Genomic DNA, 144,179 nt, shown 5'->3' on the forward strand with positions numbered 1-144,179 from the left:
ATAAGCGCGTGCCGGCTATCACCAGCAGTATAAGCACGTGCCGGCTATCACCAGCAGTACAAGCGCGTGCCGGCTATCACCAGCATCTATAAGCGCGTGTGCCCAGGGGCGTAGCTAAAGGCTCATGGGCCCCGATGCAAAAATTCTAACTGGGCCCCCCCCCCACCGCAAACTTCTCATGGCCGACGGTCCGCAGCTTTCAGCTGCATTGCTGGGTCTCCTAAGTGACCCAACAATGCAGCACTAGCAGCCGGGGGCGTCACTAAGGCTGGGTTCACACACCCTATTTACGGACGTAATTCGGGCGTTTTAGCATTGAATTACGTCCGAAAATGCGGCTCTAAAGCGTTGGCAAACATCTGCCCATTCATTTGAATGGGTCTTACGATGTTCTGTGCAGACGGTCATTTTTTTTTACGCGCCGCTGTCAAAAGGCGGCGCGTAAAAAAGACGCCCGCGTCAAAGAAGTGCCTGTCACTTCTTCATATGTAAATGGAGCCGTTTTCCATGGACTCCATAGAAAAACAGCTCCAATTACGTCCGTAATGGACGCAGCGAAAGACGCCTGCACATGCCATTACGGCTGAAATTACGGTGCTGTTTTCTCCTGAAAACAGCACCGTAATTTCAGCCGTAACAGATGCTGCCGTGTGAACATACCCTCAGGGCTTAAAATGTCAGGGAAATGGCCCCAATACATATGTGTCCACCCAAAAAAAAGTGTGTATATGAGACAGCATAGCATATCTATAGCACTACGACCCTATAAACTATGGATAGTATCACACATGATAGGATTAGATACAGTGGCTCAGAAGGCAGTATCACACATGATAGGATTAGATACAGTGGCTCAGCAGACAGTACCACACATGATAGGATTAGATACAGTGGCTCAGAAGGCAGTATCACACATGATCGGATTAGATATAGGGCCCAGCAGACAGTATCACACAAGATACGATTAGATACAGGGCCCAGCAGACAGTATCACACATGATAGGGTTAGATACAGTGGCTCAGCAGACAGTACCACACATGATAGGATTAGATACAGTGGCTCAGCAGACAGTACCACACATGATAGGATTAGATACAGTGGCTCAGAAGGCAGTATCACACATGATCGGATTAGATACAGGGCCCAGCAGACAGTATCACACATGATTGGATTAGATACACAGCTCAGCAGACAGTATCACACATGATTGGATTAGATACAGGGCCCAGCTCGCTGACATTGCGTTTCCAGCGCTGGACCCAGGAAAGGTAAGAATAATAATTTTGCTTCTTTATGTGTTACTGATTATTTTTGTGTGTTTGTGTTTTTTTTACAGGTTCGGTTGTTGGACTTCGAGGACTTCAATGACGGCGTTTTTTTTATTCTCAATAAAATGGTTAATGAGGGTTGTTTTTTTATTTCAATAAAATATTTTTTCTATGTGCTTGTATCTTTTTAAACTTTATTATCACCACCTTAGTAATGGCCGCTGGCTGATTGACAACCTCCATTACTAAGGCGAGGCTTAATGTTAGCAGGTGCAGAGGCTACACTAACCCCCATTATTACCCCGGTACCCACCACCACCAGGAGTACTGGGAAGAGCCGGGTACGAACCAGTACCCGACCATCTGTAGTGACGGGCAGGCACCGGGGTGGCCGCAGGCTGGTAGTATTAGGCTGGGGAAGGCCAAAAACAGTGGCCCTTCCCACCCTTGTAATGCTGCCTGCTGCTGCTGTGTTGTATCTGGCTGGTTATGAAAATTGGGGGGGACCCCACATCGTTCTTTCCAATTATTATATATATATTTTTTTTTTAAATGACGTGGGGTCCCCCCCATTTTTCATAACCAGCCAGATACAATAAAGCAGCAGCAGCCTAGCATCACCAGGGTAGGAAGGGCCACTGTTTTTGGCCTTTCCCCTCCTGATACTACCAGCCTGCGGCCGCCCCAGTGGCCGACCATCACTACAGATGGTCAGGTACTGGATCGTACCCGGTTCTTCCCAGCACCCCTGGTGGCGGTGGGTACCGGGGTAATAAAGGGGGTTAGTGTTAGCCTCTGCATCGGCTAACACTAAGCCGCGCCTTAGCAATGGATGCTGTTAATCAGCCGGCGGCCATTACTAAGGCGGTAGTAATATAGTTGAAAAAAAAACACAGACATAGAAAAAATATTTGATTGAAATAAAAAAAAAACCCACACAGCCCTCATTAACCATTTTATTGATAATAAAAAAAAAAGTTGTCATCGAAGTAGTCCTGGAATCCGACGTAGTCCAACGACCGAACCTGTAAGAAAACACACAAGAAAAACGATTATTAACACATGTGTTAGGCTTAGATACAGGGCCCATGTGTGATACTGTCTGTGGGTCCCTGTATCTAAGCCTACCACAACGTAGGCTTAGATACAGGGTCCAGCAGACAGTAATCTTATACAGTATAAGATTACTGTGTACTGGGGCCCTGTATCTAAACCTACAGTGTGGTAGGCTTAGATACAGGGCCCATAAGACAGGATCACACATGGGCCATGTATCTAAGCCTACCATGTGATTGGCTTATATACAGGGCAAATCAGACAGGATCAAACATGGGCCATGTATCTAAGCCTACCATGTGATTGGCTTAGATACAGTGCCCAGCAGACAGGATCACACAATCTGTGATCCTGTCTCATGGGCCCCCTAAGCCTGCTACATCGTAGGCTTAGGGGTTGTGCAGTCCCTAAACATTGATGGCCTATCCTCAGGATAGGCCATCAATAGCTGATGTGTCTCCCGGGACCCGCCAATCAGCTGTTTTGAAGGGGCCGCAGCACTCGTACGAGAACTGCTTCCCCTTCATTTCACTACTCGCTCACACTGTGAATCGCCGACACGGATTCACAGTCTGACCGGAATGAAGTGACAGGAATGAAGGGGAGCAGCTCTCGTACGAGTGCTGCGGCCCCTTCAAAACAGCTGATTGGCGGGTCCCGGGAGTCGGACCCCGCCAGTCAGGGCTAACCTTACCTTCCTCTTCGGCCGCGGCGGGAGTTCTGTCGTCTCGATGCTGTGCGCGGCGCATAGCGCTGTGACGTCATGCGCTGCGCACAGCGCTTGACGTCAGGACCTCCGCTGCGATCCGGAACCAGGAAGGTAAGTAAAGTATGTTACTATAGTAACTTTTTATTGATGTGGTGCGGGGGGCCATGGGCCCCCTGGCTTCGGGGCCCGGTCGCAATTGCGACCGCTGCGACCCCTATAGCTACGCCAGTGCGCGTGCCGGCTATCACCAGCAGTATAAGCGCGTGCCGGCTATCACCAGCAGTATAAGTGTGGGTGATATACTGTATATGTTTGGTGAAGACAGTATCCTAACCCTTTGTTATCCCAATAACCAGAGGCGTAGCTATGTTCTCCAGCACCCGGGGCAAAGATTCAGTTTGGCGCCCCCCCACCAACCTCTTTCCCGACATCTCCTTCCCCCTCGCCGTGTTTGTTTTCTCTACCAATCGCGAGCATAAAAATATTTGTACATTTTACAAGCAATATGGTTCTATACACAACACCAGAACCAAGCTCACTACATATATAAAACACCAGCACAAATACAGCTCAATTTAGTGCAACCCCTGCCGTATAGGTGTGTACGGCGTAAAACTACAGCTCCCAGCATAGCCCAAACAATGATAAGGATATGCTGGGAGATGCCGTTTCACAAAAAATAAATCCTATCATAATCATCTCACTGCAGATCATACAGCGACTACAGTACTGATTAGAGGCAGAATAAACACTTACATTAAGTGACTCACTGGTGACATCTCAGATTCTAGTTCTTTTTCTCCATCCGGTCCAGACCTCTATGATGACTTTTCCCGATCACAGCCCATTTCTGCAGTTTGCCACTCACATGTCTTCAGCTTCTCACTTTTCCAACATTTCTGCACCTATAAATAAATATAAAGTTATCATTATACCACACACTATGCCCCTAAATATAATAGCGCCATACACTGCACCTCTAATTATAATAGCACCATACACCATGTCACACACACACACACACACACACACACACACACACACACACTGTGCCCCCTGTAGATAGTGCCTGCCATAGAGCCCCCTGTAGATAGTGCCCCCATATAGACCACCCCTGTATATAGTGTCCCACAAATAACTCCCCCTATAGTGCTCTACAGATAGCCCACCCCTGTATATAGACCCCTGTAGATATAGCCCACCCCTGTATATAGTACTCCACAGATAGCCCAACCATGTATGTAACCCCCCCTGTAGATATAGCCCACCCCTGTATATAGTGCTCCACATATAGTCCATCCCTGTATATAGTGTTTAACAGATAGCCCCCCTTGTACATATAGTCCACCCTTGTATATAGTGCTCCACTAGATAGTCCACCCCTGTATATAGTGCTCCACAAATAGCCCACCCTTGTATATAGTATATACAGGGGTGGGCTATCTGTGGAGCACTATATACAGGGGTGGGCTTTCTGTGGACCACTATAGGGGGAGCTATTTGTGGGATACTATATACAGGGGTGGGCTATATCTACAGGGGGACTATATACAGGGGTGGGCTATATCTACAGGGGGACTATATCTACAGGGGTGGGCTATCTACAGGGGGACCATATCTACAGGGGGACCATATCTACAGGCCTGGGCTATACACAGGGGTGGGCTCTACACAGGGGTGGGCTATATCTACAGGGGTGGGCTATATCTACAGGGGGACTATATCTACAGGGGGACTATATCTACAGGGGTGGGCTATCTACAGGGGGACCATATCTACAGGGGGACCATATCTACAGGGGGACCATATCTACAGGGGGACCATATCTACAGGGGGACCATATCTACAGGGCTGGGCTATATCTACAGGGGTGGGCTATATCTACAGGGGTGGGCTATATCTACAGGGGTGGGCTATATCTACAGGGGGATTATATCTACAGGGGTGGGCTATCTACAGGGGGACCATATCTACAGGGCTGGGCTATACACAGGGGTGGGCAATATCTACAGGGGTGGGCTATATCTAAATGGGTGGGCTATATCTACAGGGGTGGGCTATATCTACAGGGGGATATATACTATATAGCCCCCCTGTAGCTATAGCCCCCCTGTATATGGTGCTCCATAGATAGTCCACCCCAGTATATAGCCCCACTGTAGATATAGTCCCCCTGTATATAGCCCAGCCCCTGTAGATATAGTCCACCTGTATATAGCCCACCCCCTGTAGATATGGTCCCCCTGTAGATAGCCCACTCCAGTATATAGCCCCCCTGTAGATATAGTCCACCTGTATATAGCCCACCCCCTGTAGATATGGTCCCCCTGTAGATAGCCCACCCCAGTATATAGCCCCCCTGTAGATATAGCCCACCCCCTGTAGATATAGCCCCCCTGTAGATATAGTCCCCCTGTAGATATAGTCCCCCCGCAGATACAGACACACACGTCTATTACAGTTTAAAAAAATAAAAAATATTTAAACTCACCTTATTCCCGCTCCCACGCCGTCCGGCAGCCATGGAGACCTGCGCTCTTCTGCGCAGTTCTCCAGGGGGTTGAACACAGCATCTATGAAAGGCGCTGATTGGCTGGGAAGGATCACTTTCCCTGTCATTCAGTCAGCGTCTTTCATCGACGGAAGCTTCACTGGTACAAAAGGTACCAGTTGCTTCATTCGTGGAAAGGCGCTGAATGGCCGGGCACGGAACGTGCCCGGTCATTCATTGCTTCTAATTGTACCTGTGTCCTTGCGATACAGGTACAATTATAGTGCAGGAGGAGGTGGCGCTGGCGCCCCCCTCTGAGCTGCGCCCGGGGCATGTGCCCCGCCTGCCCCCCCCTAGCTACGCCCCTGCCCATAACATTTCTGGGAATATTGATATGTGTTGTACCAGCCAGGCCTGGCATATAGCCCATGCCCACCACTAGGGGGTCAATCACACAGAACTGTAACTGAATTGTCATTTGTGCTTTATTTCTTTATTTGCATCATTTTTATTTAGATCGCCCTTGTTTACCTTTCCCTAAATAAAACGGTTGAGTAGTTTCACCATAACCGCTTGTGAGTGTGTACTGAGCAAATGTGGGGGTTTCCCGAGTCGACCCCTGGCAGAAGAGGAAGACCCTCCTGCTTTCGTATAGAGCTCCTAGCAAGATTTGGGTGCAGGCACTGCGCCATAGTGAGGTGAGAACTACAATACACCCTGCCTACAGAGGTCGGCCCAAAGGGGTGTTACACATATATTGTAATTGACAGATTTTGACATGATATTGATCACTTTTTAGCCCAACGCTTAGTTGATCTGTCCCAATCTCCACAGTAAAGTGTCCATAGGTCTCCACTAGACCCACCGGGGTAAAAATAAAGTGTCCTTTTGGCCTAAGTCAGGCTGGTATACGTTATTCCATACAACGGAATCCCTCAAGAAATGTACAATGCGTGGTATATGTTTTTAAGCATGGAAGACTATGGGTGACGTATACCACTATATAGTATATGTCACAGGCCTCCGTTTCATGTATACGTCATAGGATTTACAATAGATTTTCATGACATGTATATGTTAAATTGATCCGTCGATGGGAGTCAGATGCCTGTGACAGATGCCTAACAGTGGCATCCCTCACCTATAGGCTATTATGGCATCCGTTTAACGTATATGTCTTGAAAGGGGTCATGAGAAATAATGACGCATACATTTAACGTACGCTATTGTAGTCTATGCTTGGCAGATGCCACTGTTTAGTATCGGTCACTGTCTATGTTTAACGTATATGTCCGGAGCTGTTCCTGGCATATACATTAAGTGGAGGCTAAAAACGTGATGTGATGGGGACTTATAGACTTTTCTAGACTGATATTCGTTGGAAACACAGTAAAATGTGACTTCTCGTGATCTAGTCCCCTGCAGGCCGTCTTCATCTCCGATAAAAGAGTTCCTAAGTACATTTTTTTCTCTGGCAATTAGCTGAAACAAAATAAAACATAATACTGTCCTCACTGTATGTCTTATATTCCCTGTATACAGTCCTCACTATATGTCTTATATTCCCTGTATATTGTCCTCACTATATGTACTAAATTCCCAGTATCCTGTCCTCACTGTATCTCCTATATTCCCTGTATACTGTCCTCACTACATGTACAATATTCCCAGTATACTTTCCTCACTGTATCTCCTATATTCCCTGTATACTGTCCTCAATATATGTACTATATTCCCAGTATCCTATCCTCACTGTATTTCCTATATTCACTGTATACTGTACTCACTATATGTAGTTTTCCATGTATACTGTCCTCACTATACGTACTAAATTCCCACTATCCTGTCCCCACTGTATGTCCTATATTTCCAGTATATTGTCCTTACTGTATGTACTATATTCTCTGTATATTCTCCTCACTGTATATAGTATAATCTCTGTATATTATCCTTACTGTATGTTCTATATTCCCAGTATACTGTCCTCCCTGGATGTCCTATATTCCCTGTATACTTTCCTCACACTATGTACTTTTTTCCCAGTATACTGTCCTCACTGTATGTATTATATTCCCTGTATACTGTCCTCACTATATGTATTATATTCCCAGTATACTGTCCTCACTATATGTAGTAAATTTGCAGTATCCTGTCCCCACTGTATGTCCTATATTCCCTCTATACTGTCCTCACTACATGTACTATATTCCCAGTATACTTTCCTCACAGTATGTCCTATATTTTCTGTATACTGTCTGCACTGTATGTCCTATATTCCCTGTATACTGTCCGCACTGTATGTCCTATATTCCCTGTATACTGTCCTCATTATATGTACTAAATTCCCAGTATCCTGCCATTACTGTATGTCCTATATTCCCTGTATGCTGTCCTCACTGTATGTCCTATATTCCCTGTATGCTGTCCTTACTGTATGTACTATATTCTCTTTATATTGTATTCTCTGTATGTCTTATATTCCCTGTATTCTGTCCTCACTATATGTACTATATTCCTTGTATACTGTCCTCACTACATGTACTATATTCCCAGTATACTGTCCTCACTATATGTACTAAATTCCCAGTATACTTTCCTCAAGTATGTCCTATATTTTCTGTATACTATCCTCACTGTATGTCATATATTCCCAGTATTCTGTCCTCACTGTATGTCCTATATTCCCTGTATACTAGGCTCATTGTATGTCCTATATTCCCTGTATGCTGTCCTTACTGTATGTACTATATACTCTGTATATTATATTCTCTGTATGTCTTATATTCCCTGTATACTGTCCTCACTATATGTACCATATTCTCTGTATACTGTCCTCACTGTATGTCCTATATTCCCAGTATACTGTCCTCACTATATGTACTATATTTCCGGTATACTGTCCTCACTATATGTACTATATGCCCTGTATACTGTCCTTACTGTATGTCCTATATACTTTGTATATTGCCCCCACTGTATGTCCTATATTCCCTGTATACTGTCCTCACGCTATGTACTTTTTCCCAGTATACTGTCCTCACTGTATGTCTTATATTCCCTGTATACTGTCCCCACTATATGTATTATATTCTCTGTATACTGTCCTCACTGTATGTCCTATATTCCCAGTATACTGTCCTCACTATATGTACTATATTTCCAGTACACTGTCCTCACTATATGTACTATATGCCTGTATACTGTCCTTACTGTATGTCCTATATACTTTGTATATTGCCCCCACTGTATATCCTATATTCCCTGTATACTGTCCTTACGCTATGTACTTTTTGCCAGTATACTGTCCTCACTGTATGTCTTATATTCTCCGTATATTGTCCTCACTGTATGTCTTATATTCCCTGTATTCTGTCCTTACTGTATGTCCTATATTCCCTGTATACTGTCCTCACTACATGTACTATATTCCCAGTATACTTTCCTCACAGTATGTCCTACATTTTCTGTATACTATCCTTACTGTATGTCCTATATTCCTAGTATACTGTCCTCACTGTATGTCCTATATTCCCTGTATACTAGGCTCATTGTATGTCCTATATTCCCAGCATACTGTCCTCACTGTATGTCCTATATTCCCTGTATACTAGGCACATTATATGTCCTATATTCCATGTATATTGTCCTCACTGTATGTCCTATATTCCCTGTATACTGTCCTCACTGTATGTCCTTAATACTGTCCTCACTATATGTATTATACTCCCAGTATACTTTCCTCACAGTATGTCCTACATTTTCTGTATACTATCCTCACTGTATGTCCTATATTCCCAGTATACTGTCCTCACTGTATGGCCTATATTCCCTGTATACTAGGCTCATTGCATGTCCTATATTCCCAGCATACTGTCCTCACTGTATGTCCTATATTCCCTGTATACTAGGCTCATTGTATGTCCTATATTCCATGTATATTGTCCTCATTTAATGTCCTATATGCCTTGTATACTGTCCTCAATGTATGTCCTATATTCCCTGTATATTGTCCTCACTGTATGTACTATATTATACTCCCAGTATATTGACCTCATTTAATGTCCTATATGCCTTGTATACTGTCCTCACTGTATGTCTTATATTCCCTGTATACTAGCCTCATCGTATGTCCTATATTCCCTGTATACTGTTCTCACTGTCTGTCCTACATTCCCTGTATACAGTCCTCACTATATGTACTATATTCCCTGTATACTGTTCTCACTGTCTGTCCTACATTCCCTGTATACAGTCCTCACTATATGTACTATATTCCCTGTATACTGTCCTCACTGTATGTCCTATATTCCCTGTATACTGTTGTCACTGTCTGTCCTACATTCCCTGTATACAGTCCTCACTATATATACTATATTCCCTGTATACTGTCCTCACTATGTCCTATATTCCCTGTATACTAGCCTCATTGTATGTCCTATATTCCCTGTATACTGTTCTCACTGTCTATCCGAGGGGTCTCAAACTCGGCCGGGTAAGTGGGCCGCATATAGAAAAAATGGGAAGTTGACGGGCCGCATTACTTTCAAATTTGATACAATACAAAATTGTCAATCAATTAGTTATTTGATCTACTATAACACTATATTACTATCATAATAATACTACATTACTATAATAATACTACATTACTATAATAATAATACTACATTACTATAATAATACTACATTACTATAATAATAATACTACATTACTATAATAATACCGCTAGGTTTAAAATTTGTAGATATTTCTCCACGTGCTTATTTCAACAATTCAGTTTTCCAGTTTGTGTCGCTAAATGCAGTCCGGCGGCTCAGTTGGCAGCGTTTGGCAGACACACATGTCAAGATTGGGCAGTCCCTTTTTAGACCGTGCCACAGTGCCCTCTGTAGATAATGCCACAGTGCCCTCTGTAGATAATGCCACAGTGCCCTCTGTAGATAATGCCACAGTGCCCTCTGTAGATAATTCCACAGTGCCCTCTGTAGATAATGCCACAGTGCCCTCTGTAGATAATGCCACCGTGCCCTCTGTAGATAATGCCACAGTGCCCTCTGTAGATAATGCCACAGTGCCCTCTGTAGATAATGCCACTGTGCCCTCTGTAGATAACGCCACTGTGCCGTCTGTAGATAACGCCACTGTGCCGTCTGTAGATAACGCCACTGTGCCCTCTGTAGATAACGCCACAGTGCCCTCTGTAGATAATGCCACAGTGCCCTCTGTAGATAATGCCACAGTGCCCTCTGTAGATAATGCCACAGTGCCCTCTGTAGATAATTCCACAGTGCCCTCTGTAGATAATGCCACAGTGCCCTCTGTAGATAATGCCACCGTGCCCTCTGTAGATAATGCCACAGTGCCCTCTGTAGATAATGCCACAGTGCCATCTGTAGATAATGCCACTGTGCCCTCTGTAGATAATGCCACTGTGCCCTCTGTAGATAATGCCACTGTGCTGTCTGTAGATAATGCCACAGTGCCCTCTGTAGATAATGCCACAGTGCCCTCTGTAGATAATACTAAAGCACCAGCACAAATACAGCTCAATTTAGTGCAACCCCTGACGTATAGGTTCACACTAAATTGTTTCCAGCTCCCAGCATGGTCCGAACAATGGTAAGGATATGCTGGGAGATGCTGTTTCATAAAAAAAAAAAATCACACCACCCATCATCTCGCTGCAAATCATACAGTGACTACAGTGCTGATTAGAGGCAGAATGAACATTTACATTAAGTGACTCACCGGTGACGTCTCAGATTCTAGATCTTTTTCTCCATCCGGTCCAGACCTCTATGATGACTTCTCCCGGTCACAACCCATTTCTGCAGTTTGCTTCTCAGATGTCTTCAGCTTCTCACTTTTCCTACATTTCTACACCTATAAACAAAGATAAAGTTCTCATTATACCACACACTACGCCCCTAAATATAATAGCGCCATACACTGCACCTCTAATTATAATAGCACCATACACCATGTCCCACACACACACACTGTGCCCCCTGTAGATGGTGCCCCCCATAGAGCCCCCTGTAGATAGTGCCCCCATATAGCCCACCTCTGTATAGTGTCCCACATATAGCTCCCCCTATAGTGCTCTACAGATAGCTCACCCCTGTATATAGTGCTCCACGTATAGCCCAACCCTGTATCTAGCCCCCCTGTAGATATAGCCCACCCCTGTATATAGTGCTCCACAGATAGCCCCCTGTAGATATAGCCCCCTGTAGATATAGCCCACCCTGTATATAGTGCTCCACAGATAGCCCACCCCAGTATATAGACCCCCTGTAGATAAATCCACACCCGTAGATAATGCCACACACTTTTTTATTACGATAAAATAACAAACTATTCAAACTCACCTTAATCCTGTTCCCACGCCGTCCGGCAGCAATGGAGACCTGCTCTTTTCTGCGCAGGTCTCCTGGGGTTGAACGCTTCTCTGCCAATCAGCGCCTTTCAACGATGCAAGCGGCGCAAAGTATCGAGCCACTTCACTTGTAGAAAGGCGCTGGCTGAATGGCCGGCAGTGGTGGATTAAGTAGACCATAGGCCATGGGCTGTTCCACAAACTTGGGCCCCCCTTCCCTACCGCCGCTCTGCCGTGTCTATAATGAACACCACCTTTTTGTGTGAGCATTGACAAATGGTTGTTACGATTCCCCTTGTTAAAGGGCTGTGTCCCTACATACGGACAGTCTCCAACCATCGCTGACAGTATCACACTGTGTAGGGACACCTCCTCCTGACAATGGGAATGGTAACACGCATTTGTCTATTAGCTCTGGGTACACAGAAATATGTAGAATACAAGAATTACCTGCAACAGACATGTCAGGAGAGGAGATCCCCTATAGATCCAGTGACGTCTTCTCTGATGGGTGCCGTTTTCTTTTCTTCTCCATCTGACGCAGATCGTTATGGCGACTTCTCCTGATAAGACATCTTTGCCCATCACTTCTGCAGCCATTTCCAGCCCCTATAGAAACACACATATTTAGACACCCAGGCCCAGGCCCATACATTAAAGGGGTGGTGCGGGCACAGACCGTTTTTTATACTGATGACCTATCCACGTGCCTGGACAACCCCTTTTACTCATACTAATAAAATTGGAACACAGACTAGATTATAGAATACCTACAGACCCAGACCTTCTAAACGATTGCATTCCCCAGACCAGACCCCCTAAACAAATACAGACCCCCATCACAAGCACCCTGAATAAATACAGACCTCAGACCGGACCCCTAAATACGGACACCAGACCTGACCCCCTACACTAATAATAACCCCAGACCTGACTCCCTTAATACAGACCTCAGACCAGACCCCCTAAACTAATACAGACCCCTAAATAAAAACCCCAAAACTAATACAGACCCCTAAATACAGACCCCATAAACAAATACAGATCACACCCCCAAATACAGACCCCCTAAATACTGACACAGACCTCAAACTAAAACAGACCCCCTAAATACCGACCCCAGATCACTTAAACTAACACAGACCCCTAAATATACAGGCCCTAAATCCCTTAATCTGATACAGACCCCAGACCAGACCCCCTAAATACAGACCCCTTAAACTAATAGACACCAAACCTCCTAAATACAGTCCCCAAACCAGGCCCCCTAAATACAGACCCCACACCAGACCCCCTAAATACAGACCCCACACCAGACCCCCTAAATACAGACCCCACACCAGACCCCTAAATACAGTCCCCACACCAGACCCCTAAATACAGTCCCCACACCAGACCCCTAAATCGCTGCTGCTGGAAGTCCTGCGGTCATGTGACCAGCAGGTCTCTAAGCAATAGTAAGAACTTCAGAGATGAGGTCATGTGACCAGCAGGTCTAAAGGTCCTTTTGCAGGACATACACAATGCAGTTTTATCACGTTTTTTTGCCGCGATTTGCTGCAAAATCGCGACAAAACTACAATGTACCATGATAATCCACCATTGATGGCAGGGCACACGCCCCCCCCCCCCCCTGCCATCCCCAGCTACGCTCCTGATTACACCCTGTAGTAAAAAAAACGCTTCGTGAAATAAAAAGTTCATGTCACTTCTTGAGTCCTTTTTGGAGCCGTTTTTCATTGTGTCAATAAAAAAACAGCTTAAGAAAAAAAACGCATCAAAAATGTTTGATGCTTAAGAAGCAGCTGAAAATCAGAGGCCGTTTTCCCTTAAAAACATCCGCATTTTACAGCCGATTTTACTTTAGCGTGTGAACATACCCTCAGCGTAAACACTGTTGATTTTCGAAAACTGATTTAATTGCGTATTATAGTAACCGCAGAGTGGATGAAATTTGAACAAATATGCTGAGAAACCGTTTCATAAATTGACCTGCGGTGCGTTTTTTTAATCCGCATCCTGTCACTTTATGCTGCGGAATCGCTGCTCTTCTCTTTCAGGTTTTTTCCATTGAATTTAATGGGGGGTAAAACTCGCAATAAATAGGCAAATGTTGTGATTTCTGCAATGGAAAAGCTGTGATTCCGCCTGAAAAAATCACGAATCTGAAAAAAGTGTTATTTTTCTAGCAGTATTTCCGCAGTGGAGATTCCAAACGAAAAACTGCACCACAATTCTGTGCAGTTTTTCTGGTGAAATTCCCTGCGGCTCCCATGGCGGATACGCTGTGTACTTTTACGCAGCGTATCCCCCCTGTGTGCCCTTACCCTATACGTTACATACATCCACTATTCAGGAGGGGAGGCCTCGCAGCAATTCATTAGTAATGTGAGAGGCCAATGTGGTTACTGTTGTGATACCGCCATAAATAGGGAAACCGCCGCTTATCTTCTATCAATCACATTATCTCCCCCGTCCAGTATGATGAAGACACTAACAGAACATTAAAACGTGGATATTGGGCGAGTCTTTATCTTTACAATTAACTCGCTGACAGAAATAAAAAGACTTAAAGTGCTGCCGTTTCAAAGAAACCAAATCACCCCATAAGGCCCCATGCACATGACAGTATTTTTGTCCACCCGTAAATACTGGCATAAATACGGGTCCTTGGTCACACGTATTCGACCCGTATTCCACCCGTATTTACGGGCAAGTTTTTGGCTGCAAAATTGCACTGCACTAATCGGCAGCCCCTTCTCTCTATCAGTGCAGGATAGAGAGAAGGGACAGCCCTTTCCGTAATAAAAGTAAAAGAAATTCATACTTACCCGGCCGTTGTCTTGGTGACGCGTCCCTTTCTTGACATCCAGTCCGACCTCCCTGGATGACGCGGCAGTCCTTGTGACCACTGCAGCCAGTCATTGGCCTGTGATTGGCTGCAGCGGTTACATGGGCTGTAACGTCATCCCAGGAGGCCGGACTGGAGGAAGAAGCAGGGAGTTCTGGGTAAGTATGAACGTCTTTTATTTTTTTTTTATTTTTTTTTTTACAGCTTTATCTATATTGTGATCGGTAGCAACTGTCCAGGGTGCTGAAACAGTTACTGCCGATCGTTTAACTCTTTCAGCACCCTGGACAGTAACTATTTACTGACGTCGCCTAGCAACGCTCCCGTAATTACGGGTGCACACACGTAGTCACCCGTAATTACGGGAGCCCCATAGACTTCTATTGGCTGCCCGTGCCGTAATTACGGCCTGAAATAGGACATGTTCTATCTTTTTCAACAGCACGGGCACCTTCCCGTAAGCATACGGGGAGGTACCCGTGACCAATAGAAGTCTATGGGCCCGTAATTACGGGAGTTTTTACGGTCATGTGCATGGGGCCTAAATCTGTAATTTCAATATTGAGATGGAATAAATCATTTCCTTTCCATACATGTGTGTGTGTGTGTGTGTGTGTGTGTGTGTGTGTGTGTGTGTGTGTGTATATATATATATATATATATATATATAAAAGCAGAGGATTGGAGCAGCACTGTGAACAAATGCCTGACTAGGCTGGTGCGAAGCTTCAAAAATAAAGGCGTGACCTCTCCTTATGTGTTAGATATCCAAAAAAGAGAACGTGAAGCAGCACTCAAATACAGTGACTTGAAAATGCCTTCATAGAGGAGGTGAAACGTTGTGGTTCCATGTTGGATGAATAAATTCACTTTATTTGAGTGCTGCTTCACGTTCTCTTTTTTGGATATATATATATATATATAAAATGTATAACATATAACCGCTTGTTGCTTTATTAAAACAAACACAAAAACTGTCATTGGTTTGGTCCGAGCCTACCCTTGTAGTTTACCTAGTGGTACAAACCAGTTGGCAGCTTCTGATTGGACGCTTTGAATGATCCCATCCTCAGAGCTCCTCTGCACCAGCCGTCTCCATGGAACTGCAGGTGTCAGTTGGTGTCAGTTGAGCGGATAATAGACAGTGAGAGACTTGAGATCTGTGTAAGAGACGATGTTTAGGGACGGTCTTAGGTGTGTGTGACCTGTACGAGTGCACGGGGCGCTGCACCCTCCCAGCATGTAGGGGGCACCACTGGGCTCTGCCACTATTCTGTCCTCTCCTCCTCGTTACACACACGGAGGAAACAAGAGCCGAGGAGCAAGAGCAGAGGAGGAAGCTCCGTCACAGCCCGTCCTGCAAGAAACCTGTGATCCTGTCAGCAAGAAGAGATGTAAGTGTCTATGTGTGTGTATGTGTCTCTGTGTTTGTGTGTGTATATGTTCCAGTATGTGTGTGTGTGTATATATGTGTATATATGTCTCTATGTTAGTGTGTATATATGTGTGCCTCTGTGTGTGTATATATGTGTGGGTATAGTTATCAGAGTGTGATATCTGTGGTGTTACATAGGACTGCAGGTGACATCTACTACATTATCTGTAATCAGAGAGTTATCACTGTGTTATCTGTAGTGTTACATAGGACTGCAGGTGACATCTACTACATTATCTGCACAGTGTATATATGGGTATGTATGTGAATGTGTGTTTGTGTTTGTATATATGTTCCTGTGTGTGTCTGTTTGTTTGTATATATTCCAGAATGTGTATATATATATATTTGCCTGTTTGTCTAAATATGTCCCTCTATGTATGTGCAGTATATATGTTCCTGTGTGTGTGTCTGTGTGTCTGTGTGTGTGTATATATTCCAGAATGTGTATATATATATATTTGCCTGTTTGTCTAAATATGTCCCTCCTATGTATGTGCAGTATATATGTTCCTGTGTGTGTGTGTGTGTGTGTGTGTGTGTGTGTGTGTGTGTCTGTGTGTATATATTCCAGAATGTGTATATATATATATTTGCCTGTTTGTCTAAATATGTCCCTCTATGTATGTGCAGTATATATGTTCCAGTATGTGTCTATATATGTGGTTAATTTTTGGTTTGTGGTGGGCGGCAATAGAGAATCCCGCACAGGACGCCATCCAACCTAAGGCCGGCCCTGACAGTATTTATATATAAGTGAGCGCAAATATAGCAGCTAAGAGCTTTTATAATGTGACATCTAGTCATGAAATCCATGAAATCTGGACAGAACCGGAGGAAAGTCTCTCAGCTTATGTGAAGCAGTAAATGACTCTACAACTTGTAATGTTTATACAAGGACCTTCCCAAGAAACGTTCCTCATCCTCTGTTGTAATATTATACAATGAGCGGACCTGACGTTCTATCTGGTAATGATTGTTACTTCACGGTCCAGTCACTAGTACAGCTGTAAGGAAGGCGAGGACTACAGGCAGGAGAAGAACACAGAGACATAAGACACTAAGGGGGGGGGGGGCATTTATCAACTCTTCTATGCCAGGCGTAGAAAAGTCGCGAAAGGGATTAATAGTCGCATTTTTGATGCAAATTGCAATTTTTGCCCTTTTTTTGCGCCACTTTCCACACTTTTGTAGAAATGGGGCGTGGTCGAGAGGAAAGGGGCGTGGCCACTGAGCCAACAAATTTATTATGATTCTCCCAGAAAAGTGGCATAAATTATAGTGGAAATCTACGCCAGCTCCTCGCTAACGTATATTTCACTCCATGGGGCATAGCAAGGTAGAGGCCCGCGCTGGACCTCGCAGATCTGGCACAGTTTAGAATTTTCTGTAAAAGCAGAATGAGCCATTACAGAAGAGAGAAAGCAGAATACATTGGGACCCTAAAGAGGTCAGGAGCTTTAAATTGTTTGGGTTTTCCGGAAAAAATCATCTTCTGTGCGTGAATATAACCTTAAAGAACCAGTTCCTGTTGTTCAACCCCTTAACTGCTTCCCGCAAAATGTTGTGTCAGATATGTCATAGTGCGAGGGGTGATGTATGGAGCTCTCACGCGCTGTGCGTGCACCATACGCTGCGGCTGTCAGCTGTGTATTACAGATGACACCCGGGACTAACGGCCAGAAACAGTGATCGCGCTGATTTCTGGCTGTTTAACCCCTCAAATGCTGTGGTCAATCACGACGGCAGCATCTGAGGTGTTAAAAAGAGGGGGCGGCCCCCTCTGACAGCTCGTCACCCCCACCCGCAATGAGATCGCAGGGTCACTATGGTTGTCATGGCAGCCCAGGGCCTAATGAAGGCCCCCAAGACTGCCTTCACTCTGCCTCTCCTTGAGGCACTAAATCAAATAGAGAAAGTGCCTGGGACTGTATGTGATAGGGGGATGGAAGGGGGGGAAAAAAGTGCGGGAAAAAATCAGGAGCAGGGATTGGTGGGACAAGGGGATAGAGGAGGGGTTAGGAGCAGATAAATAGTTGAGGTCAAGGGCAGTTCACTATCTTACCTGCTGGAGCTGCAAACGTCAGACGTCTGGTCCTGTGAGAGATCTTCCTCTGCGGTCCAGGGCGTTTTCCGGAGTAGATGGCGGATGAGCTGATGAGGCAGGTGGCACAGCGGGTTGCCACGGAGGGTACAAGCTGGCTGGAGGTGTTCCTGACAGGGGATCGCAGGCAAGAGGTGTTACCTGCGGCGGTCGTCGGTGTCAGCAGCGGTGGAGTCCCGTCGGCGTCGGCAGTTAGAGGTAGGACGCGCCGAGTTTCTCGGCCTCCTCCCCGTTTGAGCCCCAGTCCACCTTCAGCCACCCAGAGGCGGGCCGGCACCGTTCGCTCTTCAGGAGCGGGACGGAGGCGCCGTCGCCTGCTCTCCCCTTCACCCGGTCCCGACGTCGTGCCACCCACTCCCCTGGCTGGGGGAGCTTCTGCAGTTCTCCCCATCCGGGCTGCAGGCAGTGCAAGGCCACAAGCAGCCGCAGAAGCCGGGGCCGTGATTAGTGCACCGCTGGTTCTTCTTCCCGGCCCGACAGCTTTTTCCCTCTCACAGCAGGCCGTGGTTGAGAGGGGAGCTGGAGGGGGCGGTCTCAGGAGAGCAGAGACGCAAGCCTCAGGCACCAGCAGGTTAGGTGTGCAGTTGCTGCCACCTGCTGGTGGTTCTGAAAATGACACAGAGCTGGGGAGAGAGCTGGTGAGTGGCCTGTTTTTACCAGGCACAGGCACTGTGAATGAGAGGAGTGCGCTGGGTGGATTGTCGTGCGGTAGCAGTGATCTGTTGCCGTGCAGGCAGTCTGCGGAGCAACGTGATTTGCCAGTTTCTCTTTCGGAGTTTTCTCTTCCAGGTGCGGTGTCGGCGAGACGCAGACGGCGAAGGAGACGGCATGGAAGAGGACATCGTCGTGGTGGTCACGGGCGTCCACGCCATCAGGTTGAGAGACGTTGCCGTTCCCGGAGTAGGAGTGTGTCTTCCAGTACAGCATCTTCTTCGCCGTCCCAGTCGTCATCGGGAGCTAGTACACCCAGCCGCACGGGAAGGAGATACACGAGGAGTCATCGGCGGGAGCACAGGGATCGTCATTCGTCTTCGCTGGTTCCAGTTCCAGAAGTCGCCTCAGCCTGTCCACCTGGTGGGGATCTGTCTGTGGTTCCGGTATCTGGGAGAGTTGATGCACCCTCGGAAGTGACGAGGACGCCCTTCTCCGGTGAGTCTCCATGTGGGAACGCATGGCTACCTAAGGGTGATTTATCTGCTATTGATTTAGTTTCGGCATTAAAAAGCTTGTTGGATGGTTTGGGTACAAAAGGCGGAGCTTCGGTTCCGTTGGTTTTGCCAGGGGGGGCTCAGCCTCCGCCTGAGCGGGCGGCCAGTATGTCTGGCTTGGCATTCCGTGATTCGCTGTTTTGTGGTGTTGCTCCTTTAGGTACTCACCTGTCTGCTGAGATCAAGGACAAGATATGGGCACATGACTTTGTGGATGTTTGGTCCTTGGTGTCGGTCGATCATGTGACGATAGATAAGGAGCGTGTTTTCGAAAGAGGTTCGGAGAAAAAGGTAAAAGTCGCGAAAACTTTTGGCAATTGGCTCCAGGGTTTTTCTACCTTGGCTCATGTCATCTGTCAACGTTTTCCGGAAAAAGGGGCCGAGCTGTTTGTGTATGTAGACACTATATTCAGTGCCCACAAATTGCACGGAGGTGCAGCTTGGTGGAGATATGACGAGGAATTTCGCCGTCGGTTGGCGATGACGCCTGACATTGGTTGGGCGTCGAAGGCGACGGATGTGTGGTTACAGCTAATTTTGGCTCAAAAGCAGGCTCGGCCCTTTCAGGCAGGAGTCGCAGTTTCGGGTTCAGCACCCGGGATTGCGGCGCAGCGCCCAACAGGAGCATGTTGGCTCTACAATGAGGGACATTGCAGGTTCTATTCTTCCTGCAAGTTTCGTCATGAGTGCTCCATCTGCGGGGGTGCCCATTCCGCGCTTCGCTGTTTCCGACGGGCAAAACAACCTTCCAAGGTGGGTCCTGCCGGTGCAGCGGAGAACTCCGGTGAGCGCTCTCGCGATGGAACCGTGGCTCGCCAGGTATCCCAAGAGACAGGAAGCAGACTTGTTAGGTCGGGGCTTCAGTGAAGGTTTTTTCATTCCGCATGTTTTTTCTTCGGTTTTGATGTTGTCAGATAATTTAAAATCGGTGAAAGAAAACATGTGTTTGGCACGGGAAAAAGTGCTGAATGAGGTGTCTTTAGGCAGGATGGCGGGCCCCTTTGGGGAGCCACCTTATACGAATTTACGGGTTTCTCCTCTTGGCTTGGTGCCCAAAAAGGAACCGGGGAAGTTTAGGTTGATTCATCACCTTTCCTTCCCTCGTGGGGATTCGGTCAACGATGGGATTTCCAGAGATGAGGCTGCAGTGTCTTACACGTCTTTTGATGTGGCTGTGCGGTTGGTACGGGAGGCAGGCGTAGGTGCCTTGCTTGCTAAATCGGACATAGAGTCAGCTTTTCGTTTGTTGCCTGTGGATCCTGCCTGTTTCCATTTGTTGGGATGTCGGTTAGATGAGCAGTTTTTTGTAGACATGTGTTTGCCTATGGGTTGTGCCATCTCATGTTACTATTTTGAAGTTTTTGGTTCCTTTCTGGAATGGACGGTTCGTTTCAAGACAGGTATTTCTTCAGCCATTCATTATCTAGACGACTTTTTATTTGTAGGTCCAAGTGATTCAGGAATATGTGGTTATTTGCTGAAAACCTTTCGAGTTTTAATGTCCGAATTTGGTGTCCCGATAGCAGAAGAGAAGACGGTTGGTCCGGCTACGATTTTGTCGTTTCTGGGTATTGAAATTGATACGCAAGAGATGGTTTTCAAATTACCTGACGACAAGCTTGCGCGTCTGCTTTGTACCATTGACGAATTTGTTTTATCAAAGAAGGTTACCCTGAAGCATCTTCAGTCACTGTTAGGGTTGCTGGTTTTTGCTTGCAGGATCGTTCCCATGGGTCGCGTTTTCTCTAGACTCCTATCATTGGCGACTAGGGGTATTTTGCGCTCAAATCATTTCATTCGTGTCACTAGGCAAATGAAAGATGATTTGCGCGTGTGGCAGACTTTTTTGCGATCTTTTAATGGTAGGGCGATTTGTCAGTCGGAGGAGGTTTCCAGTTTTGAGTTACAGCTGTTTACAGATGCTGCTGGCAGTGTCGGTTGCGGTGCGGTTTTTGGAGCGGAGTGGTGTTTTGCACGTTGGCCTGTGGGCTGGAGTAGTATGGGTCTGACATTGAATTTGACACTTTTAGAACTCTTTCCCATTGTGGTTGCAGTGGAGTTGTGGGGTTCAAACATGTTGAATAGTCGCATACGTTTTTGGACGGACAATATGGCAGTGGTGCAGGCTGTTAACAATTTGTCTTCTGGATCATTGCCGGTTTTGGCGTTACTTAGGCATCTAGTTCTACGTTGCATGCAATGTAACATTTGGTTTCGGGCTACACATGTGCCGGGTGTTGCGAATAAAATCGCAGATGCCTTATCTCGTTTGCAGATGGGGGTCTTTCGGGAGCTTCACCCGGGAGCACGGCTGGAAGGGGAGCGTTGCCCGAATCACTTATGGGCCCTGGTCGAGGGGAACTTGCCCGGCTAGTTCAAGGTTCTGTGGTACCAGGTACATGGCGGAGCCATAATAAGTTTTGGGCGGAGTGGTTGGAATTATCTGGCGGGGTTTTTCCTACAAATGATGAGCGGCATTATGAGGTTACGTTGGAGTATTTGTCTCGGATGCGTACTAATGGTTCTTCGGTGTACACGGTTTCAAAAGGTTTGACTGGTATTGCGTTTATGTTGAAGTTGTGGGGTTGTACTGATGTGACGAAAATGTTTGTTATTAGACAGGCATTGAAGGGGTGGAAGAAGGAGCATATTGTGAAGGATGCTAGGAGGCCTATTACATATGCTTTATTACTAAGGATGCTGATGGTTGTTCCGGCTGTTTGCTTTGATCCTTATGAGTCTGTTTTGCTGCGTACTGCTTTTTCTTTGGCCTTTTTCGCAGCATTGCGGGTGAGCGAATTGGTGTCACCGAGCGCAAAGCGGTTTGGGGGTCTTCTGTTTGCGGATGTTTTATTGGAGGAAAAAGTGGTCCGGGTATGTGTGAGACGGTCCAAGACTGATCAGATGGGCGTTGGTGTTTGGTTGTGTGTGAATTCATTGGGTGGTGAATTCTGTCCAGTTCGTTTGGTGCGTGAGTTTTTGTCTTTTCGAGCTGATGGGGTTCCTTTCTTGGTACATTCTAATTCTTTGCCGCTTACTCGATTTCAATTTGGAGTCGTTCTTAAGTCTTGTTTGGAGCATTTGGGCGTTGATCCTTCTGAGTTTGGGACTCATTCGTTTAGAATAGGGGCAGCCACGGAGGCTAATGCTTTAGGTATGGGGGAGGAAGATATTAAACGTCTGGGTAGGTGGAGTTCAACTTGTTATAGGTCCTATGTGCGTCCGGATCTGGTGTTGTTTTGATTTTCCTTGTCATTTCAGAACATCGGCCGGAAGTATGGATAGTTGGCCATTCTTTTATTTTCTGGGCAGCTCGTCGGGCTGAATATCGGCCTTTAGGCCTCAGTCTTGGGGTGTCATCGGCCGAGGTGCACTGGAAAGGTATCAGAGGGCTGAGGTGGGTTCAGCTGTTGCCGTTAATAGTTGAAGTTAGTCGGGAATGCCGTGGTCCAATTGTGCTCGTTATACATGTTGGGGGAAATGATTTGGGAAATGTGAAATTGTCGGAGTTGTTGTCCCTTATCAAGGCTGATTTAGGTCATTTCAAACAGCTTTTTTCTGATTGTGTGATTGTCTGGTCTGAGGTGATTGCACGAACTCATTGGCGAGGAGCTAGAAGTGCTGTGGCCATCGAGCGGTCAAGACGGCTGTTGAATGTTCGTATTTCCAGGTTTGTTCGTTCCATTGGGGGGGTAGCAATTCGTCATTTGATGTTGGAAGGTGACAATGGGGACTTATTGTTATCTGACGGCGTTCATTTAAATGACATTGGGATCGACATCATGCTGTCGGGTCTGCAAGATGGAGTGGAGGCTGGTTTGGCATTGTGTGGTTGGGGTGGTCGGAGTACCGCGTAGGTGTTCGCGGTATCCTCCTTGGAGATAGGCTCTGAAGAGTAAAATCCGGAGAAGAACCTACATGCGTGCCGCTTCACAGTGGGCGGCATCACAGGAGATGTGAATAAATTAAGTGGTTACTTCAGGGCCATGTGATACAAAAAGGTTTGGTTGTGTTAAATAAAGCTGTGGCCATTCCCACATTCTCCAAGAAACAGGTTTCGTTGCTTTATTGGTTTATTAAATGGGGTAATGATGCATCAGCGACACTTAATATGGGGATAACATTAGTACATGCAGTCTTGAGGCACTAAATCAAATAGAGAAAGTGCCTGGGACTGTATGTGATAGGGGGATGGAAGGGGGGGGAAAAAGTGCGGGAAAAAATCAGGAGCAGGGATTGGTGGGACAAGGGGATAGAGGAGGGGTTAGGAGCAGATAAATAGTTGAGGTCAAGGGCAGTTCACTATCTTACCTGCTGGAGCTGAAAACGTCCCTCCCTCTTTAGGAAAAATTTGGGTGTGTAGTTATGGTGTTTTCTCTGTCTTTTAATTTCTTTGCTTTTCTATGCCATGTCTATTATGGCTCGTCAGTTGCTTCCTTTTTCTTTGCGTAGGCGTGTTTCTGTGGTTTTTCTTTGTTTTTCAGATGTCACAGCGGGCGGAGATAGGCTCTGAAGAGTAAAATCCGGAGAAGAACCTACATGCGTGCCGCTTCACAGTGGGCGGCATCACAGGAGATGTGAATAAATTAAGTGGTTACTTCAGGGCCATGTGATACAAAAAGGTTTGGTTGTGTTAAATAAAGCTGTGGCCATTCCCACATTCTCCAAGAAACAGGTTTCGTTGCTTTATTGGTTTATTAAATGGGGTAATGATGCATCAGCGACACTTAATATGGGGATAACATTAGTACATGCAGTCTTGAGGCACTAAATCAAATAGAGAAAGTGCCTGGGACTGTATGTGATAGGGGGATGGAAGGGGGGGGAAAAAGTGCGGGAAAAAATCAGGAGCAGGGATTGGTGGGACAAGGGGATAGAGGAGGGGTTAGGAGCAGATAAATAGTTGAGGTCAAGGGCAGTTCACTATCTTACCTGCTGGAGCTGAAAACGTCCCTCCCTCTTTAGGAAAAATTTGGGTGTGTAGTTATGGTGTTTTCTCTGTCTTTTAATTTCTTTGCTTTTCTATGCCATGTCTATTATGGCTCGTCAGTTGCTTCCTTTTTCTTTGCGTAGGCGTGTTTCTGTGTTTTTTCTTTGTTTTTCAGATGTCACAGCGGGCGGAGATAGGCTCTGAAGAGTAAAATCCGGAGAAGAACCTACATGCGTGCCGCTTCACAGTGGGCGGCATCACAGGAGATGTGAATAAATTAAGTGGTTACTTCAGGGCCATGTGATACAAAAAGGTTTGGTTGTGTTAAATAAAGCTGTGGCCATTCCCACATTCTCCAAGAAACAGGTTTCGTTGCTTTATTGGTTTATTAAATGGGGTAATGATGCATCAGCGACACTTAATATGGGGATAACATTAGTACATGCAGTCTAAGCCCTGCATGTGGCAGGGCTTAAAGTGTAGCTAAACGTTTAAGAAACTTCTGACATGTCATAGTGACATGTCAGAGGTTTTGATTGGTGGGGTTCCGAGCACTGAGACTCCCACTAATCGCTAGAATGAAGCAGCTGAAGTTCTCGTGTCAGCGCTCAGCCGCTTCGTGTTTGTTCGGCTTTTTCCGGAAACCAATGTATCGGAGAAAGTCTAAGAGCCCGTACCGAGCGCTTCAGCTCCGTACTTTTAGCGATAGGTGGGGTCTCAGTGCTTGGACCTCCTCCAATCAAAACTTCTGACATGTCACTATGAGATGTCAGAAGTTTGTTAAACGTTTAGCTGCACTTTAACAGAAGCCTGTGGAAATGACAATATACTGCAATACATTAGTATTGCAGTGTATTGTGCCAGCGATCTAACAATCGCTGGTTCATGTCCCCTAGCAAAAAAAAGGGAAATATAGTTTTTAGTAAGGAAAAAAGAACAAATTAAAAGTAAAAAAAAACACCTTTTCCCAGTTTTCCTCTAAAGTAATGTAAAAAATAAAAAAAAGTTAACAAAATTGGTATAGCTGTTTCTGAACTATTAAAATATAGCGTTATTTAACGCGCATGGTGAACCCAAAAATATTTCAAACCCCAAAATTGCTGTTTTTTGGTCAACTTAGCTCTTAAAAAAAATGTAATAAAAAGTGATCAAAAAATTGCATGTACCAAAAAATGGTACCTATAAAAACTAGAGCTCGTCCCACAAAAAATACGCATCACACCGCTCAATCGATGAAAAAATAAAAACCGTATGGCTCTTAGAATGTGGCTACACCAATAAAAAAAAATTTTCTTTGAAAGTAGTGTAATTTAAGAAAACCTATATAAATTGGTATCTCTGCAATCGTATTGAGCCACAGCATGTAGTTCCCTTTTCATTTTTACCGCACGGTGAAATCTGTAAGAACGAAACCCAAAAAGCCATGTAGGGATCGCAGTTTTTTCCAATTTCAGCACGCAAATAATATTTTTTCCGTTTACCAGTGCATTGTATGGTACTTTAGATGCTACTAATAGAAACTACGACGCCTCCCGTAAAAAATAAGCCCTCAAAGTCTATTAAAATGGCTTCGGCCTGAAGAGGTTATACAAGCCATTTTTCATTTGTCACTCGCCTTCCTAGAGTCATAACTTTTTTATTTTTACGTCAATGGAGTGGTGTGTGAAGGATTATTTTTTTGCGAGAGGAGTTGTAGTTTTTTGGGCACCATTTAAAGTACCATGTAATGGTTGAATTTGAGAAAACTGAGCTTCCTCCATGTTTTTTGGGTTTAGTTTTTACTGTACACACTTACCTTCTCTTAAGGTAAAAGTAGATTTAACATCTAACTTTTACCATAAAGAGGCTCTGTCACCAGATTTTGCAACCCCTATCTGCTATTGCAGCAGATCGGCGCTGCAATGTAGATTACAGTAACGTTTTTTTTTTTTTAAAACAAGCATTTTTGGCCAAGTTATGACCATTTTTGTATTTATGCAAATGAGGCTTTCTAAAGTCCAACTGGGCGTGTTTACAGTAAAAGTACAACTGGGCGTGTATTATGTGCGTACATCGGGGCGTGTATTATGTGCGTACATCGGGGCGTTTTTACTTCTTTTACCAGCTGGGCGTTCTGACGAGAAGTATCATCCACTTCTCTTCACAACACCCAGCTTCTGGCAGTGCAGACACAGCGTGTTCTCGAGAGATCACGCTGTGACGTCACTCACTTCCTGCCCCAGGTCCTGCATCGTGTCGGACGAGCGAGGACACATCGGCACCAGAGGCTACAGTCGATGTAGCTACTTACCTGCAAACGCTGATGCTGCTGCAGAATCAACTGTAGCCTCTGGTGCCGATGTGGCCGACACGATGCAGGACCTGGGGCAGGAAGTGAGTGACGTCACAGCGTGATCTCTCGAGAACACGCTGTGTCTGCACTGCCAGAAGCTGGGCGTTGTGAAGAGAAGTGGATGATGCTGATTCGTCAGCATCATACAAGTAAACACGCCCCGATGTAACACACAATACACGCCCAGTTGTACTTTTACTGTAAACACGCCCAGTTGGACTTTAAAAAAAAACTTCTACTTAGCACATTTCTGCTTTGGGTTTAGCACAGCTTGTTTACATGCAGTTCAGCTCTGGTTTGTTGATCTTTCCTTGTGAGGAAACTTTTTTCCCGTGCACGCTCCTTGCAGGCTGCAATGAGCGTGCACGTACCTTCCAAGAGTTCACGTGAGCTGTCCCTGCTCCTCCCCGCTGACATCCTTCACTGGACTTGTCTTCTTGCTGACATTCTTGAAGGATGGTGACCGTTCTCCCCCCATTATGTTTTCACATTTATGTTTTCTTTCTCTTTTCAGGTCTATAAACCTCTTCGTGTCTCCCTCACCCTCGTCCACCCTCTTCTATCTCATGTCTCTCTCCACTAAGGCCATGTTCACACGGAGTTTTTTTGCAGGAAGAATATCTGTCTCAAAATTCTGTCTTGAAGTTTGCGGCAGATTTACCTCTCCATGCACGTTGATTTTTGCGTCATTTTTCCCGGATTTTTTTGTGCGCTGTTTGCGGCTTTGTTTGCGTTTTTGTTTGCCGCTTTGTTCGGGGCGTATTTCGCTTAGTTTATCTTGGCGTTTTTTGCTTGTTTGTATGCGTCTTTTCTTGCGATGTTTTTTGCTGTGTTTTCCGTTGCGTTTATCGTAGCCTTTTTCGCGTCGTTTATCGTTTCTTTTTTTGTGTCGTTGTTTGCGGCTATTTTTGCTGCTTTTTTCGTTGCGTCTTTCGTGGCGTTTTCCCAGTTGTTTTTCGCGGCGTTTTTTGCCTCTTTGTTTGCAGCTTTTTACGCGTCTTTTTCGCAGCGTTTTCCGTGGCATTTATCGTAGCCTTTTTTGCGTCGTTTTTCGCGTCTTTTTTTGCTTAGTTGTTTGTGGTTTTTTTTCTGGGTTTTTCGTTGCGTCTTTCGTGGCGTTTTCCCTGTCGTTTTTTGTGGCGTTCTTTGCCTCTTTGTTTGCGGCTTTTTTCGCGGCTTTATCGTAGCCTTTTTGGCGTTGTTTTTTGCGTCTGTTTTTTGTGGCGTTTTTCGCCAGCGGCAATTGAGCGCCGCGGGCATAAAACAACGCGAAATATGCTTTCTCTGCCTCCCATTGAAGTCAATGGGAGGTCAGTGGCGTAAACGCCTGAAGATAGAGCATGTCGCTTCTTTTTCCCGCAAGGCAGTTTTACTGCTCGCGGGAAAAAGACGCCGACGCCTCCCATTGAAATCAATGGTACGCATTTTCGGGCCGTTTTTGACGAGTTTTGCAACGCTGTTTCCGCTTAAAAAAACTCGTCAAAATACTCTGTGTGAACTTAGCCTAATGCTGCCTCCGTTATTGTACTTCATGTACCATTCCTCCTCCTGCACTTTGTGTTGTGAGGAGGAGTCATTTTATTACATAGATGACACACTACCCCTCCTCCCACCTGTACCTAGCGCTATTGTAACTTATCGGAGTAGTGGAATCCCACTATGGTCGGGGATTCCGCTCCTGCACGCTTTGCTTGGACATAGACCTAGGCAGAGACATGAAGCAATCCGTTGTGGACCGGAATCATAGTGGCGCTGTCTACCTAAGGGCGGATTTATACGAACGCCATATACGTCCGTGCAACCCGCGTGTTTTTCACACGTGTGGCACGGACCTATGCAAGTCTATGGAGCAGTGCAGACTGTCATTGATTTTTGCGCAGCGTGATTCCGCTGCGTATAACTCACGACATGTTCTATATTCCGGCGTTTTGCGCGAATCACGCACCCATTGAAGTCAATGGGCGCGTGAAAACCACGCATTGCCGCACGGAAGCACCTCCGTGCGAACTGGCTGTTTTGCACAACAGCTGTCAAAAGGATGAATGTAAACAGAAAAGCACCACGTGGTTTTCTGTTTACAAACATCCAAATGGCGTGTCATAATGATGGCGGCTGCGCAAAAACCACGCATATGACGCTGCCTCACGGAGCAGGTAAGTGGCTTTTGCGCAGGCAAAATGCCACGTTTTTTGCCTGCGCAAAAACGCCACGTTGGTCTGAATCAGGCCTTCTACACATTTTTAGGCAAGTTAGTTCAGACATTGATGGGAACTCCGCTGCGGACGATAGGCAGCGGTGCAGAAATTTCAGGCCGCAGCATGCACTGTCTGCTGCGGAGAAGTGGAATGGCACAAAGTATTTCAGCCTTTGCAATGCAAAAACCGAAATCAGTGGCAGGTCCGCTGTGTTTTCTGCAACGTCTGAATTACCTGTCAAAACTGCAAATATTGGTGCAGATTCGTTGCGTACTTTCCCCTAAATCTGCAACAACATTTGAAGCATAAAAACTCTGCCACGTCTGAACGTGCCCTAATAATAACGGCCAGCGCTGTGGCCACCACAGTATTAGCGATGGTCAGCTACTGGATGTTACCCAGGTATGCTATTCCCGGTGCCCCTGGTGGCGGAGGGTAACAGGGTCATAGTGATGGTTAGTGTTCGTCCAGCCCCGTCTTATGCCTCATGCACACTTGCGTGTAAGATTGACGCCCGTGAGAAACGCGTATGAATGGGGTCAGTTTGTGTGCGTTCTGCATCCGTGTGCTTAGCAAGTGGCATGCGTTATTCACGCACTCAGAAAGGCCATTTTTTTGTTACAACAAATTGCAGCATAAATCACGCAGCAAACACGCTTGTTTGGTTCATGGTTTTCACGCATGCATCTACTTTAATGTGAGTGTAGGTGCATGATAACGCACCAATAGAGGACATGCAGTGTGTTTCACGCAGCGGACTCTCGCTGCGTGAAAACGGCCCCATTGAAATAAATGGGTCGCGTGTGCTATGCGTGGTTTCGACGATCAGCACACGGACGAGATTCACCCTGGTGTGAATGGGGCCTTAGGCACGATTTACACAAGTGTGAATCACGTCCGTGTGCTGTGCTTTGAAAAAACGCACAACACACGCGACCCATTTATTTCAATGGGGCCGTTGACACATGCGTGACTTTTCACGCAGCGAGAGTCCGCTGCGTGAAACATACTGCATGTCCTCTATTGGTGCGTTATCATGCACCTACACTCACATTGAAGTCAATGCATGCGTGAAAACCACGCACCGCACACGTGTTTGGTGCGTGATTTACACAGCAATTTGTTGTAAAAAAGAAGAAAAAAATGGGCTGGCTTTGTGAGTGCGTGAATAACGCATGACAATCGAAAAGCACACTGATGCATAAGGGCGGATTTACACGAGCGTGTGCGTTTTGCGCACACAAATACGGTGGCGTTTTGCGTGCGCAAAATGCACTTGACCGCTCCGTGTCATGTTCATACGGATGCGCGGCTTCGGTTTTCGCGCAGCCGTCATCATTATGACACTCCGTTTGGATGTTTGTAAACAGAAAAGCACGCGGTGCTTTTCTGTTTACATTCATTATTTTACTGTTGTTGCGCGAATTACGCGCGTCACACGGAAGTGCTTCCATGGGATGCGCCTGATTTTCACGCACCTATTGACTTCAATGGGTGCGTGATGCTCGAAAAACGCAGAAATATAAAACATGTCGCGAGTTTTACGCAGCGGACTCATGCTGCGTAAAATTCACGGACTGTCTGCACTGCCCCATAGACTTGCATAGGTCCGTGCCACAAGCGTGAATACCACGCGGGTTGCACGGACGTATAGCACGTTCGTGTTAATCCGCCCTAACGCACACACACGGATGGGATTGACGCAAGATTTTCACGCGCGGAAAATACACACGCTAGTGTGCATGAAGCCTTACTAATGGACGCTGTTAGACAGTGGCCATTAATAATGCACTAGTAATACATTTTTAAATAAATGAGAAGGACATAGAAAAAATATTGTAATAAAATAACACACACAACACTGGTTAACGATTTTATTAAAAATAAAAAAGGTGTCATTGAAGTCGTCCTTGAACTTGATGTAGTACCAAGGACCCAACCTGTAAAAAACACCTAATAACTAAGAAAAAAAAAAAGAGGGATGCTTAGATACACTGCTCATGTGTGATACTGTTAGACCATGTATCTAAGCCTACCACAAGGTAGCCTTAGTAACATTACCCAAGCAGACAGTGTCACACATGGGCCATGTATCTAAGAATACCACATGTTAGGCTTAGATACAGGGCCCCAAAACACTAATCTTAGGGTATGTTCACACGGCAGCGTCCGTAACGGCCGAAATTAAGGGGCTGTTTTCAGGAGAAAACAGCCCCGTCATTTCAGCCGTAACGGCATGTGCAGGCGCTTGAACGCCGCGTCCATTACGGACGTAACTGTAGCTGGTTTTCCATGTAGTCCATGGAAAACGGCTCCATTTACGTCTGAAGAAGTGACATGACACTTCTTTGGCGCGGGCGTCTATTTACGCGCCGTCTTTTGACAGCGACGCGTAAATATACGCCTCGTGTGAACAGACAAACGTCAGCCCATTGCTTTCAATGGGCAGATGTTTGCCAACGCTTTCAAGCCGTAATTTCGGACGTAATTCGGGGGTTAATACGCCCGAATTACGTCCGTAAATAGGCCGTGTGAACATACCCTTATACAGGAATAAAAAGAATGTCATCTGGGGTCCTGTATCTAAGCCTACATTGTGTTAGGCTTAGATACAGGCTCCATGTGTGAAACTGTTTGTTAGACCCTGTATCTAAGCCTAACAATGTAGGCTTAGATACAGGACCCCAGAAGATCTTATCCAGTTCAGGACCGGGCTATTTTGCGCCTTCAGGACCAGACACCGTTTAGCCCTTTTTAGCACGTGTTAGTTAAATGGCTATAACGTTCTTATTTGTTGGGCTAACGACGTTATTTTTGCGACGTTTTTTCCGTAGACAATGGAGGTTTATTTTTTTATCGTTTTTATACCCACCTTTTTGCCATTTTAGAATTTTCATTCATAAAGTTTGAAAATAATAGTAAAAAAATAAGCTTTTTTACGTTTCAGCTATTTTTTTTTTTGGTAATAACATAGTTTTACCCTAAAATAGACCTTTTTTTGTGATCGTCATTGTCTACCGTAAATGTTAATATATTATATGTCTATATTAGGGTAATTGGGTCAGCGCTAGCGTTACAACAATGATTGGCGGGGGGGAACGGTATTTTTTTTGGGTGGGTATTTTATGTGTATTTATTATTTAATTTTTTTTGTACTTTACTATTTTTTTATTATTATGGTCTGTCCCTCAAAGGTCAAAAAAGACCTTTGGGGAACATTATATATTTTTTTTCTTTCTTTTACACCATCTTTTCCACTGTAACTGGAGTTGCACAACAGCCCCAGTTACAGGGGAAATCAGCCCTCTCATAGTGACGATTGTCACTAACTGGGCTGTGCTGGGTCTAGTAAGACTAACGGCACCCGGCGATCATGTGACCAGTCACATGATCACCGGGAGGAATAGAGACAGCGCCGCTGCTGCTGTCTCTATTCCTATACACAGCGTTCATTGAAACACCACACACACTAACAATGCCCCCTGTAGATAGTGCCAGTGACAATGCCCCCTGTAGATAGCGCCAGTCACAATGCCCTCTGTAAATAATGACCGTCACAATAACCTCTGTGGATAGCACCAGTCACAATACCCTCTGTAAATAGTGCCAGTCACACTGCCCCCTGTAGATCGCGCCAGTCAAAATGCCCCCTGTAGATATTGCCCAGTGTAAATAGAGTGCCCTGTAGATATTGCCCCAATGCTGCCCACAGAAAAAAAAGCCAGTGCAATAGTAATCGGTTGTATCTGCATCCTAAGGACACGGATACAATTGGGTAAAAAGTCCTGTTTCACCCCGGTTCTCTGAACCAGCTGTAATTTTAACAACCAGTTCGGGAAAACCGGGGCGAACTGGTCCCCCTTCAGCCTCGGGACCTGGGCAAGTGCCCACATTGCACTCATTGTAATCCGCTCCTGCATATATGGCTCTGACACTTCTCGGCATCCACTATGTATGAGCGGCGCTGAAATGATGACGAGATGGAGGGGAGAAGAAGAGCGGTGAGGTGAGTATGTGTTTTTTGATGTTATGGGAGACGTGGGAGGGATGCTATGGTGCATGGTGTGGTCATTGCTGCACAATTTTACCGCACGGCCCAGCAGAAAAATGCAACACATTTATTAAAATGCTTTTGCCTCTTAATAAATGTGTCGCACTTTACGTTCAATTTTTTTTCTATTAAGACTGGTGTATAAAACAGCAGTGTTAATAAATTGCCCCCTTTATGATTAGTATCAACGACTGGTAAGTATCCGGATAGATTGTAGTTGTAGATCACACGCTGCAGTAACATCTTATTTCATGGATTTCTTACAGACATCGGCGTTATATAGAAATCGATAGCATTTACCAGGAATGTATTCTCACACCTCCTTCTTCTTTTTCAGGTGTCTATTTCCAAGTTCAGAGAATCAAGATGGTGAATGCTCCACAGGTCGGTTCACACGGAAACCGCAACGGAATCAGCGCCAAAAAAATGCCCCAAATCACTTTCCTGGAGCGGTTTCCGCCTCTGACCCCTCATTGAAATCAATGGGTGGCAGAAAAAAACGCGGAACTGATTAATTTGATTAATTTATAGGACTTTGTGGCTGGCGTTGGAGCCGTTTAGGTATTGTGATTGTCATGGGGCAGTTGGGTAAAGGTATGTTTTTAGTCTTGTGTGAGGCTGATAAAGTGTAACTAAACTTTTAACATATCAAAGTGACATAGCAGAAGTTTTGATCAGTGGGGGTCAGAGCACTGAGACCCCCCCCCCCCCGACTGCTACAGCGAAGCGGCAGAAGCGCTTGGGTGAGTGCTGTGCCGCATGGTTTCTGATTGGCTTTTCACGGAAAACTGAGTGAGCGTTGTACGGACTAAATGTAAACTCTCAGTCTGTACACCGTTTGCTCAACTTTCCGAGGGAAGACGATCAGAAACAAAGCAGTACATCGCTCACCCTGCCGCTTCTGCTGCTTCATTTTAGCAATAAGTGGGGGTCTCAGTGCTAGGACTCCCACCGATCAAAACTTCTGACATGTCACTATGTTTAGTAACAATTTAAGGCCCCATGCACATGACTGTAAAAAAACAGAACTGCCTGGTTCTATTGGCCGCAGAAACCTTTCCGTATCGCTACGGATAGCTGTCTGTGCCGTAGAACCGTGCCGTGAATTATGGAGCATGTCCTACTTTTCGTTTTTTATGGGCCGTGCTCCCATACTTTGTATGAGAGCACGGCCTGAAACTGCGGCCCGCGGCCATCGGCAGCTGGCCGTGCCCACAATCACAGGCCGTGATTATGGGCACAGCCGTGTGAATGGGGCCGAAATGTTGTTAAAATTCCTATAGAAAGTATTATGACTAAGTAAAGTAGCTGTGATAGAAATAATTCATACAGTTCTGCTAATAAAGTGATTTTGAGTTGGATTTCCCCGGTCAGATGCGGTTTGGTTGCTGTTTGCAGAAGAGTTTTCTTCTGGAGTTCTTGTTCTTGGAGGATATCCTTGAGGACATTTGGACGTTCTAACAGTCAGTTGTCTACCTCTGGCCATAGAGTAGTGTTTCATCTCTTACAGACGAGTGTGCAGCTTAAAGGGGTTTTTCCATCTTAGACATTTATGGCGGGTCCAGCTCTGATGTATGCCATAAATGTCTACGATGGGAAGAACTCCTATAAAATGCTCCATTTGTGGCAGGGTAAGGAAGGACACTCTACTTGCCGTCAGATCCACCAAATGAAAGGTAGCGATGAATGGGGTGATAAATGTTGCAGCCAGACGCCCCTTACATCCCGGCTAGTAACAAGATATCATCATTATTTGAGGTGTTCCTGATGTAGAAATCCCTATGTGTAATGACAATGACGTTATCGAGCCCAGTATATTTTGTTTGTCAGTATGTTACACAATCTTTCTGGTTATCAGCAGTGTCCATGAAAGTCTCCCCTGAAATAAGGCTCATTTTTGTAGGGTTTGTGTGGGCAGGGTTTTAATATTTTTGCTGTGAGTGGCGCAGTTTAGTTGACACGCCTCCTTTTCTTTTCCTCTCTAGTGATTTGGCCAGAAGTCACAAGTCAGTGTCCGGCTATTTTCACTACTAGTGATATCACTTTGTTTCATAACTTGGCGCATGTGAGGTCTCTATTGAATGTGTAATATTTTTCCTGATGATGATATCAGATATTTGGTGTCCTCTCTAGGCCACACTTAGGCCCATGTTATAAATGAGATGTAAATGGTCCACTGAATAGATTGTAGAATGGTTTTCTGTTATACAGATGTGAAGGAGAGCGCTATTTCTTCTAGACATCTGATCTTTGGTGTGATTGGTGAATAATTTAGGGGCTGTGGTCAGAGACAATTCCATGATACTTGTGGCTTATAGTCAGTGTGGGGTGGTCGGTGCGACCTCTTGGATAGGAAGACTTGAGGTGGGATCTCTAGTTTGGCTCCGCAGAATGTACCCCAGAACGGATTTAATTGCCCCTTAAAAATGATTTGAGCTTTATCAGAAACCAGGCACACTAACATCTCTTTACTGATCCAGTACATCTATAGCATATACCAGGAACGTATTATAGCACCTCTTTCTTTTCTAGATGTCTATAAGTGAAGAGAAGCAAAATATAGAATCCTCCAGTCAGCGGCAATGGAGGAATCAGAGGACTGGTAATTAATATTATTATTAATTACTGATAATTATCAGGCTGGTTTCTAGCTCTGGATTACTCAGAGGTGTAATTCCCAAGTGACGGCTAAGATTTGAACAGCGAAGCTACTGCAGTCCTAGTACTTGTAGCAGAAGCTGAAATAGTAAATTAGAATCACTCGGAAACAACCGCCGATTCCCGGGTGCATACCGTCTTCTACAGCGCTGTGACTGCGCATGAGCAGTAGCGCACGCTAAAATACAGGTTTAGAATAAGCACTTGTGAACAGTCGCCGGTTCCCGGGTACATACCGTCCTCTACAGCGATGTGACTGCGCATGAGCAGTAGCGCACGCTGAAATACAGGTTTAGAATAAGCACTTGGGAACAGTCGCCGGTTCCCGGGTACATACAGTCTTCTACAGCGATGTGACTGCGCATGAGCAGTAGCGCACGCTGAAATACAGGTTTAGAATAAGCACTTGGGAACAGTCGCCGGTTCCCGGGTACATACCGTCCTCTACAGCGATGTGACTGCGCATGAGCAGTAGCACATGCTGAAATACAGGTTTAGAATAAGCACTTGGGAACAGTCGCCAGTTCCCGGGTACATACAGTCCTCTACAGCGATGTGACTGCGCATGAGCAGTAGCGCACGCTGAAATACAGGTTTAGAATAAGCACTTGGGAACAGTCGCCGTTTCCCGGGTACATACAGTCTTCTACAGAGATGTGACTGTGCATGAGCAGTAGCGCACGCTGAAATACAGGTTTAGAATAAGCACTTGGGAACAACCGCCGATTCCCGGGTGCATACCGTCCTCTACAGCGATGTGACTGCGCATGAGCAGTAGCGCACACTGAAATACAGGTTTAGAATAAGCACTTGGGAACAGTCGCCAGTTCCCGGGTACATACAGTCCCAGTGGCGGACACAGATTGCAAAAGGCCCCTGTGCAGATAATGTGCCAGGGCCCCCCCCCCCCCCCCACCCCGCAAACTTCTCATGGCCGACGGTCCGCTTTCAGCTGCATCGCTGGGTCTCCTAAGTGACCCAACAATGCAGCACTAGCAGCCGGGGCGTCACTAAGGCTGGGTTCACACACACACTATTTACGGACGTAATTTGGGCGTTTTAGCATTGAATTACATCCGAAAATGCGGCTCAAAAGCGTCGGAAAACATCTGCCCATTCATTTGAATGGGTCTTACGATGTTCTGTGCCGATGGTCATTTTTTTTTACGCGCCGCTGTCGAAAGGCGGCGCGTAAAAAACTGCCTGTCACTTCTTCAGATGTAAATGGAGCCGTTTTCCATGGACTCCATGGAAAACCAGCTTCAATTACTTCCGTAGTGGACGCAGCAAAAGACGCCTGCACATGCCATTACGGCTGAAATTACGGTGCTGTTTTCTCCTGAAAACAGCACAGTAATTTCAGCCGTAACAGACGCTGCCGTGTGAACATACCCTCAGGGCTTAAAATGTCCGGGAAATAGCCCCAATACATATGTGTCCGCCCAAAAAAAAGTGTGTGTATAGGAGACAGCATAGCATATCTATAGCACTACGACCCTATAAACTATGGATAGGATTAGATACAGTGGCTGAGCAGACAGTATCACACATGATAGGATTAGATACAGTGGCTCAGAAGGCAGTATCACACATGATAGGATTAGATACACAGCTCAGCAGACAGTATCACACATGATAGGATTAGATACAGTGGCCCAGCAGACAGTATCACACATGATAGGATTAGATACAGTGGCTCAGCAGACAGTACCACACATGATAGGATTAGATACAGTGGCTCAGCAGACAGTACCACACATGATAGGATTAGATACAGTGGCTCAGCAGACAGTATCACACATGATAGGATTAGATACAGTGGCTCAGCAGACAGTACCACACATTATAGGATTAGATACAGTGGCTCAGCAGACAGTATCACACATGATAGGATTAGATACAGTGGCTCAGCAGACAGTATCACACATGATCGGATTAGATATAGGGCCCAGCACAGTATCATACATGATTGGATTAGATACACAGCTCAGCAGACTGTATCACACATGATAGGATTAGATACAGGGCCCAGCTCGCTGACATTGCGGCTCCAGCGCTGGACCCAGGAAAGGTAAGAATAATAATTTTGCTTCTTTATGTGTTACTGATTATTTTTGTGTGTTTGTGTTTTTTTTACAGGTTCGGTTGTTGGACTTCGGATACGAGGACTTCAATGACGGCGTTTTTTTTATTCTCAATAAAATGGTTAATGAGGGTTGTGTTTTTATTTCAATAAAAAAAATTTCTATGTGCTTGTATCTTTTTAAACTTTATTATCACCGCCTTAGTAATGGCCGCTGGCTGATTGACAACCTCCATTACTAAGGCGAGGCTTAATGTTAGCCGGTGCAGAGTCTACACTAACCCCCATTATTACCCCGGTACCCACCGCCACCAGGGGTACTGGGAAGAGCCGGGTACAAACCAGTACCCGACCAGCTGTAGTGACGGGCAGGCACCGGGGTGGCCGCAGGCTGGTAGTATTAGGCTGGGGAAGGCCAAAAACAGTGGCCCTTCCCACCCTTGTAATGCTGCCTGCTGCTGCTGTGTTGTATCTGGCTGGTTATGAAAATTGGGGGGGACCCGACATCGTTCTTTCCAATTATTTTTTAAATGACGTGGCGTCCCCCCCATTTTCATAACCAGCCAGATACAATAAAGCAGCAGCAGCCTAGCATCACCAGGGTAGGAAGGGCCACTGTATCTGGCCTTTCCCCTCCTGATAATACCAGCCTGCGGCCACCCCAGTGGCCGACCATCACTACAGATGGTCAGGTACTGGATCGTACCCGGCTCTTCCCAGCACCCCTGGTGGCGGTGGGTACCGGGGTAATAAAGGGGGTTAGTGTTAGCCTCTGCACCGGCTAACACTAAGCCCTGCCTTAGCAATGGATGCTGTCAATCAGCCGGCGGCCATTACTAAGGCGGTAGTAATATAGTTTAAAAAAAACCACAAAGACATAGAAAAAATATTTTATTGAAATAAAAAAAAAAAACACAACCCTCATTAACCATTTTATTAATAAAAAAAAAAGCTGTCATCGAAGTAGTCCTGGAATCCGCCGTAGTCCAACGACCGAACCTGTAAGAAAACACACAAAAAATGATTAGTAACACATGTGTTAGGGTATGTGCACACACACTAATTACGTCCGGAATTGACGGACGTATTTCGGCCGCAAGTACCGGACCGAACACACTGCAGGGAGCCGGGCTCCTAGCATCATAGTTATGTACGACGCTAGGAGTCCCTGCCTCGCTGCCGGACAACTGTCCGGTACTGAAAACATGATTACAGTACAGGACAGTTGTCCCACAGCGAGGCAGGGACTCCTAGCGTCGTACATAAGTACGACGCTAGGAGCCCGGCTCCCTGCAGTGTGTTCGGTCCGGTACTTGCGGCCGAAATACATCCGTCACTTACGGACGTAATTAGTGTCTGTGCACATACCCTAAGGCTTAGATACAGGGCCCATGTGTGATACTGTCTGTGGGACCCTGTATCTAAGCCTACCACAAGGTAGGCTTAGATACAGGGTCCAGCAGACAGTAATCTTATACAGTATAAGATTACTGTGTGCTGGGGCCCTGTATCTAAACCTACAGTGTGGTAGGCTTAGATACAGGGCCCAGCAGACAGGATCACGCATGGGCCATGTATCTAAGCCTACCATGTGATTGGCTTAGATACAGGGCCCAGCAGACAGCATCACACAATCTGTGATCCTGTCTCATGGGCCCCCTAAGCCTGCTACATCGTAGGCTTAGGGGTTGTGCAGTCCCTAAACATTGATGGCCTATCCTCAGGATAGGCCATCAATAGCTGATGTGTCGCCCGGGACCCGCAAATCAGCTGTTTTGAAGGGGCCGCAGCACTCGTACGAGAGCTGCTTCCCCTTCATTTCACTACTCGCCCACACTGTGAATCGCCGAAACCGATTCACAGTGTGACCGGAATGAAGTGACAGGAATGAAGGGGAGCAGCTCTCGTACGAGTGCTGCGGCCCCTTCAAAACAGCTGATTGGCGGGTCCCAGGAGTCGGACCCCGCCAGTCAGGGCTATCTTACCTTCCTCTTCGGCCGCGGCGGGAGTTCTGTCGTCTCGATGCTGTGCGCGGCGCATAGCGCTGTGACGTCATGTGCTGCGCACAGCGCCTGACGTCAGGACCTCCGCTGCGATCCGGAACCAGGAAGGTAAGTAAAGTATGTTACTATAGTAACAGGGGCCCGCGGCCCGAGTTACTATAGTAACTTTTTATTGATGTGGTGCGGGGGGCCGTGGGCCCCCCTGGCTTCGGGGCCCGGTCGCAATTGCGACCGCTGCGACCCCTATAGCTACGCCAGTGGTCCACGGGCCTCTGTCTCAGTCCTCAGCATCGCGCAGCTGAGAACTGAGTCGGCCAGCAGAGGAACGGGCCCCCTTCCCACGCGGGGCCCTTGTGCAGCTGCACCGGCTGCACATGCGGTATGTCCGCCCCTGTACAGTCCTCTACAGCGATGTGACTGCGCATGAGCAGTAGCGCACGCTGAAATACAGGTTTAGAATAAGCACTTGGGAACAGTCGCCGGTTCCCGGGTACATACAGTCATATATACTGTATATAAAGTACTGTTCAGTTATATGTATATATAGGATGTGTCCTCACTGTATATACTGTACTCCCTCTTTACTGTCCTCATATATACTCTATATAATGTACTGTTCAGTTATATGTATATATGGGACGTGTCCTCACTGTATATACTGTACTCCCTCTTTACTGTCCTCATATATACTATATATAAAGTACTGTTCAGTTATATGTATATATGGGACAGGGTCCGCTCTCTAATCAGGATTTTTAAGGTGCTATGGATAAAACATTATCCCCTACTATACCTTTTCCTGTAATATTATAATAAATATTGGATTTCTCTCTTTCTAAACAGACTCCGCTCCCACTGGACAACATGCAGGGCTCCCATGTTACGTCATCGCCATAGAAACTGTTCGGTTTCCAACCATCGTAGAACGGACAACTAACCGGCAACTGAAAGCTCCTCCCAATGTATTAATGTCACTTCTGTATGGACAGGTAAGATTTGTCTATCCCCTTCAATGGGTTTTCCCATGAAGGACATTAATGACATCTCCACAGGATATGTCATAAATGTCAGATAGATGGGAGTCCCACCTCTGTGACCGGCGCCTATCTCCAGAACGAGGCCCCCTAAACAGTGGCGGATTAAGTAGGCCATAGGCCCTGGGCTGTTACCCAAACATGGGGCCCCCCTACTCCTCCGCCGCCCTGCCACTACCTTTTTGTGCAAGCATTAACAGATGGATGTTACGATTCCCCTTGTCAAAGGGCTGCGTCCCTACATACTGACAGTATCACACTGTGCAGGGACACATCCTCCTGACAAGGGGAATGGTAACACGCAATTGTCTATCAGTCCTGAACTGCACAAAGATATTTTGTGAAATACAAGGATTTCCTATAAAAAACATGTCAGGAGAGGAGACAGATTCTCTATAAATCTAGTGACTCACAGAAGGTAAAGTAAAGCACCACACACACAGCCCCCGTAGAAAGCGCCACACACACAGCCCCTGTCGATAGCGCCACAAACACAGCCCCTGTAGATAGCATCACACACACAGCCCCTGTAGATAGCTTCACACACATCCCCCCTCCCCTTGTATATAGTGCCACATATCCCCGCTCCCCTTGTATGTAGTGCTACACAGCAATCACCCCCCTGTATATTGCCACATATATTGCCTCCAAAACAAAACATTGTACTTACCTTGCCCCGTTCCCGCGACGGACGGTGCGCTGCACTGTCTCCAGGCAGAACGCATGCTCATATCAGCGTGATGCAGTTACGTCATCACGGCGGCCTGCCCAGGGAGTCTTCCAAGCACCTTATAGGCTGCAGTCCTAACTTGGCCTGAAGCCTATATCATTAATTCATATCTGCGTCCTGAGGATGCAGATACAAGTGAATGTGGCTGTCGCTAGTATCGGGGCCCCCTCCAGTGCTAGGCGCCAATGGGCTTGAGGGGGCCCGTGCAGCCCAGCCAATAAATGTTATGGGCTTGGCAGCCATGGGCCCCCTGGGAGCCTTGGTCGGCTGCCCGAGCCTTCCTAACGATGATCCGCCGCGGCCCCCAAACCCAGTTATAGCTTTTTGTGCTCATGCTGCTTCCTGGTCACTTCTTGATGACATGGTCGGAAGTTACAGAAACAGCGGTGAGTGCCTCGAATTTCTACCTTCTATACATATATATATATATTGATGTGCTCAGGACTTCACCCTAGGATCCCCCCTTACTAGTAATAAAGGCCGTGCACCTGCATTTGGGATTTCAGATCCTCGCTGTCTTTTTGGATTATTTATCAGTTTGTTTTCTGTGTTTTTACAGATAGTGCCAGAAACCCAACTATGGATTTTAGAGCCAGAGAACAGTCATGGCTGGTTAAAGATGACTCCACAGCCACAGGTGTTGGCAGTCAGAGAAATATTAGGGAGCCACAGAACTCCTTCAAAAGCCTTGTAAACCGAGCATTCCTAGCAAATTATCTCCAACGGAACCTTATACCGAGGGGGTTACGCATACAAGTTTTCCCATCATTTCCAACTGAAGATGTGAATATTCCATCTAAATGGGAGGAGAACTGCAGTGCGTGTTCATTTAAAGTGATGGAGCTTCTTATTGGACTCAATAACACATCATTAGAAAACAGGGATAACGAGCTGGAAAAGATCCAGCAAAAATTAAAAGCAGAGATGTCCAAAGAGGACTTAGAAACATTTAAAACACAATTGGATCAACAATGCCTCGTGTGGAGAAAAGAAATGGAGAGCAGAAAAACAAAGAAATTGATATGTGATAATAATGATTTTCAACAGAAGAAAATATATTGATGGAATCGGAGACAAAATGGTGAATCACTGAGTCTTTCCTCTTCTATGTGATCTTTGTCATCACAGAGCGGTCACCTTGATATGACATTATGTAGTAGCGTGAGGTCTACACGTGACTTACCAAGATACAAAAGAAAACGGAACTAAAATCAGTCGTCCAACAGTAGGAGAAAAATGAATAAGGGATTGGAACAAAATCCAAGACATCAAAAGAAGGTAATTAACATTTCTATGCATCAATTATCTATAGGTGACATCACACTGTTGGACAAAGTCTTAACCTTTTCTCCCGCCTCCTGTTTTGATCTTTTCTCAGCAGTAAAAGATCTGCAATTTTTTGCACAATCTTTGATCTTTAAGAAATGGTATTTTAAAGAGGAAGGCGATTTATTTGTGACAGTTGAGGAACGAGAAACATTGCGAATATTTGAGAAACTCCTTCACCAAGAAGGGGGAATATCCCAACTCATGGCTTGGAGGCACTTTACTCTATCATTTTTAGGTAGGGCTAATCTATTAAAAATGGTTGTCTTCCCTAAATTGTTATACTTACTACAATCCTTGCCGATATACTTGAGACCAGTTGACGTTAGGCGGCTGAATACTATCTTTTGAGGCTACATTTGGAACCAAAAGAGACCAAGAGTGAGCCTATGCATATTGCAGCAACATCATGAAAATGGAGGGATTAATTTTCCACAGATTCACTTATACAATATGGCAGCTCAACTACGAGTGATTGGAGATTGGATAACTGGTAGCTCCTGCTTTTCTGATTCTACATTGGACCAACAATTTTCAAAACCCATTTCCTTAACATGCCTCTTACACACTCCCTACTCGGCTCTATCACCTGATGAACGGGCTAACCCCCTAGTCATGTCCTCCTGGAAACATGGACCAAGGTCAGGCAACACTTAGGTTTAAACCCTAGATTTTTCCTACTTCTTCCTTGGGTCCATAACTTTGACTTCCAAAATGCCAACCTCCATGTGGTTTTTCGTGGATGGGTTGGGGGGGGGGGGGTTGACATGTATTAATCAGATAACTAACATGCTCACTCGTCGTCCATACTCATTTAATGAACTACGTATACAATATGATTTTTTGGGCCAACACCCATTTTATTACATGCAGGCCTGTAGCTATGCTCACAAGGTCATTAGACACTTACAAGACCAAGACTGGGATGACTTCTTCTGTCACTTAACTCCATTTCATCAATGCCGAAAAAGACTAATCACTACCTATTATAACGTTTTAAGACAGCCATTGGACTACACTAAATCGAGATCAGGCGTATCTTACTGGGTTGACCACTTAGATCAAACAACTCATGACGATGTCCTATCATCTGTAATTATGGCTGCCAAATGCCTCCCATCAGCCATGTCCTGGGACATGTCTTTTACAATAGCCCATAGGGCTGACGTGTCCGCTTATAGGGGCTTTCTCATGGGTAACTCCTCTGACCATTCGTGTTTAAAGTGTGGAGCACCGCAATTACATTGTCTCTGGTTATACCCAACTATTGTTGACTTTTGGCGAAAGATACAATATTTTGTGTCGAACACCCTGACCATACCATGCCCCTCAACCCAAAAGTGGGGTCTCTTTGGGATACTGCCACCTTCCATGCTCTTTATCCCGAAACATCACAAACAGCTGTTATACTATGTCTCTGCGGCTGCTAGGAAGGCCATTCTCCAGGTTTGGATAAATAATACACCCCCCACACATCGTATTTCCCTAGAAAAAATATCTTATCTTTTCCGAATGGATTGGGTGGAAACCTCCCATCGAAAAGAGCGCAAAACTGAAGCCTTTTTTAAGTTGTGGGAGAACTTTATACCTCTCTTACCACTTCATATAAAACAAAAACTGATTGCATGCTTTGGCTCCACAACTTGGTATCTGGAGCATCAGCTGTCTGGTGTGACACCAATCATGATCTGATTCCTTAATATCTGTATTGAATCGTGGTAACGATGGGGATACACGTGTCCATCCTCTTCCCCCCCTCCCCCTCTATACTTCCCTTCCCCCTTCTTTATGGTTTATTTAGTGTGTTTCATTTCCTATGAATATTGACACTTTTTCAATTTGTCTTTAGGATAAAATCTCTAATTCTGTCCTCGCTCCAACTAGGATCATTTGAAGTAATTATACAAATTGTAGATTATATAATATGCAAAATAATGATATGTGTTCAGAGATGCTATTGCCATGGGAAATATTGTTGAATTGTTGTTCGCTTCTTTGTTATGTTTGGAAAAATAAAAAATACATCAATTTAAAAAAAAACTAAATAAAAAAAAACTCCACTTGTTGTAGAAGGTTAACATACAATTCTTTATTATCCTTTAGAGCAAAGATGATCCACATTCTACAAGATGGTATGGATGCCGGAGTCCTCTCCAAGTCCCTAATGGAGGCACTGATTGTGACTGAGCCAACAATACAGACGCCTTTTCTACTACCCAAAATTCATAAGGACCCTCCAGGTAGGCCAATTATATTGTGTACCGGGGGGTTAACTCAGAAGGTGTGCAAATGGGTCGAACACCATTTAAAACCATTAGTGGAATGTCTACCTTCGTATCTGTGCGACTCTGCAGATTTGTTGTTGAAAATTGAAGAGATTCATTTAGATGACAGACATATTTTGGTAACTTGTGACATTGAGTCACTATATATCGGCATCCAGCATTCGGATGGGTTGCATGCAGTGGCCACCTTTTTGCATATGAGCAATATAGGAAAGACTTTTCAGAGTTGTTGCTCACCCTATCGGACATTGTTCTCAAACACAATTTTTTCACGTTCAATGGGTCCTTCTACCTGCAACTCCAGGGCACGGCAATGGGGGCAGCCTGTGCACCCTCATACGCCAACCTGTTCCTGGGGCTGTGGGAGAGGGACCTATTCCTGCCAGATCATGAGATATCAATGAACCAGCTCCTTTTCTGGGCCCGTTCATTGATGACATCTTCATGATCTGGCTGGGGACTTCGGATGAATTAATGGAATTCATCAGTGTATTTAACTATAATACACGTAACATTAAATTAACATGCAAGTGGAATCATGTTGAGATAGATTTTTTTGGACATACTAACTAAAAGGAACCATAATGGTTGTCTCCAGACAGATTTGCATCGTAAAGAGACATCAACAAACTCATTTCTTCACGCCACGTCTTCACATCCCCGCCACACCATCGAAGCTATACCAACTGGACGATTACTGCGTGTTAAGAAAATTTGTTCAACTCATGAAGATTTGAAATTCCGCACAACTGAGTTAAGAAAGAGACTTGCTCAACAGGGCTGCAGCCGCCGCAATGTTAATAAAGCCTGTTGACGACCACGTGCACAGCTCCCCCTCGTGCACAGCTATTACAAACTGTAACTAAACATAAGGAATTTCTCCTAAGGTAAGATTTACGAACACGTATCATTTGGTCAGAAATGAGGGACACCTCAAACACATTTTGGCCGATGCTCCTCAATGATCCAATTCTACAGAAAGTACTACCAAATTATCTTGCTGTTGCACCATGTAGAGCGCGTTCTTTACGTGACGCAATAGTTCACAGTTACCGAACAGTGGAAAAACCGGGTAAATGTTTTGGAAAGATTGGTCCTAAGTGGGGTTGTAACCCTTGCGGCTACTGTATCAGTTGCCCTAATATTGAACGCTCTCAAGGTTTTGTTGACTCAAGTGGGTTGAAAAATGTTAAGATCCCATGGCCAATTACATGTGGCACTACAGGTGTGATCTATCATGCAACTTACCCTTGCCCTAAAATGTATATTGGCATGAGAACCCGAGAATTGCGCTTTCGCGTAAGAGAACATGTTAGAGACATTGAAAATGCCAAACCAGTAGAGTATATGGAACAGCTGAAGACGATTCCACAACATTTTCACCTACATCATGCGTGTAACTCTAGACTTGTGAGAGTGAAGGGAATAGATCACATCAATACTGATATGCGAGGACGAGATGTAAAAAGAGGCTTTTGCAATCAGAATGCAAGTGGATATGGAGGCTTAAGACAACACAACCAAGGGGTCTCAATGAGAACATTGGTGTTGCTGCATTTCTCTGACTGCTACCAAAGCTTTTAGTTGGGTATTTTTGATTTTATGTTCTTATTTTGATTTTATGTTCTTATTTTGATTTTATGTTCTTATTTTGATCTGCATTTCTTTATTTATGTATACAGATTAGATATATGGTTTACGCTGCCTGTGTTGACTATGTCAACTGTGCAATTTTCGGGTTGTCATGATCTTCATCCTCAACAATGATTTCCTACTTCTGATGATCTTCACAAACAATAGAAAAGCCGGCTCTGTCTGCAGATCACTGCATATTATATTCTGCACCTTTGAGGCTTGTTGTATTACATATATCGACATGTAACTAAAATCTGCTTCGTGCATGGCACTTGTAGTCCATTTTATTTTTTGATGCATAATACACACGTTGTTTTTTTCTTCTTTTTTCATCGCACACGCCTATTCACACTATTTTATTTTTCGTTTTTTATTTCTTTTATTTTCTCACCATACATTTATTACCTTTTCACTCTTTTACTTACACATGTTCTATATAAACAACACTTTATTGTGTTTAATATCATTTCTTACCTGTCACTTACCTACTATGTTCAGGTTGTGTGCACTGGATTATTCCTTTTGGCACGTATATATTGGTCTTTTTTCACACATTATAATTGATAATAATGTTCCACACTTGATTACTCCCTACACGTTGACACTCTTCATCACACATCACTTTGTGTCCATATATTTATATGTATTTGTATGATACATGTGCAATATATCTGTATAACTATCTTGTCTCTCTGTATTTTGGGTTTAGACTTGCAGACATGAAGTGTATCGCTATTGGACTGCCCGTACAGGGTTAATATCCTTCTGAATGCTTTTCATGCCTTCAATCACTGGTTGCATTCTGATTGGTTGTGATTGACCGGCCTCCGATTCGTCACCCATGACACACTGGGTTGCTGACACACGTGACCGCGTCAGGTGACGCGCTGATGTGTTTCCGCCCCAGTGTCTCGTTGTTGCCGTTTCTGGAGTCCGGCCATGTACTCGACCACATATTGACACCAATAGTAAACAGTGAGTGCACTGATCTGATTTATGGGCATATATATATATATATCACCTGGATATATTTAAGCACCATTGGCTAGCGTTCATTTAAATACTGTGTGTGTACTATCAGCGCCACCCCCTGATGAAGGCATTTAGCGCTGAAACGTGCGTCTGGGTGGGCACTCCCTGTGTTGGTGCTCCTGAACAACCTTATTATGGGTATGTTCTATCCCTCCATACTTGTTTAATAGTTGATTCATTTTTGCTCTTACTTATGCGCTGACTGCTTTTTTGCACTGTATAGTTGTTTATTCCATACCATTTGGTATTTCTATATGACCTACATTACGCAGGTCTGTGCAGCCATGGGGTCTTATCTAATTCTTATTTTCTTTGTGAGTCACACAATGAGCTGTCCTTTTCTTCTGTAGAGTCTTGTGGAGTCTTTTTAATTTAATTGTATTGACATGTAGCTTTTCATTGTTATTCCAATAAAGATTTTTTCCATTTTCTACGCTTTTTTTTGGTAGCATCAATTTCTCTGTAGGTTATATATTTGTAGTTTTTTGTCTCAAAATATTTTTCTTGTTTCTTTTTCAGGAGATCTTTATCCCAGTCTTTGAGATTTTAAAGAGTCCTGACAACACGTAGACCCCAGTTAGCAGCTAGAAGATTCCTGCATATACCTAGAAGATGACCACCTTCAACATCTAGAAGACACCAACCAGCACAGAGAAGGAGATCCTGGCTACAAGAAGATTCCTACAAACATCTAGAAGAAGAGACACATTGTAAATACTGGTGTGTCCATCCTAGCAGAAAACCCATGACGTCTGAACAGTGAGGAGAGAACTTATATGTTACTTCTGACTATATGATCGCAGGGTAAAGGAGCAGAAAATGCTGAGAAATATGGAGAGGCTTAGTAATTGTCAGTGCGCAGGATGCTCCATATGTGGTGATAGTCATGAGATGGTCACAGCTAGAGAAATACTCAATTCATTATTCATTTATCAATGATATCATATTAAAACATGTACTGAGACTACTATAGAAAAGAGGCAGGGATATTATCATCATCATCATCATCATCATTGGTATTGTTGTTAAGCTGAACATAGAGAAAAAGTATTCACTGGCCGACCCCCAGATCTATTGTAGAAAGAGTCCTGTTGAGACACTATCATGTAATGGAAGTTGGCACTTGAGTTGTACGCTACTAAAGAAGGAGAAAACATTAGGGTATAATGGTTCCACTACGTATGTGATATGACCTTTCTAGATTCGTTTTCCGCCTCAAAAAACCCTATTGAAATCAATGAGAGACGGAAAAATGCTGTGAACGGCCGCAACCGTTTTTGACGCGTTTTTGACGCGTTTTTAAGCGGTTTTAGGCAAAAAAAAAAATGCTTGCGTTTTTTTTTTCCTTTGCCTGTTGAAGAAGGAGATAAAAATAACGCTTTAAAATGGGCATAAAGAACCACGTAGGAAAACGCATCAAAAACCGTGTCAAAAAACGCGTGTGGTAAAAAAAGGCGGAGCTGATTTTTCCAGGCAGAATTTTTTGCCTGCAAAAAACTCCACATGAACAGAAACTTAAAAGCAAACAGGCTGGGAGGGTAAAACACTGACTGCATATTAAAAAGGGCAATTTCTCCCGGTTGAGGGCTGCGCAGCAGGAAATAGACTGGGAGCAATTATTGTCAAATAAATCTACAGACACTACATGGGAATGCTTTACATGTACTTTAAGTAATTACACTGTAAAATATAACCCTATCAGTAACAAGTATTAAAAAACCCTAAAATGAAACTAGAAAAAGCTTGCTTCTAATGTTAAAAAGACAATAAATGACAAGATAAGAGGACTTATAAAAAATACAAATCTGAAGGGGCAGCATTAGTCTTTAATGATCACACACACGCTACACACGCTACACACACGCTACACACACGCTACACACGCTTCACACATACACACACACACACATACACACATACACATACATACACACATACACCTACACACACCTACACACACACCTACACACACACACACACACACACACACACACCTACACACACACCTACACACATACACACACACACACACACCTACACACACACTCTCACACACGAAAAAAACCACACACACACACACACACACACACACCCCATACACACACACACCCATACACACACACACACTTCCATACACACACACACACACACACACTTCCATACACACACCTACATACTTCCATACACACACCTACATACTTCCATACACACACACACACACACCTACTTACACACACACACCTACATACTTCCATACACACACACACACACACGACATACATACACACACACATACATACTTCCATACACACACACACATACATACTTCCATACACACACACACACACATATACACACACCCATACACACACACACACCTACATACTTCCATACACACACACCTACATACTTCCATACACGCACACACCTACATACTTCCATACACACACCTACATACTTCCATACACACACCTACATACTTCCATACACACACCTACATACTTCCATACACACACACACACACCTACATACTTCCATACACACACGACACACACACACGGCATACACACACACATACATACACACACACACACACATACTTACACACACACACACACACACACATATACACACACACACACACCTACATACTTCCAGACATATACACACACACACACACACACCCCCATACACACACACACACACACCTACATACTTCCATACACACACACACACACACACACACACACACCTACATACTTCCATACACACACACGACACACACACGACATACACACACACACACATACATACACATGCATACTTACACACACACACCCCCATACACACACACACACACATATACACACACACCCCCATACACACACACCTACATACTTCCATACACACACACACACACACACCTACATACTTCCATACACACACACACACACACACACCCCTACATACTTCCATACACACACGACACACACACGACATACACACACATACATACACACACACACACACACACATACATACTTCCATACACACACACATACATACTTCCATACACACACACACACACACACCTACATACTGCCATACACACACGACACACACACACACACACACACACACGACATACACACACGACATACACACACACACATACATACTTCCATACACACACACATACATACTTCCATACACACACACACATATACACACACACACCCACACACACACACCCACACACACACCTACATACTTCCATACACGCACACACCTACATACTTCCATACACGCACACACCTACATACTTCCATACACACACCTACATACTTCCATAAACACACACACACACACACACCTCCATACACACACGACACATACACACACATACATACACACACACATACATACACACACACACACACATACATACTTCCACACACACACACACACACACACACACCCACCTACATACTTCCATACACACACCTACATACTTCCATACACGCACACACCTACATACTACCATACATACACGCACACACACACCTACATACTTCCATACACACACCTACATACTTCCATACACACACACACACACACACACCTACATACTTCCATACACACACGACACACACACACACACGACATACACACACATACATACACACACACACACACACACATACATACTTCCATACACACACACACACACACACACACACATACATACTTCCACACACACACACACACACACACACACACCTACATACTTCCATACACACACACCTACATACTTCCATACACACACACACACACACACACATACTTCCATACACACACACGACATACACACACACGTACATATAAATACATTACACAGATACATTTACATATATTCAAATTAAGCACATACATATATCCACACTATACAAACACATATATCCACATTACACTCTACACACAAACATATATCGACATTATACACACACGCACACATGCACATTACACAAATACATTTACACATTACACACGAGGAAACATTATTCACCTGGTATATCTCTGCCGCTCCGGTGGTCTCGCCACTCATTTTAGCTGTCCTGCAGTGATGAAATTTCAGCTTCACGCATGTGACCGCTGCGTCAATGCTGAGGCCAGTGACTGGTTATAGCAATCATGTGTAGGTAGTTATCATGTCATCACTGCATGACAGCAGACACAGGCCTGCTAATCCTCTGAAGCAGAGGTGGATATATTAAGCGAGAGCGCTTTCTGTAAAGAACTTGGTTAGGGGTTTAGGGAGTAAGAGGGTTAGCGGGTTAGGGTTGGAGTTAGGGTGTTAGAGGGTTAGGGTAAGGGTTTAGGGCGTTAGGGGTTTAGAGGGTAGATGTTAGGGTTAGAGGGTTAGTGTTAGGGGGTTATAGGGTTAGGTTTAGGGTTACAGCTTTTCCAGAAGCGGAATCCCCAGCCAGAGCATTTTCCGATTCTCTGGCTGAAATTTCCGGCATCTTAAAGTCCCCAACATCGCTGTTTATATATGGACAGTGACATAAAGGTCTTTCTCAAGAGAGGAGTCCTTGACATGACCATTTGCTGCAAAGCGCTTGGTTAGGGGGTTAGGCATTAGGGTTAAAGGGTTGGGATTTAGGGGATAGGGTTTTTTCAAGAGCGGAATCCCCGGCCAGAGCATTGCCTTGGATTCTCGCATTACAAAGCCCTTGACGCCACACTCCATATATGAATACTGACGTCAAGTTCTTTCTCAAGCCAGGAAGCAGTCCACCGCCAGAGTGCTTGCTGTAAAGCTCTCGGTTAGGGGATAGAGGGTTAGAGTTGGGGTTACGGTGAGGTGGTTTGAGTTAGGGTTGGGGTTATAGTTAGGGGGTTAGGAATAGTGTTAGGGTTAGGGGCTTAGGGTGCTTGGGTTAAGGGGTTTGGGTTCTAGGTTTAGGGGTTAGGATTGGGGGATAGAATTAGGATTTAGAGTTTAGTGGTTAGGGTCAGGAATAGGGTTAGGTTTAGGGTTGGAGTTAGAGTTAGAAGGTTAGGGTAAGAGGGCTAGGTTTAAGGTTAGGAGCAGAATCCCCAGCCATAGTGTTTCCGACGCTCTGGCTGAGGAATCCGGCATCTTATAGCCCCTGCCGTCACTGTCCATTTATGGACATTGACTTCAGGGGCTCATTCTAGGAGTGGAATCCCCGGCAAGCGTTTTGCCGACGCTCTGTCAAGGGATTCTCGCATTACAGAGCACTTAACGTTACTCTCCATATATCAACAGGGATGCCAAAGTCTTTCTCAAAACAGGAATCCCCGGCCAGAGTACTTGCTGTAAAGTTCTTGGTTAGGGGCTACATTTAGGGATAGGGTTTTAGGGGTTAGGGTTAGAGCTTTTCCAGGAGCGAAATCCCCGGCCAGAGCATTGCTGATGCTCTGGTTGGGGATTCCAGCATCTTAAAGCCCCTAATGTTACTGTACATGTATGGACAGGGACGTCAGGGGCTTCCTCTAGGAGCGTAATCCCCAGCCAGAGTGTTGCCTACGTTGGGGTTATGTTTTAAGTTAGTGGGTTAGGAAGTTAGTGTGTTAGGGGTTGTGGATAGGGGGTTGGGGTTAGGATTAGAGTCAGGGTTAAGGTAAAAGGGTTAAGGGGTTAGGGTGCTAGGGTTAAGGGGTTAGGTTTTGGGGATTAGGGTTTGTGTTAGGGTTTAGAGGATAGTGTTAGAAATAGGGTTAGGGCAAGGGTTGGGGTAGGATTGGGGTTAGGGGTTGGGGTTAGGTTTTGGGTTAGCGGGTTAGGAAATTAGAATGTTAGGAGTTGGGGTTAGGAACAGGGTTAGAATCGGTGTAGGGTTGGGGTTAGGGGTTAAGGTTCGAAAAGGGTTAGGAATACGGTGAGGGTAGTGGGTTGGGGTTAGGAATAGGTTTGGGGTTAAGGGATAGGGTTTAGAGGTTAGGGGCTATGGTTGCGGGTTAGGAATATGGTTAAGTTTAAATGGGTAGGGTGTTAGGGTTAAGGGGTGGGGGTTAGGGAGTTGGAGTTAGGATGCTAGGGTTAGGGGATAGGGTTAGGGTTTAGAGGTTAGTTGTTAGCGTGAGGAATAGGGTTGGTGTTAGGATTTAGAGGTTAGGGGCTAGGGTTGGGGATTAGGATTATGGTTAGGGTTACAGTGTTATGGGGTTGGGGTGCAATTTTAAAGGGGTTAGGATAAGGGTTAGGGTTTAGCAGTTAGGGTTGGGGATTAGGGGTAGGAATAGGGTTAGTGGTTAGGGTTAGAAGATCAGGGTTGGGATTTAGGGTAAGAATTATGGGGTTAGGGTGCTAGGGTTAAGTGGTAAGGTTTAGTGGGTTAGGGGATAGGGTTAGTTGTTAGGGTTTAGAGGTTTGTGTGGTTAGGGTTGGGGTGTTACAGTTTGGGTTAAGGGGTTAGGGGCTATGGTTAGAGTTAAGGGATAGGATTAGGGCTTTTCCTGACGCTCTGGTTAGGGATTCTTAAAGCCCCTAATGTTACTGTTTATATATGGACTGCGACATCAGGGGCTCCCTCTTGGAGAGGAATCCCCGGCCAGAGTGTTGACTACGCTCTGGCCGGGGATGCTTGCATTACAAATCCCTTAATGTCACTCTCCATATATGAACAGGGATGTCAAGGTCTTCCTCAAGACAGTCCCAGGAGTCCCTGGACAGAGCCCTTGCTGTAAAGCGATTTGTGAGGGTGTTAGGGTTGGGGTTAAGAATAGAGTAAGGGGGTAAGGTTTGGGTTAGGGGGTTAGTAAAAGGGTTGGCGTTAGCAGATAGGGTTTAGAGTTCAGGGTCGGGGTTAGGAATATTTTTAAAGGTTAGGGGTTAGAGGTTGGGGTTAGGGTTAGGGTTAGAGTGTTAGGACATTGGGGTATGGGTTAGGATGTTAGGGCTAAGGGGTTGGGGTTAGGGGATTATGCTTAGGGGATAGGGTTAAGTTTATAGTTAAGATGTTGGGTTAGGGGTAGGGTTAGATGTTAGGGTTTGGTTAAAGGTTTAGGGGGTTAGGAATAGGGTTAGGGTTAGGATTAGGTTTGGGGTTATCAATAAGGTGAAAGTCATTAGTGGGTAGGGTTTGGCTAAGGTTTTGGGATTAGGTATAGAATTAGGCGACATGGTAACGGGTAAGGGTTGGGGGTTAGAGTTAGTAATAGAGTTAAAGGGTTAGGGTGCTAGAGTTAAGGGGTTGGAATTAGAGTTTAATTGTTTAGGGGTTTGGGTTAGGATAAGGGGTAAGGGTATAGAGGTTAGTGGATTAGGAGTATTAATTGAGTTAAAGGTTAGAGTATTAGGGTTGGGGTGTTGGGGGTTAGGTTTAGTTCTTAGGGTTAGGGGGGGCTAGGGTTTGGGTTAAAGTTATGGGATAGGGTTGGGGGTTAGGAATAAAGTTGGAAGGTTAAGGTTAGGTTAGAGGGTTAGGATTTAGGGTGAGTTAGAATTAGGGTGATAGGGTTTGGGGGTTAGGGTTAGAGTTAGGGATTTTCCAGAAGCGAAATCCCTGGCCAGGGCGTTGCTGATGCTTTGGTTGGAGATTCCGGCATCTTAAAGCCCCTAATGTTACTTGTTTTTTATGTGGACAGTAACCTCAGGGGCTCCCTCTAGGAGCGGAATCCCTAGCCAGAGTGTTGCCTACCCTCTAGCCGGGTATTCTCGCATTACAAATCCCTTCATGTAACTCTCTATCAATGAACAGTGATGTCAAGGTCTTTCTCAAGACAGGAGTACCTGGCCAGAGCGCATGCTGTAAAGCGCTTGGGTGAGTGGGTTAGGGTTGGGGATAGGGTTGGGTTGTTAGGTTTGGGGTTAGGAGTTTAGGGTTAGAATTATGGATACGGTTAGTGGGTTAGGGAATTAGGGGTTACGGTTAGGGCTTTTCCAGGAGTGAAATCCCTGGCCAGAGCCATAATGGCTTAGGAATAGGGTTAAGGTGTTAGGGGTTGGAGTTAGGATTCGGGGGTTCTAATACGGTTAGGTTGATGGGGTAGGGTTGGGGTAAGTGTGGTTAGGGAGTTAGGGGCTAGGATTTATAGGTTAGGTTGAGGGTTAGGAATAGGGTTGGGGTTACGAATGGGGTGAGGGGGTTAGAGTATTAGGGGTTAGTAATAGGGTAGGGGGTAAGGGCTAGGGGTTATGAATTGGGTTAAGGTGAGGGTGATGGGGTAGGGTTGGGGTAAGTGTTGGGGTTAGGGTTAGGGAGTTAGGGTTTTGAGGTTAGAGTTGGGTTTAGGAATAGGGTGAAGGTTAGTGGTTAGGGGGTAGGGTAGTGGATAGGGGGTTAGGGGTAGGGATTAGGAATAGAGTTAGGGGGTAGAGTTAGGAATAGGGTTAAGGTTAAAGGGTTAGGTTTACGGGGTTGGGTTTATGGTGCTAGGGTTAAGTTGTTTGGGGATTAGGGGATAGGGTTTGTGTTAGGGTTTAGAGGTTAGTGGTTAGAAATAGTGTTAGGCAGAGAGTGTTAGGGTTGGATTTAGGTGTCGGGGTCGGTGTTAGGGGATTAAGAATAGGGTTAGGGGGGTAGGGTTGGGGTTAGGATTTAGATATCAAGGGTTAAGGTTGGGGGTTAGGAATTGGGTTAGGAATAGTTTGAGTGTAGGGGGTGGGGGTTAGGAATGGGGTTGTGGTTAAGGGATAGGGTTTAGAGGATATGGGCTAGTGTTGGGGGTTAGGAATAGGGTTAGGGAGTTAGAGGTTGGGGCTAGGGTTAGAGTGGTAGGGGGTTGGGGTGCTATTTTAAAGGGGTTTGGGTTAGGCGGTTAGGATTAGGGGTTAGTTGTTAGGGTTGGGGTTGAGGGTAGGAATAGGGTTAGGCTTGGGGTTAGGGTTAGTTGTTAAGGGGCCATATATGAGGTTGGAGTTGGGATAGGGATTCGAGTAAGGGGATACGGATATGGAATAAGTTTAGAGGTTAATGGTTAGGGTAGGGTTGGGGTTAGGAGTTTAGGGTTAGAGATTGGTTTAGAATTAGGGATACGGTCTTTTCCAGGAGTTAGGGTGTTAGGGGTTTGGGTTAGGATTAATGAGTTCAGAATAGGGTTAGGTTGATGGGGTAATATTGTGGTAAGTGTTGTGGTTAGGGAGTTACGGGCTATGGTTTAGAAGTTAGGTTGAGGGTTTAGGAATAGTGCTAGGGTTGGAGTTAGGAATGGGGTGAGGGGGTTAGAGTGTCAGGGGTTAGTAATAGGTTAACTAGGGGTTATGAATAGGGTTAAGGTGAGGGTGATGGTGTAGGGTTGGGGTAAGGGTTGGAGTTAGGCGGTTAGGTTTAGGGAGTTAGAGTTTTGAGGTTAGGGTTGGGGGTTAGGAATAGGGGTAGGGTTGGGGTTAGGATTTAGATATCGAATTATGGTTGGGTGTTAGGAATTGTGTTAGGCGGTTAGGAATAGTGTGAGTGTAGGGGGTGGGGGTTACGAATGGGGTTGTGGTTAAGAGATATGGTTTAGAGGATAGGGGCTAGTGTTGGGGGTTAGGAATAGGGTTAGGGAGTTAGAGGTTGGGGCTAGGGATAGAATGGTAGGGGTTTGGGGTTAGGTTGCTATTTTAAAGGGGTTTGGGTTAGGGGGTTAGAAGTTAGTGGTTAGGGTGGGGGTTGAGGTTAGTTGTTAGGGGGCCATATATGTAAGGGGGTTAGGAGATAGGGATTAGAGTAAGGGGATAGGTTAGGTTTAAGTTTAGAGGTTAGTGGTTAGGGTTGTGGTTAGGGTTGGGTTGTTAGGGTTGCAGATAGGAGTTTAGGGTTAGAGATTGCGTTAGAATTAGGGATAAGGTCAGTGGGTTAGGGAATTAGGGGTTAGGGCTTTTCCAGGAGTGAAATCCTTGGTCATAGCCATAATGGTTTAGGAATAGGGTTAGGGTGTTAATGGTTGGGATTAGGATTAGGGGGTTCAGAATAGGGTTAGGTTGAGGGGGTAGGGTTGGGGTAAGTGTTGTGATCAGGGAGTTAGGGGCTAGGGTTTAGAGGTTAGGTTGAGGGGTTAGGAATAGTGTTAGGGTTGGAGTTAGGAATGGGGTGAGTGGGTTAGAGTATTAGGGGTTAGTAATAGGGTAGGGGTACGGGCTAGGGGTTATGAATATGGTTAAGGGTTGGGGTTAAGAATAGGGTTAGAGTCTTATGGTAAAGACAGGGTTAGAATTAGGGGGTTAGGTGGCCAGGGTTAAGGGGTTAGAGGTTTAAATTATGGGATTAGGGTTAGAGTGTTAGGGTTTTTGGTTTAGGGGGTTGGGGGTCTTAGGTTTAGGGGGTTTGGGATAGTGTGAGGGTAAGTGGTTAGGGGTAGGTTTGGTTTTAGGAATAGGTTTGGTGTTAGGAGATAGGGTTTGGAGTTTAGGGTTGGGAGTTAGGAATAGGGTTAAGGCTATAGGGTTAGGGGGTTAGAGTTAAAAGGTTAGGGGGTTGGAGTTCGGATTAACGGGTTAGAGTTAGGGGATACGGTTAGTGGTTAGGTTTGGGGGTTAGGGATGGGTTGTTAGAGTTGTAGTCAGGGGTTTAGGGTTAGAGTTTGGGTTAGAATTAGGGATAGGGTTAGTGGGTTAGGTCTTTTCCGGGAGCAAAATTCCCGACCAGAGCCATAATTGGTTAGAAATAGGGTTAGGGTGTTAGGGGTTGGGGTTAGTATAATGGGTTTAGGAATAGGGTTAGGATGAGGGGGTAGGGTTGAAGTAGAGGTTAGTGGGTTAGGGGTAGGAATAGAATTAAGGGTTAGAGTGTTAGGGTTCGGTTAGATTTAGTTCTTAGAGTTAGGGAGTTATGGGGGCTAGGGTTTGGGTTAAAGTTAGCGGATAGGTTTGGGGGTTAGGAATAGGGTTAGAAGGTTAGGGTTAAGGTTAGGTTAGAGGGTTAAAATTTAGGCTAAGAGTTAGAATTAGGGTGATAGGGTTAGGGGGTTAGCATTAGGGGTTAGGGTTTAGAGGTTAGTGTTGGGGTGTTAGGGTTAGGGGCTAGGGTTTTGGGGTTAGGGGCTAGGGTTAGGGCTTTTCCAGAAGAGAAATACCCAGCCAGGGAGTTGCTGACTCTCTGGTTGGGGATTCCGGCATCTTAAAGCCCCTAATGTTACTTTGTTTTATGTGGACAGTGACCTCAGGGGCTCCCTCTAGGAGCGGAATCCCCAGCCAGGGTGTAGCCTACGTTCTGGTTGGGTATTCTCGCATTACAAATCCCTTCATGTAACTCACCATATATGAACAGTTAGGGTTGTGTTGTTAGGGTTGGAGTTAGGAGTTTAGGGTTAGTATTAGGGATACGGTTAGTGGGTTAGGGAATTAGGGGCTACGGTTAGGGCTTTCCCAGGAGTGAAATACCTGGCCAGAGCCATAATGGCTTAGGAATAGGGTTAGGGGGTTTAGAATAGGGTTAGGTTGAGGGGGTAGGGTTGGGGTAAATGTTGTGGCTAGGTAGTTAGGAGCTAGTGTTTAGAGGTTAGGTTGAGGGGTTAGGAATAGAGTTAGGGTTGGGGTTAGGAATCAGGTGAGGGGGTTAGAGTGTTAGGGGTTAGTAATTGGGTTGGGGGTAAAGGCTAGGGGTTATGAATAGGGTTAAGGTGATGGTGTAGGGTTGTGGTTAGGCGGTTAGGGAGTTATCGTTAGGGTTTTGAGATTAGGAATAGGGCTTGAATTAGGAATAGGGTGAGGGTAAGTGGTTAGGGGGTAGGTTGTGGATAGGGGATTGGAGTTAGGATTAGGGGTTAGGAATAGAGTCAGGGGATAGGGTTAGGGTTTAGAGGTTAGGGGGTAGAGTTAGGAATAGGGTTTAGGTAAAGGGTTAGGATTAGGGGGTTGAGGGTTAGGGGGTTGGGTTTAGGGTGCTAGGGTTAAGGGGTTAGAGTTTGGTGGTTAGGGGCTAGGGTTTGTGTTAGGGTTTGGAGGTTAGTGGTTAGAAATAGGGTTAGGGGCTTAGGGTGAGAGTGTAAGGGTTGAGGGTAGTGTTGGGTTTAGGGGGTTAAGAATATGGTTGGGTTTAGGATTTAGATATCGGGGGTTAAGGTTGGGGTTAGGCATTGGATTAGGGGGTTAGGAATAGTGGGAGGGTAGGGGGTTAGGAATTGGGTTGTGGTTAAGGGATAGGGTTTAGAGGATAGGGGCTAGTGTTGGGGTTTAGGAATAGGGTGTTAGGGTTAGGGAGTTACAGGTTGGGGCTAGGGTTAGGGGGTTGGGGTGCTATTTTAAAGGGGCTTGGGTTATGGGGTTAGGATTAGGGTTTAGAGGTTAGTGGTTTGGGTTGGGGGTTAAGGGTAGGGTTAGGGTGGGGTTTAGGGTTAGTTGTTAGGGGGCTAGGGTGTGGGTTAAAGTTAGGGGATAGTGTTGTGGGTTAGGAATAGGGTTAGGGTTAATGTTAGAGTTTTAGGATTTAGGGTACGCGTTAGGATTAGAATTAGGGGGTTAGGGTGCCAAGGTTAATGGCTAAGGGTTAGCGGATAGTTAAGTTTTAGGGTTTAGAGGTTAGTGGTTAGGGCTGTGGGGTTAGCGTTGTGGTGTTAGGGTTTGGGTTTAGGGGCTATGGTTAGAGTTAGGGAATAGAATTAGGGCTATTCCAGGAGTGAAATCCCCTGCCAGGGCATTGCTGAAGCTCTCGTTAGGCATCCCGGCATCTTAAAGCCCCTAACGTTACTGTTTATATATGGACAGTGACATCAGGGTCTCCCTCTTGGAGCAGAATCCCTGGCCAGATTGTTGCCTACGCTCTGGCCGGGGTTTCTCACATTACAAATCCCTTAATGTCACTCTCCATATATGAACAGTGACGCCAAGGTCTTTCTCAAGAAAGAAGTGCCTGGACAGAGCCCTTGCTGTAAAGCTCTTGGGTAAGGGGGTCAGTGTTCGGGTTAAGAATAGGGTGAGGGTAAGGGATAGAGTTTGGTTTAGAGCGTTAGGAAAAAGGTTGGCGTTAGGGGATAGGGACTAGAGTTTAGGGTTGTTGGGTTGGGGTTTAGGAATAGGGTTAAGGTTAAAGGGTTAGGGTGTTATGGGGCTGGGGTTAGGGTAATATTGTTAGGGGGTATGGGTTAAGATATTATGGTTAAGGTTTTGGGATTAGGGGATAGACTTAGAGTCTAGGGGTTAGTGGTTAGGGTTGGGGGGTTAGGAATTGGGTTAGGGGGTAAGGGTTAGAGCGTTGGGGTTAGGTTTATGGTTAGGGTGTTGGCGTTAGGAATAGGGTTAGGGTTTAAAGGTTAGTGGTTAAGGTCCGAGTTGTTAGGGTTAGGGGTTTTGGTTTATAGTTTGGGATAGAATTAGGGTTAGGGAGTTGGGGGTAAGGGCTTTTCCAGGAGCGAAATCCTCAGCCAGAGCCATAATGGGTTAGGAATAAGGTTAGGGGGTTTGGGTCTTAGCATTTGGGGTTAGGATTAGTAATAGGGTTAGGATGAGGTTGTAGGGTTGGAGTTAGGGAGTTAGAGTTAGGGGCTAGGGTTTAGAGGTTAGGTTTGAAGTAGTGTTGGAGTTAGGAATGAGGAGAAGGGGTTAGAGTGGTAGGGTTTAGGAATAGGGTAGGCGGTTAGGGCTAGGGGTTATGAATAGGGTTAACGTGAGGTTGAGTAGGGTAGGGTTGGGTAAGGGTTAGGGAGTTAGAGTTAGGGTTTTGAGGTTAGAATTGGGGGTTAGAATTAGGGTGAGGGTAAGTGGTTAGGTGGTAGGGTTTTGGATAGTGGGTTGGGGTCAGGGATAGGGTTTATAGGTTAGTGTTGGGGCTTAGAGTTAGGAATATGTTTAAGGTCAAAGGGTTAGGAGTTGATGGTAAGGGTGCTAGGGTTAAGGAGTTAGGGTTTGGGGATTAGGGGATAGGGTTTGTGTTAGAGTTTAGAAGTTAGGTGTTAGAAATAGGGTTAGGGTGAGAGTGTTATGGTTGGGCTTAGGGGGCTATGGTTTTAGGGGGAAAGTGTTAGGGGTTGGGGTTAGGGTTAGTGGTTTAGGGAGTTAGGGGTTGAGTTTAGGCGATAGGGTTAGGGTTGGGGTTAGGGTTAAGAAAAGGGTTTAGAGGCTTAGGGTAAAAGATAGGGTTAGAATTAAGTGGGTTAGGTGGCTAGGGTTAAGGGGTTAGGGGTTTGAGTTATGGGATTAGGTTTAGAGTTTTAGGGTTTTTGGTTTAGGGGTGTTAGGTTTAGGGGGTTAGGAATAGTGTGAGGGTAAGTGGTTAGGGGTAGGTTTGGTTTTAGGAATAGGGTTTGTGTTAGGAGATAGGGTTTAGAGGTTGGGGTTAGGGTTCGGGGTTAGGAATAGGGTTAAGGCAAAAGGGATAGGGGGTTGGGGTTGGAGTTTGGATTAACGGGTTAGAGTTAAGGGATACGGTTAGGGGATTAGGAGTAGGACTAGAGTTAAAGTTTTTGGTTTAGGGGGTTAGTTATAGGGTGAAGTTTAGCGAGTAGGGTTGAAGTTAGGGGTAGCAGGTTAGAGTTAGAAAGTTAGGGAGTTAACATGGGTTTGGGTTAGGGGTTTAGTATTAGGGGGTTATGTTTGTATTAGTGTTAGGGTCTGAGTTAGCGGTTTAGAGAGTTAGGGGTTGAGGTTGGGGTAGGCGATAGGGTTGTGAGGTTAGGGTTAGAGGGTTAGGGTAGGTGTTAGAATTAGGGTTCTGGGGTTAGGGATTTGGTTATGGGGTTAGGGCTAGGGGATTAGGGTTAGAGTGTTAGGGTTTTTGCTTTAGGTGGTTGGGGTGTTAGGTTTAGGGGGTTAGGAATAGGGCGAGGGTAAGTGGTTAGGGCTAGGATTAGTTTTAGGAATAGGGTTGGTGTTAGGGGAATGGGTTTAGAAGTTAGGGTTGGGGGTTAGGAATAGGGTTAAGGCTAAAGGGTTGGGTTGGGATTAGAGTTAGAGGGTTAGGGGGTTGGAGTTGGATTAATGGTTTAGAGTTAGGTGATACGGTTAGGGGGTTAGGAAAATGGTTAGGGTTTAGAGGTTAGGGATGGGGGTTAGGGTTGGGTTGTTAGGGTTGTAGTTAGGGATTTATGGTTAGAGTTTGGTTTAGAATTATGGTTAGGGTATAGTGGGTTAAGGCTTTTCGGGGAACAAAATCCCCGGCCAGAGCCGTAATTGGTTAGGAATAGGGTTAGGGTGTTATGGGTTGGGGTTAGTATTATGGGTTTAGGTATAGTGTTAGGGTTGGGGTTAGGGAGTTAAGGCATTGAGATTAGGGTTTTGGGTTAGGAATAGGTTGAGGGTAAGTGGTTAGGGTTTTGGAAAGGGGGTTGGGGTTAGAAATAGGGTTAGGGGATATGGTTAGGGTTAAGAGGTTAGGGTTGGGGGTTAGAGTTAGGCATAGGGTTAAGGTCAAAGGGTTAGGTTTGGGGTTTAGGGTTAGAGTTTGGGATAGAATTAGGGTTAGAGAGTTGGGGGTTAAGGCTTTTCCAGGAGCAAAATCCCCAGCCAGAGCCATAACGGGTTAGGAATAGGGTTAGGGGGTTAGGGTGTTAGCGTTTGGGGTTAGGAAAAGGTTAGGATGAGGGGGGTAGGATTGGGGTTAGAGTTAGGGGCTGGGATTTAGAAGTTAGGTTTGGGGATTTAGAATAGTGTTAGGGTTTTAGTGTTAGGGTTAGGAATTGGGAGAAGGGTTTAGATTGTTAGGGGTTAGAAATAGGGTAGGGGATTATGAATAGGGTTAACGTGAGGGTGAGTGGGTAGTGTTGTGGTAAAGGTCGGGGTTAGGGAGTTAGAGTTAAGGTTTTGAGGTTAGGGTTTGGGGTTAGGAATAGGGTTAGGGTGAGAGTGTTAGGGTTGGACTTAGGTTTAGGGGGTTTTAGTATAGGGTTGGGGTTAGGTTTTTGGCTGCGGGGCTAGGGGATTAGGGTGTTAGAGTTTTAGGGTGAAGGTTAGGGGTAGGGTTGAAGTTAGGGTTAGGGGCTTGCTGTTAGGTTTAGCAGGTTAGGGTTAGGGAGTTAACATTATGGGTTTGGGTTGGGGTTTAGTATTAGGGGATAGGGTTAGGTTTGGCATCAAGGTTTTATGGGTTGGGTTTAGGGGGTTATGTTTAGGTTAGTGTTAGGGTTAGTGGCTTAGGGAGTTAGGGGTTGAGGTTAGGGTTAGGCAATAGGGTTGGGGGTTAGGGATAAGAATAGGGTTAGAGTAAGAGTTAAGGTTAGAATGTGAGGGTTAAGGGGTTAGGGGTTTGAGTTATGGGGTTAGGGCTAGGGAATTTGGGTTAGAGTGTTATGGTTTTTGGTTCAGGGGGTTGGGATGTTAGGCTTAGGGGGCTAAGAATAGGGTCAAGGTTAGGGGTAGGGTTGGAGTAAGGTGTTAGCGGGTTAGCAGGTTAGGATTAGAAATTTAGGGAGTTAACGTTATGGTTTAGGGGGCTAGTATTAGGGGATTGGGTTAGAGGTTGGGGTTAAGTTTAGGTTAGTGTTAGGGGGTTAGGGTTTGGATTAGCGGCTTAGGGTGTTAGGGGTTGAGGTTAGGCAATAGGGTTAGGGGGTTAGGGTTCGAAGGTTGGTGGCTTAGGGTAAGGGTTATGATTAGAATTACGGGGTTAAGGTTTTAAGCTTAAGGGGTTCCAGTTAGGGTAAAGAGTCTCAGGCCAGAGCGCCTTACATTCATTTTAAAGCCCCTGACGTCACTGTCCTTATATGCACAGTGACATCAGGGGATTCACCGGGCTCAGCGCTTAAAGTAGCGCTTTGCCCAGGGGCTACGGGAGACGTATCCATCATTACTCACATAAACATAGATATATACACATTGTACACACATACATATATACACATTATAAAGATATTTACATAACAAACATACACACTTATACATACATATATACACATATTACACACACCTACATATATACACATACACGTTGCACATAGATACATACATATATATACATTACACACAGACACGCATATACACACTATACACATACATATGTATACATATTACATACACATACATGTTACACATAGATACATATATATATATATATATATATATATATATATATATAAATATATATATATATATATACATACACATATCTACAATTATACACATACATATATACACATTACACAGACATTGGCACAAGTATATAAACTTTAAACACTTTACATACATACACATACATATATACACATTACACAGATACATATATCAACATTATACACATACATATATCCACATTACAGAAATACATGTATCCACATTACACACATACATATATCCACATTACACGCATACATATATCCACATTACACACATACATATATCCACATTACACACTTACACATATATACACATTACACACTTACACATATATCCACATTACACACTTACACATATATACACATTACACACATACATATATCCACATTACACACTTACATATATCCACATTACACACATACATATATACACATTACACACTTACACATATATCCACATTACACACTTACACATATATACACATTACACACATACATATATCCACATTACACACTTACATATATCCACATTACACACATACATATATCCACATTACACACTTACACATATATCCACATTACACACTTACACATATATACACATTACACACATACATATATCCACATTACACACTTACACATATATACACATTACACACTTACACATATATCCACATTACACACATACATATATCCACATTACACACATACATATATCCACATTACACACTTACATATATCAACATTACACACATACATATATCCACATTACACACATACATATATACACATTACACACATACATATATCCACATTACACACTTACATATATCAACATTACACACATACATATATCCACATTACACACTTACACATATATCCACATTACACATATACACACATTACACACATACATATATCCACATTACACACTTACATATATCCACATTACACACATGCATATATCCACATTACTCACATACATATATCCACATTACACACTTACACATATATCCACATTACACACTTACACATATATACACATTACACACTTACATATATTCACATTACATACTTGCACATATTTACACATTACACACATACATATATCCACATTACACACTTACACATATATTCACATTACACACTTACATATATCCACATTACACACTTACACATATATACGCATTACACACTTAGACATATATACACATTACACACATACATATATCCACATTACACACTTACACATATATACACATTACACACTTACATATATTCACATTACATACTTGCACATATATACACATTACACACATACATATATCCACATTACACACTTACACATATATTCACATTACACACTTACATATATCCACATTACACACTTACACATATATACACATTACACACTGAGACATATATACACATTACACACTTACATATATTCACATTACACACATACATATATACACATTACACACATACATATATGCACATTACACACTTACATATATATCCACATTACACACATACATATATACACATTACACACTTACTTATATATCCACATTACACACATACATATATCCACATTACACACATACATGTATCCACATTACACACTTACACATATATCCACATTACACACATACACATATATACACATTACACACATATATATCCACATTACACACATACATATATACACATTACACACTTACACATATATACACATTACACACTTACATATATTCACATTACACACATACATATATCCACATTACACACTTACATATATTCACATTACACACATATATATCCACATTACACACATATATATCTACATTACACACATACATATATCCACATTACACACATACATATATCCACATTACACACTTACACATATATACACATTACACACTTACACATATATACACATTACACACATACATATATCCACATTACACACTTACACATATATCCACATTACACACTTACACATATATACACATTACACACTTACATATATTCACATTACACACATACATATATCCACATTACACACTTACATATATTCACATTACACACATATATATCCACATTACACACATATATATCTACATTACACACATACATATATCCACATTACACACATACATATATCCACATTACACACTTACACATATATACACATTACACACTTACACATATATACACATTACACACATACATATATCCACATTACACACTTACACATATATCCACATTACACACTTACACATATATCCACATTACACACGTACATATATCCACATTACACACTTACATATATCCACATTACACACTTACACATATATCCACATTACACACTTACATATATCCACATTACACACTTACATATATCCACATTACACACTTACACATATATCCACATTACACACATACATATATCCACATTACACACATACATATATATATATAGACATTACACACATACATATATCCACATTACACACATACATATATCCACATTACACACATACATATATCCACATTACACACATACATATATCCACATTACACACATACATATATCCACATTACACACATACATATATCCACATTACACACTTACACATATATCCACATTACACACTTACACATATATACACATTACACACATACATATATCCACATTACACACTTACACATATATCCACATTACACACTTACATATATCCACATTACACACTTACATATATCCACATTACACACTTACACATATATACACATTACACACATACATATATCCACATTACACATATACAAATATATATAGACATTACACACTTACACATATATCCACATTACACACATACATATATCCACATTACACACATACATATATCCACATTACACACTTACATATATCCACATTACACACTTACATATATCCACATTACACACTTACACATATATACACATTACACACATACATATATTCACATTACACACATACATATATCCACATTACACACTTACACATATATCCACATTACACACTTACACATATATCCACATTACACGCATACATATATCCACATTACACACATACATATATCCACATTACACACTTACACATATATACACATTACACACTTACACATATATACACATTACACACTTACACATATATACACATTACACACATACATATATCCACATTACACGCTTACATATATCCACATTACACACATACATATATCCACATTACAAACTTACACATATATCCACATTACACACTTACACATATATCCACATTACACACATACATATATCCACATTACACACTTCCATATATCCACATTACACACATACATATATCCACATTACACACTTACACATATATCCACATTACACACTTACACATATATACACATTACACACATACATATATCCACATTACACACTTACACATATATCCACATTACACACTTACACATATATCCACATTACACACATACATATATCCACATTACACACATACATATATCCACATTACACACTTACATATATCAACATTACACACATACATATATCCACATTACACACATACATATATACACATTACACACATACATATATCCACATTACACACTTACATATATCAACATTACACACATACATATATCCACATTACACACTTACACATATATCCACATTACACATATACACACATTACACACATACATATATCCACATTACACACTTACATATATCCACATTACACACATGCATATATCCACATTACTCACATACATATATCCACATTACACACTTACACATATATCCACATTACACACTTACACATATATACACATTACACACTTACATATATTCACATTACATACTTGCACATATTTACACATTACACACATACATATATCCACATTACACACTTACACATATATTCACATTACACACTTACATATATCCACATTACACACTTACACATATATACACATTACACACTTAGACATATATACACATTACACACATACATATATCCACATTACACACTTACACATATATACACATTACACACTTACATATATTCACATTACATACTTGCACATATATACACATACATATATCCACATTACACACTTACACATATATTCACATTACACACTTACATATATCCACATTACACACTTACACATATATACACATTACACACTTAGACATATATACACATTACACACTTACATATATTCACATTACACACATACATATATACACATTACACACATACATATATGCACATTACACACTTACATATATATCCACATTACACACATACATATATACACATTACACACTTACTTATATATCCACATTACACACATACATATATCCACATTACACACATACATATATCCACATTACACACTTACACATATATCCACATTACACACATACACATATATACACATTACACACATATATATCCACATTACACACATACATATATACACATTACACACTTACACATATATACACATTACACACTTACATATATTCACATTACACACATACATATATCCACATTACACACTTACATATATTCACATTACACACATATATATCCACATTACACACATACATATATCTACATTACACACATACATATATCTACATTACACACATACATATATACACATTACACACTTACACATATATACACATTACACACATACATATATCCACATTACACACTTACACATATATCCACATTACACACTTACATATATCCACATTACACACTTACACATATATCCACATTACACACATACATATATCCACATTACACACTTACACATATATCCACATTACACACTTACATATATCCACATTACACACTTACATATATTCACATTACACACTTACACATATATCCACATTACACACATACATATATCCACATTACACACATACATATATATATATAGACATTACACACATACATATATCCACATTACACACATACATATATCCACATTACACACATATATATCCACATTACACACATACATATATCCACATTACACACTTACACATATATCCACATTACACACTTACACATATATACACATTACACACATACATATATCCACATTACACACTTACACATATATCCACATTACACACTTACATATATCCACATTACACACTTACATATATCCACATTACACACTTACACATATATACACATTACACACATACATATATCCACATTACACACATACATATATATATATATAGACATTACACACTTACACATATATCCACATTACACACATACATATATCCACATTACACACATACATATATCCACATTACACACTTACATATATCAACATTACACACATACATATATCCACATTACACACTTACACATATATACACATTACACACATACATATATTCACATTACACACTTACATATATCCACATTACACACTTACACATATATACACATTACACACATACATATATTCACATTACACACATATATATATCCACATTACACACTTACATATATCCACATTACACACTTACACATATATCCACATTACACACATACATATATCCACATTAAACACTTACATATATCCACATTACACACTTACATATATCCACATTACACACATACATATATCCACATTACACACTTACACATATATACACATTACACACATACATATATCCACATTACACACTTACACATATATACATATTACACACTTACATATATACACATTACACACTTACACATATATCCACATTACACACATACATATATACACATTACACACTTACACATATATCCACATTACACACATACATATATACACATTACACACATAAATATTCACATTACACACATACATATATACACATTACACACTTAAACATATATCCACATTACACACATACATATATCCACATTACACACATATATATATCCACATTACACACTTACACATATATACACATTACACACATACATATATCCACATTACACACATATATATATCCACATTACACACTTACACATATATACATTACACACATACATATATCCACATTACACACTTAAACATATATCCACATTACACACATACATATATCCACATTACACACATATATATATCCACATTACACACTTACACATATATACACATTACACACATACATATATCCACATTACACACTTACACATATATACATATTACACACTTACATATATACACATTACACACTTACACATATATCCACATTACACACATACATATATACACATTACACACTTACACATATATCCACATTACACACATACATATATCCACATTACACACATACATGTATCCACATTACACACTTACATATATCCACATTACACACTTACACATATATCCACATTACACACATACATATATACACATTACACACATAAATATCCACATTACACACATACATATATACACATTACATACATACATATATCCACATTACACACTTACACATATATCCACATTACACACTTACACATATATCCACATTACACACTTACACATATATCCACATTACACACATACATATATCCACATTACACACCTACACATATATCCACATTACACACTTACATATATCCACATTACACACATACATATATATATATAGACATTACACACATACATATATCCACATTACACACATACATATATCCACATTACACACTTACATATATTCACATTACACACATATATATATCCACATTACACACCTACACATATATCCACATTACACACTTACATATATCCACATTACACACTTACACATATATCCACATTACACACATACATATATCCACATTACACACTTACATATATTCACATTACACACATATATATCCACATTACACACTTACATATATCCACATTACACACATACAGATATGTGATTACTCCGGGGCTCCTGGAGATCTCCACACTTTATGAGTGCGTTCAAAAGTCTATTCAGAAAAACTTGCCTCTGGTAGAAAAGCAAAGGTCATTCCCAAATATATCGTTCAAGCTGATCATTTTTATTACTTTCTGGTATTCCAAATAGACGGATGTTATCTAACAAGACCTATTCTCTAGGTCCAGAAGTTTATTATTATTATATAGCTTTATCTCTTCCTCCATGAATAGGTTACGGCCTAGAAGGACATTAAGGTTGTGAGTAATGCATGTAGTCTGATATTCCAATTGGTTAGATCTAGTGTTCAAACTGATCAAATCATCTTTTACTTCTTTAAAATCCATTTTCATTTGTTTGCGCTTCTCAGGCATCATCCTTTGCATCACGACCTCCATTGTTTTTTTTATTAGTGCTGGCGGTATCTGCAGAGTGTCCGTACTAGAGGCCACCATTACTTCCGCCATCTGTGAAATTGTGCTCTCCTGTAAACTTACTTTCTGTGTGGGATCAGTTATTTTAGTTAAATCCCCAATTGTTCTTCTTCTTTACCCCTCCACCACCCATCAGAGAATTCTGAAAGTAAACTGATTTAAAGCAAGAAAGTTAAACCTCCCTTAAAGTTGTAACTTGCGTTTTGGAATGGAGAAGTTTCTTTGTTGCACTGGTTCTCAATACTTATTAGGTAAAAAAGAAAGGTTCAATGACACCCCTTCCAGTAGTAAACGTTTTCCTCCTGCAGCCACCCCTAAAACAGGAGAAGAGTTCCTTGTTTGTAGTCGGCGCCCTCCAGGGTTTAGATGCGTTCTACAATGCTGTTCTGTAAGGGGTCTTACATGTGCCGCTGCCGAAGCCGCCAGCCAAAGTGGCGTACAAAGTAAGTGCAGAGTTGCCAGCTTCAGTAGCAGTACGCAGTCCACAGCTTGCCTGCACATCACCTCCTGATCAGTGTTTGCGCATCCACTTGGCAAATGAGATTTCATGTGGATAAGTGTGAAGTTGTGCCTTATAGTCTTGGGAAGAGATGTCTAATGGTGACATAATAAATATATATCAGTATATAAATAGCCTGTATAAAAAATTATGGTGAAAAGATGTTCCCTTTAAAATCCCCTTAAAAGACCAGGGGCAACTCCCTCCATCTGGAGAAAATAAGGTTCAGTCTCCAGATGTGACAAGCCTTCTTTACTGTAAGAGCGGTGAATCTGGGGAATAGTCACCTCAGGAGCTGGTCACAGCAGGGACAGGTGATGGCTTCAAAAAAGGCAAAGATCATTTCTTACAGCAAACAAAATCCACACTTACTTAAATGTATAGAATTCTTGTATGAACAATTCTCCAGTCTGATCACCACATAGGATCAGGATGGAAATGTTTCCCTTTTGGGCAGATATGAGTTTGTTTTATTCCTTCCTCTTGATCAGTAGGAGGAAACAATGGTCTAAAATGTACCGCTACCTCTTACCTTCATCCACATCCTCTCTGATGCTTTGGTTGAACTTGATGTACATGTGTCTTTTCCCAGCAATGTAACTATATAACTATGTGACTGGAAATCATCGCTCCTCCTGCTAATAATTCTGCTTCTTTATGTTGGGTGAACTATAGGCCCACAAGATGTCAGGGCCCAGTTGTGAATGTGACCTCTGTATCCCCCACAGCTGCACCGCTGCCTCTCTCCTGCTGTATTCTGTCACTGCTGAGAATTGTGCTTGTGTTTAACCCCTTCACGACCAGCCCACGTAGATTAACGGGCTGCCGTGCTGGGCTTTTCTCCTGCAGTCCGTTAATTCACGTGGTGTCAGAACAGCGTGCACAGCGCTCTCCCTGTGCTCTGAATCTCTCAGCACACGCTGCTACTAGCAGCCTAAGTGCTGAGAGAAGACATCAGGACCGGATTGGTGTCGGTCCTGATGACATGATCACCATGATAAACTTATCATGATGATCACAGCAAAGTTTGTTGCAGCAAGAAACTTTCGAGCTGTTTGTTACAAGGTTTCTCCTCCCTCCCTGTCAGATCGTTCTGAGACAGTGGGGGAGAAGAAGCTGTGCCGAGCAGCTGCTGTGTGTCTCATATAAAGACACAATGACTGTGAAACACACAAAAACACCTCCACATAGATAGTTTAGTGTAGGCAGCTAGTTATAGTTTAGGTAGATAGTACTCAGACTAGGACAATTAATTAGTTAATTAATAATCAATTAGGGCTTAGAATGTGTGTGTGTGTGTATATATATATATATATGTGTATATATATATATATATATATATATATATACACACACACAGGTAATATATATTATATATAGACGTATATTTGAAATTTGTTAATACTAAAAATTAATAATTAGGGATGTTATATATCTATATCATCAAATAGATATATACGTACATGTATACACACATATACTTATATAAATCTCTTCATATATTTGACACGTCTGTAAATTCTAAATACATTGATTCATTGTTAGGCTGTGTTCACACAGAATTTTTTGCAGGAGGAAAATTCCTCCTGCAAAAACTGCTCCAGACGTTTTTTGCACAGTGGTTTGCCAAAAACTCGTCAAAACACTCGTCGAGGTGTTTTTTTTACCCTTCTGACTGATTGAAATGGAGTTTTGGAGGCGGAAACCTCCTCAAGATAGGTCGTGTCGCTTCTTTTTACCGCGATGCGTTTTTTTTGCTCACGGTAAAAAAGCTCGTCCAACTCCCATTGAAATCAATGGGAGACATTTTCGGACGGTTTTTGACGAGTTTTGCGGAGCGGTTTCCGCGCCGAAAAACTCGTTAAATAAACTCTGTGTGTACAGGGCCTTAGGGTTGTTCATAAATGTATTGATCAATGGATTAGTGGACTTTTTCTTTGTTACTTTTATTAAAACTGTTACAAAAAATAAGTAAAAAAAAAAATATGTAAAAAATGGCACGCAAGTTATATACCACTGAAGAGGCAATTTGCTCTCTTGGATTCTGATAGTGAATGGGGTCACTTTTGGGGGGTTTTTGCTGTTTTGGTCCCTCCACGGCGTTGAGCTCCAAAACCCAAATGGCGCTCCTTCCCTTCTGAGGGCTGTAATGTGTTCAAATATAAGTTTATGACGACATATGGGGTATTGCCGTAATCAGGATAAATTTCTTTAAAAATGTTGGGGCGCTTTTTCTCCTTTATTCTTTGCAAAAATTAAAAATGTCTATGTTTCTTCAGAAGAAATGTAGATTTTCATTTTCACAGACTAACGCCAATAAATTCAGCAAAAAACCTGTGGGGTTAAAATGCTCACTATACAACTAGATAAATTCCTTGAGGGGTGTAGTTTCCAAAATGGGGTCACTTTTTGGGGGTTTCTACTGTTTAGGCACCACAAGACCTCTTCAAACCAGACATGGAGCCTAAAATATATTGTAATAAAAAGGCTTCAAAATCCACTAGGTGCTCCTTTGCTTCTGAGGCCGGTGCTTCAGTCCATTATCACACTAGGGCCACATGTGGGATATTTCTAAATACTGCAGAATCTGGGCAATAAATATTGAGTTGCGTTTCTCTGGTAAAACCTTCTGTGTTACAGAAATTTTTCTATTACAAATGAATTTCTGCAAAAAAAATTACATTTGTAAATTTCACTTCTACTTTGCTTTAATTCCTGTGAAATGCCTAAAGGGTTAAGAAACTTTCTAAATGCTGTTTTGAATACTTTGAGGGGTGAAGTTTTTAAAATGGAGTGAATTATGGGGAGTTTCTAATATATAAGGCCCTCAAACCCACTTCAGAACTGAACTGGTCCATGGAAAAATAGGTTTTGGAAATTTCTTGAAAATGTGAGAAATTGCTGCTAAAAATCTAAGCCTTGTAACGCCCTAGAAAAATAAAAGAATGTTCAAAAAACTATGCCAACATAAAGTAGACATATGGGGAATGTTAACTAGTAACTATTGTGTGTGGTATTAATATCTGTTTTGCAAGCAGATACATTCAAATTTAGAAAAATTCAATTTTTTGCAACTTTTCTATCAATTTTGGTGTTTTTCACAAATAAATATTTAATTTATCGACCAAATTTTTTCACAGACGTAACGTACAATATGTCACGAGAAAACAGTCTCAGAATTGCTTGAATAGGTAAAAGCATTCCGGAGTTATTACCACATAAAGTGACACATGTCAGATTTGAAAAAATTGCCTGCGTCCACAAGGCCAAAACAGGCTGTGTCCTGAAGGGGTTAATACCATGCACTTCTGATAATGATGATGATGATGATACATATTCATATAGTGAGAAAAGCACCTTATGATTTGTTATATATTTCTATAAGCTTAAACCCATATGTGAAGTCCAGTAGTGAATATAATTTTAGTCATGGAGTGAAAGAGCAGATCAGTAAAGGCCCATTTATAAGGGACAATTCTATCCCAGTTATATTTACATTCAGATACAAATAATAATTTTTTTTTATAAGAATGCTTTATATAAAGTACATTATCCTGATAATCTCCTCATGTAAATGGGCCTTTTCAGCAGCTACCTGACTGTGAGAAAGGAACAAAGCTACTTATTCAGATATAAATCAAAAATACAAAGCAATAAAAATAATCAAAATGATATGAATCTGATAAACAGAAAAGGAAAATTACAGAAATTCTCAAATATATTCCTATCAGTGAAGAATTATACAAATCTTTCTGAAATTTCTTCTTCATAGACCTCTTCATACAATGTCCGTAGTGATCTAGTTGACCTGTTAAGAAGGAAATTAGTGTAGATTTGATAGGGATTGGTCAATTTAGGATTTGAAAAATTAGCTTTATCCAGAAATAAGAAAGAAATTGTATTTTTTATTAATAGAGTAATTTTATGTTCTTTCTAGTTTTTGGTGCCACAATGGGGTGGGGTGTCGCTTTTTTATAAAATGGTGCATCCTTCCCATGTGCTGGAAGTGAAAGGGTCCCTGGTGTGTGAGTGCGATGAGGAAATTAGATTGTGAGCCCCTCTGGGGACAGGGACTGATGTGAGTTACTATAATCTATCTATAGAGACGTCTTTTGTAGCTGCTCTGGGCTCCCGCTGACTAATAAGGGTCCTGTATGAGTGCCCCCATATAACAATGCTGTAGTAGGGCCAGAGAACCCCTGTAATGTATGAAATATAACAAACTCTCTACATGTTTTGGACCTTTATAAAATATTTGTAAGATCTTTGAATCTGTTTCTGCTGCTTTTGTGGATATTTGTTATAATAAACGGTTCCGCTGTTTACTACTTATTCTTGTCGTCTTTGTCTTTTTTTATACCGGTGATTGAGTCTTGGTTTATGTGTGTAATAAAAAAAAAAAAAGAGTAAAGTTCTTTTAATCTGGAATTCAGTATTCTGGAAATTCTGATAAACCGACCCCAAATTGTAAGATAATCTGGAATCTGAGAAAACAAGAAGCAGAAGACTTAGGAGGGAGAAGCTATGATGAGACTCCCGGTTTTCTACTTCTACAAGGACATTCTATAAACTTGTTTATTTTTCATCTAATCGTACAGAATGTCTGATAATCTGGGATCTGTCAGATCCCACTAATGTTGGATTTACAGAATAATACTGCACTCGGATAAAGAACCAAGCTTTACGGGAGCTCCAATTCATTAACAAGTCTTACGTTACAGTTAGGTCCGGAATTATTTGGACAGTGACACAAGTTTTGGCATTTTAGCGTTTTTTTAAAACATATTGAATATACAATTATATAATCAACATGGGCTTAAAGTGCAGACTCTCATCTTTAATTTGAGGGTATTCACATCCTAATTTGAGAAATGTCTTAGGAATTATAGCTCTTTAATATGTAGCTGCCTCTTTTTCAAGAGACCAAAGGTAATTGAACAATTATCTCAATGGCTATTTAATGGGCTGCATAGGCTATTCCCTCGTTAATCCATCATCAATTAAGCAGGTAAAAGGTCTGGTGTTGATTCCAGGTGTGGCATTTGCATTTGGAAGCTGTTGCTGTGAATCCACAACATGAGGTCAAAGGAGCTCTCAATGTAAGTGAAACAGACCATCATTAGGCTGAAAAAAATTAAGAAATCCATCAGAGAGATAGCACAAATGTTATGAGTGGCCAAATAAACTGTTTGATACTTTCTTTAAAAGAAAGAGCGCACTGGTGATCTCGTGAACTCCAAAAGGCCTGGACGTCCACGAATGAAAACAGTGGTGGATGATCACAGAATCCTTTCCATGGTGAAGAAAAACCCTTTCACAATATCTACCCAAGTGAAGAACACTCTCCTGGAAGTAGGAGTAACAGTATCTAAGTCTACCATAAAGAGAAGACTTCATGAGAGCAAATACAGAGGGTTCACCACAAGGTGCAAACCATTAATCAGCCTCAAAAATAGAAAGGCCAGATTAGACTTTGCCAAACAACATGTAAAGAAGCCGCCCAGTTCTGGAACAGCATGAAACTAAGATCAAAAAAATAAAAAATACTTTATTATTACATTTATATTAAAACAATGTTAGATTAAAAATGATGTTGCGCCAAAGTCCCCTAAATTGGCGCACTATGACAAATTATGTCTGAATTAGATTGCTCCGGATTGTAAAGGATATATATGTGTCTAACCTCCCCCTTATTTAATAATAGAGAAGATACTATAATAGTCCCTAAACCAAAAGTTGGGTTGTTAAGTAATTGCAAATAACTGTCCCCCTCAGTGTCAATGATGAGACAGTCTGATTGCACATGAACCCAGAGGTTCCTTCAAGGGCTGTAAGTGAAGCCCAGCGGTGGGGAAACCCCTGTATTAATGTGACTGTAATGGGTTACATGTACATGTGTCTTATATGAATAGACACAGCACAGCAGAGTTGAAACTGCTGCATTCTAGGAACTGAACAGGAGGAGGGAATAGACTGGGCCACAGTCTGTAACGGGCGGCCGGTCCGCTGAATTGCCTTGGTAGTGATCTAAAGTATCTGTAAAATTCCTATCAGGCAGTATAATCACTTCCCCACAGCTGATGTACACTAACAACCTAGCTGTCAGGGTTTACAAGAATTTATGTGGGCTAGCAAATAGGCTGCGGTCAGCTGAGTATTTATGACTGCACATGGCAGCAAAAAAGCCCCCGTCAAAGACAAACACTGTGTGTGTATTGTCTTATTTGTCAAAGCTCGATGTAGCAGGGCCGTTACTGCTACATTCAGGTCTCCAGCCCTGCAAGGAGACCTGACAGGCCAGCCACGCTCCCGGGCAAACGATCACACAGGCAGCGCGCCTGGACTGCGTTCTCCAGCTCCACACAACAGTGAGTACTCTGCCTAACAGGCAGTAAAGATATTGTACCACTGTTTGTTTGTCTGTGCAAGATAAGGCTGCCCGATGAGTCGCGTATATGTGGGGAGGGCTGCAAGGAGCCGAGCTGCTGTCAGCTGTTTGAGTACGATCCTGTCTCAAACATAGCTCAGCTCCGTGCCCTCATGCACAAAGAGCTGCTCAGGCAGCCCGGCGTGCAGTATTAACGTGCTTGTTCCCTAACTGTAGCAGATATTCTGCCGATTTGAACAGTAAACTGCTATTTAGCAGTACGGAGCAAAGTATTTGGCATCTAACATTGGTGATATTTAAAAGACACCCGACGCGCGTTTCGCCGGTACTTCCGGCTTCTTCCAGGGGTGGCAGCCGCCGGAATCAAAGGCCAGATATGCTAAGAGTTCCTGATTGACAGGAATAGTAACCAATCAAAACAATTTGAGAATGGAAACAAAGTAATGGTGCAACGTGATACCTCTGGTTAGTTCCAGCAATGTATCCATGTTAAAATAACACTGCCTAGGCTCAAGATGCATCAGATTGCAGCTAAAAAATTCCTTTCTTTCTTTATAACAAAAAACTTTTTTCAGATTGCAGTCATATCAGGACATTCTGCTACATAATAAATGCACATATAGCATTGTCCTGCAGAGGCAGAGATATAAATGTAGATGTAACAAGAGAGGTTAACCTCGTAGATACACAGTACTGCATTGGCAATGATTGCTCAGTAAGTGTGTCAGAGATAGAAATTTTGAATATCAGGCACGATAAACTGGTAATGTGAGACCTTAGTTAGTTCCAGGTTCAAAGAAAACAACCAAAATTGAAACTTTCGTTCATGCCGAACGGTTTAACGGAGTTCATACGGAATATCCACTCACTTTCTCTCCTCAGAAGGGCCTCATCAAGGTTGCCCCCTCTGATGCCCATGTTGAGTTTACAGATGCCCCAACCTTTCAGAGTCTGCCACTCTAGATTGTGTCTCTCTTTAAAATGTTTGGCGATTGGAGTAGGTGTGAATATTTTCTTCTGGAGTTTACAATCCTTCTCAGCTTTGTCATAGTTTATAATTGACCTGACATGTTCTCCAATACGGATTTTGAGTGCTCTGATCGTTTTACACACGTATCTCAAACCGCAGGGGCACTCCAGACAATACACGACTCCTTCGGAGTTACAGTTCATATGTTCTTTGATCTTATACAATGCCCCAAATCCATCAGTGAATTGCTTGGTTGTAGTCAGGATTCTACATGCTTTACATAACTTACAAGGGAAAAATCCCATATTCTGGGCCCTCTTAGTACCGTCACCCCGCGTAAAATGACTTGCAACCAAAATGTTCGAAATGCTGGTTCCTTTGCGATAACCTGAAAGGGCCCTCTCACCCAAGATTGTGTTTAGATTGGGATCAGATTTAAGTACATGCCAGTGTTTGTTTATAATCTGCATCATGCTATCCCAGTCTGCATGATAGTTAGTGATGAATCTAGGCTGCATGGGGGTTTCAGAGGTTTTGATAGCTGTCTTGGCTCGTGTCTTTTTAGAAACGAGCAATTCTTCACGGTTGGTTCTCAGTGCTATATTATAGGCCTCTTTGATATTGCGATTGGAGTAGTGTCTCGCCTGCAGCCTAGCCCTCAATTCAACTGCTTGTTTCTTGAAATCAACAAAAGTCGAGCAATTGCGTCTCAATCTCAAGAACTCCCCCTTCGGTATTGCCCTAATTGTGTTTCTTGAGTGTGCACTTTCGGCAGCTAATAAGCTGTTGGTGGCAGTCACCTTTCTATAAAGATCCGTGTGGAGATTTCTCTCTGGATCTGTGTAGATGAGAACATCTAAAAACGGGATCGACTGTGGGTTATAGTCAAGGGTCAATTTCAGATTAAAATCATTGTCATTCAATTTCTCGATGAGATTCTCCAATTCAAGGACAGAGCCCCCCCAAATGATGAATATGTCGTCAATAAAACGCCTCCAGAGACAGACGTTATCTGTCAAGATTTTTTGCTCATCACAAAAAACAATTACCTCCTCCCACCAGCCAAGATAAATGTTAGCAAATGTGGGGGCCACAGCTGCTCCCATCGCCGTGCCCCTGATTTGCAGGTAAAACCGCCCATCAAATATGAAATAGTTTTGTGTAAGGATAAATCTCAGTGCTTTAAGAATAAAGTCCTTCCTCACAGGGTTCAGACTCTGGTCTCTAGATAGATAATAGTCTACCGCTGAACAACCCCTGGAGTGATTAATGCTGGTGTACAGACTTTCCACGTCACAGGTTACCAGAATTTCGTCCTGGTTAAGACTGATTCCATCCAACTCTTTCAATATTTGCATGGTGTCTCTGGTGTGGGAAGGTAAGTTCAACACAATATCACGGAGTTCATTGTCGAGCCACTTGTTACACTTCTCCATGAGATTTCTCACACCAGAGATGATAGGCCTACCTGGGGGGTTCGTAAGGTTTTTGTGGACCTTTGGGAGCATATAAAAAGTGGAAACCCTGGGGTCCTTGACGGATAAAAAACTTTTCTCATTGGGGGTGATCGCTCCCAATGAGAGAGCTTCTGAAATCAGTGCATTGTATTCACTCAAGAATTGAGCTGTCGGATCCCCCCATAACGGTTTATAGCACTGTTTATCAAGAAGCTGCCTCCTTGCTTCACGTATATATTGTTCCTTAGGCCAGATGTTACCCCCCTTATCCGATTGTTTAAAGACACCGTCTTGCCACAATCGGAGTTCTTGTAATGCCTGACGTTCCACTTCAGTAATATTGTTCTCTATCCTATGGTATGGGAATGACACAATATCTTGACCCACCAAGTCTAGAAAAACTTTAACCGCTGGGCAAGTGTCCAGAGGAGGCATAGTAGTTGATTTTGCTTTAAGATGTTTTCTACTCTGGGGTTCCAGTGTGTTTGTATCTCCATCGGTCATATTCTCTGATAAAAGTGCTTCAAGATCTCCCAGAGTTGCCGCCTCCTGACCTGTAAGGTCCAACAAATCTGGAAATTGTGTTATCAATTCTTCTACAGGGCTACTGGGTTGAATGTCTCTTTGTGAAAAAATCTTTTTAAATATCAGTTTCCTACCGAAAAGGTGCAGATCTTTAATCACTGTGAATTTATTAAGTCTTGTCGTAAGACAAAAATTGAGGCCCCTCTGCAAGACTTGTGATTGTATGTCAGTAAGAGAGTGCTGCGATAAATTGATCACTCTCATAGAATCTCCCAGAGAATCGGTCATTTGTAGGGTCAATTCTTGAGTGAATACAATGCACTGATTTCAGAAGCTCTCTCATTGGGAGCGATCACCCCCAATGAGAAAAGTTTTTCATCCGTCAAGGACCCCAGGGTTTCCACTTTTTATATGCTCCCAAAGGTCCACAAAAACCTTACGAACCCCCCAGGTAGGCCTATCGTCTCTGGTGTGGGAAATCTCACGGAGAATGTAACAAGTGGCTCGACAATGAACTCCGTGATATTGTGTTGAACTTACCTTCCCACACCAGAGACACCATGCAAATATTGAAAGAGTTGGATGGAATCAGTCTTAAACAGGACGAAATTCTGGTAACCTGTGACGTGGAAAGTCTGTACACCAGCATTAATCACTCCAGGGGTTGTTCAGCGGTAGACTATTATCTATCTAGAGACCAGAGTCTGAACCCTGTGAGGAAGGACTTTATTCTTAAAGCACTGAGATTTATCCTTACACAAAACTATTTCATATTTGATGGGCGGTTTTACCTGCAAATCAGGGGCACGGCGATGGGAGCAGCTGTGGCCCCCACATTTGCTAACATTTATCTTGGCTGGTGGGAGGAGGTAATTGTTTTTTGTGATAAGCAAAAAATCTTGACAGATAACGTCTGTCTCTGGAGGCGTTTTATTGACAACATATTCGTCATTTGGGGGGCTCTGTCCTTGAATTGGAGAATCTCATCGAGAAATTGAATGACAATGATTTTAATCTGAAATTGACCCTTGACTATAACCCACAGTCGATCCCGTTTTTAGATGTTCTCATCTACACAGATCCAGAGAGAAATCTCCACACGGATCTTTATAGAAAGGTGACTGCCACCAACAGCTTATTAGCTGCCGAAAGTGCACACTCAAGAAACACAATTAGGGCAATACCGAAGGGGGAGTTCTTGAGATTGAGACGCAATTGCTCGACTTTGTAAAGGATCTGCCAGGCACTACGTCTGAGGATACTCCCAGGATTAATCAGTCAACACCTGAGGCCAGACCTCTTAGATTGACACCGGCTCCCACCAATCAGGGTGGCAGGCTCAGGAGTGGGAGAGCCTATCGCGGCCTGGTCAGTAGGAGTTAGCTCCGCCCCCTGTCAATTTATACCTGCCGTTTTCTCTTCCTCATTGCTTGTTATTCTTCTTGGATTCCTGGCCCCACTGCTGCCTTGCTCCAGCCTGCTTCTGCCGTGCTTCTGCCTTGCTTCAGTTCCCGCTTATCCTGGTTCGCTCTGCCCCTGGCTTGCTTCCTGCTCCGTGCTCTACGTTTGTATACTCCACTACATCCTGATCCTGACTGGCTCGTTCACCACTCCGTTTCCTCACGGTGTTCCGTGGGCTACTGCCCCTTCCCTTGCTTGTTCCCTGTTTGTATCCCCTTGCACTTAGTCAGCGTAGGGACCGCCGCCAAGTTGTACCCCGTCGCCTAGGGCGGGTCGTTGCAAGTAGGCAGGGACAGGGCGGTGGGTAGATTAGGGCTCACTTGTTCCCCTCACCTCCTTCCTGCCATAACATAATAACAAGCCCCACGTTTGATTGGAATACTGGGGATCTCACCAAATGGGGTAGTGAATGCCTGACGTCATGTCTTTCGGTTAACTCTATTTCTCCCCGTGAGGAGGTAAACACGCTACCTGAGTTTGTTCAGGACTTCGCTGATGTTTTCTCTAAGGAGGCCTCCGAGGTGTTGCCCCCTCATAGAGATTACGATTGCGCCATCGATTTGGTACCTGGTGCTAAGCTTCCTAAGGGTAGGATATTTAATCTTTCATGTCCTGAACGTGAAGCTATGAGGGAATATATCCAAGAATGCCTGGCCAAGGGTTTCATTCGCCCCTCGACTTCTCCTGTAGGTGCTGGCTTCTTCTTCGTGGGGAAGAAGGATGGTGGTCTTAGGCCGTGCATTGACTATCGGAACTTGAATAAGGTCACAGTAAGGAACCAGTATCCCCTTCCTTTGATTCCGGATCTTTTTAATCAGGTTCAGGGGGCCCAATGGTTCTCTAAGTTCGATCTACGGGGGGGCGTATAACCTTATCCGCATCAGAGAGGGGGATGAGTGGAAGACTGCGCTCAACACGCCCGAAGGTCATTTCGAATACCTGGTCATGCCCTTTGGGTTGTGTAATGCCCCTGCCGTCTTCCAGAATTTTATTAATTCAATTCTGAGAGATTACCTGGGAAATTTTCTTGTAGTGTACCTTGATGACATACTGGTGTTTTCCAAGGACTGGTCCTCCCACGTGGAGCATGTCAGGAAGGTCCTCCAGGTCCTCCGGGAAAATAATCTGTTTGCGAAAACCGAAAAATGTGTGTTTGGGGTACAGGAGATACAATTTTTTGGTCAAATCCTTACTCCTAATGAATTCCGCATGGACCCTGCCAAGGTTCAGGCTGTGGCGGAATGGGTCCAACCTGCCTCCCTGAAGGCGCTACAGTGTTTTTTGGGGTTCGCTAACTATTACAGGAGATTTATTGCCAACTTCTCGGTCGTCGCTAAGCCTCTTACGGACCTCACTCGCAAGGGTGCTGATGTCCTCCACTGGCATCCTGAGGCCGTCCAGGCTTTTGAGACCCTCAAGAAGTGCTTTATCTCGGCCCCCGTGCTGGTTCAGCCCAACCAAAGGGAGCCATTTATTGTGGAGGTTGACGCGTCCGAGGTGGGAGTGGGGGCCGTCTTGTCCCAGGGTACCAGCTCCCTGACCCATCTCCGCCCCTGTGCTTACTTCTCTAGGAAGTTTTTCGCCCACGGAGAGTAACTATGATATTGGCAACCGCGAACTTTTAGCCATTAAATGGGCTTTTGAAGAGTGGCGTCACTTCCTGGAGGGGGCCAGACACCAGGTAACGGTCCTTACTGACCACAAGAATCTGGTTTTCCTAGAATCTGCCCGGAGGCTTAACCCTAGACAAGCTCGATGGGCGCTATTCTTTACCAGCTTTAACTTCTTGGTTACCTATAGGGCTGGGTCCAAAAATATTAAGGCTGATGCACTGTCACGTAGTTTCATGGCCAATCCTCCTTCTGAGGAGGATCCTGCTTGTATTTTACCCCCTGGTATAATCGTTTCTGCCACTGATTCTGATTTAGCCTCTGACATTGCGGCTGATCAAGGTTCAGCTCCCGGGAACCTCCCTGGGGACAAGCTGTTTGTCCCCCTGCAATACCGGCTAAGGGTACTCAGGGAAAACCATGACTCCGCACTATCTGGTCATCCTGGCATCCTGGGTACCAAACACCTCATTACCAGAAACTATTGGTGGCCTGGGTTGCCTAAGGACGTTAGGGCTTACGTCGCCGCTTGTGAGGTTTGTGCTAGGTCCAAGACCCCTAGGTCCCAACCTGCGGGCTTACTACGTTCTTTGCCCATTCCCCAGAGACCTTGGACCCATATCTCCATGGATTTTATCACCGATTTGCCTCCATCTCAGGGCAAGTCGGTGGTGTGGGTGGTAGTAGACCGCTTCAGCAAGATGTGCCACTTTGTGCCCCTTAAGAAACTACCTAACGCCAAGACGTTAGCTTCTTTGTTTGTTAAACACATTTTGCGTCTCCATGGGGCCCCAGTCAATATTGTTTCTGACAGAGGGGTACAATTTGTTTCCTTATTTTGGAGAGCTTTTTGTAAAAAGTTGGAGATTGATCTGTCCTTCTCCTCTGCCTTCCATCCCGAAACTAATGGCCAAACGGAAAGGACTAATCAATCCCTGGAACAATATTTAAGGTGTTTCATCTCTGACTGTCAATTTGATTGGGTCTCATTCCTTCCCCTCGCCGAATTTTCCCTGAATAACCGGGTCAGTAACTCGTCAGGGGTCTCCCCGTTTTTCTGTAATTTCGGGTTTAATCCAAGGTTCTCCTCCGTTTCTCCTGGTTGTTCCAATAATCCCGAGGTAGAGGACGTTCATCGGGAACTGTGCACAGTCTTGGCCCAGGTTCAGAAGAAGAGGTTGTCGTCTAGGAACTTGCGCCTTAAGGTCCCGTCCAGGAAGTTTGCTCCCCGATTTATTGGGCCTTATAAGGTCATTGAAGTCCTCAACCCTGTATCCTTCCGTCTGGAGCTGCCCCCATCCTTTCGCATACACGACGTCTTTCATGCCTCCCTCCTTAAACGCTGCTCCCCGTCCTGGTCCCCCTCGAGGAAACCTCCTGTTCCCGTTCTCACCCCTGAGGGGGTGGAATTCGAGGTGGCCAAGATTGTGGACAGTAGGATGATCCAGGGCTCCCACCAGTATCTGGTCCATTGGAGAGGATACGAGCCGGAGGAGAGGACTTGGGTACCTGCTCGAGATGTTCACGCTGGGGTATTGGTCAGGAGGTTCCACCTTCTCTTCCCCACTAAACCGGGTTCTCTTAGTAAGGGTCCGGTGGCCCCTCATAAAAGGGGGAGTACTGTAAAGGATCTGCCAGGCACTACGTCTGTGGATACTCCCAGGATTAATCAGTCAACACCTGAGGCCAGACCTCTTAGATTGACACCGGCTCCCACCAATCAGGGTGGCAGGCTCAGGAGTGGGAGAGCCTATCGCGGCCTGGTCAGTAGGAGTTAGCCCCGCCCCCTGTCCATTTATACCTGCCGTTTTCTCTTCCTCATTGCTTGTTATTCTTCTTGGATTCCTGGCCCCACTGCTGCCTTGCTCCAGCCTGCTTCTGCCGTTGTAAAGGATCTGCCAGGCACAGCGGGGTTAACTCCCAGAACTAATCAGTCAGCACCTGAGAATACATCCCTGAGACTGACTCCTGCTTCCACCATTCAGGCTGGCAGGCTTAGGAGTGGGAGAGCCTATCGTAACCTGGCCAGACTCAGCTAGCTCCCGCCCTCGGTCTATTTAAGCCTGCACTTCCTGTCCCTCGGTGCTTGTTATTGCTTGTGTTTCCCTCCTTGTGGTTTCCTGGCCCAGCTACAGCGCCTGCTATTTTTATCCTGCTCCATACAGACCCTGGCTTACCGACTACTCTTCTGCTTTTCGTTTTGTACCTCGCACACTCCTGGCTTGACTCGGCTCATTCACCACTCTGGTTGCTCACGGTGTTGCCGTGGGCAACGGCCCCTTTTCCATGCTTGTGTTCCTTGTATGTTTGTCGTGTTTGTCGTGCACTTACTGAGCGCAGGGACCGCCGCCCAGTTGTACCCCGTCGCCTAGGGCGGGTCGTTGCAAGTAGGCAGGGACAGAGTGGCGGGTAGATTAGGGCTCACTTGTCCGTCTCCCTACCCCCTGCCATTACAGCCGTGCTTCTGCCTTGCTTCAGTTCCCGCTTATCCTGGTTCGCTCTGCCCCTGGCTTGCTTCCTGCTCCGTGCTCTACGTTTGTATACTCCACTACATCCTGATCCTGACTGGCTCGTTCACCACTCCGTTTCCTCACGGTGTTCCGTGGGCTACTGCCCCTTCCCTTGCTTGTTCCCTGTTTGTATCCCCTTGCACTTAGTCAGCGTAGGGACCGCCGCCAAGTTGTACCCCGTCGCCTAGGGCGGGTCGTTGCAAGTAGGCAGGGACAGGGCGGTGGGTAGATTAGGGCTCACTTGTTCCCTTCACCTCCTTCCTGCCATAACAGACTTTTGTTGATTTCAAGAAACAAGCAGTTGAATTGAGGGCTAGGCTGCAGGCGAGACACTACTCCAATCGCAATATCAAAGAGGCCTATAATATAGCACTGAGAACCAACCGTGAAGAATTGCTCGTTTCTAAAAAGACACGAGCCAAGACAGCTATCAAAACCTCTGAAACCCCCATGCAGCCTAGATTCATCACTAACTATCATGCAGACTTGGATAGCATGATGCAGATTATAAACAAACACTGGCATGTACTTAAATCCGATTCCAATCTAAAAACAATCTTGGGTGAGAGGGCCCTTTCAGGTTATCGCAAAGGAACCAGCATTTCGAACATTTTGGTTGCAAGTCATTTTACGCGGGGTGACGGTACTAAGAGGGCCCAGAATATGGGGTTTTTCCCTTGTAAGTTATGTAAAGCATGTAGAATCCTGACTACAACCAAGCAATTCACTGATGGATTTGGGGCATTGTATAAGAACAAAGAACATATGAACTGTAACTCCGAAGGAGTCGTGTATTGTCTGGAGTGCCCCTGCGGTTTGAGATACGTGGGTAAAACGATCAGAGCACTCAAAATCCGTATTGGAGAACATGTCAGGTCAATTATAAACTATGACAAAGCTGAGAAGGATTGTAAACTCCAGAAGAAAATATTCACACCTACTCCAATCGCCAAACATTTTAAAGAGAGACACAATCTAGAGTGGCAGACTCTGAAAGGTTGGGGCATCTGTAAACTCAACATGGGCATCAGAGGGGGCAACCTTGATGAGGCCCTTCTGAGGAGAGAAAGTGAGTGGATATTCCGTATGAACTCCGTTAAACCGTTCGGCATGAACGAAAGTTTCAATTTTGGTTGTTTTCTTTGAACCTGGAACTAACTAAGGTCTCACATTAACAGTTTATCGTGCCTGATATTCAAAATTTCTATCTCTGACACACTTACTGAGCAATCATTGCCAATGCAGTACTGTGTATATACGAGGTTAACCTCTCTTGTTACATCTACATTTATATCTCTGCCTCTGCAGGACAATGCTATATGTGCATTTATTATGTAGCAGAATGTCCTGATATGACTGCAATCTGAAAAAAGTTTTTTGTTATAAAGAAAGAAAGGAATTTTTTAGCTGCAATCTGATGCATCTTGAGCCTAGGCAGTGTTATTTTAACATGGATACATTGCTGGAACTAACCAGAGGTATCACGTTGCACCATTACTTTGTTTCCATTCTCAAATTGTTTTGATTGGTTACTATTCCTGTCAATCAGGAACTCTTAGCATATCTGGCCTTTGATTCCGGCGGCTGCCACCCCTGGAAGAAGCCGGAAGTACCGGCGAAACGCGCGTTGGGTGTCTTTTAAATATCACCAATGTTAGATGCCAAATACTTTGCTCCGTACTGCTAAATAGCAGTTTACTGTTCAAATCGGCAGAATATCTGCTACAGTTAGGGAACAAGCACGTTAATACTGCACGCCGGGCTGCCTGAGCAGCTCTTTTTGCATGAGGGCACGGAGCTGAGCTAAGTTTGAGACAGGATCGTACTCAAACAGCTGACAGCAGCTCGGCTCCTTGCAGCCCTCCCCACATATACGCGACTCATCGGGCAGCCTTATCTTGCACATACAAACAAACAGTGGTACAATATCCTTACTGCCTGTTAGGCAGAGTACTCACTGTTGTGTGGAGCTGGAGAACGCTGTCCAGGCGCGCTGCCTGTGTGATCGTTTGCCCGGGAGCGTGGCTGGCCTGTCAGGTCTCCTTGCAGGGCTGGAGACCTGAATGTAGCAGTAACGGCTCTGCTACATCGAGCTTTGACAAATAAGACAATACACATACAGTGTTTGTCTTTGACGGGGGCTTTTTTGCTGCCATGTGCAGTCATAAATACTCAGCTGACCGCGGCCTATTTGCTAGCCCACATAAATTCTTGTAAACCCTGACAGCTAGGTTGTTAGTGTACATCAGCTGTGGTGAAGTGATTATACTGCCTGAGGCCTCATTTACACGAGTGTAATATACGCGCGTGCTTTTCACGCGTGTCGTACGCACCTATATTACTCTATGGGGCAGTGCAGACGATGCGTGAATTTTGCACAGCGCGAGTGCGTTGCGTAAAACTCACGACATGTTCTAAAATTCTGAGTTTTTCGCGCATCACGCACCCATTGAAGTCAATGGGTGCGGGAAAACCACGAAGGTCGCACGGAAGCACTTCCGTGCGAACTGCGTGATTCGCGCAAGAGCTGTCAAACTGAATGTAAACAGAAAAGCACCACATGCTTTTCTGTTTACAAACATCCGAACGAAGTGTCTTACACATGAACGAACCGACCTTTACCGGGTTCGGCCGAACTCTTTTTCAGGTTTTGACCGAACCCGGCAGGAGACAGTCACTGTGCAGGGTGCTGAAAGAGTTAAACTGGTTCAGCACCCTGGACAGTGACTTCCGATCCCAATATACGTGAACGTGTAAAAAAAACAAAAAGTTCTGACTTACCGATAACTCCCGGCTTCTTCCTCCAGTCTGACCTCCCGGGATGACAATTCAGTCCAAGTGACAGCTGCAGCCAATCACAAGCCAAGCACAGGCTGCAGCGGTCACATGGACTGCCGCGTCATCCAGGGAGGTGGGGCCAGATGTCAAGAGAGGCGCGTCACCAAGGACGCGTCACCAAGGACGCGTCACCAAGGCAACGGCCGGGAAGTTCTCGGTAAGTACGAACCTCTTTTTTTTTAAACAGGTTACTCGATATGGTGATCGGAATGCACTGTCGAGGGTGCTGAAAGAGTTACTGCCGATCAGTTAACTCTTTCAGCACCTTGAACAGTGACGGGCGTCGACTAGCCTCATCTCTATGATGGCGGCTGCGCGAAAATCACGCAGCCGCGCATCATACACGGATGACACACGGAGCTGTCAAGTGCCTTTTGCGCACGCAAAATGCTGCGTTTTGTGCGCGCGCAAAACGCACACGCTCGTGTAAATGAGGCCTGACAGGAATATTTACAGATACTTTAGATCACTACCAAGGCAATTCAGCGGACCGGCCGCCCGTTACAGACTGTGGCCCAGTCTATTCCCTCCTCCTGTTCAGTTCCTAGAATGCAGCAGTTTCAACTCTGCTGTGCTGTGTCTATTCATATAAGACACATGTACATGTAACCCATTACAGTCACATTAATACATGGGTTTCTCCACCGCTGGGCTTCACTTACAGCCCTTGAAGGAACCTCTGGGTTCATGTGCAATCAGACTGTCTCATCATTGACACTGAGGGGGACAGTTATTTGCAATTACTTAACAACCCAACTTTTGGTTTAGGGACTATTATAGTATCTTCTCTATTATTAAATAAGGGGGAGGTTAGACACATATATATCCTTTACAATCCGGAGCAATCTAAGTCAGACATAATTTGTCATAGTGCGCCAATTTAGGGGACTTTGGCGCAACATCATTTTTAATCTAACATTGTTTTAATATAAATTTAATAATAAAGTATTTTTTATTTTTTTGCAATTACAAAACACACTACTTTTCCCACTCCCCGTTCCTTTATTCATATATCGACAATTGGTGGTGTACACCTAGTGTGAATTACTCTAGCATATTATATATAAAATTGTAAGAGGGTAATACCTATTTAAATATATCAGTGAGGACCCCAAGCTCCGTCCAAAGGTAGGCAAGCTGGTGAGCCACCATTGCCTGCATTGCCTGAAATTGTCGCCATTTTGTATAACATTTAAATTGACTGTGCCTCTCTGCTGAGATTAGTTTATTGTGTTCCCTGTTGGAAGTTTTGCCAAGATTCTAGCCTACTAAAAGGATTTGCATCAAACCTGGTATTCTTGTCATCATTTCATGACTAACCCTGCGAGCACTTAACTGATACCCGGTCCTAAACTTTTTGGCATAGTTGGCAGGATAGTCGCAGCCCAGGAAAGATGTCATGCCGTATGGAGTGCCCAAGGAGTGAGCAGAGGGCACGGCAGGAGGGTTTACATGATGTATTTCACAGAGAGTATAGTCGGAGTTCCATTGGAGGGTAAGCTAGTGCCGGAGTTGCAGTCATGAGTACGCTCTTGCCAAGTGCACCTTTCCCTCAAGAAAGATGACTAGCTCCAGCAAGAGGTTGTGGAGCCAGGAAAGGCTGCATTTCAGTAGCTGTAATGCGCCACAAGGAAGCGTTCAAGAGGCGGGTAGAGAGGAGTCTCCCAGCAAGAGAAAGACAAGAGGCTGTGCATGAGACTGAGACAAAGAAGGGAGTCCTTGGACCTTGAGTATGAGACTGCAATTGTTAAGTATGTGCCTCGCCTGTGAGAGACTGTAACCACTAAGCTCTGAGCCTGAGGCCCAAGTAATTTTGAAGAGGGCCTGAACTGAGTCTAAGAGGGCCTTCAGAGACTGTTGGAAGAAGGCCCAATTTGTGTGAAAGGAATCAGTTATTTTAGTTGCTTATTTTTCCTGGTGCCGGGAATGGCACCAAATAAGGGAAGGGGGCAATGAAAGGTATGGAAGGGAGTCTCCCCTATTCACGAGAGGAGCCGTATGGAGTAATGTAGAGATATATTTTGCTGTCTCTTTCAATGCTTTTGTGTTATGCATGTTTAACACCCTTATTTCCTTTATAGGTCCAGGCAGTGGCGGATCCTCATGTGGGCGGTTTGGGCGGCCGCCCGGGGCCCAAGGCTCCCAGGGGGCCGAAACCGTACATCAGTTAAAAAAGTATTATCCAGCAGCTGGCTGCCGCAGTGTTTCGGTCATCGGCCCCACCTGCTGATGAAGGGGGGCATGTGCACAGGGAGTCAATTGGGGCAAGGGAACAGGCGGCACAGAAAATCAGCTGTTGAGAGTGGACTGTCAGAGATGGTGACGGGCAGGTGCTGGAGTCTCTCTCCCTGACAGTCAGCTCCTCTGTGCTGCTGTGCACTGTCCCGCTTGTATAAACCTCCAGCAGTTGCTTGATAACGGCAAGACTGCAAGTAGGAAGTGAAGGACCTGTGATGACATCACAGTCACATGATCAAGGTCCTGGAGGCTGCACCCGAGCACAAGAACCGCAGAGGAAGAGGCTGTGGTAAGTGTGGTTTGTGTATAGTGAACATAGTGTAAGTGTATGTGTGCTGTGTGTAATGCCAGTCTATATAGTGTGTGCAGTGTATAATGTAAGTTTATAAAGTGTGTGCTGTGCATATAATGTTAGTTTATACAGTGTGTGTGCTGTGTGTATAATGTCAGTCTATACAGTGTGTGCTGTGCATATAATGTCAGTCTATACAGTGTGTGTGCTGTGCGTATAATGTCAGTCTATACAGTGTGTGTGCTGTGTGTATAATGTCAGTCTATACAGTGTGTGCTGTGCGTATAATGTCAGTCTATACAGTGTGTGTGCTGTGCGTATAATGTCAGTCTATACAGTGTGTGTGCTGTGTGTATAATGTCAGTCTATACAGTGTGTGTGGCTGTGCATATAATGTCAGTCTATATAGTGTGTGCTGTGTATAATGTCAGTCTATATAGTGTGTGCTGTGCATATAATGTCACTCTATATAGTGTGTGCTGTGTATAATGTCAGTCTATACAGTGTGTGCTGTGTATATCATGTCAGTCTATATAGTGTGTGCTGTGTATAATGTCAGTCTATACAGTGTGTGCTGTGTATAATGTCAGTCTATATAGTGTGTGCTGTGCGTATAATGTCAGTCTATATAGTGTGTGCTGTGTATGTCAGTCTATATAGTGTGTGCCGTGCGTATAATGTCAGTCTATATAGTGTGTGCTGTGCATATAATGTCAGTCTATATAGTGTGTGCTGTGCGTATAATGTCAGTCTATATAGTGTGTGCTGTGCATATAATGTCAGTCTATATAGTGTGTGCTGTGTATGTCAGTCTATATAGTGTGTGCTGTGCGTATAATGTCAGTCTATATAGTGTGTGCTGTGCGTATAATGTCAGTCTATATAGTGTGTGCTGTGCATATAATGTCATTCTATGTAGTGTGGGCTGTGCATATAATGTCAGTCTATATAGTGTGTGCTGTGCGTATAATGTAAGTCTATATAGTGTGTGCTGTGTATAATGTCAGTCTATATAGTGTGTGCTGTGCATATAATGTCAGTCTATATAGTGTGTGTTGTGCATATAATGTCAGTCTATATAGTGTGTGCTGTGCATATAATGTCAGTCTATATAGTGTGTGTTGTGCATATAATGTCAGTCTATATAGTGTGTGCTGTGCATATAATGTCAGTCTATATAGTGTGTGCTGTGCATATAATCTCAGTCTATATAGTGTCTGCTGTGCATATAATGTCAGTCTATATAGTGTGTGCTTTGTATAAGGTCAGTCTATATAGTGTGTGCAGTGCATATAATGTCAGTCAATATAGTGTGTGTTGTGTATAATGTCAGTCTATATAGTGTGTGCTGCACATATAATGTCAGTCTATATAGTGTGTGTGCTGTGTGTATAATGTAAGTCTATACAGTGTGTGCTGTGCATATAATGTCAGTCTATACAGTGTGTGCTGTGTGTATAATGTAAGTCTATATGTTGTGTGTGTGTGTGTTTGTGTGTGTGTGTGTGTGTGTGTGTGTGTGTGTGTGTGTGTGTGTGTGTGTGTTGACATCTCATAGTGACATGTCAAAAGTTCTGATCAGTGGGGGTCCGGGCACTGAGACCCCACCAATCGCTAAAACAAAGTGGCAGAAGCGCTCAGGTGAGTGAGGAGCCACTTCGTTTCTGATCGTCTTTCCTCTGATAGCCGAGCATGCGGTGTACGGGCTCAATAGAAAGCCTGTGAGTCCGTACACCTCTCCGAGGAAAGACGATCAGAAATTAAGTGGAACAGTGCTCACCCGAGCACTCCTGCAGCTTTGTTTTAGTGATCGGCGGGGTCTCAATACTCGGACCCCCATCGATCAAAACTTCTGACATATCACTATGACATGCCAAAAGATTTTTAAAAGTTTAGTTACCCCTTGGGGACTGAATTTATTGGTCTGAATTAATGTATGGACCTGGGGTTTTAATTTGCTTAGGAGTTTGGTCTGGGGTATAAATCAATTTAGGGTGTTTAGTTTCTGAATTTTTGTGTTGCTATAGATGGTGAAAATGGCTGCAGAACCGAGGGGCAAAGATTTCTCATCAGGAAACTCTGGAGAAGTTGCCATAGCGGTCTGTGTTATATGGAGAAGAAATGAGAACGACTCCCATCGGAGAAGACATCACTTGTGAGTCATTGAATTTATAGATCTTTCCCCTCCCCTGACATGTCCATTATAGGAAATCCTTGTATTCTTTAAAAAGCCTTTGTGTACCCAGGACTAATAGACAAATGTGTGTTACCATTCCCATTGTCAGGAGGATGTGTCCCTACACAGTGTGATACAGTCAGCAATGGTTGGAGACTGTCAGTATGTAGGGACACAGCCCTTTGACAAGGGGAATCGTAACACCCATTTGTCAATGGTCACACAGAAAGGTGGTGTTTAATATAGACACGACATAGCAGGGTGGTGGTGGAGAAGGGGGCCCAAGCTTGTGGAACAGCCCAGGGCCTATAGTCTACTTAATCCGCCAGGACTAGAGGAGATGAGCCGTCACTATATTCATATATATTTCCATTGCGATGCTGCCACCTAGTGGCCAGAAAGCATTTTTATGTGTTGTTTTAGTCACAGGACCCGTGCTTACATGTTCTGAGCTGTGCAGATGCTCACGTCAGCAAAGCTCACTGCTATGTAACACTGTTCAGACAATGGTGGCTGACCCTGTTTATTGGAGGCACCGAGAAAACCGGCTCGGGCACTGTCTTTAATATTTACTTTAGTGTGCATAAACAGTGTAGTATGGGCAAGTAATCAGTGTCGGAACATTGAATAACTCACAAAGGGGCTGTTTTTAAATTTGATAAAAGGCGACTGATCCCACCTAATGGGTTCAGCTGCAAGGGCTGCGACCCATAAATCAGCAACTATTGTGCCAGCAGGGCTGAGTAGGCCCTGAAGCCAGAGAGGGCCCATTGCTGTGGCGGTGCAGTGCAGGAACCTCCCCACAGATGATTGCTGTGAAAGAGGCAGCATCGGATGTAACAAGTGGAAGTTGCGTGAAGCCTCCCTGTTATTTAGTTGCTGAGACGATGGGTTACCCCTGTATCAGGGAAGAGTCCGAGCTCTGTCCCAAGGAAACCAAGCTGGTAAAACCCCATTTCCTGCATTGCCTGAAATTGCCGCCATTTTGTGTACTATTTTAAGTGACTGTGCCTCTCTGCTAAGAACAGTTTTTTGTATTTCCTTTTGGTCGTTTTGCAAACATTACCGGCCTACTAAAAGAAACCTGCATCAAACCTGGGTTTCTTGTCATCATACTGCCAGTAACAATGCAAGGTCAAATACATTACTCGCCCTCACTAGCCTCCCCTCATGCCAAATTTTATGGCCAAAAGGACCATAACAATTTTATTCTATTGGAAATAAAAGGTGGATTTCTGACTTTAGAGAACAGAGGGTAAAATAATAGACATGTCCCTCACCTCTTTACCTGAGATATGGTACAATTTGTCCTGTAAAAATTAAGCCCTCATATGGTTATGTCAACGACAAAATAAAAGAGTTATGACTTTTGGAATGCGGGGAAGATAAAAACAAAAGCATAAAAATGAAACTTAGCCTGATCCTGGAAGGGTTAATCGAAGACTGAATAGCTATTAAAAATTATATTAAAAATAAAAGGGGAGTTCTGACTACAAAACAGAGGGTAAAGAACAGAGATGTTCCTCCCCTCTGTACCTGAGATATGGTTGTGTTATACTAGATATTGTCTATAGAAGATATACATGTTAAAAACACATATATTCTGATGTATCAGGAAGATACTATCACACCTCTGCCGGTCTAGAACTCATATCTAGCCTGAGTGTTATCAGTAATTAATATAAATAATAATTACCTGTCTTGTGATTCCTTTCTTGCTGCTGACAGGGTTATATGTCACGTTCCTTCTTCTCACTGGGATCCGTCATCTGTAAAGAATCAAAGGTGTGATAATATGTTCCTGATACATGTTATAGACACTTATATGTATAACACACTAGGGCCATAATTATTTATCTCAGGTATAATGTACAAATAGAAAATAAAGAAAAAGACGACACGAAGGACCTGTTCACATTACCGCTGCCCTTCCGTTGAGGGATTCCGTCGGAGGTTTCCGTCGGGTTAACCCCTCAAAAATGAAACAAAATAACATGCCCCCCCTTGCCTGTGCTGTATGCCAAAACCCCATTTTATGTTCAAAAGTAGCATAACAAGTGTATTCTATTGTAAGGCCCCTTGGGTGCCTGGAATTATGGAGCTTATGGGTATAATGCTTATATAGTTTAAATTAATGGTTATTATCAATGTAATCTTAAATGGTTAACACAGTTATTTTTTATGAGTCGTTATAAAGGGTTACCTGTGCCTAGTAGGCAACAGTTCTCCAAAAAGATTCAGGACTGTTAACACACAGGGTCCTCAGTGGTGGAGTGGATGCAACGGCGTGGAAATCCACTTTTTAAGGGATGGCTGGAGTCTGGCAGCTGGTGTCCATTTTCCCAAAGCAAAGGAGCTGAAAAGCCCTTTCCAAAAACTTATGGACTGTTATTGCTGTCCCATGCTTTGTAGAGGGATGAGTTATCCTCTAAAAATAGTTCCTCCACCCCCCCCCCTTCCCTGCATGTGGCATGGCCGGAAGTTCCCGGCTTGCAGTAAAGTGGTCCGGGGATGTGGGACAGCGCTGGTGTAGAGGAAGGAGGAGTCAGTCCTTACATTGCACCCTCATCTAACAGGTCCATGAGGCAGGGTTCTGCTCTACCCCTGTGGAAGCAGTAGGGGCATGGATGGCTCGAGGTGTGGTGGGAGGAGCAGTCCTGTGGTTATAATGTACAGCCAGACTATGGAGGGCAGTCGGTAGTATTAGTGGTGAGACAGGTGTAGACTCCAAAGGTAGTTTATTGCCCCCTAGTTGCTGCTGGTGGGAAAGACCGTTGTCATAGGATACGGACGAAGACTGCCTCCTATTGCATCATTGGGATCTGCAGCTGACCACGGTCAAGAGACTGGTCGTCCAGATGCTGGAACAATCTTGGAGGCACCCTTGGGTGATGCCAGGATTCCTGTGAGTGGTGAGTCACCTTCATGTTTGGCTGCGTAGTCAAGCACAAATGTGTTGACGGATGAGGATTTGTTCTCTGTTTTAAAGGACAACTTGGGCTTGTTTGGGTGGCAAAGGGTGGAGTATAAGCTCTGCCAGTAAAGCCAGTAGGTTAATACCCCGCCTGACTAGATGGTTTGTACAGATCAGCCTTTTGTGGCTTATTATTCTGTGGTGTGGCTCCTCTGGGAATTTACCTGTCCACCAATATAGGGGACAAGATCCACAGACGAGAATTTGTGATATTTGGTTTCAGTGGATCACGTAATGGTGGACAAAGAGCGTATTGTGGACAAGAAGCTTAGTTTTGAGAGAGGGTCTGAGAGAAATTCCAAAGTGGTAAAGACCTGTACGATGTAACCTGTCATTTAAAACGAGATTACGCTTGCCTTGCTGTAAATATCACAGAGACGCTACATAAGTGTCAGGTTTGTGAAAATAAAAAAAGTTGTGATAAAAAAAGAATTAATGTTCCATTATTAGTGAAAGAATCTATGAAATTATCGGCAGAATTTAATATGGTCTAATAATTAATAATACCTGTCAATGTTCACGGCCTTTACAGATGACACCTAACTGTCCGTACCAACGGGTCCCTCCCCCATCACATTCCTTTTTAATCAAATGGCGGTTTAATATACAAAGATTTTTTTCAACACCAATTACCCTTAAAGACCAGTATATAATTCCCTTTTTTCTAGTTTATGTATTGTCTTATACTGTTTAAATGATGTATTTTTTAGCGTCTATTTATGTTTTAATATCTCGATGTGAGTATTGCAGAGGTTCATATCCGACAGCCTAATAAACAAAAATAAGAATTAATACTCTATCCACTACTCATGGATAAAATTGGATCATTGTTATCCCTCATCCTATCATTGATAACTATCTATCAAACAATGCTGTAAGTACACAACTTACTATTAGAGCAGTGATGTTCTATCACCGGCTCTCTGTTTCAGCACCACTTTTGCTGGACAGCTCCACTGTGCTGGATAGCTTTTATTTATAGACTGCCAATGTTCTATAGGCGTCTCCTTAGTTCAACACTACTCTGCTGGACAGCACCACCTTGCTGTGACAGAACTAATTTTCACCTGTTGGTAACCGGATATAAACCTCGTTCTGACATATAGTTGTTAGCATTAAAGCCATGAGGAAGAACGTGGTATACATCTGAAACGTGTAGGCACTTTACCTACATTTTCACCCGTGCATTCGGGAATGATCTTGTTTTAACCATCCAAATAAAATTGGAACTACGTTCTGTTTTAAACTTGACTGCGCTGGACCATCTACTTTTGTCCATTTTTCTTCTGTCTACAACACCGTGAGCCGTCACGGTGATCCAGGTACAGAGAGCAGTGAAAACCTGCATCAAGGTGAGCTGGAGGATCCCTCCCATAGTTTGTTTGTATAGCTATACGGCTGCATCCATCCGTGCACACCTACTGCCCGTTATATAGGGTTCACAATACAAAAGCACAATTGTATTTTGACCATATCCCGAATGTTAAAGAGTTCTATAACATACTAATATATTCACAGAGTTATTAAAGTACAACATTTTTTCTTTATATATATATTTTTTCTTCTGGCTTTAAAATACTAATTTTTAAAACTTAACTGGAATTTCGGTTATATATATATATATATATATATATATATATATACAGTATATATATATATATATATATATATATATATATATATATATATATACAACAAGTAATAACCATGTCTCAAGATACACGATGTTCCAGAGTGGAAATGGCCGCCCAAGTGTTTGGCAATTATGATACTCCAGAAGGAGGTGATCATGCATTACAGGAAATGTTCCATGATCTAGAGAAACTATCAGTACAGGAGGCTAAGATATGGTGGGACCTGACGACTTTACGTAATTATATTACAAAACAAATGATCCCAAGGGGTCTACGTTTAAGAAAAAGTTCTACTTTTACCTACTCCGAAGAATTCAGCACACAATGGAATTTTATATTAACAGAATGTTCTATAAAACTAATGGAACTAATTACCAGACAAGAGGAGGCCAAATTGACAGAAATTGGAAACTGACATTTCCGCTCTAAAAGAACAAATTAATCCTTCCTCCAGCTCACCCGACTTTACTATACTGGAACAACGTACTTCTCTACACTTGGAAAAATTAAATAAATCCATAGCTGAAACTGAGAAAAATAAATTCCAACGAGACCTCAGGGACTATGCAAACAAGGAGGTGTATGATTGGAATAAAAGTGACAAAGTACACAACAAAATCAGACCCATTTTAAAAAATCGCAGACAAGAGAGAAGATCCGGCAGCAGTCTGAACAGAGTCAGTTTTAGCTCCTCTGAACCTGATTCAATCGAACGAATAAATGAAGCCTCAGATAGTGATAACTCTAGGATCCTATATTCCCAAGAATACCAATCAGTCAGCAAGTCAAGGAAGTCAAAAAATGGGAAAGGAGAGGCGGTAGGAAACATCACCCAAACAGACCAGGAACAAAACCGCCGCCTACGGAACCGCAGGAACCCACACCCAGCATTAATGTGATCAACCTTTCCTCATCCGAACTAACTCCAGCACAAGTCAAGGTTCTTTCGTTGGGCCTCAATTTTGCCCCCAATCGTACGTTCGATACTTTCAACACACTTCTGGACATTAATCGATTTGTAAGGAATTTAACAGTAAAGAGGCATTTCTACAACACGCTCCCAAATGACAACAGACTCTGAAGATTATAATCTCAAAGAACCCAATACAAACATCCACGACCATAGATCACTATCGTTTGAGGAACATAGGGCAATCCAATGCTTAGAGAGTCTGAACCCAGAACTTCCTACAAGAAATATTCATTTTTCCCCAGACTTTGTCACAAAAAATCCAAGCTTCCATCCTCTGGCATCCAGGACAGACTCTATGGACAGATTTCAATGGGCAATTGAAAAGGATCTCCAGCAACTATCCAAAAATTCGTAGTGTTGCAATAAGAATTTTAATATCTCTAAAGAGCTGAATATGGCAAATAAAATCGTTAAAAAATAATAAGGATATCATTATTAAGATGTCGGAAAAAGGGGGCAGTATCACTGTGTTAGATAGGGAAATGTATAAGACCCAAATTTTGAAACTCCTAGCAGATACAGACACATATAAAAAACTAACGTGCAATCCAACATCCATGCTCCAAAAAAAGCTCAACAAACTGATAAAAGATGGTTTAGGTAGTGGCGTATTAACAAGTAAACAAGCAGAATATATTATGGTCCAATGTCCCACAATTCCAATCATGCACGCATTGCCCAAGACACATAAAGGTATAAACCCCCCACCTATGCGCCCCATAGTGTCAGGGATAGGATCATTCACAGAAAAACGATCTGAATGGCTAGACTCCTTGTTACAACCCCTTGCATTAAGAACCCTGGGCCATTTACGTGACACCAGAGATGTTTTATGCTCATTTCACAAAAAAAGATGGGAAAAATAAATTTACATGGCTGAGCTGTGATGTGACCTCACTTTATACCAGCATTCCACACGAAATAGCCCATAGGGCACTAGAATATCATCTTTTTAAACACAGCACTTACAGCTATGAGCTACAATCATATATACTAGAGGTCCTTGTCTTCCTGATGACACACAATTTCTTCCAGTTCGATGGGTTGTTTTACCTACAACTTAAGTGAGTATCAATGGGAGCTAAATTCTCCCCTTCTCTGGCAAATCTTGTGATGGCGTTGTGGGAGGAACTTTTCATTTTTTCTAGTGATAATCCTTTTGGCAGATCTATTAACTGGTATGCAAGGTATATAGACGACCTGCTATTTATATGGGAAGGCAATATGTCAGATATCCCAAATTTCATCAATTATCTTAATGACAACCAACTCAACTTGAAATTTACCTATTCTTCACAAAAAGATACTATCCAGTTTCTGGACCTAGAACTCACAGGTCATGCAGGGGAAATAATCAACACTAAAACATACCGTAAGCCGATTTCAGGGAACACTATCTTGCATGCAACAAGCGGTCACCCTAGACAAACCATCTCATCAATCCCAGTGCGAGAAATGTACAGAGCAAAAATAAATTGTAGTAACGACCCCAATTACCGGGTGGAACAACAGCAAATTTGTAGGAGACTACGCAAAAGAGGGTATGCAGAATGGACCCTCAAAAGAGCAACCTCCATTGTAGAAAAAAAGCCCCGAGATCTACTTCTAGAGCCAAAACCTAATAATAAAAATACTGGTCTAAACGTACCTACTTTGGTGTTACAACACAGTAGTCAGTTTAATGAAATCAAGAAAATCGTCCATAAAAATTTAGCCATTCTAATGGAAGACGAGGCCCTGTCAGATATTTTGAAAGATGGTTGCCGTGTTGTATACAGAAAAGCTCCTTCCTTAGGTGACCTGTTGTCTCTTTCTATATTTTCCTCAAACACTCCCAAACTGACATGGCTTCAATATACGGGTTTCTTTAAATGCGGCTCGCATCCATGCAAAATCTGTTCATATGCTAAGCCTACTAAGAACTTCAGAGATTCAGATAACAATACAAATTTGTAAATTTAAACTTACATTAATTGCAACAGTGAGGCAGTAATATACATTGTGGAGTGCATCAAATGCAATCTAATGTATGTAGGTTGCACCAGCCGAAAATTTAAAGCTAGGATACTAGAACATTTGGGCTATATAAGAAATCCTAACCTCACTAACATCACTAATGTTGCAAAACTTTTCATAACCTTCCATAATAGATCAATTATAAGTCTGAGATGTTATGCCATAGAAAAAGTCAAAACTCCAACCAGAGGGGGGAACATCAAACATAAAATCTTATCACGAGAAGCATACTGGATATTTACACAAAAAACCAGGTTTCCTAAAGGTCTGAACATAAAAAAAGAATTAATGTTCCATTATTAGTAAAAGAATCTATGAAATTATCGGCAGAATTTAATATGGTCTAATAATTAATAATACCTGTCAATGTTCACGGCTTTTACAGATGACACCTAACTGTCCATACCAACGGGTCCCTCCCCCATCACATTCCTTGTTAATCAAATGGCGGTTTAGTATACAAAGATTTTTTTCAACACCAATTATCCTTAACCCCTTCAGGACTGAACCTGTTTTGGCCTTCAGGACAAAGCCGATTTTTTAAATCTGACATGTGACCCTTTATGTGGTAATAAATCCGGAATGCTTTTGCCTATCCAAGTGATTCTGAGATTGTTTTCTCGTGACATATTGTACTTTATGTTAGGGAAAAAATGTGGTCGATAAATTTAATATTTATTTGTAAATTTAAATGTATCTGCTTGTAAAACAGATAGTAATACCACGCAAAATAGTCACTAGTTAACATTTCTTATATGTCTACTTTAGTTTGGCATCATTTTTTGAACATTCTTTTATTTTTCTAGGACATTACAAGACTTAGAACTTTAGCAGCGATTTCTCATATTTTCAAGAAAATTTCAAAAAGGCGATTTTTACAAGGACCAGTTCAGTTCTGAAGTGGCTTTGAGGGCCTTATATATTAGAAAGTCCCCATAAATCACCCCATTTTGAAAACTGCACCCCTCAAAGTATTCAAAACAGCATTCAGAAAGTGTTTTAACCCTTTAGGCGTTTCACAGGAATTAAAGCAAAGTAGAGGTGAAAGTTACAAATTTCATTTTTTTTTTACAAAATTCATTTTTTTTTTTTTTAAATCAGATAATTTTTTTTTTGAAGTTTCAAAATTATATAGTACAAAACATACTAAACAAACCCTATCCCAAACCCTCCCCCCAGGCACCATCACAAAATTCCAAATTAGATAGTATATGAAATAGAAATTGTACCAAATATCGAATACATTATTCACAAAATACAAGGTACATGGGACAGATCATTTTCCAAATGTCAAGTAGCTTAATCATGTACAAGCATGTATAATACAAAACAGATATAATATATGGCAGATATTTAATCCTCTCTATTTCCCCCCTTCTCCTTATCCCACATCTATATACATAACCCCAATACCGTGTAAAGGCTGGCAGTCATACAGAGTCCCTGAATAAATTTTATAATACAGATTCCATTACCCCTACCCATGGTCCCCATATGGATTCAAATTTTTTAAGCATTTTGCGCTTTACATAGAAAACCTTTTCCAATACAATCATTTTATTCACTTTTGCAATGAATTCGCTCATAGTCGGCAGGGCGCCTTGTATCCAATGTAGGGCAATTAGTTTTCTAGCTATATATAGCAACCTTACAATAGCCAACCGCTCCAAAGTAGAGGGTGGGGTGTCCATAATACATCCCAAAACGCATTCCATAGGAGTCCCTTGCAACACAGGTCCATAGGCCTCCTGAATCACGTTCAGTACATCCATCCAGTACGTGGTTAACTGTGGACAGGACCACAACATATGCATATGGTCAGCCCCCTCTTCCGCGTATCTGGGGCATTTCGAGTCACTCCTTACCCCAATATGAAAAATAAATTTAGGAGTCCTGTATACTCTATGGATAATATATAATTGAGAAAGGCGCCCAGCCTCACTAAGAGAAGTATTCAGAACTGCTTTCATAATATCTATCCATTGTTCTTCAGAGATGGGACCCATATCTCTTTCCCATTTTTTAGAAGCCATCAGGCTTTACTGATCAACAACTGATAAATATGTGAAATAACCCCCGATGTAACACTCCCGGTATGTAAAACAGACAACACCCCATCTGCGTGTATTGCCAAATCCACCGCCTTCTTCTGGGCATCAAAAGCATGTCTTATCTGTAAGTATTGATAGAGGGAATTCGAGGTAATTCAAACTCCTCTTGGATCTGTTGATAAGTTTTAAATACATCCTCCTGGAGCAACTGTGAGACATAAAGGATGCCTCTTGCTTTCCAACCCTCAAATCCTTCAAGAGAGAAGAATTCCGGAAGTGCCTTATTCCCCCATAAAGGTGTAAAAATTGTGCAAACCCCCATATCTCTAATAGCTCGGACTTTATCCCATACTTTACGCATTAGTGTATATGTGGGCGTATTCCTGCCCGCCAACATAGAGTGACCTGCCTCCAATACTGAGAATAAAACAGATGGTCCAAACTGTGCCTGTAGAATCGATCCATTGGATCCCTTTGATATAATTTCCCCCCACCCCTTAAAGTGCTGACATTGGGAGGCAAGAAAATATATCCAAGGGTTGGGTAGGGCCAGACCGCCGTCATCCTTTGCGCGCTGTAGAATTTCTAATCTAATTCTTGAGCGACCCTTCCGCCATATTAGGTCCCTAAAAAGTGCATTAATGTAATAAAAATTGCGTAATGAGATCCATACAGGGGAGTTATGTAAAATATACAATAATTGTGGCATTAGGATCATCTTAATAAGATTGACCCTACCCACAACTGTCAGATATAATTTACACCAAGCCATTATTTTCATTTTAAATTTGACCAGAAGGGGTTGCAAATTGAGAGCAACATATTCAGAAGGGGAGGTCGAGATCTTGATCCCTAAATATTTAAGATGTTTAACGCATCCTACAGGTACCCCATGCACCCCTGGTATAGAACACATTGAATCCACAGGGAGCAGATGGGATTTATCCCAATTTATTTTAAACCCAGACAATGCCCCAAATTTCTCAATTAGGGATATTGTTTCTGCCAGAGAGCCACCCATATCCCCCAAGTATAGAAGCATATCATCTGCATAAAGCGCTACCTTTTCTTGCACCGAGCCATACAAGAAGCCCTTAATATTATCAGACAGACGTATGCGCGCTGCCAAGGGCTCTACTGCCACGGCAAACAGGAGGGGCGATAATGGCCATCCCTGTCTAGTCCCTCTTTCAAGAGCAAACCGGGGAGACAATCCTCCATTTGCCTGTATTCTGGCTGTAGGGCAAGAATACAGGACCTTAATCCATGCTATAAAAGATGGTCCAAAACCCATAGCCTCCAAGGTGCACCAAAGATATTGCCATTCCACACTGTCAAACACTTTGGCAGTGTCCAGTGAAAAAATTGCTCTTTCGCCTACATTGTCTGCCCTCAGCTGAAGATTTAAAAATAAACGTCTCAAATTCATGGCTGTCGACCTAGCAGGCATAAAACCGGTCTGATCCGGGTGTATAATGGTAGAAATAACGCCATTCAACCGCAGAGCTAATGCTTTTGCCAGGATCTTAACGTCAGATGTTAATAATGAAATCGGTCGATAAGAATCAGCTAATTGAGGATCTTTCCCGGGTTTTGGCAAGACCACAATAATGGCGTCTTGCATAGAAGCCGGCAAAGAACCACAATCCAATGAATAATTAAATACTTCTAATAATTTGGGCAAGAGCACCTCAGAGTATTTTTTATATATTTCAACTGGTAGCCCGTCCGCCCCAGGTGCCATATCATTAGCCATCTGTTTGACCGCGTCTTCCAATTCCTCCAACGTGAGTGGAGAATCCAGAAGTGCCTTGGCGCTTCCTGACAGCTTAGGGAGCTCTGCTTTACAAAATTAATTTGTAATAAAAAAAATTCTATACCACAGAAGGTTTTACCCGAGAAATGTAACTTATTATTTATTGCCCAGATTCTGCAGTTTTTAGAAATATCCCACATGTGGCCCTAGTGCACTAATTTACTGAAATACAGGCCTCCGAAGCAAAGGAGTACCTAGTGGATTTTGGGGCCTCCTTTTTTTTAACATATATTTTAGGTACCATGTCAGGTTTGAAGAGGTCTTGTGGGGCCAAAACAATAAAAACCCCCAAAAGTGACCTCATTTTGGAAATTACACCCCTCAGGGAATTTATCTAGGGGTATAGTTAGCATTTTGAACCCACAGGTTTTTTTGCTAAATTTATTTGAATTAGTATGTGAAGATGAAAATCTACTTTTTTTCTGAAAAAACTTAGACATTTTTAATTTTTTCAAGGAATAAAAGAGAAAAAACACCCCAACATATGTAAATCAATTTCTCCCGATTATAGCAATACCTCATATGTGGTAATAAACTGCTGTTTGGACCCACAGCAGGACTCAGAAGGGAAAGGAGCACCATTTGGATTTTGAAATTCTGATTTTGCTGGAATAGTTTTCAGTGCCGTGTCGCGTTTGAAATGCACTGGAGGGAACAAAATAGTGGAAACCCCCGGAAAGTGACCCCATTTTGGAAACTACACTCATCAAGGAATTTTTCTAAGGGTAAAATTATCATTTTGACCCCACAGTTGTTTTGCTGAATTCATTGGAATTATTCTGTAAAGGTAAAAATCTACTTTTTTTCTGAAAAAAGGTAGCCATTTTTAATTTTTACAAGGAATAAAGGAGAAAAAGCACCCCAACATTTGTAAAACAATTTCTCCCGATTACGGAAATATGCCATATGTGGTAATAAACTGCTGTTTGGACCCACAGAAGGGCTTAGAAGGGAAGGAGCGCTATTTGTCTTTTGGAGCTCAAATTTAGCTGAAATGGTTTTTGGGTGCCATGTCGCATTTGCAAAGCCGCTGAGAGGCCAAAACAGTGGAAATTCCCCAAAAGTGAAAATTACACCACTTAAAGAATCTATCTAGGGATATAGTGGGCATTTAGAACCCACAAATCTTTTGCAGGATTTATTAGAATTAAGCCGTGAAAATGAATATCAACATTTCTTCCACTAAAATATTGCATTTTTTCAATTTCACAAAGGATAAAGGGGGGTAAAAGCTGCCCAACATTTGTAAAGCAATTTCTCCCGAGTACGGTAATACCCCACGTGTGGTCATAAATGTTTTTTCATTAGAAAGTAATTAACCCTTTCTGGACTGATCCATTTTTTTATTTTCCTTTTTAGTTTTTTCCTCCCCGCGTTCCAAGAGCGACAACTTTTTTATTTTTCAGTCAATAGAGCGGTATGAGGGCTTATTTATTGAGGGACGAGTGGTCGTTTTTATTGGTACCATTTTTTGGTACATACAACTTTTTGAGCACTTTTTATTAAATTTTTAGGTAGAGCTAAGGTGACCAAAAAACAGTGATTTTGCCGTTTTAAATGCTTTATTTTTCACGTGAGACGCTCCATACATCACCCCCCACACTACGACATGCTATGTCGTGGTGCGCGCAGGGGTTAATGTGCAGCCATCCACTCATATGCCATTTTAGTGCACTACATGTTATGCCCAGTTTCTGCCACTGAAGACAAATACCTCATAAAATATTAACCGGGTTCTCCTGGGTATGGCGATGCCATATCTATGGACGTAAACTGGTGTTTAGGCACGCTACAGGGTTCAGAAGGGAGGGAGCGCCATTTGGCTTTTGGGGCGCAGATGTAGCTTGGAAGTTGTTCTGTTTGGGGTTTTACTGGTGTTTCAGTTTATAATGTGGGGGCATATGTTATCTGTGCGGAGTACATCAGGGTACATGTTATCTGTGCGGGGTACATCAGGGTATAATAAGAGGGTATAATAATGCAGTAAATAAATAATAATCCGCAGATATGTGTCGCACTGATAAATGGCGCCCAATCTTATCTGCTTTGGGAACACTCTGCACATTTTGCATCGCCATATTCTGAGAGCCAGCACTGTTTTATTTTTTCTCCACCGGAGCTGTGTGAGGGTTTATTCTTTGAGGGACAATCTGTAGTTTTCATTGGTACCATTTTGGGGTACCAGAATTTTTTTGATCACGTTTTATTCCATTTTTTGGCAAGCAAGGTGACCAAAAACCATCAATTCTGACAATGTTTTTTATTCTTTTTTTTTATGGCGTTCACCCTGGGCTATAAATGACCATTATATTTTATACTGCGGCTCGGTACGATTACGGCGATACCAGATGTATATAATTTTTTTATGTTTTGCAGCGTTTGTGCAATAAAATCACTTATTTATAAAATACATAATTTTTTGTGTCACCAAATTCTGAGAGCGATAACTTTTTTATTTTTCAGTCAAAAACGCGGTGTAAGGGCTTGTTTTTTGCGGGACGGGTTGTAGTTTGTATCGGTACTATTTTGGTGTACATGCGACTTTTTGATCACTTTTTATTGTATATTTTGGGAGGGTTGGTAACCAAAAAATTGTGATTCGGGCAATGTTTTTCGTTTATGTTTTTTGCGGTGTTCACCATGCGGGAAAAATAATATTACAGTTTTATAGTTGGGGTCGTTACGAACGCGGTGATACCAAATATGTGTACTTTTTTTAACGTGTTCATTTTTTTCCTATAATAAAAGACTTATTATAGCAAGAAAAGCATTCTTTGTTTATGTCACTTCTAACTTTTATTTTTACACTTTTTAAAAACATTTTTATTATCTTTTTTTTACTTGTCCCACTAGGGGACACTTAGACTTGCAGCTCTGATCGCTGCTGGAACACATTACACTACACACGTAGTGTAATGTGTTCTAACTGCCATTGTGACGTAACTGTCACACTGACAGGAAGCATTGGAGGACCGGCCGGAGGCTGATCCTCCGAGGCTTCCGTACATGGCAACCTGGAGGTCATTGTCTGGCCTCTGGTTGCCATGATAAGGATCGCCAGCCCCCGAAAATACATGTGGGAGGCTGCCGATCCGCTGTAAACCTCTTCAATGTGGTGATCGCTATCGACCACCGCATCGAAGGGGTTAATTTCCGATTTCAGCGGCAAAAGGCCGGTGATCGGCAACGGGGAGAGCAGGGCAGACACCCTGCACAGTTAACCGCCGCTGCTGTGTAGCGCCGCACGGCGGTTAACTGTCAAAGCACTGACGTTAGTGCGCAAAGTTACTGCACACATTGACGTGCATTAACCTCAAGGTGCTGGAAGGGGTTAAAGACCAGTATATAGTTCCCTTTTTTCCAGTTCATGTATTGTCTTAAACGGTTTAAATGTTGTATTTTTTATGTTTTAATATCTCGATGTGAGTATTGCAGAGGTTCATATCCAACAGCCTAATAAACAAAAATAAGCATTAATACTCTATCCACTACTCAAGGATAAAATTGGATCATTGTTATCCCTCATCCTATCATTGATAACTATCTATCAAACAATGCTGTAAGTAAACAACTTACTGTAATAAGGGGAGAAGGGGAGGAATCCTCCAGCTCACCTGGCACAATAATGGGTGTCGCTGTCAGCGCCCGGATCCTTCGTGTCGGCACACGATGCGGAAATAGGGGTAGCAAGAAAGTTGAATCCAGCGCTTTACGTGGAGATAAAATGGAAAGGTTTTCCAAGTTTAATAGTTTTCGTTAAAAAGTCCAATGGAGTATAGTCCTGGTGTGTAGCAAATGGGGGAATGTAATCCTTTCAAGCCTACGCGTTTCGGACGGCTCCGACGTCCTTAGACTTGGCTGTAGTGTAATTTGAATCTGGCGCGCTGGCGAATTTAAGCTGTGTCCGGTATAGCAGCTGGGTCTTGATTGCGTTCCAGGACTCGAAGAGTCACTTGGAACGCAGACCGGAAGTGGGGTGGTATTTGCGATAGAAACATTCACTCTCGTGTCTAGTAAGTAATACTTAACAAAAATTTAATCTCGTGTGTCACTTATTTTGTAATATTGGAGTTTAGATAGTTAGATAAGTACTTGATGCTAATGGAGACTTATGGTATAGATCGTTATTTGTGGACAACTTCTGTGTATCTTCATGTGTGCATTCCAGGTCTCATTATCATATGGACCACAGACGAACCATGGGCAAGCCGGGTCATGACGTATCTGTCCGGAGAAAAGTACCATCCGGATTCAACTATCCATGGTAAGTCGGTGATGATTTTTCAGAAATTGCTGTGTGACTATTGAGATAAATAATGTATTTATGAATGATGTATTTATTAATGATATAGACTAGACGTATTGTAATAGCTGGTTACCATCTACAGGGACAAAGCGTAATATTAGCTTGATAGTGGAATGAAAAGGCCAGTTTAGATGATAGTGTGCGTATCTGAAAATTCAATTACACTAGCTTGAATCGAAGGATCAAAGGAAGGTGCAAAAAATAAGGAAAGGGTAACTTGTGAAGGCTAAAAATGGTAATGTGAGGGCATTGTGCATGTCAATTAGCATATGTTATGCATGCACCGGAAAGGGATATTTTAAAAGAACATTGGTGACTTGGAGAAGCTCTGATGTAGGACAAGATATTAAGTATGCGTTTTGATCATTTGGTGGAAATATTATGAGTGTGCATTGGAAGGTAATAAACAGTAGTTGCCTGACTGTTAGGTTAATATTGGAACATAAGTTCCTTTCTTAGGTTGAGGCCATCTGGAAATCTTGTTTTTAATCTATAGATCCAGTAAGCCTCTCTTAGATGGGTTTTATGTTTTATATCCCCTCCTCTTTTAGACGGATGAATTTTTTCAATGGCATAGCAACGAAAGGTTTTAGTTATCCTGTTGTGATGATGTATGAAGTGTTTGGATGTGTTTGAGACATTGAGGATGTTCGGATTTCTTACATAACTAAGATGTTCTAGGATTCTAGTTTTTAGTTTCCGGTTCGTACAGCCGACATATTTCAAATGGCACTCTGTGCATTCAATTATGTAGATAACAGATTCAGTATTGCAGTTGATGTAATTTTGGATAGTAAATGTATCTGTTTGGGTAGAATTGTTAAAGTTTTTGGTGGGGTACGCATAGGAACAGACCTTGCAGGGGTGTTGGCCACACTTGTAAAAACCTTTAGTTTCTAACCATGTAGTTTTTGTTTTTTCGTTTGAAGTGAAAAAGGACGGGGAGAGAAGACTACCTAGGGAGGGTGCCTTTCTGGCTACTATTCTGACTCCTCCTGCCAGGATGGTGCGTAAGCTGTCGTCCTCCATGAGAATGGGTAAGTATTGGTTTACTAAATTCTTGATTTGGGAGAATTGATTGCTCTGTTGGAGGATTAATGTAGGCTGACCACTGGTAGTTTGGTTGGAGATGGTTTTGCTATGGTACTCAAGTAGCTGTGTTCTGGCTTTTTTTGACATGATGTCGCTTGCTCTATTAAGTGACCACTGTGGATAGCCTCTCGTTGTGAGTCTAGATTTAATTTGTTCTTGCTCTACTTTAAACTGGTTAGGGGAACTGCAGTTGCGTTTTGCTCGATGCATCTCCCCCACTGGTATGGCCCTGATGGTTTGTTTAGGGTGGTTACTTTTAGCATGAAGTATATTATTCGACGATGTAGGTTTACGATATGTTTGAGTAGATATGACTTGACCTTCTTTGCCAGTTAATTTTAAATCCAAGAAGACTATGTTGGTTGTATCGTAGTTGTAAGTAAATTTAAGGTTACATTGGTTATGATTCAAAGCTTCAACAAAACTGGGGATGATGTTAATGTCCCCTTTCCATATGAGTAGAATGTCATCAATGTATCTACCGTACCATTCAATACAATTGCCATACAGATTGTCACTGGAGAAGATGTGGGACTGCTCCCACCATGACATTACCAGATTCGCTATTGATGGGGAGAATTTCGCTCCCATAGAGACACCCTTAAGTTGAAGATAATACTTTCCATCAAATTGAAAGTAGTTATTCGTCATCAGAAACATAAGTACTTCTAGAATGAATGTTTGAATTTTTTTTTCATAACTACTATGTATAGACAGATGGTGTTACAAAGCAGCATAAGCTATTTGATGGGGGATTGAGGTATACAATGAGACCACATCGCATGTCAGCCATGTGTAGTTCTCTTGCCAGCATTTGTTGTGTAGCGAATTTAGGACATTTTTAGTGTCACTTAGGAAGCCTGGTGTTCTTTGTACTAACGGTTGCAACAGTGTGTCGAGCCATTCAGACAGTCTTTCCAAAATTGATCCAATACCTGAGACAATGAGTCTCATCGGTGGAGGGTGAATTTGTTTGTGTGTTTTTGGAAGTGCGTGGATTATCGGAGTAATGGGTTGTTCTATGAATATAAAGTCCATCTGATGTCTCATATGCGCCGTTACACTAAAACGAACAGCTGAATATCAGCTGACAGGCAACTGTACGTTAATAAAGTCAGGCAACTCGTACCCCTGAGGACGCTCCCCTACAAGGTGCAGAAACGCGTTGGGAGTGTGCCTGTTAACTAATCTGTGGCAATCAGATCTCATCAATATTTGCCAAGCACTCTGAGTCAGTTTTTATGTGATCATTTCACCTTTGATACAATCAGGCATCCATGAATGGGTGCTTGCTGATTCTCTATCTTTTTGTCACATACATCTCAGTCTGCGCTCTTGATCTGGTTGCCAACGCCTGTACCTGGATCTTTTGGCACTCTGTGCCCTACCAATTTTAATAATTTTGATAATAAACAATTATTTTAAACGTTTATACAGGCAGAATAATTATAAGCTATTTGATGGGGGATTGAGGTATACAATGAGACCACATCGCATGTCAGCCATGTGTAGTTCTCTTGCCAGCATTTGTTGTGTAGCGAATTTAGGACATTTTTAGTGTCACTTAGGAAGCCTGGTGTTCTTTGTACTAACGGTTGCAACAGTGTGTCGAGCCATTCAGACAGTCTTTCCAAAATTGATCCAATACCTGAGACAATGAGTCTCATCGGTGGAGGGTGAATTTGTTTGTGTGTTTTCGGAAGTGCGAGGATTATCGGAGTAATGGGTTGTTCTATGAATATAAAGTCCATCTGTTTCTGGGTGATGAAGCCTTTTTGTAGGCCATCATTAAGTAACTTTTTCATGAGGATTTTGATGTTTTCCACTGGATTTTTGTCCAAATTCCTATATGTTGTTTCATCTGATAACATGTTCAGAATGGATAGTTTGTAATCATGTTTGTTCATTACTGTGACATTACCACCTTTGTCTGACATCTTGATAGTTAGTTCTTTATTGTCCTGTAATGATTTGGCTGCTTTTTTGAGACGGGTCGGCATGTTTGTTTGTTGGTGTTGAGATTTAAGACCGTCTGCCAGGTTTTGTAATTCTTTTTCGATCACCATCTGGAATTGATCCATTGAGTCTGTCCGTGAACTAATGGGATAAAACTTGGGATTTGATGTCTCAAAGTTGGTGGCTGTCATTACTGTTTGGTCAGGGTTTTCGGTGCGCAAGTGATCCAAGCAGACTATAGTTGTAAGCTCCTGAAAGGAGAAGTTGGCCTGGATATGATAGTTATCCGGTTGTGGTCCTTCGGTAGTGTTAGTTGTGTTGAAAGGTATCATTGTATTAGTATCCTCAATAGTTGTTTCTACTGTAAGAAAGTGTTTCTTGACCGTCAAATTAAGGATGAATTTGTTAATATCTAGTAATGTATTGAACAAATTAAAATTATAATTTATGAATGTTTCTATCGCAAATACCACCCCACTTCCGGTCTGCGATCCAAGTGACTCTTCGAGTCCTGGAACGCAATCAAGACCCAGCTGCTATACCGGACACAGCTTAAATTCGCCAGCGCGCCAGATTCAAATTACACTACAGCCAAGTCTAAGGACGTCGGAGCCGTCCGAAACGCGTAGGCTTGAAAGGATTACATTCCCCCATTTGCTACACACCAGGACTATACTCCATTGGACTTTTTAACGAAAACTATTAAACTTGGAAAACCTTTCCATTTTATCTCCACGTAAAGCGCTAGATTCAACTTTCTTGCTACCCCTAAACAACTTACTATTAGAGCAATGATGTTCTATCACCGACTCTCTGTTTCAGCACCACTTTTGCTGGACAGCTCCACTGTGCTGGATAGCTTTTATTTATAGACTGCCGATGTTCTATAGGCGTTTCCTTAGTTCAACACTACTCTGCTGGACAGCACCACCTTGCTGTGATAGCACTAATTTTCACCTGTTGGCAACCGGATATAAACCTCGTTCTGACATATAGTTTTTAGCATTAAAGCCATGAGGAAGGACGTGGTATACATCTGAAACGCGTAGGCACTTTACCTACATTTTCACCCTTGCATTCGGGAATGATCTTGTTTTAACCATACAAATAAAATTGGAACTACGTTCTGTTTTAAACTTGACTGCGCTGGACCATCTACTTTTGTCCATTTTCTTCTGTCTACAACACCGTGAGCCGTCACGGAGATCCAGGCGCAGAGCGCAGTGAAAACCTGCATCAAGGTGAGCTGGAGGATCCCTCCCATAGTTTGTTTGTCAAATACATTACTCGCCCTCACTAGCCTCCCCTCATGCCAAATTTTATGGTCAAAAGGACCATAACAATTTTATTCTATTGGAAATAAAAGGTGGATTTCTGACTTTAGAGAACAGAGGGTAAAATAATAGTCATGTTCCTCACCTCTGTACCTGAGATATGGTACAATTTGTAATGCAAAAATTAAGTCCTCATATGGCTTTGTCAACGAAAAAATAAAAGAGTTATGACTTTTGGAAGGCGGGGAAGAAAAAAACAAAAGCATAAAAAAGAAACTTAGCCTGGTCCTGAAAGGGTTAATCTAAGACTAAATAGCTATTAAAAATTATATTAAAAATAAAAGGGGAGTCCTGACTACAAAACAGAGGGTAAAGAACAGAGACGTTCCTCACCTCTGTACCTGAGATATGGTTGTGTTATACTAGATATTGTCTATAGAAGATATACATGTTAAAAACACATAGATTCTGATGTACCAGGAAGATACTATCACACCTCTGCACGTCTAGAACTCATATCTAGCCTGAGTGTTATCAGTAATTAATATAAATATTAATTACCTGTCTTGTGATTCCTTTCTTGCTGCTGACAGGATTATATGTCACGTTCCTTCTTCTCACTGGGATCAGTCATCTGTAAAGAATCAAAGGTGTGATAATATGTTCCTGATACATGTTATAGACACTTATATGTATAACACACTAGGGCCATAATTATTTATCTCAGGTATAATGTACAAATAGAAAATAAAGAAAAAGAAGACACTAAGGACCTGTTCACATCACCGTTGCCGTTCCGTTGAGGGATTCTGTCTGAGGTTTCTGTCGGGTTAACCCCTCAAAAATGAAACAAAATAACATGCCCCCAATTTCCTCTTCTGTATGACAAAACCCCGTTGTCATAGGATACGGACGAAGACTGCATCCTATTGCATCATTGGGATCTGCAGCTGACCACGGTCAAGAGACTGCTCGTCCAGCTGCTGGAACAATCTTGGAGGCACCCTTGGGTGATGCCAGGATTCCTGTGAGTGGTGAGTCACCTTCATGTTTGGCTGCGTAGTCAAGCACAAATGTGTTGACGGATGAGGATTTGTTCTCTGTTTTAAAGGACAACTTGGGCTTGCTTGGGGGGCAAAGGGTGGAGTATAAGCTCTGCCAGTAAAGCCAGTAGGCAAATACCCCGCCTGACTAGATGGTTTGTACAGATTAACCTTTTGTGGCTTATTACTCAGTGGATCACGTAATGGTGGACAAAGAGCGTATTGTGGACAAGAAGCTTAGTTTTGAGAGAGGGTCTGAGAGAAATTTCAAAGTGGTAAAGACCTGTCATCGTACACTTGAGTAACGTTATAGTGTGTTTATGTGACTGCACATAGCGATATAGAGTTCGGGGACGAGTGGGAGACATAAGGTAAGAGGGACTTAAATGCTGGCCGGTCCATGAATCCTTGTTCCCTCAGTAAAAGTGCCTGATTTCTGTAACGGTTGTGTGGATGTGTTTTAGGTAAAGAATGAGTTTTGATCATGCCTCACTCATGCTAGGATTGTTGTTTTTGATTGCCATTTTTGGAGTTTTGTTACTATATTGTATTGGTCTGGGTGTGGGTGAGTGTCAGAGACCCCGGTCTGCAGTTTAAAGCTCTGGCCAGAGTAGTTTGTGGGTGACTGTAAAAAATTGATTGTAAGCGAGAATCTATCAGCACCGTCCCAGTAGACAAGGTGATGCTGGGACAAGTACGTGTTTGGGGGACTGTAGAAAATAGATAGTAAGTGAGTATCTATCAGTCTAATTCTATGCCAGTAGACAAGGTGATGCTGGGACACGTAGCGTGACCAAGATGGGGAATTTAGTGACACTGACACCACAGAAGAAGAAACCTGGAGTTTCTCCGGTGGATATAGTAAAACAAAGAGAAGGGAGAGATGCAGTCAAAAACCTGAGGAGTTAGAAAATTATATATTATTACCGGCCACCCCGCCTAAAGTTCTGTCTAAATTGTATAAAGGCATTCTATTGGAGACATCTTCGCAAAAACCTCATTTTGTGAGACAATGGGAAAGGGAGTTGGGCTTGTCTCTCTCCAAAGAGGAAGTAGGGTTTATTTTGAAAGCCGCCCAGGGGTTTTCTAAGTGTGTACGCATACAAGAAAATTCCTACAAGTTGGTAACACGTTGGTACCGAACTCCAGACTTCCTATTTTCTATAGGTTTAGTCTCTGATAATTTATGTTGGAGGTGCCGAGAGGGTCAGGGCACCTTCCTTCACATCTGGTGGTCGTGCCCCAAAATATTAAGCTATTGCAGGGGGGTTGAAAAAATAATAAATTCTGTCTGTTCTACAAATATTACACTAACATCTGCACTGATACTGCTCTGGTTGCCAATACCTGATTTTACGCCGTCTGTACACAATCTTCCGACCCACATGATCTCTGCTGCTAAATTGCTAGTGCCTACCTTTTGGAGACAGTCTAACCCGCCGACGGTGGAGCTATGGTTAGATAAAATGCAGCAGATATGTAGATTGGAGGAAATGGCCGCCTGGATAAACCATTCAAGGGAGAGATATCTGAAGATATGGAAACCATGGCTGGTCCGGGAGGTGGGGGGGTCATAAGAACAAGCGTGACCCGCTTGCCTGCTCTTCCTCACGAGTAGATTGGGTGTGGTATGTACTACTGGATGATCTGGAGTAGGGGTGCGAAGGGACATGATATATGATATACGATAAATGGACAGGAGGGAAGAGTATACCATGTGTGTTACATTTTCTGTATGCATTTTTTGAGTCTGGCCTACACTGTATCCATAAACACTGTCTCCACAACTCAGCACAATCTGTTATTCACGTCATGTTATGAATTAAGAGACCTTTCAAAATCAAGTCAAGTCAAGTTGAGTCCTGTTTGCATATTTTCAACCATTGTAATATGGTAATGTGACATAAAGGCGTGACACCGGAGGATGCTACTACCATGTTTTTATTTCCTTGTATTATGTCTTAGCTATTTTGTACCCTTACTGAGATGCATGTCAGTCCAGGGTTCTTTGTGGGTTAGCTTGTATTGTGAGGATGTTGTTTCCTTTGCGATGTCTATCTGACGTCATTTTCAGAGAGTTGTAATGACACCCAGGACTTGTATTCTTGCTTTGTTTTCATTTTGCAAACCCTGATACCTGACTTGTATTGTATCGTATGATGTCTTCCCTTGTATGTCATGTGTATCAGTTTAATAAAAAGAGATTCTGCAAAAAAAAAAAACCTGAGGAGACCCTGATGAATGGGGTGAGGTATGTAGAACCCATAAAGGATGGTTGAAAGATAAAAAGTTTACGGAGCAAGAGAATACCTGGGAAAAAGTGTCCAAGGAAGTATAGAGAGGAGGGGTGAGGGAAATCGAATGTGGAGGAAAGTTATATTATGATGGTAATAGATGGGGATGATGACGGGAACAGAGAAAGGAATGAGGAAGTGAAAGAGAAAAAGGGATTTATCCTTTATGGAAGGGTTAAAGAAACCCATAAAAGAAGCTGTAGGAGTAGCCCACCCTGAATGGAGGAGCCTAGACCCAGGAGATCTCATGAAAGTGGCACAGGGATTAGAACAAAGTTAAAAACAACAGAGAAAGAAATATTCTGTAGCGGGAGAGGCTCCCTACTATCCCCAGAATCAGAATCAAGGGGGACAGGGCAGGGGACCCCAAAAACAGATAATTTGTTACAATTGTGATAGGCCTGGACATATTTCCAGAAATTGTAAAGCCCCAAAGAGACCTAGAGACCCCAATTGGCAGCCACAAGCTCAGTCACAGGAAGGAGCTCAAAAACAACCTCCTCTGCAGCACTTGGGCAGACATCGCCCGAATGAGGGGGATTATGGGTATCAATCATGAGAAATTGGCAATCCAGAAGCTGGCACAATAGCTGCAATCCTACCCATTAAATTAGGACCCGTCCCGTTAGTATCTTTACCCATAGAAGGGCAGAGGCCAATTCCTTTTTCTCATTGATACTGGAGCAACCACAACAGTAGTAAGTGCCAGTCAAATACCCACTCATTTTATCTCTGGTGAAACACAACCATGTGTGGGAGTAGAGGGGAAAGTAGTCCAGAACCCCCTCACAAAGCCAGTTGTCCTCTCGTTTGGTCCTCACAAATCTGTAGTCACTCGCATTGTCACTAGTGAAACCACCCCTGCAAATTTATTAGGAGCAGATTTGTTAGAGAGGCTCAGGGCCAGTATAGAATATCTAGAAAATGGGACAGTGCAGCTGACTGGACACTGGGGAGAGGAAGAATTATGTCTTATTGCTTCATGTGATCTTAACCCTTACGATAAACGGCCGTCGTCTCAAGTGTTATGTCTGTCCCCATCAGAAATGGAGACACTCCTTAGCGTGATACCAGTCAGCCTATGGGCAGCTGGTCCTACGGATGTAGGAGTTCTTCCAGTCCCACCAGTGACTGTAAGTCTCAATCCTGGCCACATACTCCTACAGAAGACACAATACCCTTTGAGCATGGCTCAGTCAGAAGCCATTTCTGCTAGTGTTCAGGATTTTCTGCGGGCAGGAATCCTCACTGAAATAGTGTCCCCATGTAATACCCCATTGTACCCAGTCAAAAAGAAGACGGATAAGGGGGAACAAGCCAAATAGAAGAACTCCTCAAAAATGAAACAAAATAACATGCCCCCAATTTCCTCTTCTGTATGACAAAACCCCGTTGTCATAGGATACGGACGAAGACTGCATCCTATTGCATCATTGGGATCTGCAGCTGACCACGGTCAAGAGACTGCTCGTCCAGCTGCTGGAACAATCTTGGAGGCACCCTTGGGTGATGCCAGGATTCCTGTGAGTGGTGAGTCACCTTCATGTTTGGCTGCGTAGTCAAGCACAAATGTGTTGACGGATGAGGATTTGTTCTCTGTTTTAAAGGACAACTTGGGCTTGCTTGGGGGGCAAAGGGTGGAGTATAAGCTCTGCCAGTAAAGCCAGTAGGCAAATACCCCGCCTGACTAGATGGTTTGTACAGATTAACCTTTTGTGGCTTATTACTCAGTGGATCACGTAATGGTGGACAAAGAGCGTATTGTGGACAAGAAGCTTAGTTTTGAGAGAGGGTCTGAGAGAAATTTCAAAGTGGTAAAGACCTGTCATCGTACACTTGAGTAACGTTATAGTGTGTTTATGTGACTGCACATAGCGATATAGAGTTCGGGGACGAGTGGGAGACATAAGGTAAGAGGGACTTAAATGCTGGCCGGTCCATGAATCCTTGTTCCCTCAGTAAAAGTGCCTGATTTCTGTAACGGTTGTGTGGATGTGTTTTAGGTAAAGAATGAGTTTTGATCATGCCTCACTCATGCTAGGATTGTTGTTTTTGATTGCCATTTTTGGAGTTTTGTTACTATATTGTATTGGTCTGGGTGTGGGTGAGTGTCAGAGACCCCGGTCTGCAGTTTAAAGCTCTGGCCAGAGTAGTTTGTGGGTGACTGTAAAAAATTGATTGTAAGCGAGAATCTATCAGCACCGTCCCAGTAGACAAGGTGATGCTGGGACAAGTACGTGTTTGGGGGACTGTAGAAAATAGATAGTAAGTGAGTATCTATCAGTCTAATTCTATGCCAGTAGACAAGGTGATGCTGGGACACGTAGCGTGACCAAGATGGGGAATTTAGTGACACTGACACCACAGAAGAAGAAACCTGGAGTTTCTCCGGTGGATATAGTAAAACAAAGAGAAGGGAGAGATGCAGTCAAAAACCTGAGGAGTTAGAAAATTATATATTATTACCGGCCACCCCGCCTAAAGTTCTGTCTAAATTGTATAAAGGCATTCTATTGGAGACATCTTCGCAAAAACCTCATTTTGTGAGACAATGGGAAAGGGAGTTGGGCTTGTCTCTCTCCAAAGAGGAAGTAGGGTTTATTTTGAAAGCCGCCCAGGGGTTTTCTAAGTGTGTACGCATACAAGAAAATTCCTACAAGTTGGTAACACGTTGGTACCGAACTCCAGACTTCCTATTTTCTATAGGTTTAGTCTCTGATAATTTATGTTGGAGGTGCCGAGAGGGTCAGGGCACCTTCCTTCACATCTGGTGGTCGTGCCCCAAAATATTAAGCTATTGCAGGGGGGTTGAAAAAATAATAAATTCTGTCTGTTCTACAAATATTACACTAACATCTGCACTGATACTGCTCTGGTTGCCAATACCTGATTTTACGCCGTCTGTACACAATCTTCCGACCCACATGATCTCTGCTGCTAAATTGCTAGTGCCTACCTTTTGGAGACAGTCTAACCCGCCGACGGTGGAGCTATGGTTAGATAAAATGCAGCAGATATGTAGATTGGAGGAAATGGCCGCCTGGATAAACCATTCAAGGGAGAGATATCTGAAGATATGGAAACCATGGCTGGTCCGGGAGGTGGGGGGGTCATAAGAACAAGCGTGACCCGCTTGCCTGCTCTTCCTCACGAGTAGATTGGGTGTGGTATGTACTACTGGATGATCTGGAGTAGGGGTGCGAAGGGACATGATATATGATATACGATAAATGGACAGGAGGGAAGAGTATACCATGTGTGTTACATTTTCTGTATGCATTTTTTGAGTCTGGCCTACACTGTATCCATAAACACTGTCTCCACAACTCAGCACAATCTGTTATTCACGTCATGTTATGAATTAAGAGACCTTTCAAAATCAAGTCAAGTCAAGTTGAGTCCTGTTTGCATATTTTCAACCATTGTAATATGGTAATGTGACATAAAGGCGTGACACCGGAGGATGCTACTACCATGTTTTTATTTCCTTGTATTATGTCTTAGCTATTTTGTACCCTTACTGAGATGCATGTCAGTCCAGGGTTCTTTGTGGGTTAGCTTGTATTGTGAGGATGTTGTTTCCTTTGCGATGTCTATCTGACGTCATTTTCAGAGAGTTGTAATGACACCCAGGACTTGTATTCTTGCTTTGTTTTCATTTTGCAAACCCTGATACCTGACTTGTATTGTATCGTATGATGTCTTCCCTTGTATGTCATGTGTATCAGTTTAATAAAAAGAGATTCTGCAAAAAAAAAAAACCTGAGGAGACCCTGATGAATGGGGTGAGGTATGTAGAACCCATAAAGGATGGTTGAAAGATAAAAAGTTTACGGAGCAAGAGAATACCTGGGAAAAAGTGTCCAAGGAAGTATAGAGAGGAGGGGTGAGGGAAATCGAATGTGGAGGAAAGTTATATTATGATGGTAATAGATGGGGATGATGACGGGAACAGAGAAAGGAATGAGGAAGTGAAAGAGAAAAAGGGATTTATCCTTTATGGAAGGGTTAAAGAAACCCATAAAAGAAGCTGTAGGAGTAGCCCACCCTGAATGGAGGAGCCTAGACCCAGGAGATCTCATGAAAGTGGCACAGGGATTAGAACAAAGTTAGAAACAACAGAGAAATAAATATTCTGTAGCGGGAGAGGCTCCCTACTATCCCCAGAATCAGAATCAAGGGGGACAGGGCAGGGGACCCCAAAAACAGATAATTTGTTACAATTGTGATAAGCCTGGACATATTTCCAGAAATTGTAAAGCCCCAAAGAGACCTAGAGACCCCAATTGGCAGCCACAAGCTCAGTCACAGGAAGGAGCTCAAAAACAACCTCCTCTGCAGCACTTGGGCAGACATCGCCCGAATGAGGAGGATTATGGGTATCAATCATGAGAAATTGGCAATCCAGAAGCTGGCACAATAGCTGCAATCCTACCCATTAAATTAGGACCCGTCCCGTTAGTATCTTTACCCATAGAAGGGCAGAGGCCAATTCCTTTTTCTCATTGATACTGGAGCAACCACAACAGTAGTAAGTGCCAGTCAAATACCCACTCATTTTATCTCTGGTGAAACACAACCATGTGTGGGAGTAGAGGGGAAAGTAGTCCAGAACCCCCTCACAAAGCCAGTTGTCCTCTCGTTTGGTCCTCACAAATCTGTAGTCACTCGCATTGTCACTAGTGAAACCACCCCTGTAAATTTATTAGGAGCAGATTTGTTAGAGAGGCTCAGGGCCAGTATAGAATATCTAGAAAATGGGACAGTGCAGCTGACTGGACACTGGGGAGAGGAAGAATTATGTCTTATTGCTTCATGTGATCTTAACCCTTACGATAAACGGCCGTCGTCTCAAGTGTTATGTCTGTCCCCATCAGAAATGGAGACACTCCTTAGCGTGATACCAGTCAGCCTATGGGCAGCTGGTCCTACGGATGTAGGAGTTCTTCCAGTCCCACCAGTGACTGTAAGTCTCAATCCTGGCCACATACTCCTACAGAAGACACAATACCCTTTGAGCATGGCTCAGTCAGAAGCCATTTCTGCTAGTGTTCAGGATTTTCTGCGGGCAGGAATCCTCACTGAAATAGTGTCCCCATGTAATACCCCATTGTACCCAGTCAAAAAGAAGACGGATAAGGGGGAACAAGCCAAATATCATATGGTATATGATCTTAGAGCTGTCAATACTGCTACCGTATTTAATACCCCAATTGTGCCAAATCCCCATACCTTGTTGGCTCAAATTCCTCACAATGCCACACATTTTACTGTAATTGATTTGGCAAATGCTTTCTTTTCTGTGCCATTATATCCTGACTGTTGGTACTTGTTTTCCTTCACTCATTTCAGCAAACGTAAAAAGTACACATGGAAGGTGCTCTCCCAAGGCGCCCAGAATTCCCCCCAGCATTTATACGGCTGCAATGGGCCTAGTTCTCGAAGATTGGGATCCTGACCCTGATGTGGTCCTTTTTCAATATGTAGATGATCTTTTATTATGTTGCCCCGGCCAGGATCAGTGTATCCAAACATCCCTGTCATTACTGCAGTTTTTGGCGACAAAAGGCTGCAAGGTTTCACGAGCGAAACTTCAGTTTTACTGTACTACAGTGATATTTTTGGGCCACTGTGTGTCATAAGGGATTAGACACCTAACACCTGAAAGGGTGCAGTAGCTGAACCTTTTTCTCTCACAGGAGAGGCACTGGACAATGCAGCAGATCTTGTACTCAACCACCCTGCGACTGTTTATGCCCCCCATGATATTTCTGCAGTACTCACACTGATTCAGCTGAAACACCCGTCTACTGCTCGACATCTGAGCTTACAATGTGCTTTGCTTCTTCTTGAGCAGGTGACCACCCAGAGATGTACCACCCTGAATCCAGCTACCTCACTGCCTTTGGAGCAAGGGGGAGAAGAGACAGGTATTTGGTCTAAATTTCTTCCTTCTATGGAAGATCATGATTGCATGGCCCTTATGGCCCAGGAGACTGTGGGCTTTTCACATGTCAAGGATTCACCATTACATAACCCTGACTTTATTCTCTTTGTGGATGGTTCAAGCTACTTTGAGGATGGTGATTTCCATACAGGATATGCAGTAGTAGATACACAAGTAGTACACAAAGCCGAGGCACTACCTTCACACATGTCAGCACAGGAAGCCGAGTTGAAAGCTCTCGCAGAAGCCTGTAGGTTAGCAAAAGATAAGACAGCTAACATATATACGGACTCAAGGTATGCTTTTGGGATTGCTCATAATTACGGACCTATATGGAAACCTAGAGCGTTCCTCACGTCAGCAGGCACACCTATCAAAAACTCAGACCTGGTAAAAGTCTTAATGGAAGCCCTAATGGAACCTACCCAGAACGTTACACCCTATGATGGCCCAGGTAACTCACGGTAAGACACATCAGTCAAAAACAGCCATGAGCAAGTTGGTTAATAGACATTGGTTCCACCTGGTTTCAGCTTGATCGCCTCAAAAAACACCCAGGGATGTATGATATGCGCTCACAATAATGTGGGAAGAACTGTAAAAGTACCTCAGAAACATACCCCAAGACCTTTGTATCCTTTTCAGAGACTACAGATCGATTACATCCAATTACCAAAGGTGGGAATTTCTGAATACGTACTTGTGTGCATTGATTTGTTTTCAGGTTGGCCAGAAGCTTTCCCAGTGGCCAAAGTGACTGCAATATTCCCTGCCAAGAAAATAATGTCTGAAGTGGTATGCCGGCATGGAGTAACCGAGGTATTGAGTGTAACAGAGGTTCTCACCTTACAGGAGAAGTAATGACTCAGATCATGACAGCTTTAGGAATAGATCAAGCATTCCATACACCAGACCATCCACAAAGTAGTGGGAAGGTCGAGAGGTTAAATGGGACTCTAAAATTAAAAATCCAAAAGGCAATGGTGGAAACCATGGACCGAGTGTTTACCATTAGCCCTCTTTTTGGTGAGATACACATCCAACAAAAGGACAGGGTTGAGTCCCAATGAAGTTTTATTTGGCACGGTTCCTAAGCTAGGATGTTATTTTCCACAGTTGCTCCAAATGCAGTATGGTAGGTTAACCGATTATGTACAAGCTTTACATGGGCACCTCACTCAAATACATTCTCCAGTTCTCTTTCATTCCAGATCCATATAATTGTGAAGGCTCTCAGAGGCTTCAGCCTGGAGAGTGGGTTGTGATAAAGAGATCTCGACCCCAGATGCGAAGGTCCTTTCCAGGTGTTGCTTACCACAAGTACATCGGTGAAACTTGAAGGAAAACCCAACTGGATTCACGCCAGCCACTGTAAAAAGATTCTACATCCCGAGGAGAAGGACACGGAGGAACTCTAAAATTATGAAATTGTTTATTTACTTACAAGTGCAATGTCTTCAATATAACGCGTTCAAGATTTGATTGCCCCTAGTACATTGGAAGAAGAGACAGGCAAGGAGTTGTCTTTGTCAAAATAGACCAAGGAGTATTTACTTTAACTTATACCATGCATGTTAATATGACTTCACCTATAGACAAACGATAGCGCAGTTGAAAGTCACTTAAGCATTGAAATTTGCTGAACTAACGCAGGTGTGTCTGAATCACTCCATACCAAGTCCCATGTTATTGAATGGGACCATACAAATATTTATATTGACACTAACAAAAAGACACATAATATAGACTTATGTCAGTTAACAGACATGGGTATGTATGTAACTAACAATCTGCTATGTATGAACCCTGTTTAATGGAACACGTAGACAACGTATGTGCATTCACAATAATACCTAGTGAATATCTACATGTATATGTCGAAATCAGTCCACAGAATATATGTATAATAACTAACAAACCAGAAACTCTAACACCCTTCAGTAAAACCAGTGCCTTTTCAGGATGTAAGTATAATATTACACACATACAGTGGAACAAGCAAACCATTGTGTTTTTTCCTAATCTAGAGGAAACTATTAGTACAGTATGGGTACCAGAACCTTTACCCTACCAAAATCTTATTTTGCCCTTGAATAAACTTAGGAAAATATTACTAGAGTCTGACCAGGTGAGGAAAATGAGGACAGCGCACAGTGTGACTTTGCAAAGGGTGAAAATGGCAGCCACTATTACTGGAGATGACAGCGCACAGTGTGACTCTACAAACGGTGAAAATGGCAGCCACTAATACTGGAGGCCATTTAACACATTTGGCATCGCAACTTCAGGATGTCACTACACATCATTAGTATGACCTCTTTACAGGGTTCTCACCCACGGCCCCCACAATATTAAGTTACCTGTTTCAACCACTTGTTTCAATCACTGTTTGTGATACTAACATGTTTTAATTGTTATGCTTTTTGTAAAATAAGGACGGCTTTTAGTAAAAGGCCTCTATTATATAATGATAGATTGTTGTGAGATATAAGGTCACTGATCTATGGTGAATCAGGTGAAGAAAACCACTTCCGTAAGCCCTGCCTTCGCTGAAGGAAGTAGCCAAAGTTCCATTTATGGGTAATTCAGTAACCTAATTTATCACAAAAGGTGGGATTTGTGAAGGAATAATTTCAAAATTCCATGTTTTGTATTTTGTGTCAGTGTACACTGCACAGTGTGATATTCATTTTTGTCTTTTAGTTTGCCTTGTAATATAGTCTGCAGATGCTCTGCAGATTACTTAAGGTATTTCTTCTTGGCAGTAGAACACTTTATATAAGTAACAGTTCAGGATGGTGCTCAAGGTCAGAGGGAGGAATTCTCCCTTTGCTGATTACACTCTGAGTTATGCTCTTTGTTCTGTGTCTTATAAATATACGCTGTATATGATAATAAATTGGAGTCTTTCTTTTTGAGAACATGGTCTCAGAGTGATTTGACTCACCGAGCTCGTAAATATACCTACTTCTAATTTGGAACCAACAGAAATCAAGGCGTAGTGGTACCGTTGCGACCACATCAGAGACATCCTCAATCCTCTCTAGAAGCAGTCATTTCCTCTGAATCGTATCCTGGGGCAGCGGCTAGAGCGCCCAAACAGGAGTCTCCACGCAGATGATTGCTGTGATAGAGACAGCATTGAATATAACAGGTGGAAGTTGCCAGGGGCCTCCCTACGATTGAGTTGCTGAGGCGGTAGGTGGAAGTTGCCTGAGCCTGTTGAAGGGTAAGAAAGAGGAAAAGCTCTGATTTAAAGTGGATGTTAGTACTGTATCAGTGAGGAGCCCAAGCTCCGTCCAAATGTAGGCAAGCTGGTGAGCCACCATTGCTTGAGTTGCCTGAAATTGTCGCCATTTTGTATAACATTTAAATTGACTGTGCCTCTCTGCTGAGATGAGTTTATTGTATTCCCTGTTGGAAGTTTTGCCAAGATTCTAGCCTACTAAAAGGATTTGCATCAAATCTGGTATTCTTGTCATCATTTCATGACTAACCCTGCGAGCACTTAACTGATACCCGCTCCTAAACTTTTTGGCATAGTTGGCAGGATAGTCGCAGCCCAGGAAAGATGGCATGCCGTATGGAGTCCCCAAGGAGTGAGCAGAGGGCACGGCAGGAAGGTTTACATGATGAATTTCACAGAGAGTATAGTCGGAGTTCCATTGGAGGGTAAGCTAGTGCCGGAGTTGCAGTCATGAGTACGCGCTTGCCAAGTGCACCTTTCCCTCAAGAAAGATGACTAGATCAGCAAGAGGCTGTGGAGCCAGGAAAGGCTGCATTTCAGTAGCTGTAATGCGCCACAAGGAAGCGTTGAAGAGGCGGGTAGAGAGGAGTCTCCCAGCAAGAGAAAGACAAGAGGCTGTGCATGAGACTGAGACAAAGAAGGGAGTCCTGGGACCTTGAGTATAAGACTGCAATTGTTAAGTATGTGCCTCACCTGTGAGAGACTGTAACCACTAAGCTTTGAGCCTGAGGCCCAAGTAATTTTGAAGAGGGCCTGAACTGAGTCTAACAGGGCCTTCAGAGACTGTCGGAAGAAGGCCCAATTTGTGTGAAAGGAATCTGTGTTTTTGTTTCAGTTATTTAAGTTGCTTATTTTTCCTGGTGCCGGGAATGACACCAAATAAGGCAAGGGGGCAATGAAAGGTATGGAAGGGAGTCTCCCCTATTCACGAGAGGAGCCGTATGGAGTAATGTAGAGATAGATTTTGCGGTCTCTTTCAATGCTTTTGTGTTATGCATGTTTAACACTGTATTTCCTTTAGAGGTCCAGGACTAGAGGAGATGAGCGGTCACTATATGCATATATACTTCCATTGCGATGCTGCCACCTAGTGGCCAGGAAGCATTTTTATGTGTTGTTTTAGTCACAGGACCCGTGCTTACATGTTCTGAGCTGTGCAGATGCTCACGTCAGCAAAGCTCACTGCTATGTAACACTGTTCAGACAATGATGGCTGACCCTGTTTATTGCAGGCACCGGGAAAACCGGCTCGGGCACTGTCTTTAATATTTACTTTAGTGTGCATAAACAGTGTAGTATGGGCAAGTAATCAGTGTCGGAACATTGAATAACTCACAAAGGGGCTGTTTTTAAATTTGATAAAAGGCGTCTGTTCCCACCTAATGGGTTCAGGTGCAAGGGCTGCGACCCATAAATATCTGTACCTAAGATATGGTACAATTTGTCCTGTAAAAATTAAGCCCTCATATGGCTGTGTCAACAAAAAAATAAAAGAGTTATGACTTTTAGAAGGCGGGGAAGAAAAAAACAAAAGCATAAAAATGAAACTTAGCCTGGTCCTGAAAGGGTTAATCGAAGACTGAATAGCTATTAAAAATTATATTAAAAATAAAAGGGGAGTCCTGACTACAAAACAGAGGGTAAAGAACAGAGATGTTCCTCACCTCTGTACCTGAGATATGGTTGTGTTATACTAGATATTGTCTATAGAAGATATACATGTTAAAAACACATATATTCTGATGTATCAGGAAGATACTATCACACCTCTGCCGGTCTAGAACTCATATCTAGCCTGAGTGTTATCAGTAATTAATATAAATATTAATTACCTGTCTTGTGATTCCTTTCTTGCTGCTGACAGGATTATATGTCACGTTCCTTCTTCTCACTGGGATCCGTCATCTGTAAAGAATCAAAGGTGTGATAATATGTTCCTGATACATGTTCTAGACACTTATATGTATAACACACTAGGGCCATAATTATTTATCTCAGGTATAATGTACAAATAGAAAATAAAGAAAAAGACGACACTAAGGACCTGTTCACATCACCGCTGCCCTTCCGTTGAGGGATTCCGTCGGAGGTTTCCGTCGGGTTAACCCCTCAAAAATGAAACAAAATAACATGTCCCCCCTTTCCTGTGCTGTATGGCTAAACCCCATTTTATGGTCAAAAGTAGCATAACAAGTGTATTCTATTGTAAGGCCCCTTGGGTGCCTGGAATTATGGAGCTTATGGGTATATTGTTTATATAGTTTAAATTAATGGTTATTATCAATGTAATCTTAAATGGTTAACACAATTATGTTTTCTGAGTCATTATAAAGGGTTACCAGTGCCTAGTAGGCAACAGTTCTCCAAAATAATTCAGGATTGTTAACACACAGGGTCCTCAGTGGTGGAGTGGATGCAACTGCGTGGAAATCCCCTTTTTAAGGGATGGCTGGAGTCTGGCAGCTGGTGTTCATTTTCCAAAAGCAAAGGAGCTGAAAAGCCCTTTCCAAAAACGTATGGACTATTATTGTTGTCCCATGCTTTTTAGAGGGATGTGTTATCCTCTAAAAATAGTTCCTACACCACCCCCTTCCCTGCATGTGGCATGGCCGGAAGTTCCCAGCTTGCAGTAAAGTGGTCTGGGGATGTGGGACAGCGCTGGTGTAGAGGAAGGAGGAGTCAGTCCTTACACTGCACCCTCATCTAACTGGTCCATGAGGCGGGGTTCTGCTCTACCCCTGAGGAAGCAGTAGGGGCATGGATGGCTCGAGGTGTGGTGGGAGGAGCAGTCCTGTGGTTATAATGTACAGGCAGACTATGGAGGGCAGTCGGTAGCATCAGTGGTGAGACAGGTGTAGACTCCAAAGGGAGTTTATTGCCCCCCTCCTTGCTGCTGGTGGGAGAGACCATTGTCATAGGATACGGCCGAAGACTGCCTCCTATTGCATCATTGGGATCTGCAGCTGACCACGGTCAAGAGACTGGTCGTCCAGCTACTGGATCAATCTTGGAGGCACCCTTGGGTGATGCCGGGATTCCTGTGGGTGGTGAGTTACCTTCATGTTTGGCTGCATAGTCAATCACAAATGTGTTGACGGATGAGGATTTGTTCTCTGTTTTAACTGGTTGCCGACACAGGACGAGTATGCTCGTCCTGAGCGGCGAGCACTTCTGGCATTAGGACGAGCATACTCGTCCTGTGTGACAGCCGTCCCTGCGCGCGTCTGTGCGCGCGATCGAGAGCGGGGCAACGGCTGTAATACACAGCCACGGCCCCGCTCTGACAGCGGAGAGGAGAGAAACATCTTCTCTCCGCTGTTAACCCTTTGAACGCCGCGATGAAAGCTGATCGCGGCGTTCAAAGAGAGGGGACTGCACATTGATCGCGTCACAGAAAATAACTGTGAAGAGATCAAAGCCCACAACTCATATGGCCAGACAGGCCAGGGTCCATTGAAGGACCCCAGGGCTGTCTGAACATATTTCCTGTTGTTAGGGCATACTGAGGTATGCCCTAACAACTGCCTGTGTACAATCAGTAACAGTCTAATGTACTGGCATATAGATCTATGCCAGTACATTACAGTTAGAAAATCAAAATCAAAATGATAAATCCCTTTATGGGATTAAAAAAAAAAGTTAAATGAATGTAAAAAAAAAATAATGGTAAATAAATAAATAAATAAAAAGTAAATAAAATACACAGAAACACACATTTTTTATAATAAATCAACTTTTTAAAGTCCTAAAACCTGAAAATAATATAGACATATTTGGTATCGCCACGACCGTAACAACCTGTACAACAAATGTATAACATTATTTATGATGATCGGTGCATGGTGTAAAAAAAATATATATTAAAACTGCTGCGCAACTGCTTTTTTTCTGCATTTTAATCTAATTAAAAATGTATAGAAATTAAATGATAATGTATTTGTACCAAAAAATGGTACGTACATAAAGTAGAACTCGTCCCGCAAAAAACAAAGTCTCATACAACTACATCGTACAAAAAATAAAAGCGTTATGAGCGTCGGGATGCAAAAAGGGAAATGTAAAAAAAATTGCTCTGTCCTCAAGGCCAAAATTGGCCGTGTCCTTAAGAGGTTAAAGGACAACTTGGGCTTGTTTGGGTGGCAAAGGGTGGAGTATAAGCTCTGCCAGTAAAGCCAGTAGGTTAATACCCCGCCTGACTAGATGGTTTGTACAGATTAACCTTTTGTGGCTTATTATTCTGTGGTGTGGCTCCTCTGGGAATTTACCTGTCCACCAATATAGGGGACAAGATCCACAGACGAGAATTTGTGATATTTGGTTTCAGTGGATCACGTAATGGTGGACAAAGAGCGTATTGTGGACAAGAAGCTTAGTTTTGAGAGAGGGTCTGAAAAAAATTCCAAAGTGGTAAAGACCTGTACGATGTAACCTGTCATTTAGAATGAGATTACGCTTGCCTTGCTGTAAATATCATAGAGACGCTACATAAGTGTCAGGATTGTGAAAAGAAAATTAATTGTGATAAAAAAAGAATTAATGTTCCATTATTAGTAAAAGAATCTATGAAATTATCGGCAGAATTTAATATGGTCTAATAATTAATAATACCTGTCAATGTTCACGGCTTTTACAGATGACACCTAACTGTCCGAACCAACGGGTCCCTCCCCCATCACATTCCTTGTTAATCAAATGGCGGTTTAATATACAAAGATTAATTTCAACGCCAATTACCCTTAAAGGGGTTGTCCCAAGTTGACTCAAATTTTTTTTTTTAAACATTCTAAGCAGGAAATGAATTTTAAAACATTTGGTGTTAAAAAAAATTTAAAATTCATTTCCTAAGTGCCTTTTTTTTACACTTGATAACTCAGCAAGTGCTGGTTATCTTTTCTAAAAAGGGGCGTGAGCGGCTCGATGTCAATCAAGCCGCTCTGCTCTGCAGTGTGCGCGCTCCCGATGTTGCTAGATACTGTAGTTCTAGCAACATCGGGAGAATGTTCGTCTCAAGCGGGCATGGTAAGCCCGATTGAGACGAACTTACCGTGAATGTCATGAACCCTACACTACACTACACTACATTCACCCCGTTTCGGCAAGCCACTTTTCCCTCCCCCACCCTGTCACTACATTTTTGTACCCGCCGCATCGGTGCTGCATCAGCACCCGGCGAACAACTAAAAATATATAAAATAAAATAATAATCACCTAAGACGTTCTAACGGCGCTCTGAACGGTCCCGTCACTTGCCATCTTCCTTCTTCTTGGCGCCGCTCGCATTCATAGTAACAATGCGTTGTGGCGCAGATGACGTAATCATATCAGGCCCACGTGATTACTTCATCTGCGCCCACCGCTCTGTTATTGTGAATGGGAGAAGAAAAGTGACGGGACCGTTCAGCTCTTCGTGGGAACGTCTTAGGTGAGTTTATTTTTGTATGTATGTATGTATGTATGTATGTATGTATGTATGTATGTATATGTTTTCTTGTATGTATGTTGTCATGTTTGTATGTGTATATGTGCATGTATGTGTATATGTGCATGTATGTTTGCATGTATGTATGTTTTCATGTATGTATGTTTGCAAGTATGTATGTTTGCATGTATGTATGTTTGTTTGCATATATGTATGTTTGCTTGTATGTATGTTTGCTTGTATGTTTGCTTGTATGTATGTTTGCTTGTATGTATGTTTGCATATTTGTATGTGTATATGTGCATGTATTTTTGCTTGTATGTATGTTTGCTTGTATGTATGTATGTATGCTTGCTTGTATGTATGTATGTTTGCATGTATGTATGTTTGCTTGTATGTATGTTTGCTTGTATGTATGTTTGCTTGTATGTATGTTTGCTTGTATGTATGTTTGCTTGTATGTATGTTTGCTTGTAGGTATGTATGTTTGCTTGTATGTATGTATGTATGTATGTATATGTTTTCATGTATGTATGTTTGCATGTATGTATGTTTGCATATATGTATGTTTGCTTGTATGTATGTTTGCTTGTATGTATGTTTGCTTGTATGTATGTTTGCTTGTATGTTTGCTTGTATGTATGTTTGCTTGTATGTATGTTTGCATGTATGTATGTTTGCATATACGTATGTTTGTTTGTATGTATGTATGTTTGCATGTTTGTATGTGTATATGTGCATGTATGTGTATATGTGCATGTATGTTTGCTTGTATGTATGTATGTTTGCTTGTATGTATGTTTGCTTGTATGTATGTATGTATGTATGCTTGCTTGCATGTATGTATGTTTGCATGTATGTATGTATGTTTGCTTGTATGTATGTTTGCTTGTATGTATGTATGTTTGCTTGTATGTATGTATGTTTGTATGTGCATGTATGTGTATATGTGCATGTATGTTTGCATGTATGTATGTTTGCATGTATGTATGTTTGTATGTATGTATGTTTTCATGTATGTATGTTTTCATGTATGTATGTCTGCATGTATGTATGTTTTCTTGTATGTATGTATGTATGTTTTCTTGTATGTATGTTGTCATGTTTGTATGTTTTCATGTATGTGTTTTCATGTATGTATGTTGTCATGTTTGTATGTGTATATGTGCATGTATGTTTGCATGTATGTATGTTTTCATGTATGTATGTTTGCATGTAGGTATGTATGTTGTCATGTTTGTATGTGTGTATGTTTTCATGTATGTGTTTTCATGTAGGTATGTTTGCATGTATGTATGTTTGTATGTATGTTTTCATGTATGTATGTTGTCATGTTTGTATGTGTATACGTGCATGTATGTTTGCATGTATGTATGTTTGTTTGTATATATGTCTGTATGGCCATGTATGATACTGTCTGCTGGCGCCCTGTATCTAAGCCAACTTTGCCGCAGGCTTCTATACATGGTATAACAGTCAGTATCACACATGAAAGTGAAAGTAAGCCTACGACATGTTTTATTTCATTTTTTTTTTATATTTTTGATTTTTTACAGGTTTGGTGTTTGGACTACGTCGGTTTCGAGGACTACTTAGATGACGCTTTTTTTTTCATCAATAAAATGGTTAATGAGGGTTGTGTTGGGGGTGCTTTATTTCAATAAAATATTTTATCTAGATCTTTGTCTTTTTCTTTTCAAATTTTATTACTACCACTTTAGTAATGGCCGCTGTCTGAGTGACAACATCCATTACTAAGGCGAGGCTTAGTGTTAGCCGGTGCAGAGGCTAACACTAACCACCATTATTACCCCGGTACCCACCACCACCAGGGGTGCCGGGAAGAGCCAGGTACGATCCAGTACCCGACCATCTGTTGTGATGGTCGGGCTCTGGGGCGGCCGCAGGCTGGTATTATGAGGCTGGGAAGGGCCAAAAACAGTGGACCTTCCCACCCTTGTAATGCTAGGCTGCTGCTGCTGTGTTGTATCGGGCTGGTTATAAAAATGGGGGGGACCCCACGTAATTTTTTTTTTATTATTTATTTATTATTTTTATTAAAAAGACATGGGGTTCCACCCAATTTATCATAACCAGCCACAAACAACACAGTGTTATTAGCCTGGGAATGGACAAAACCAGTGGCCCTTCCCACCCATGTAATGCCAGACTGCTGCGGCCTTGTATATGGCTGGTTATTAAAAATGTGGGGGACCCGTCTATTGCTAAATTTGTTAAATTCAAAAAAAAAAACGACGTGGGGGTCCCCCCATTTTTATAACCAGCCCGATACAACACAGCAGCAGCAGCCTAGCATTACAAGGGTGGGAAGGTCCGCTGATTTTGGCCCTTCCCAGCCTCATAATACCAGCCTACGGCCGCCCCAGTACCCGACCATCACAACAGATGGTCGGGTACTGGATCGTACCAAGCTCTTCCCGGCACCCCTGGTGGTGGTGGGTACCGGGGTAATAATGGGTGGTTAGTGCTAGCCTCTGCACCGGCTAACACTAAGTACCGCCTTAATAATGGACGCTGTCAATCAGCCAACTGCCATTATCTGGGCACTAATAAAGTTTGAAAAAAAAACACAAAGACAATTTTTTTTTATTGAAATAAGAAATCCCCAACAAAACCCTCGTTAACCATTTTATTAAAATTTTCAAAAAACGTAGATCTACGCAGTAGTCCAACGAATCGAAAGACGTAGTCCAATTGGTACATCAAAATCTGCAACAACATTAAAAAAAAGTTAGCAATGTGAACAATACCGATACTTATGCTCACCTACACACACACAAACAACCACACACAAACATATACACAAACACATATAAACACACACCCATATATTACACAAACACACACATAAACACATATACACACACACATATACACAAACACATGTACACAAACACACCCATATATACACAAACATATACACAAACATATATACACACACACACACACACACACACACACACACACACACACATATATACACAAACACACACACATATACACAAACACACACGTATACAAAAACACACACAAACATATACACACAAACCTATACACATATGCACAAACACACCCATATATACACAAACACACACACACACATATACACACACACATATGCATACATATACACATATGCACAAACACCCATATATACACAAACACACACATATACACACACACATATACATATACAAAAAAACACAAACATATACACACAAACATATGCACAAACACACCCACATACACAAACACACACACACACACACATAAACACACAAACACACACACAAACATATACACAAACACACATATACACACAAACATATACACAAACACATGTACACAAACAAACCCACATATACACAAACATATACATACATACACAAACACACCCATATATACACACACACACACATATACACAAACACACACACACATATACACACAAACATATACACATAAACATGTACACAAACACACCCATATATACACAAACACATACACAAACCCACACATATACAAAAACACACACACACAAACATATACACAAAGACACCCATATATACACACACACAAATATACACAAACACAAAAATATACACAAACATATACACACAAATACACCCATATATACACTCACACATAAACACACACACACATATACACAAACACACCCATATATACACACACACACACACACACACACACACACACTTACCTTTAGCGGAGCGCAGACTTCTCGCGACGGGTGCCTTCCACTTCATCTCCTTGCATCTCCTGCGCATGCGCCGAGATGCGCCGAGATGCGCGTTCATGAGTAAATGACATCCTCTGCTCCGGACGCAGAGGATGTCATTACGCATGCGCGGCCACCGCTAAAGGTAAATAGCGGTGGCCGGGAACCTAGGCAACGAGCAGGATACAAAGAGGGACCGACCGCAACTTCAATCAACGATATCAAGAAAACGACATCGCTGGACGACGGACAGGTAATTAGAATTCTTCTTATTTTTACATGGGGGAGCTTTATAGCTCCATTTATCAACTTGGGACAACCCCTTTAAAGACCAGTATATAATTCCCTTTTTTCCAGTTCATGTATTGTCTTAAACTGTTTAAATGATGTATTTTTTAGCGTCTATTTATGTTTTAATATCTCGATGTGAGTATTGCAGAGGTTCATATCTGACAGCCTAATAAACAAAAATTAGAATTAATACTCTATCCACTACTCAAGGATAAAATTGGATCATTGTTATCCCTCATCCTATCATTGATAACTATCTATCAAACAATGCTGTAAGTACACAACTTACTATTAGAGCAGTGATGTTCTATCACCGGCTCTCTGTTTCAGCACCACTTTTGCTGGACAGCTCCACTGTGCTGGATAGCTTTTATTTATAGACTGCCGACGTTCTATAGGCGTCTCCTTAGTTCAACACTACTCTGCTGGACAGCACCACCTTGCTGTGACAGCACTAATTTTCACCTGTTGGCAACCGGATATAAACCTCGTTCTAACATATAGATGTTAGCATTAAAGCCATGAGGAAGGACGTGGTATACGTCTGAAACGCGTAGGCACTTTACCTACATTTTCACCCTTGCATTCGGGAATGATCTTGTTTTAACCATCCAAATAAAATTGGAACTACGTTCTGTTTTAAACTTGACTGCGCTGGACCATCTACTTTTGTCCATTATTCTTCTGTCTACAACACCGTGAGCCGTCACGGAGATCCAGGCGCAGAGCGCAGTGAAAACCTGCATCAAGGTGAGCTGGAGGATCTCTCCCACAGTTTGTTTGTCAAATACATTACTCGCCCTCACTAGCCTCCCCTCATGCCAAATTTTATGGTCAAAAGGACCATAACAATTTTATTCTATTGGAAATAAAAGGTGGATTTCTGACGTTAGAGAACAGAGGGTAAAATAATAGACTTGTTCCTCACCTCTGTACCTGAGATATGGTACAATTTGTCCCGTAAAAATTAAGCCCTCATATGGCTGTGTCAACGAAAAAATAAAAGAGTTATGACTTTTGGAAGGCGGGGAAGAATAAAACAAAAACATAAAAATGAAACTTAGCCTGATCCTGAAAGGGTTAATCGAAGACTGAATAGCTATTAAAAATTATATTAAAAATAAAAGAAGAGTCCTGACTACAAAACAGAGGGTAAAGAACAGAGATGTTCCTCACCTCTGTTCCTGAGATATGGTTGTGTTATACTAGATATTGTCTTCAGAAGATATACATGTTAAAAACACATATATTCTGATGTATCAGGAAGATACTATCACACCTCTGCCGGTCTAGAACTCATATCTAGCCTGAGTGTTATCAGTAATTAATATAAATATTAATTACCTGTCTTGTGATTCCTTTCTTGCTGCTGACAGGGTTATATGTCACGTTCCTTCTTCTCACTGGGATCAGTCATCTGTAAAGAATCAAAGGTGTGATAATATGTTCCTGATACATGTTATAGACACTTATATGTATAACACACTAGGGCCATAATTATTTATCTCAGGTATAATGTACAAATAGAAAATAAAGAAAAAGACGACACTAAGGACCTGTTCACATCACCGCTGCCCTTCCGTTGAGGGATTCTGTCGGAGGTTTCCGTCGGGTTAACTCCTCAAAAATGAAACAAAATAACATGCCCCCCCTTTCCTGTACTGTATGGCAAAACCCCATTTTATGGTCAAAAGTAGCATAACAAGTGTATTCTATTGTAAGGCCCCTTGGGTGCCTAGAATTATGGAGCTTATGGGTATATTGCTTATATAGTTTAAATTAATGGTTATTATCAATGTAATCTTAAATCGTTAACACAATTATTTTTTCTGAGTCGTTATAAAGGGTTACCAGTGCCTAGTAGGCAACAGTTCTCCAAAAAGATTCAGGATTGTTACCACACAGGGTCCTCAGTGGTGGAGTGGATGCAACTGCGTGTAAATCCACTTTTTAAGGGATGGCTGGAGTCTGGCAGCTGGTGTTCATTTTCCCAAAGCAAAGGAGCTGAAAAGCCCTTTCCAAAAGCTTATGTACTGTTATTGTTGTCCCATGCTTTTTAGAGGGATGTGTTTTCCTCTAAAAATAGTTCCTACACCACCCCCTTCCCTGCATGTGGCATGGCCGGAAGTTCCCGGCTTGCAGTAAAGTGGTCTGGGGATGTGGGAAAGCGCTGGTGAAGAGGATGGAGGAGTCATTCCTTACACTGCACCCTCATCTAACAGGTCCATGAGGCAGGGTTCTGCTCTACCCCTGAGGAAGCAGTAGGGGCATGGATGGCTCGAGGTGTGGTGGGAGGAGCAGTCCTGTGGTTATAATGTACAGGCAGACTATGGAGGGCAGTCGGTAGCATCAGTGGTGAGACAGGCGTAGACTCCAAAGGGAGTTTATTGCCCCCCTCCTTGCTGCTGGTGGGAGAGACCGTTGTCATAGGATACGGACGAAGACTGCCTCCTATTGCATCATTGGGATCTGCAGCTGACCACGGTCAAGAGACTGGTCGTCCAGCTGCTGGAACAATTTTGGAGGCACCCATAGGTGATGCTGGGATTCCTGTGAGTGGTGAGTCACCTTCATGTTTGGTTGCGTAGTCAAGAACAAATGTGTTGACGGATGAGGATTTGTTCTCTGTTTTAAAGGACAACTTGGGCTTGTTTGGGTGGCAAAGGGTGGAGTATAAGCTCTGCCAGTAAAGCCAGTAGGTTAATACCCCGCCCGCCTGACTAGATGGTTTGTACAGATTAGCCTTTTGTGGCTTATTATTCTGTTGTGTGGCTCCTCTGGGAATTTACCTGTCCACCAATATAAGGGACAAGATCCACAGACGAGAATTTGTGATATTTGGTTTCAGTGGATCACGTAATGGTGGACTAAGAGCGTATTGTGGACAAGAAGCTTAGTTTTGACAGAGGGTCTGAGAAAAATTCCAAAGTGGTAAAGACCTGTACGATGTAACCTGTCATTTAAAACGAGATTACGCTTGCCTTGCTGTAAATATCACAGAGACGCTACATAAATGTCAGGATTGTGAATAGACATGACGTCCTGGCTGGAGGTAATGTATATTCACTGTCAGGACACTTGAGTATTGTTATAGTGTTTTTATGTGGCTGCAAATAGCGATATGGCTATATCGCTATGTGCTGTGTAAATGAATGGGCAGAAGTGTATGACGCTAATTGGTCATTGATTGGTCAGCGTCATACACTTCTCTCCACAACGCCCACTTGGTCAAAAAGTAAAACACGCCCAGTTGTCCATTAAGAAACTCATTAGCATGAAGCTAAAATAGGTCATAACTCCGTCAAAAATGATCGTTTTTCTAAATAAAAAAACACTGCTGTAATCTAAATTACAGCGCCGATCATATTATGTAGAAGATAGGCCACTTATAATGTGAGCCCAGAGCTAAGCAGAGCTGGGCAGAGGGCGGTCATGACGGGTCTGGGCCTGCAAGGGGTCATTTAGAGGGGTATTTTGGTTATAGACTGGTGGGTGGGTTTGAGTCAGGAATTGTGCTAGGGGGTTGTGAGCATTGGGGGTGGATTTAATGGGATGTATATATAGTGGGATAAGCAGGGAAGCCATGTTATGGCTTGAAAAATGTTGTCAAGAATAGAGGTGTGCAGCCAGTGTCAGGGTAGCTGTTTTCTGGTCAGTTTTAGGGCCTAGAGTTATGGAGGGTTTAGAGCAGTTAATTGCTAGGGTTAGGGAGCAGGCAGCTGATAAGGGGCTGGAGTGGCTCCAGGAGCAGATAGGGGCTTTAGCAGGCTCCCCGGCGGGGCGTCCCCCCAGGGCCCGGCGTTCACGGCCCGGCGTTCACGGAACGCTTGAGCCCCTCTGCTTCCCCAGCCCCCCGGCACAGACGGAGGAGTGTGACTCCCCCCTTACCTGTTTCCACGGTAGTGGTCCCTGGTGTGAGATCTGGTGGCTGGCGATGGTGGCGTTGTTCCGGTGTCGGGGACTGGAGCCATGGCGATGTCTGGAGCGGCGGCAGCTGTGGAGACGCCTGGAGTGAGAGGCCGAGGTGCGGTTCGCCGGGTGTCCAGTCGGGGTCAGCGCAGCACAGTCCGTGTGCCTGAGGAGCGACGTGGACATGGACGTCGAGGGAAGCGGTGGTGCAGCGGCGGGGAGCAGTCTCCCTCCTTTCCAGTGCAGTGGGCTCATTCAGGGAGTCTGTCAGGAGTTTTTCTGTGGGGCCGGAGGCAAGCCAGGACTCTGCGGCTGTCACGGTGAGGTCAGGGGCCAGTGTGCATAGTACACCCGTTAGCATCTGTGATTTGGCGCCATCTAGTGGCCATTTGGAATATTGCAGTGTCGGTGGTAGGCCGGCGCCACCTGCTGTTCAGGAAAATTATTACAACGGTGGAGGCAGGCCTGCGCCACCTCCTGGTCATTCTCGTTATAGCAGCAGTAGTGGTAGGTCTGCACCGACTGCTGAATATGTACAAAATTTGCATCATCCAGCGCCTCCTGAGGGTGACGTTGGCCAGGTTGCAGGTGTTTCGTCTGTTTATTTGCCGTTCCAGGTGTCGTCAGGATGGGAGTCCGGTGTAGAAGCGGCCGATGCTTTGCGGCGGGCACTCGGGGTGCCTAGGATGCTCGGTCAGGAGACGGCTTCAGTGGATTCAGGACGGACGGCACCGTTAGTGTCTGGCGACGGGCAGCCTTCTGGTGAGTCACAGCGTTTACACACCATACACGTGGGCAGTAATTTTAGTAATGAGAGTAGTCTAGTGGGGCAAGTACCTGTAGGTTGCGGTTCTACGGGGGATTTGTCAGTCACGAGTGGAGTTTGTGAAAATTTATTAGATGGGTTACGTCACTTGTTAGCTTCAATTGATACTTCTCGTGGGTCACAGCTAGCAGGTCCCGTTGGAGCTTGGTCAGCGCAGGGACAGTTAGAGGAGGGTTCTCGTAGGGAGAGTACTGCGAGTGCTGAGGCAGGCTCTTCGTCATTTAACGCCTTAGATGCCGGGGTCCAGACGCAGAAGGTAGATGGGGCTAATAAGCCCTTGCCAGTTTTGGATACTGCAAAGGGGAGCATGAACATTTGCTTTGAAGGACCATTAAAGCCAGAGATCCATGAAAAGATTTGGAAAAGGGAGAATTTGGATATTTTTACTTTATTGCCGTTGGAGCGATTTAGTGTGGAACGGTGGGAAAAGGGCAAGGAACATCGTAAGGCGGAGGATGAGGAGAGAGGACGGTATAGGCTGATTCTGCGCACATTTGGGAATTGGCTACATGCTTTTTCCATCATGGCTAGCGTTATAGGGGAGAAATGCCCAGAACATTGTTCCGGTTTATTTTGTTACTTGGATTCTATTTGGGAGGCTTATAGAACGTATGGGGGAACTGCTTGGCTTAAATATGACGAGCAGTTTTGTCAGCATATGGCGGTTCAGTCATCCCTGCGGTGGGATCATAAGGACATAAGCCTTTGGATGCGCCTTATGACTACACCAAAGGGGGCTGGTCAGGGGGGTCATGTTGAAGTCGCGGGTTTGCATAACCCCTTTCAGTCCTCACCCGGCGGGTCTAGATCAGCTAGTTTGTCGGGGAGTTTTAAAAAAGGGGTCTGCTGACTCTACAACGAGAGCACCTGTAAATGGGGAACTAATTGTGTCTATAGACACGAATGTGCCGGGTGTAGGGGTGGTAACCACCCCGTCTTCAAGTGTTTTAAGCGGGCACGAGGAGGCACGACGAAGCCAGGGGATGGTTCTGCTAACGGGGGTGAGTCCAGTGAACCTTGACGCTATGACGCCTTGGCTAAAGAGGTACCCCGACAATGAGAGGGCGAAGCTGTTATTGACGGGGACGGATTTAGGATTCCTTTATCCCCGGTGATGGGTGTTTTGATGGCTAATAATCTGCGTTCGGTGCGGGATCATCCAGAAGTGGTACGAGACAAGTTGCTGAAGGAAGTTTTGTTGGGTAGAATGTTAGGCCCCTTTTCTGATGTTCCTATTTCCAATTTGCGTGTCTCCCCGCTTAGGGTTGTCCCCAAGAAGGAGGCGGGCAAATTTCGGCTTATACATCATTTATCTTATCCGAAGGGTTCTTCGGTAAATGATGATATTGATGAGTCTTTGACGCGGGTTTCCTATACGTCATTTGATGAGGCGGTTCGTTTGGTTAGGACGGCGGGGCAAGGGGAGCTTATGGCTAAGGTGGATGTGGAGTCTGCATTTCGCCTTTTGCCGGTGCACCCAGAATCCATGCACTTGCTGGGGTGCTCGTTTGATGGCCTTTTTTATATTGATAGGTGCCTTCCTATGGGGTGCTCTATTTCTTGTGCCTATTTCGAAGCCTTCAGCACGTTTTTGAAGTGGGTGGTCCGTGAACGAGCCGGCTCTAAAGCAGTTATTCGTTATTTGGATGACTTCTTTTGTGTGGGCCCTGCGGCTCGGCCGTCGTGTGCAATATTGTTATGGGCAGTGATGGATGTTTTTGTTGACTTTGGGGTTCCGTTGGCATTTAAAACAACAGAATGACCAACCACAACGATCTGTTTTTTGGGAATTGAAATTGATTCCCAGGCAATGGAATGTAGGTTGCCAGAGGCAAAACTTATTGATCTGCGGGCAACGGTGCAGGAGGCTCTGGTGAGAACAAAAATCACCCTGCGGCTCCTTCAATCTTTATTGGGGAAACTCAATTTTGCCTGTAGAATTATGCCCATGGGCCGTGTTTTTTGTAGGCGCTTAGCACAAGCAACTGCTGGTGTTAGATGTCCCCACCATTTTATTCGCCTTGGCAAGGAGCATAAGGCGGATTTGAGGGTTTGGGATTCCTTTTTGGTAGAATATAACGGCAGATCATTATGGATTGCAGAGGGAGTTTCGAATGTGGAGATACAATTGTGTACTGATGCTTAAGGTTCTATCGGTTTCGGGGCGTATTGTCAGGGAAAATGGTGTGTTGGTA

The sequence above is a fragment of the Rhinoderma darwinii genome, unplaced genomic scaffold (assembly GCF_050947455.1).
Source record: "Rhinoderma darwinii isolate aRhiDar2 unplaced genomic scaffold, aRhiDar2.hap1 Scaffold_126, whole genome shotgun sequence".
NCBI classification, from domain to species: Eukaryota; Metazoa; Chordata; class Amphibia; order Anura; family Rhinodermatidae; genus Rhinoderma; species Rhinoderma darwinii.